This window comes from Atheta coriaria, unplaced genomic scaffold (genome assembly GCF_025399875.1).
Source record: "Atheta coriaria isolate IRGN ID8LTWV9N9 unplaced genomic scaffold, Caltech_Dcor_3.1 hic_scaffold_13_pilon, whole genome shotgun sequence".
NCBI lineage: Eukaryota > Metazoa > Arthropoda > Insecta > Coleoptera > Staphylinidae > Dalotia > Dalotia coriaria.
In genome coordinates, this window is record NW_027045455.1 from 124,282 (window position 1) to 246,177 (window position 121,896).

At 38.7% G+C, this 121,896-nt stretch overlaps 3 protein-coding genes, 3 long non-coding RNA genes and 2 other non-coding genes across 28 annotated transcripts; 4 read left to right on the plus strand and 4 right to left on the minus strand.

Moving 5' to 3' along the window:
* Positions 1–5,809: 5,809 nt before the first annotated feature.
* LOC135801823 (homeobox protein prospero-like) lies at positions 5,810–46,266 on the plus strand. Of its 9 annotated transcripts, XM_065315348.1 has the most exons (8): positions 7,660–7,768; positions 14,681–14,730; positions 35,627–37,531; positions 37,643–38,044; positions 38,115–38,357; positions 39,155–39,309; positions 43,740–43,899; positions 44,197–46,266. In XM_065315348.1, exons 3-8 carry the CDS (start codon positions 35,732–35,734, stop codon positions 44,374–44,376), a joined length of 2,940 nt encoding a protein of 979 aa, XP_065171420.1. In that variant the 5' UTR covers positions 7,660–7,768; positions 14,681–14,730; positions 35,627–35,731; the 3' UTR covers positions 44,377–46,266. The 9 variants fall into 9 exon arrangements, with proteins under 9 accessions (XP_065171413.1, XP_065171420.1, XP_065171411.1 ...); XM_065315341.1 differs by lacking the exon at positions 7,660–7,768 and adding an exon at positions 5,810–5,855 and having other exon boundaries at positions 35,627–38,044; XM_065315339.1 differs by having other exon boundaries at positions 35,627–38,044.
* A 9,096-nt stretch (positions 46,267–55,362) lies between these two features.
* LOC135801849 (uncharacterized) lies at positions 55,363–58,809 on the plus strand. 8 transcript variants are annotated; one of them, XR_010550460.1, is made up of 14 exons: positions 55,363–55,450; positions 55,540–55,773; positions 56,034–56,084; positions 56,198–56,249; positions 56,363–56,414; positions 56,515–56,566; positions 56,658–56,694; positions 56,809–56,860; positions 56,974–57,025; positions 57,137–57,188; positions 57,301–57,352; positions 57,464–57,519; positions 57,629–57,680; positions 57,794–58,809. It is a non-coding gene; the product is annotated as an uncharacterized lncRNA (long non-coding RNA). The 8 variants fall into 8 exon arrangements; XR_010550465.1 differs by lacking the exons at positions 55,363–55,450; positions 55,540–55,773 and having other exon boundaries at positions 55,780–56,084; positions 57,794–57,845; positions 58,201–58,238; positions 58,335–58,809; XR_010550461.1 differs by lacking the exons at positions 55,363–55,450; positions 55,540–55,773 and having other exon boundaries at positions 55,780–56,084; positions 57,794–58,238; positions 58,335–58,809.
* A 900-nt stretch (positions 58,810–59,709) lies between these two features.
* LOC135801859 (uncharacterized) lies at positions 59,710–63,874 on the minus strand. Its single transcript, XR_010550469.1, has 2 exons — positions 63,833–63,874; positions 59,710–61,633 (listed from the first exon to the last, which is right to left on the minus strand). It is a non-coding gene; the product is annotated as an uncharacterized lncRNA (long non-coding RNA).
* A 5,442-nt stretch (positions 63,875–69,316) lies between these two features.
* Positions 69,317–110,993, minus strand: LOC135801782 (protein doublesex-like). Of its 6 annotated transcripts, XM_065315293.1 has the most exons (5): positions 109,723–110,993; positions 91,303–91,440; positions 91,122–91,199; positions 86,632–86,846; positions 69,317–71,036 (listed from the first exon to the last, which is right to left on the minus strand). In XM_065315293.1, the coding sequence occupies exons 1-4, from the start codon at positions 110,225–110,227 to the stop codon at positions 86,632–86,634; spliced, it is 936 nt and encodes a 311-aa protein (XP_065171365.1). In that variant the 5' UTR covers positions 110,228–110,993; the 3' UTR covers positions 69,317–71,036. The 6 variants fall into 6 exon arrangements, with proteins under 6 accessions (XP_065171365.1, XP_065171366.1, XP_065171371.1 ...); XM_065315294.1 differs by lacking the exon at positions 91,122–91,199; XM_065315299.1 differs by lacking the exons at positions 69,317–71,036; positions 86,632–86,846 and adding an exon at positions 90,563–90,706.
* On the plus strand, positions 71,720–71,792 carry TRNAK-UUU (transfer RNA lysine (anticodon UUU)). The gene has a single exon. It is a non-coding gene; the product is annotated as a tRNA-Lys (tRNA).
* Positions 72,661–72,733, minus strand: TRNAK-UUU (transfer RNA lysine (anticodon UUU)). Its single transcript has one exon. It is a non-coding gene; the product is annotated as a tRNA-Lys (tRNA).
* A 136-nt stretch (positions 110,994–111,129) lies between the features above and the next one.
* Positions 111,130–112,147, plus strand: LOC135801807 (uncharacterized). Its single transcript, XR_010550446.1, has 3 exons — positions 111,130–111,280; positions 111,578–111,749; positions 111,850–112,147. It is a non-coding gene; the product is annotated as an uncharacterized lncRNA (long non-coding RNA).
* A 5,651-nt stretch (positions 112,148–117,798) lies between these two features.
* LOC135801802 (acidic amino acid decarboxylase GADL1-like) lies at positions 117,799–119,749 on the minus strand. The gene is made up of 6 exons (XM_065315321.1): positions 119,481–119,749; positions 119,190–119,418; positions 118,913–119,126; positions 118,483–118,859; positions 118,220–118,411; positions 117,799–118,020 (listed from the first exon to the last, which is right to left on the minus strand). The coding sequence occupies exons 1-6, from the start codon at positions 119,747–119,749 to the stop codon at positions 117,841–117,843; spliced, it is 1,461 nt and encodes a 486-aa protein (XP_065171393.1). The 3' UTR covers positions 117,799–117,840.
* Positions 119,750–121,896: the final 2,147 nt, after the last annotated feature.

The following is a 121,896-nucleotide window of genomic DNA, read 5'->3' on the forward strand; positions in this document are numbered from 1 at the left end:
ATTTTATTAAAAACAGTTTTTTTAGTTCCAATTACCATTTTTTATTTTAGTAAAAAATACTAGTATTAGTTTCAGTTAATTAAAACCCAAAAGACATCTTCCAACCGCCCTTCATGCCCTTTCTCCAAAGGTACATAAAACAACGAACATATGGTTGATGTGTTGCTCGCATCTCCACATCACGTTTCCGAAACGTAGCAATCAAACAAAAACGTAGTATCGGTTTGATGCGTTGATGGCTGCACTTGTCATAATCTTAAGTGGTTAGAGTTTATTACCTCTGACGTGTTCATTAATTTTTTTGCTAGCCTTAACCCCGGAACATCTTGAAACGTCTTCGCGTCTCACCGAAAACAGTTAAACGTTTCCTTTCGTTTCACTAGATGAGTCAAATTAGTAACCGTTTCGTTTTTCAGCTTTTTTTTTTCTTTGGTGTATAATTGATTAAAGTTTCAATTTCCGTTATACCATCAGGTTTGTCATTGTTGTGTGCGAAATAGGATCGAAATTTAAAAACGGCAAAAATGACAGTCGGTGGGTAGATACACTACACTCGACAAACTGTTACTAATCGTACCGTTAATATTAAATTAATTTTTTTTTCAAAAGTAAAATATATTTAAGTAAGTTTAATATTTTTTGCTATATAGGTTTAGCCGTAGCTGTGGTTCTCTCAATAAAAAATAAAACGAATTGATTATATTTACTATCAACCATGCGATTAAACTTTATTCGTAGAAATTGATACTCGGGGCGAAACAATTTATGCAGAAAATGTTTGTAAAGCACACGCTTATTTATTTAATCAAACAAATTGGAAGCGCGCCGCGAGCCGCCCCTGAATCCGCTCGGATAGCGATAAAGAGTGGAAATAAAGAGCTGGGCGCGTATTATTTGGTAATTAATTAACCTTAACCAGACGCACTATGCTTTAGCTTCAGTAATATATCATATATTACTTTATAAGTATTTTTATAGTTTTTTTATTTTTAACAAAAACATCAATAAGCTTCTATAATTGTTATTTTTTAATATCAAATTTTAGTTTCTTTAAATAACTAAAAAGTCACTGATATCTGTTAGCATTTGCGTCGATTAATTATGAATAAATATGAATAGAATGAATTCCGACGTCTTGGCACTTTGCACGCATAATGGACGTTAATTAATTACACGTGCATGCGAAGTAAAAGTGCTCATTCATCGTTTGTATTTTCTTCCTCTAAGAAGAATAGCATTTAATGAAAATACAGTATGTCTGAAAAAAATATCCCATACGATTCCCACCTGTGCACAAGAATTTTCAATAAATTCATCAAATATTCCCTGTTTGATGAAACCACCCAGTTTTCTGTTGTAACAAATTCAACGACAAACGCGACGAGATAATTTAACAGGTCCCCGAGTAGTAACTAAGCAACACGCCTTTATTGGAATGAGCGTGTAACTTTTACATTACAACGAAAAAAAAAAAAAACGCCGCTGTTGACAGCCGCCTTGTGCATGCGTTTCGCATACTTGGCGACGCACGAGCGCTCCGCCGCCCCCTCCCGAGGGTGCAAGACTGCCGTCTGACGGGCCGCTCCTAGGAGGTCATCTCGCGGGAACCGCACCTTCGCGCACCGACGCCGTCGGCTCCCAAGTAATTCACTTATACACGCATGCCACCCCCCACAACCGCACGACACACGCACACACGAACAATGTGTTTATCTTTGCTGGCGAAGCGTCCAGCGAGTGACTCCAGCTCAAATGAGTTGCCCGCGCCCTTTTCGGTCGTGAGATGCTTATCGCGTTTTATGTCGCTAAGATGTAAATTAGACGCCGTTCATCCTTTAACTAATATAAGGAATACTCGTAGGTATATGATCCACATACGTAAATTACTTTCGCTACTCTTTCTAATTGATTTTTTTAACAACAATAAAACAATGTAGAAATTATATTTTTATTATTCTTATCAGAACTAGAATATTCTTTTGCTTCTATTCGGTTGATATTAACCCTTGTCGTAGTTGAGCACGATCATACTACTCGTAAACGTCTATAAATAAAATATTTTTCATGTTTATATCTTTAGCATTTTATTGTTGTGTGCATGAATACAAACATTGTCCATTGTCATTTCGTTGCACGACATGCCCGTGTTCCAGGGTTTTATTTCACAATCCGCTGCTGAAGACGCACGTGAAAATGAGCGCCAGTGTGAGCAATCACGTACTTGATAACCAGCGAGGACAGCACGACTCATTCTGCGCCTTTGCAGCGTGCGTGAGGATGTCGTGCGAGATGTTGAGACAGATACGCGAGTAATGACACGGATATATCATGCTAGGACGTGGTATGTCCACCCAGCCGCCCCTTTTGCTAGGTTACTATTAGTGTGGCATGCTAGAACAATGAACGGAAGAAAAAATCCGAATGTCATACTTTTAAAAATCTATATAGGTATAGCTATAGCTATATTTATAAAAGAAAACAAGTTGTGTTAGTTACAACGTTTATAACTCAAGAACGGTTGGACAGATTTTGATTATCTATGATTTTTTGGATTTGTCTTTGTCTCGAATAGAAGAATAATTATTAAAATTATTAGAATTATGGTTTTAAGGGTGTTAAATAAGGGTTGAAAGTTGATATAGACATTTAGAAATAGTTGTAGCTAAATAATTGAATACCAAATGGCGCTAGAGCGCATGAAAAGATATTTTCATTTCTTTGAAATAAAATTCCGAATAATTTTTTGTTGCGCATGCGCATAATATGATAACATTAATTAATTACTTATTTTTTTTCTATATCTACTTAATATAAACTGAAGCATCTACTTTATGTGGAGTATTCTAATTCACCTAAAGCCATGAAAGAATGTTTTATACTCACAAAAGACTAAAGGACGAGAAAACCTTTTAACTAGCTCGTAGCGTGTGCATGTATGCCACTTACGGTTTTCCGTCGAGAGAATCATCCCGGCGAATCGCTTAGCCGCGCGCAAAGCAAGCCCGTTGCTTAAGATCTCAAGGATCATTGTGAGCTTTAATTAAGAGCGAATATAAGGATTATGCAAATGCGTTCTTGTCCGCCGATAGATTGGAATCTTTCGTCGACGGTGCTGAAAGCGTGGTGCTGCTCGGTAATAGCGGCTTAAAGATGTGACGCTGTTCGATTCTATTTACACTTGAGGTTTTCCACTTAAGTTTTCTTGATTAACTTGGGCAAAGGTTAGGATTATCATGTCTTCTGGAAAGCGTGTAATTGAATTTTGTCTTTTAACATAATTCTTTAAAGTTTTTTCTTTTTTGTTTTAGATTCGCTGGGTGAGGAGTATCGATGAACAACAAAGTAAATGTAAGTAAATTTTAGGTTGTATTAGGATAAGTTAGGTTAGGTCATTAAAATAACCTAAAAAATTTAAAAAATTGTTTTTCGATTTTAAATTTAGCGTTTTTAAAGGCCTGGGTATAATAATTACGTAAACATAAAAATTTTTAATAAATAATGTTTTTCTTTCGAACACGCAAAAAAACACAAACACACACAAAAGATTCTTAATGTCGTGCACCAATATACGAGGAACTGATAGGAATCGCACCTACATTAGAAGTTAGAAGCTTTTATCTGTTTATCAGTCGATCTACCTCTTTGCACTAATATCACACACGGCGACAATGGCAACTAAAAGACACACAACACATCACTTTATTGGGCGCTGTCTAATAGCGTCGCCGGCGCTCTGGGGGCGCCCCATCTAGCGTGTGTGCGTTACTGCTTATCAAGATCAATGAATAAGTAAGAAACGTGTGTGCACTCACACACACACAACCGCCACCTTAATACTTTCTTCCAACTCGCGTGGTTTGTACACCTACTCGTAGTACTTTAATATTCAAACATTTCGTGTGTAGTCCTAAAAAGTCGTGTCAACCTCGGGCGGGTAGATAATACATAATGTCACCCTCATATTTTTTCCTTCATTTGCATAGGTGCTTCTTAATGTGTTTGAGGTTTTTATTTCTAATAACGTGTAACTATCTAATAGCTCACCGAGTAAAAGTGGTAAATATGCGTTTGGGTTTCGTGCCGTGGCTTTTCGGTCGTTTGGGGAGATTTGCTTTATTAATAAATGATGCGTTCGGGACATTGCCTTCCTCTTTGTACGCCGAACGCGTAATCGACTTTTTCTTACTAATTATTCCGTTTACTATACAAACCGAGCGGACAATACCTGCGAAGCAGCGTCAACAAAATGTAGAACTTTGATAATAACTCGCTAGGTATCTAGGTAGTAAACCACAAAAAGTTGAAAAAGGGTTAGACATATAGACATCCACAAAAAATTATATAATTGCTTGTAATGTAGGTAAGTTATTGTCGTAGAAATTCAATATTTGATTGAGTGTTTTTTTATGACTCTTTTTTCTTATTGTTGATATGGATCATTGATTGACTTCTTTTTGCTTAAGAATATTGTATTATAGAATTGGCTAGGCGATTTGCTAGAATATTGAAATTTATTTGGAAGCAATATTTATTTCATCAATAATATATTAATTTTTAGCGTCTTGCGAGCAATTTTTAGTTTTTTAAAGTTTTTCATAAATTATATTACGATAATAACCTATAAATTTAATTTTTGATAAATAGTAATATATTTTACTTACTTTCATAGAAATTTTTTAGAAATACGTTTATTTGTGAGTAAAAAGGTTATTGCTGAAATTGATATATAATTATTACATATTTCTCATTTGGCTATTTTATTTTGAACACTTTTAATATTTACTTACGTAGACTTTTTTTCGTTTTGCTAAGATACATTTCCCTTTCTTTCATTTCCGGCCAGTCACGCGTCGACGCTCTCGTTTTCTTGCAATGTTGATATTGTGGTCTTCAAGGGTGAGTGTTTAGCCGACTTAGGAGACTAGTGTCTGACGAATTTGGTAGTAGCACCTCATGCTGCTTCTTGATTGTCCTAGGGCACGCGCTGGACATATGGCACTAGAACTATAATTTAATTTTTATTAACCAGTTCATTAGCGCTAAAGTTTATTGTTCTTACCATAACTTTAAAATAATCCAGAAAACTTTAAAAATTAGAAAAAAAATTGAAAAAATACAAAAATTTAAAACTGAAAAATTTATATCAATTTATCAATAAACTTACAGGTATTATTTTTATTTGGCCCTGCAATAACATTTTGCACTTTCTACAATTTATATTTCTGCTAAAAACGCAATTTTTCTTTAAAAACTATAAAAATATTATCATTCATTCACCATATGCAACACCACTTTATTTTCCTCAAAAAAGTCGTTATATTGCATACCATGCCATACATTACCCCTTGTCTTGAACATATAACTTAAGAAACGTCTTAAGACGTTTTTATACCCACCGGTATTGAACGCACCGATGCATACTGTCCGATGCTCACTGGAGGATGACAATGCATCGTAACGGTCGCGTGTCGTACTCGTGCACCTACCTAAAAACACATAGCACTTTAAGCGCCCAACGTGTGCCTGTGCCCTTTATCTTACGATAGCGAGGGAGACGCGTGCCCGCAATTAAATTCACTTCCTTACGTTGTTCGTTAGATTCAAAATTGTGCAGTCGGTAGAACGGCGCGGCGTGCAGTGGGGATGCAGGCGCAAAGTCAATGTGTTAAAGAATATCTTTCTGATAGTTTTAGTCGTGCGACGAACGTCTTGAGATTAAGACTGGTTTTGTGATAAACATTTACAACAATTTTATAAGTGCAACGTGGACATTTTACCTCGTGTGATATTATTTCGGGTGATTTAATAGTTAAATTAAGTAATTCTTTAAGAAACAGCATTGCAATAATTTCAAGGTTAGTAAAAAATTGTTTTTTATTAATTATTTTTGATATATTGAAGTTTAAATCAAAATTTTTTCTGGTATAGATGTAAATTTTTAAATTAAATGCTACAACTATTTGTTTATGCGTTTTTTTAATATATCGTAGTAAAAAAATGCAATTGAACAAAATATTTTAGTATTTAATGAATTATTCTTAATTAAGAAGTATTCCCAATAAATATTCCGCGTTATATGTTTCTGAATTTAATACTTATGATGATAAATTAAAAATATGCGCAAAATTAAAGATTCTCACATCATTACTGTCAAAGGGATCAATTATTGCACGCCTATTTGTATTCTGGACACATACAACAAGTTGCGATTGCAATGCAACGCCAAATCAATGAATGTACACTTGCAAAACACACGCACAGACAACACATAAACAAGCGGTGTGAAACAGTACGAAACAGTAAAATGTATTAATAGGTGTCATTCCTATGAACGCCCGAGTATTGCCCGTGCTTGTGAGCGTTAGCATTGAATGAAAATGAAAATAAAAAATAAAACAAAACGCGCGCGTGAGAATATAAAAAAAGCAGCAGTAGCAGCGGGCCTGCTTCGCCAGCCGGTGAGCGGCGTCGGCGGCGGCAGTGGTGGCCGGCGTGGATCGGAATCGAAAGCGCACGGCGCGACCCGGAAAAAATGCGCCGCGCGCGCTAAGTACTTTTTTATTCGAACGCGCGGCGGCCCTATTTTTCCCGGCGCGCATTTTTATTTTTATATTGGGCGCCCCGCGCCACCGCCGCCGCCCCCCGTCGACGGGCATCGTGTGTTTGGCGCTTACTCTGCCGTGCGTTTGTGAGCGTACGAGTGGAGGACACCTGTTGTGTTTCGCCGAGTGTGGGCCAAAACGATGGCTATTGATAGAAATCGATGCCGGCGCGTCTCTGCGATGATCATATGGAAATCGCAAGTTATATCAGGACCGTAACAAGTTAATTTACAAGGCACTTTATTTTTTCTTGTATTTAATTGCCTCTTTTACTAATGATCGTCCAATGGGAAGGAAATTCATTCATTAAACCCGAATAAATTGATGTCGATTCACGAACATTTGCCAAATAAGCAATTCCGGGAATTACGTACGAGTGAAATAGTGAGATGAGATGCAGATGACCAGACACTGACCGAAATCGTTGCGTCTTTGTTAAAATTGCCTTCGAAGACAAAGGAATTGCGAGTCAGTGGCGATGTCGACGGTGTCATTGCCGTCCGAAGGAGATTTATATCTGCGATTCTAGGGGCGCAACTTCTTGAGCGCACCAGAAACCAGATGCTCGAATTGACTTCCACGCTGCGGACCTGCAATTACATTAAATTACTATCCCCCGGACCTAAACATCGATTTAATAGAATTGAACGTCTAATTGCCGATGGGTCTAAATGCTCAATGCTCACTAAAACGGTTTTATTGCAAATGAATGCAATTTGATAGATTTTACGATCACAAAATACGAAAAAAATTTTTTTTTGTTAAAAACGTATTAAATTAAATATTTACGTATTTTAGATGATATTATTTTATAAAAAAAAATTATTTTATATTTAATACTTGATTATCTTGCTGGAGTTGAGAGAAATAGTGGAAAGAATGATCTGAGCGTAGAATGAAACGTAGCGCGAAAAGCGAGCGAGTCCTAGTTGTAGTTCAGCGTGTTGCCACTCGAGGATGCCGGGGCGCCACGTGTCGGACGCCTTGGCTGCGTCGCGACGGCTGCTCATGCGTCCTGCGCCCCCACTCCGCACACCGTCGGACGCCGCTAGTGTGCCACAAGACGGGCATTCATGACCATGTCCCCTAAGTGTGTTGATTCCTACCGCATTATGTGTGTGCGCCTTTCATAAAATATCTAAGAAAATTTAAACTCTTAACATAAGGTAAGCCAAACACTGCTTCATCCAAGACAAAATCCTTTTTATTTTTTGTTTTTTATATAACCACCCGAAAAATCTCTCTTTTTATTTACAACCAAAACACAATTAAATAAGATTTTATTTTTTGCTTCCCAACAAAAAATAAATAAATTATGTTCGCCGTTGTCAAATAAAACAAAAGTGATGCGAAAATAAAACTGGTTGAAGTGAAATTGAAGTTTCTCCGTGCGAGCGTAAAATTAAAGGACAAGTGTGGGACTTAGACGCCGGCTCGCAAGCGCCTGAAACACGTTTTCATAGTTCGGCTCTCTGAAGTTCAAGTGTGCGCATCTGACAACATTTTAAATAAAACATAAACATAATCTGGTGAAAATAGATTCTTTTTAAATTGTCAAGCCACTCTTCACGTTAAACCGGCGGTAAATGATTTACATCAGAAGATATAAGAGGATAAATCCAAAAAACAGTATGTATTTCAAATTTTCGAGAATTTAAGTTTTGAGAAATAAAAATAAAAGTCGAGATTTGAAAAAATTAAAATTTTGCTTTTAAATATTTTTTATTGAGGTTTGTGAGATTTTAAAGTCAAAAAATGAAAATTTGATAAATTTGCTTTTTGGAAATATAAGTTGTGCGGGCAAGTGCTCGAGCGTCTCGCGAGTGAGCGTGCGAAGGCGCCGGGCAAAGGAAGTGGTGGGAGCAAAGTGGTGGGGCACGGGCGGTCAGCTCCGCAGCGCAGCGCTGGTGGCAAATCTTAAAAAATCTTCGAGACGACTTAAAAATCAACTTAATTATCCTCCCCCACTTGCGGCGCGCCGGCAGGCGGCGGAGGCGTGGCGTGGGTGGTGGGGAGGCCGGCGGCCGTCGTGCACTTGCCGCGGAGCGACGCGACGCCGGCGCCGCGCCGACGTTAGGCGCGCGTACGACGAACGTCTTCCCAGTCAGTCGTCGGCGGCGGCACGCGTCCTCCGCTCACACACGCGCTCGCTCGCTCGCACTCGCTCCTTCTCTGCCGGCAGCGTGCGCGTGCACGGGTGGCGGGCGCGACGCGCGAGGCACGGCGCCGTCTTACCTCGAGACGCCTTCACACTCCTCCGGCATCCTTCGTGGCGGCCAGCGGTGCGCGCACACCCTCACACCCGCCAGCGCCAGCGCGAAAGCGAAGAGCGCGCACGCCGCGCGCACCACACAGTTCAGTGCCGAGACGTCGCGACGACGGTCCTAGGACGCCTTCACGACGCGCCGGCGACCACCCCCCTCGCAGGAGAGTGCTACGCACGAGCGTCGTCGTCAGTCGACTTGGGACTTCAACTCCGCCGGACTTGTTCATCCTTGCGAGCGCGCGCGAGAGTTGGACTTTGACTTTTCGCCGCGCGCTTCGACTTGGAACTTCGTCTGAACGCAGTGCTGCGATACAAAAAATAAAACTAAACCAACAAGAAAACATTCAGTGAACTTTTGTTTTTCAAATATAACCGCTATATTTAATAACCAACCATTTAACCAGTTAATAAATTAAACTTAAATGTACGAGAACACTTAGTGAAAATTAACTATAATCACAGTTTGAACTGAACACGAGTTTTAAACACAGTTTGCTACATGGACGAATAATACTGGAGTGGAAAAACTATCTTCTTCATCACCAACTATTATTATCCTCCTTTAAACAAAAAATCACTCTGCTGCTCATGGATATTTTTTATTTTTGTTTATGCGAGTGTCCGAAGGTAATTTATTGCTTATTAATCTTAGTTAATATTGTGCCAACGGTGATTGAAAATTTTACGCGACCGCACTTTGCCAACCACCAACTTCAACTGAAGCTCACGCATCGGAATTGCATGAAACTCACCGAACTAAACCCTGCAGATTATTTTAAAACTTGTTTTATTCTTTTGTAAAAACAAGTCGGACTTGTTCTCTTTCACAAAGCCTATACAAAGCAACGTAATTCATGTGTTTGTGTGAATAAAATGAAAGAAGGGTTTCGCGCGCTAACGGTTTCTTACATTCGAGTAAACAAAAATATACGATGTTGTAAAATTGGTATTTTATTCGTGTGTTATTACTACTACATAGTTGGGTTTTGCATCAGAATATTCGGCGCGTTAGTTTTACCAGTTTTGCTAGTTTCGACCAGCATCGTTTTCGGCTACGTATAATTTATGCTCTCAAAGGGAATTTATGGTATTGTGCACCGTGCAACGAACTCGCTGTGCGCGGCTGCCCGAAACGAAATTCGCCAATCTCTACATGCGGCGGCGGCGGCTGCAGCGGCAGACACACGCACATCGCGTGTCCCTCTCGTGCCGCTCTCGATTCTCTCGAGTTTCGGAACGTTCAAAATGTTTCAATAATGCACTCCGGCGCGGCGGCGTTGCTGCACGCGGCAAAACATGTCTGCCCCTGGTTTGTTCGTTGTTTTCGGCCGTCGCCGTCGCCAACAATTCGTACATTATTTCGTACGCATTGGTGCGCCCTCCGCGGCCGCGATGCGTGTTTTGCACTTTCATCATGCTGGTGCGTTTCGTTTTATTTCATTTTCGCAATTTGCAAATTCGCTTTTCGCTCGCCTCCAACGCACCGGCGTATTCTCATATTTCCTGCCTGTGTATAGTTAGTGCTCCCAGTACGTCGATGCGTAGTATTTTTTTAATACCAGCGCCGCGCTGTAATAACGACCGACGCACCGCGCGCGCTCAGAGTTTTTTTTTTTGCGCGCGTTTGCTGTTCGCCCGCGCTCTGCTGTCCCGAAAAAATGTAACAAAAATTTAATTTCGAAATTTCCCATCCAGCGCGCACACACAACACACAAACGGTTAGAAAATAAACGCCGCGCGTAATATTTACCGGTTTTATGTTTTTCTGTTTTCGCATCGTTTTGCCCTCCTTTCAGTTTGGGAGTTTATTTTGCGTTTTCGAAATGTTACCCAAAACCGGTTTGATCACGACGTATATTTTCATACAGTAAACAGACTAATGTGACTCATGTGTGGCTTAAAAAGGGGGAACGCATCTATCGGAGGGTACTAAAAGCTTACCGTACCTCGAAAGCTCCTGGTACCCTCGTTGTATAATAAGTTGCCTATGTTATACTCTTGCAAACAAGTTTAAAACTCGGTGTTTGTAATGTTTGAAGAGTAGCCTAGGATAAAAGTTCAATAAATTTTCGAAAAAATTATTTTTGGGGATTCTGGACGTTACTCATTCTCCACTCGTGGTGTGAGCGTCCCGCCCCATGGTTTTGATGTGTTGGCGGTGGCGGCGCACGCAATGCACACGCTCCAGTCAGCGCAGACTGTAGTCAAGGCAGCATTTGGCGGTGGCAGGCGGAACGTTTTTTTTACACTCGCGGACCCACGCGTTTGTTTTGTTGCGCGTCCTGGCTCGCGGCGGCATCAGTTTCCACGAGGGCAGTTGGCGGCGGACGCGCTGCGAGAAGAGAGAGATTTACTGTTTGTTTCGGCGAACTTTGCGATAACATAAACTAACTGTGCCGACGCGCGGCGCAAAGCGTAAAAATGTTTAAAAACATGCGCAGAGCTGCAGCCTCACCACTAAACCAACTAGAAAAAAAAATGTGCACAAATATTACGTAAAATGCATGTGCACCCCCATAAGCCACCAAACGACAGGCTCAAACAGAAATGAAGCACATCGAAAAGATGCGCAAGTTGCACATATGTAAAATACGATGGAAAAATGCAAAAAAATGAAATATTGGAAAACAATGCGTTTACGCACGCAAAAGAATTAAATCCTTTCGAATTATTTACGAGTGGATTTTACAATCGCGCGTTCAATCGTGCACAACATAATTTTGAAAGATTTTTTTTCCCAATACTGATACTATAAGTCATGCAAATTAATCAAAACATTCGTAAAAAGATTGAATGTAAATAACAAACATAATAAATACAGCGCAACGTAGCGCAATTAATAATTTAATTGCATAATTGTCGCCAGCGCGTAACAGTCCGCGATAATTTGCAGAAATGTAGAAAATATCGGGTGTATATTTATATTATTACGAAGTTAAACACGCTCACCATGAAGGCAACACGCCAATCACCCCCGCCGCCGCTACCCAATTGAGATATCAATGAAAACGAAAATGAAATTTGTAAATTAAATTGCGCGATGCGAATAAATAGCGCAAACATTCACATCTACGCACTTGGAGCGCGGTAATTGTGTGCCGTACGTGCGGCATGAATGAATGAATGGCGTGAGGGTAGGTCAGTGTCAAATATGTGTGAATATTAATGTAATTGAAACTGATATTGTGTTTAATAATTAACCTGGTTATTGGCGCGGTTGTTCGGTCGACGCCACTCGGCGATTAAATTTTTAGCGGTCGCGCTCGCACATATGCAGGGGGGCGGGCATGCCGATTGAGTCCGGCAATAAACAAACACTCGATTTATATATAATAATCATATAACCGACCGAACCACCGCCGCGGTATTTATTCATATAATCATATATTAACGCATTTTGTACGAATTCATTTTCGAAATGTATAAATTTATACAATTTATACAAAACACTGGGATGTTTGTATAATTTCATTATGATTTGTGTTGCGTTACAAAACCACCGCCACCGCCACCAGCCACCCGACGACACGCCAGCGTGCATCGCGCCGAAAATAATGATAAAATAATTTATTTTAAATCGGTTTCGAAATTGAATTAATTACTTGTCGATTTAATTCGGTTAGTATTTGAAACTAATTTATATGTATATTTTCAAAAAGCCACCTACTCAATCATATCAATTTTTGTTTTATTTAGTTGTTCTTTCTGGTCAGTCCAGAGGCGTGTTGTTGGTTGCCTACGTTGAAAGCGCATATCGCTGGACAATTACAACAATTCTTTGATAATTACACGGATATCGGGCGGTAATACTGTCAGTCAATTAGCGTATAATAGCCGAGTGGATGTGTGAGTGAATATTTGCATTGTGTGCGTGCCAACCGCTGCCCGCTAGCTGTAACTGCCGCCCCCTTCCTAGGCATATCGCGCTACATTCACTCCATGCACATATATACAGCGTGCAATGATTTCGAAAGCCAATATGGAGGCGGGGGACGGCATTGCACTGTATACATCGACAAACCCGTCACACTACGCACTGTTAATAGATTATGCACTAATGTATTTTGCTAAACCTAAACACATGCGATATCAATCGGCAGCGGTAGTGGCGGCGGCGGCGGCGTGCATCAATGACACACAATATTGTACACGAGCGCGCAAGCATGACGGAGAGAGATAGACGCGGTGAGAGTGAGAGTGTGGAGGCGGTGTGTGGGTGGTCGGGTGGCAGGGTGGCAACGTACATAATTTGGTCACTAGTTTACACATTATGGTTAATTGCGGTCGGCCGCAAACGACTGTTCATTAAACGTCACTGCACGCCGCTGTTGCCGCCCCCGCGTTTGCACGGTTAGCGAAAGTTGTTGCTTCCGTACACATGTGATGCATTGTCACGTGTTTCTCATATATTGGAAAGATTATGTAAATAACGTCATTTATTACCTATAATAAATTCATAATGTTGATGTGTGTGTGTGGCTAGGTACAGTGCGCGCACGTGGCGTTAGTTGCAATTACCGGTGACCATTTCCGCGTACCGGAAATCGCCAAACGTCATGCGTCCGAACGTTCAACTCACGCACACAATTTTTCGCTTCTTCCATGCGTCGAAATTTGTTACTTTCACGTCCGAATAAATCGATATGCAGCTGTCGCTAACAATTATTATAAATATTTCATTCCTCTTACACCGTATAAAATGTGAATAAAAAACGTGGAAAAATATTTGAATCAAAAACTTTAAACTCAAAGTCCGAAAGCATTTATAGCCCATTTTTCTGGCTGCAGCGAAATATAAAAATAAATCAAAAAGCAATTAAATGTCATACTCATTTGTCCATCAAGCAGAGTGAGTGACGAACGCGCATCAACTCGCTGGCATCAGCGCTCTCTGGCAGGGCACTTGAAAAATTAATTGTAACTGTAACTCAACGGGAGAGAGAGTGTGCAAACGGTTTTCGCGTTATTTTTTTATTTTGCGCTAGGCTCTGGATGGGCGGCGCTGGCGGCACATCATCGTCAAAAGTCAACAAGTCACTCGCGCACTGATTCAACCATGAACCACGCAATCAAATAATCCAATAAAATAGCATTAAATGACGACCTTAATTTCACTACAAAATATCGCGCGTTTTCCAACTTGAATTTTTTTTTTCCTATGCGTAGAAAACTATTTATTATTATTGCTTGTGGCACTTACTAAACGATAATTATTTGTTATTATTTAACGTAAAATGCGGGTTATTGGAGAAATCTTTAAAGGAAGGTTGAAAAATCGCATGCAAATGTTTCGTAACAAAACTCGAAGCAGTTTTGAAATATTAAAGCCCAAAGGAGACGTCAACTGGAGTTTCTTCTCTTAAAAATCAAATTATCACATTTTATTTTGATTTTTTCCGTATTTAAAATATTTTATAATACGATCCTGTAACTTAAAAGCATACCAAACACTTATTTAATATTCTTGGTGCGTTTCTGTCAACCTATTAGTCTGTTTCTGGTGCAACTTTATATCTCCACGCCGCACATGCCCCCATATTCTATTTCTGGATGTGTTTTATGTCATTACAGCAATGTTTCGATTTCGATAAAGCAAACGACATGGTTCTTAAGTAATTTTATACATTATCACATCATATCACTTCTGTTTCTATTTTTATTTCCGACGCAAACACGTGACACTTCGTGTGAAACGGAAAAAAGCGATTGGAACGCCAGTAGGCGTCTTGACAGCGCAAGATTAGGTTACAAATATTGTAATTCACTTGTGTGATGATATTTTATTAACGATTATGTTTTGTTTTGCTTGCAGACTACGTAAATGGACTATAACTTGCTCCCAACTTCCCTCCCTTCCAAACGGTAAGTGATTTCATTTCTGTACTCAATAAATTAAGAGTAGCTGTGACTGATTTTGGTGAGTGTTTGTTAAGGTTAGTACTAGTGTGACTATTTTCATACAGATGGCGCTCACGCGTATCTGGAGCAATGTTTGGGTAGGCGGGTGCGTGTTTATATACACACGATCGCGATATTGCCGATATCCTCATTCGACGCGCTTCGAAAACGGCAACACGCTAATTGATTTAAAGCACTTAACGAACCCTAACCGCTTTCGATCTGTGCGCGCTCGCAAACGTTTCCGCGTGTGCCCCCCGCGCCGGTCGAAACGGAAAGTGCAAACATCGAATGCCGAACGGCGCGAGATGGGTCGATGACAATATCGAATCGTCTGGCAAATTAGCGAATTAATGCGCTCGTTATAAGATTACCTGCATTGCGTGCGTATTTGGTTTATCGCCTATATACACTTCTACGCATGCACAAACAATTGACAATTTTGAGGGTGATTATGGTTCAATTAAATTGCTTTAACTTAAACTTTTACTGGAGGCATTTTTAAAGAGAACTGGGCATGTCTTATTGGTGTAATACACCTGTATGCATCAAAGGGAACGCGTTTCTTATTGGAGGCGCACCTGTTCCGTGACGAGGCGGAGTTTTCGTGCGACTAAAATAAAACCGTGCGCGAGTTAAGACGCCGAACGTAACAAGTGGCTACGCGCTGAGAACTTGGCCACTCCTTGAGGAAATTACAGTTTTCTTTTTACTTCCATCTTCCACCAATCAAAAAGCATAGAATTATATTATGATAAAATTGCTTTGACGTGTCAAAAAGATCGTTATGAAAATTACGTTTGTTGAATAAAATAACAATAGACTTGTAAAGTACGAGAACGAGTCGCGTCGGTCATAGGCCGCCTGTCGGTCGCCGGAATGCTACTTACAGGACATTATGTCCTGATAATAATGTCTCCAGCGTAGCGTGTCTCCTCTTTTTTTGCTTACGCCAACTGCGCGCGAGCACTGCTTGCAAGTACAAACGAACGATGAACACACAGCGCATAGAAAGTAGAAAACATAATAATGTCGGTTTGTAATACTTTGGCAAATCTAATGAGTAATGACTACATTTGTGTGCGCTGTGTACCGGTACTTACAATAAAAAAAGCACTAAAAATAACAGGAAGCCGAATGTAAGCCAAAGCCACATCTCACACAATCGATCTGGATCTCATCTCGTGAGAGTAATTTATTTATTGTTAGAATAATACGCCACACAAAACACACAAAAAAAGAAACTAATTAGGTAATTAAAACATCTGATAGAATACGAAATTAAAATTGCTAATAATAAAAAAAAGAAACTCATCAAATATTTAGTCAGGACGGGATTCGACGGGACGCTTCAAACGGAAAGAATAAAAGAGGATATTATTCAAACAGTGAGCGTGGAAAACTCAAATTAATTAGCGCCATTGATGACGACCAGACGCGTTTGTTTAAATTCTCTCTTGAAGCCAGTCGGCGAGAGCGATTCGCGGATCTTATTTCGCGTCGCGAGCCGGCCAATAAGAACGCCGCGCGCCGGAAGTGCGGAGGAGTGTTTCGGACGCGGCTCACCTTCTTTTGTTTACACTTTGTGCACTTTGGCTCGTTGCCTCGCTGTGCGCTGTTATTTTTTTTTTATTCTGGCACAATAAAAGCGAATAAAAGCCGACGATCACGACATCCGGATGGAGTTGATTATAATTTCAGCTTGTTGCTAGAGATGGATTTCGAAATTGTACATTCAATATGTGCCCACTTACGAAATGTTTTCATATCTGACCATTAACAATCCAATTACATGCTTATTTCCTAACTAATACTATATATGCAAATGTTTTTGTATGTTTGTAACGCTTTCAAGCAAATACCACTCAGCCAATTTTGATAAAATTTACTGGAGAGATAGTTTAGACTTTGCAAAAGACAATAGGATAATTTTTGTCGTGAAAATATTGCTGGAAGGGTGTACAATAAGGGATGAAAGTCAATATGTATTTTATTCACAGTAATAGTTGTATAATTTGAATCTAGATGGCGCAAAAGTACATCATGAGCATATTTTTGTTTCTCTAAATTAAAATTGAGTATTTTTTGAGGAAAATGGCGTATAATTCGTCCAGGATACAAGAAAGTAATTAATTTTTTGAATAATAAATCCTGATCTGTTTAAATTGTAGTATAAAGAGCACGATCGACATTATTTTGCAATCGATGATTTAACAGGTGATCATTAAGTGGAATTATAATACTCAAGTCCACATTCGTGACACATGCTGCTCCTAGCCTTGACAGCATCCTGTTTTCGAGCGAGCTCCTCTCGCGCAATTATATTTCGATAGCGTCGTTGCTGTGTGTGAATTACTTGTTGCTCTCGGTGACAAGTAAGAAATTATCATTAGCGTGCGCCGTTATAATAATCAACTGGATCGGAAGTTTTCAACATGTAGACAATGTTTTTTTTTGTATTATTTGTTGTTGCTCACCAATGCGACATTAGTGGAATTTCATATTTCATTCAATTCTGTTTGCATATTTTTTGTGTGTCATTTAATAAGCTGTAGGAAATTAGGTGAACAACAATAAGATGGCAAATGTTGGCAAAATCGGGCGATATGAGACTGCCTAGAATAATGCTGCTCGAGTATTGTTCGTTTATCGCGTCGTGAGCACGCCAGCACAAAGTAAAGGGGGTAAAACACATCTGCCGACTTTGCGGCACGGCGCGCACCCCTTGAAAGAAAGAAATTACCACCTGGCGGTTCTCTGATGTGCGCGCCACGGTGCGCAAACAAGAAGGGCAGGACGATGACGACGTCGCTTGACGAAAAGAAGGGAGTCTAATCTACCACTGCACATATGTGTGTGTTAGTTACCCTCTACCTCTACGTTAATTTGGCTCACCTCTAGTGTAACGCTTAGAACCATACGGAACAATTTATGACAGCAATTTTTATTTATTACCTACATTTACATATACCTTACATCTGGAGTCACCTTGTTTCGGAATGCACTCACGCAACAAATGATATTACAACATATGTTCGGTATTTTCTGCGGAAATTTCTACATCAAAAACTGATCGATCTTTATCGATCACTGAACATCTTGTGTTGTGTGTGTCGCCTACTTTCAGTAGCGCCTATTGATGTCATTTTAAAGGCACTTAAGAAGTCGTTGTGGTTTGTTATTATCTGTGGGTGGCGTGAACCCTGATGCAATATCTTCAGGTAAAAGCAAACAAAACATAAAAAAGAGCATTCAAGGCAAACCTTTTATCAAAACTACGCATTGCCCACAAATTAAACTTCTTTACAATACGAGAACAAACAAACAAACCGAGAATTAAGATTGATCTGCTCATAGGCAAGAAAATGTGCAATCGACAACTTGACATATGATACTTTTTGCATCTGCAAAAACATAATATTCGATTTCGTTTTACGGTCAAATAGTTTTCTTTTTGGTCGAGCGTACTTTAATCCAATTTACTTCAGAGCGGTCAAACAATACCTTCATTCGATCTGGGGATATGCGGTCGAGAGCGGATGTTTATCTCGCATGCGTTCTGACGACAAGTATTGTTGCATAATTTAAGCGATAATTAACTTAGGTTTGACCGGTGCGCACTGGCGTCCAGCGAGGAAAAACGAGGACACATACACACACGCAGGTTTTCTATTCAATGGCGGTGATGGAGAGCTGGTTTCAAGTCCGATGACTTTATACCGTGCATCCTGCGGAATGCCGCGAATTCTTTGGACCGCATCACCTCGGCTCACTTGATGATACGTTTCGTACGCCAAAGCGTAGCGGATATCCTTTCTGGTTTATATCCGCGACGATTTACTTCCACTATGATTTCATGGTAAAAATATCATCAAGTTTAGGCGCGTGACTATGACTAAATATCAACTCAAGTTAATCTCTATGACTATAATGATGTGATTAAATTAAAAACTTTTTTATTGGTTTCTGACACCTTGTATGACTTGCATGCGACTGGTTGGAGGATGGTAAAATGCTGAAGCGCGACGAGAATGGCATGTAAATATTTTGTCAACTCGAAAATTGCCTTTTTGCATTTAAATTAATCGTTTAATCGAAACCTCGGCGCCGCCACCACCGAGGTTTGTCGTTTGGAGAGCACCCCGGTGGTGCGCGAGAATTTTCAATAATTCAGAATTGCGTCGGGCTCCGGCCGCATTCGACACGTTCAGTTCTTGCTAAATAATTAGCGCATTCGCGTAAAAACTGCCCTGTGTCTCGTATGCCAGTCGGTCATCAATTTCGGAGGCACATGAAAATCGCATTCGGTGTGCGCTATTGGCATGAGGCGAAATTTATTGCCCTAGGTCTGGAAATTAAAGCAAGCCTCGAAAAGCCAAAATCAAACATTACCGCTTTGTATGACCCAGAAGTCATGAAAAGTCCCCCTTTCTGTAATACAGAAGCATGTGCGCAGTTAAGATCGAGGGACGCATATGTGACGTCGCTTAGTAGTAAACGTAGTAAGTTATACGTCTCGAAGATGACGTAACAGACTTGATATCGTTAGTACCTTTTGCTTGAGCCTTCGTAGTGCCAGGTGTTGAGTTCCCAACCGGAGGGAATGCACCTTGAGACATTTAAAAAGGTTTTTAAAGGTCGATTTCATTCAAAAGACGTCTAAACTTAACAACAGGACTTGCTCAACACCAGAAAGGTGCTACTATTAAAAATAAGGTCCTACACAATTTAATAACAATTTTTCTCACAAAATTATTTAAAAAAATCGTTTTTTGCGTTTGTTTACAAATCGACATGTGTCTCGGTACCATCTCTCGAATTTAGGGAGAGCGTCACACCGCTGGTTACAAGTTTAGTGGGTATGATTTGCGAAATGCGAGTAATATGTATTTTACGTATCAATGGACGAGTGGCAGCAGTGCACAAACACAATCTAGACGCGTGGCGTCGGCACGCTCGTGCCACTGGTCCTCGGTCCCGTTTTTTCCAAACTCCCTGTTTTGGTATTCAATCTCCTCTTTACACTGCATATACGAAGTGCATAGAGGTACAAAACAAAGAAAGCGGCTTCCCCTCTTGCAACTTGCAAGTAGACACCGGGCCTTTCGCTGCTTCGACATAATCTTAATACTTCATTGTGATGGTAATACAATCGAACAACTTGTGGCCATCTGCCATCTGCGCACGGTGATGACGTAGTGTATATACGTCGTATATCAACTTAAAGGTTCACTTAAAGTCGTAGCTACCTGTAATGTGTATTCGTGACGTCATATAACGTAACACGGCGTCTCAAGGTTGTAGGACGTCCGGTAATACCACCTTGCATTCATTCTTACCGTTGTGTAAGTCGGGGGAATTCCCCGATTAACCTAGATTACCAGCAACGCGGAAAAAAACATTTCCATGTTTTTTTCGCTAAAGGCTATTATTATCTATGTTCGTAATTAGGTAGAAAACTCACGACAGCACACGAGATCGCACACACGTACCGTTTGAAGGATTATTAGTTTATCCATTATAATAATATTAATATTTTCCCGAACGCCACGCCATTCGCTTGTTTCGTCGTCGGCGACACGCGGCTAAGGAAAACATTTATTTTAAAGCCGTTGGCGCGTGAGCGCTTCCTAAAATATTAATGCTATTCACTTGTAGCGCACTTATTGCGACAGATATTAATATTTCAGGCTGACGTAGTTGCTCCTATCTTTGCCCGACTATCGACGGATTAAACCAAGTCACGCTTGTCACGCGCCTTCACACAATCACCTCTACCGGGAAAATATCGCTCTTAAACTCGTTTATCTATATTGACTTTTCTACCTGCGTCATTTCCACCAATTAAGTTTTTGAGTAATTTTTTTTTATTCGTTTGGGAATGGAAAAATGTTTCGATATCAAGTTTTGGTAATATTTTAGTTTCTTTGATATGATCAAAACTTGGAATCGTGCATGGGAAACATTCTAACGACGGTAATAGTTTTGCTTGCGATGTTTATTAGTTCACATTCGCCGTGGCGTGCGCTATGGATACTATGTGCAGACACGCCACCGGAACCGCTCATTGTGTTCGCGCTACTTAGTCGCTTCCGCTAGGCGTCGCGCTTCCGCCGCGCGGGTCCTCACTCGGCAACGCTACACTTCCTTCGCTTCCTCTTTCAAGGGTCCCGGCCCACAGCAACACTAAGGGAGCTTACTTGGCTGGCGCGCGCGCAATTACAATTATGTGCACCCTTTTCGCGCGCGCGTGGCACAACATTAAGTTGTCTACAGGTGTGACTTGCTTCTTGTTATTAATATATCTTGACTACTTTGACGATTTAAGCCTTTGCAAACTAAGTTGCCTAAGTTTAGGCGTCGGTAAGTTTGAAGTGTTCATCTGTAAAGTCTTAGATATGATTAATTCGATTTTATCGGTTTGATATTTATCGGGATGTGCCGATTGTGCCGCCTCCGCATGTGTGTGTGCGTTGTGCAGCGTGCGCGAAAAGAGAATACGGTCGCGGACCGTTGGTCAAATGCAATGCGAGCGCTTTTATAATTCAGTTATTGATTTTGTCGGGTGGGGAGGCTTTTCCACCGCCCCCATCGGGCCGCATCCTGCCGGCAGCAGCCACCCGTCCCGCACGCTCATACTCTCTCACGGCTACTTCGTGTACGCATAACCCATATGGTTGTATGGGTGTATGTGTGTGTGTGCATTAAAAATTGAAATAGATTTTTGCATTCGTCCTGCCTGCATGGCATGCCTCAGTCCTGTCGGGCCTGGTCTTTTTTTTTGTGTTCTGTTTTTTGGATTTGCACGGCCGTTCGTCGTCATCATCCTATACCTAGCCGCCCCACGCGCGCATACGCACTATCTGCATCGGTGTGTGCGTGTGTAGATTGGTGCACCGGCACACAAAAACCGAGCGTGTGAGGTGGGGGCAGCGCGGGGGGCGGTTTGGAGCCGGCCGTGTGAGCCATATATAATTTATGAACGCGTCGGACGCGTCCCGGCGTTCGTCGGCGGCGGCGGCGGCGTTTTCCATGTTTTTCCGCGCTGGCATCTGTCACCAAATTACCGGACCCTTTCAGTCACCTGGTGAATTATTCAGAATATTTTTACAGCCAACACCGCACCAGCGCCGGCGTTTGCTCTCACACCTCCGGTGAGCTGCCGCTCTCAACTTGCGTATGCCTACGTATATTACGTATATTTACTAATTTACATATTTACCCGGTTTGCTGCTGGCCGACGAGCGAGGAGCAAATCATCATAATTATTCTCCGTGCCGGCGTTGTGCACTTTGCCGCCCCCCATCATCACAAATGCGCAAACATTTTTTCAATTCACTGCTTTTTACTTTATGAGTGGCCAAAGTGCACATTAAAATTAATCACTTCAAATCGGAATTTACATCCACAACGAAAAAGCGGGGGGAAATTTTCTTGCGGTTGGAAAATCACGTTCTTTAGATTAAAATCAGACTACTTGTTGCTAGTATATCCTTGTAAGAAAGGGTCGACTGCGGTGGGTCACGCCTTGCGATTTACTTAAAGAGTTCCTTCCGTGCGCGCTCCTTACAAACGACTTCCTTATAAGATTTCCTCGTCTCGGAGCTCGGCGCCTCTAGACGCTCAACAGGTTGCCACTTATTTCGCTCCCCTAAGGACTACGCTCACATCTTAGACCACTTTCAAGACGCTCGACGTTTGCCGAGTTTAGTCCCGGGACGATTTTCCGACTTCCCCTTATTTACTTCTTCGTCTTTTCGTTTACGAGCTCTCAATGTGTTTGCGCCATTTAAAGACGCTTATCTGGAATCACGAGAAGTTTAAATTAATTCGGAAATTAGTTGAAGTAATTACGAATTACATTCGCTCATTGGCTATGAAAGGCATAGGGTTTGATTAATTTTCTTCGTTCGGCATCTCAAGACCGACGGTGAGAGGTGGGAATACTTCATGTCGAAGAGCAAAAAGGTAATTTATCTCTTTGGAAGTTTGCGTTCTTGGACTATAATTAATTGCAGAGCAGACTGGGAATGGTCACGATCAAATGGACACGAAACTTTCGACATTGTTGCCAATCGCAAAACTTTAATTGCTTTCGGAGTTTCCACAATAAAATCCACCAGTGTTACATTTTTCATTGCATTCGTATTTATTTGACTTTTAGAAATAAATATTTTATTTAAAAAAATAGTTTAGAATTAGTTCACTTTGTAGGTACGGACGCGTGTGCCAATACGCCAGACACGCTACGTGTAGATAAATCCATTTATCGATTTTATCAAATTATTTGTGTTCACTTTGTGCGTTTGGCGTGTGTGTGCAAACGCGCAGTGTATGAAAGAGGCACGTTCCCGATATTTACTTGGCGCGCCTGACTTGAAAGTCGTACGCTGTAAAAAAAAAAACACACCAAATAATGGTTATAATGGTAAATCACCGGGCGACGGACGACGGGCGAGGAGAGACAGCTGCAACTCGCTTGCATCCTCGTGCTCGTGCGCTAAAGTTGCAACTTGCAACCAGCTGACTTCGTCTCCGAAAACCTCGGGCTGAAAACAAAGAAATATACCCTAGAAACTAGGCACCCTCAGATATAGCACAAAGAAGGGTGCCTTGGTTTTACGATTATACCGGAGGGTACATTTTACACTTCTCCCTACAACCAGCCATCAAGGTATGATCACCAAACTTTTTTGAACACTCTCTTCTCATTTTTAAACCTCTATAATTTCGGAACTTTACCGGCACACGCCAAGGGGTGTTTCATCATCACTCCGCCTAGAAATGCACCCTGTGCGTAATATTTTCGGGTGTTCCACTGCAACTAAACAGTAGGTCATTAGGAAAATTATATAAAAAAACGAAAGTTTTTTGTGTGTGGCATATGTGTGGTCAATTTAAAATTGAAAAATTTTAATTATGCAGCCGCGGATCACATCGAATGGAGCGTGCAGTCAATGAGGTCGGTTGGCGTGGAGGTGCGGGGGTTTATTAACAACCTGTTGATTGGAAAATTAATAAATTGATGTGGTGCATCATGTGTAGCACACGCGCGCCACATACAATGACACAATCGGCATATTATAATACCAAAGCGTAAAACCGCAACCACTCAAATGTACCAAAAATAATTCATTCGTTCATTCATAATTTTACACGTACTAGTATGCATGTATATCATTTTCATAACATGTATTTAAACATGCATATTAAACGCGGCAGTTTGTAAATTCAACTATTTAACTAAATAATCAAAACAAGAATTTAATTTCGCGAATTTTCATTCGACGCTTTGCATTGTAATTGATAATCTTCAAATGTGTACTGTTTTATTCGCGTGTAAATTTGTTAATCGTTTGTTAATCATATTTATCTATTGGTTTTCATAAATTCATTACTTATCAGATTCAAAACATCTGCGTTTTCAAAAAATATTTTTCGAAATATTGAAGAGGCCACTTATTTCTTGTACTTGTAAACTTCTTGAGCATTGATCATGTTATTGATCGATGCGATTTTCATATCTTTCTTTACCTCCTACGACCCGGTCCAAGTTTGAAAACAACATGTGCATACATGTAAGATAAGATGAATGCCTTCAAGGTGTGCTTTAAGATATGCTTCTGAAAACGACCTGTTCGGTAAGATAACAATAGAAAAACGCAGGTAGCTCACCGGTAAACCTGGAAAAGGATTAGGGCCATCGACGACCCCAATGATTTTGCAAATACTAGATGCATATATTTTGAAATGTAGAAACCTATGGAAGGGTTCGCGGATTTTAAGCGTAAAGGGTGAAAGAAATATCCTTTTGGCATAAATATGTAACATCTGCGGAAACACCTTGGCGGTGCTTCAGCGTCAGCTTCCTTTGAGTGTGAAGAAACATCTGCATGATACACAATTGAAGCAACAATAATATATTAAATTGGAAGCAAAATAATTTCATGCAAAGTAAAAGTTCGTTTGTCGTAAACGTATAAGAATAATAATCGGGGGCATGTGCTGTTTGTATTTGGATTTATGGCACGTACCACAAACTTAACCTTAAAAAATTTACCTCAAGGGAAGGAGTTATAAAATTTTACAATTAAATAGGAGAATAATGAATTTAACGAGAAATTAAATTTTTAATTTTTATTTTCGGTAGTAAAATATAAAAAAAAATATTTTTTGATAAATATCATGATGCTAAGGAGGCGCACGTTCTTGTAATTTGCTCGCTAGTTTATATCCGATTGAACACAAATTGAAATCGCTTGCGGGAAGATGTTACACGTTTGCCACCTGGTGTTTGAAGCACTTTATAACTCATAATGTTCCTACAATTCAGCGCCTACGCATCACCTGTCCTAAAAATTTAGTTTGTCTTGGTTTCTGCACAACTTCTGATCCATTTCCGTTGCTTTCTAAAGTGGCTAAGAAACAGCACGTACTTCTAGAAAATCGCTTACAAATTCTTATGCAATACAAACCAGAAGAAAATTAACAAAAGATCAAAATAACTTCCGGTGTGCCACAAGCCCCTGTTACTGATTTAATTGATACTTTCGAAGCAAAGTAACGAACTCGACGACTTTTTGACCACAATGCCCACCAGACAATATGCTTGACCATGCCGAACACCTAAAAAAAGCACCACGGGTGATTTACGAATACAACGTATTACACGAGTCACAAAGTAGAGTAAACGTAAGAAGTTGTTGTTGAATTGTTGGACAACTAACTTAACTCGCTTATCGTCGAATATCACATTGAGGCGTGTTAAAAGCCGTTTAGGCGTTGTGCACAATCACGACAAAGTGTAAACGGTGTTAACTGTCCTTGACGAGGCGTGCAGATGGACTTGTTTTGTGTAAGAAGCGATAAATTGTACAAATTGATGCACAGTGTACATTGACAACACTAACAATTTACGTTTACGCCTTGCTGTAAACTGCACACCCACTGTTCATACCTATACTCTTGAAAATAATTTCTACTCGTACCTACAATATAGATTTGATGTGTTGTGTTTGTAACGTTTTGACGGGCGTAGAATGTTTGTTAATAATTACTCACTCTCAATTAACGGATCGATGCAGGCACTCGGCGACTATGGCGTAAAAAATCGTGGTCGCAAAGATCAAACCCCAGCTTCGTTAAACGAATCGAAATTAAAAACAAACAAAAGGATTTCCGCAAAACTACGAGGGGGCATAAAATAGAAAGAAAAAAATTTCATTCAGTATCAGTCAGTATCAATCATGATCCAAAATGAACGTGAAAATTGTTTAGTGTTTAGTGTTGAAAATTTTGTGTGATTTTATCAAGCATTATGCTCTTGTACGATATCGTCGACGGCGGCGGCGGCGGCGGCGACCCGCGAGGAAGCGCATGCGTTGCGTACGGGCTCGCGAGAGCGAGATTTTAAAGCAAGCGGCAATGAGGGAATCAAACGGCGCACTTTTGAAGCGATGACCGCTCGTTCGATCGATGTTTTATATAAAGGCTCGCTGCCGTGGGGCGGCATGGCCACACCCTAGGCTAATTGAATGAGAGAGGAGAGTACTCGACTCGTGCCTATGCACTCTTTTATCGTTGCAGCATCTATGCGCTTCATCTTAATTACTTTTTTCGTCACAATCTAATCCTAAACAGGAGGTAAACAGTTGGCGTCTTAAGATGTGCAGAAAAAAACTTATAAATGATATGTCATCGAAGTGATTAACCCGTGCGAAAATTCTGAATGATTTGCAAGTTTTATTTTTATTTTCGCTTCCCGAAGACACAGTTAATTAAAACTAGTTTAGAGTTCGTGCCACGTGGATAGTGAATACCAGACGTAGGTATCTACCATATGTCTATGACATGTCTGGTTATGGTTGAAAGTTTGACCAAAACGGAACTTTCTTCGATTGCGTTGCGTTTTCTTCGTAATGCATTTGCACGCTGAGCAAAACGAAAGTAATTAACAGGATAACAGTTGCACGATAAGGCAAGGTTCGGGGTGAGTTACGATCTAGGCGTAGCCTGAACATACATACTTTCAACTTTGCCTTATGTTAACAAACTTTTAAACTTCCGTGCCAATCGAAAAGTGAACGCGCCGAGTGCAAAGTTTTACCGCGGTGTTCATTAAAACGCGTCTCGCTAATTACTCTCTGGCAATCACAATCACAACTAGCGCGCCGTACCGACTAGCAAAACAATTGCTTCCACTCCTTTCCGTTTCCACCGCCTGCAGTAAGTTCTCCTTGCAAGAAAAACCAAACCAAGACCAAAATAGAATTTCAGATTGAATGTTGAATGTTTTCAATTTTAGCTATACTACGATTGAATTACTGGTAACAAAGGGGTGTTTTGTTTTGCGAAATAAAATGTTTGCGCCGTGTGGCGTTGTGCAAAAAGCGGAAAAAGCATTGCCGTCCGGCGAAGAGAACGAAGCGGAGAGACCCGGAGAGAAAACAGCGAGCGTGATTTTTCAATTTTCAATTCGCTTTACGCGCGCCCCGCGCTTAGCCGCGAACACGAGAGATGTGTGCATACACTCGCCCTATGCTAATTAGGAATAGGATGTATGGCCAGCAGGCAGGAGAGCTAAAAAGAGCATTCGTAGTTTTACTTTTTAAAATACAAAATACAGCACACACAGCGCCGCGCTAACATGCAGCCGAGCGCAAGCCAAGGGTCAGTTTCCTCGCAGTGGATATTTGCAAAAAGAGGAAAGCGCGCATAGAAAGCTGTGTGTAAAACGAACCAATCAGGGTGTTGCACATCAACATCACTTGATAAATTTTAACGATTGTACTTGCATTTTGAATATTTACAAACATCTCGATTTAATACACCCTGTATAAATTAAACATGCCTACTGCGTGCGGGAGAGTCCGCAAAAGGGTTGCCGGACAAAAAGTTGGCAAAACTAAAAAAACATCTCTTTCACGTTTGATGTAGCAATGAACAAGTTTCTACGCGCTGATCATATATAGGTACACCCCTTCTGGATTCAATATATTTCTTATTTTAGAATTATCCAATTTTTAGTTGCATCACAACACTACTAGAGTCTTGATTGGCAGCGAAAACAGCAAAGCGGTAAACGGTGCAGATTGTTAATAACCGACAATCGATACACCCTTGGAAAGAGCTGGGACTCTCGCAGGCGCATAATCTGCGGTCGTGTGAGCAAATATTGCTGTACTGTGAGGTGAACACAACGTCGCGCTCCGCGGAGGGCTTAGACGACACGCGCACAATGACGCTGAATGCACACTAATAGGCAGCCCATTTCGCATGCTTAAGCGGCGGATATGCAAGCGAACAAACAAACTTGCCACACATCCGAAATCAAACACAACTACGCACACATATGTGTTCATATATACTCAAAACTGGCCTAAATACTTAGAAATATATATTTTTACATGCATGAAAAACATAAATTGCTTACACTTGTCTAGTGATACTTTAATAAAACGACGCACGTATTATTAGGAAGTGACTAACGTCGTCGTGCTTCGTCTAATTGCTGAAATTCATTATACGACGCGCGCGTATGATTGTTGTGGGAAAATGTGATTCGCTTTCCACGCGGAGCGCGCGCGCATACACGTTATTAAATTTATCTCATGCTGACACACTCAAATATTAGACTCGGAGTAAACTCGAGTGTGTTCTGGACGTCTTTAATCTTTAATGATCTTCTCTCGCGCCTTGACGCTTTATAATTTAGTGGTTCGGGCGCATAAAGCGCGCTTGAAAGGCGTGACGGTGGAAATAAAACGCGGCGGTTACATTTCTTAATAATGTCTTAATGACGAACGCGCGCGCGATCGTAAGCTGGGGTTCTTTCTGATTCATTCCGAGTTTTATTCCATTCGAAGGAATTTCGCGCTAATGCGATATTCATTTGCATCCCCGGCGCGCATCGCGCCGCTTGTTCAAGGAGAGAGCATACCTACACGAAGAAAGGGAAGAGAAAGCGACCGCGGGTTTCTTTGCCGAAAGGGTTTCGAGTGTTGCCGAGCGAGATGGCGGATATTGTGCGCATAGCACAATTGTAATTATATGAATCTGGTGCATGAAGCGATGCAGTTGGCTTGCATCTCCCAAGACAAGACACGAGAGACGCGGTGAGAGAGCGAGAGGCGGGATGATTTCGAAGTGAAGTGATGTAAAAAGTTAGCGCGCTAGAGGAAAAAGAGTTGGCTGAGACCGAAGGAGGTAGAAGGAGGTGATGCAGGCGCTCCTAACCTGCCTCACACCACGCCGCCTCCGTGTGCGGCCTTTCGTTCGACTCTCCCGCTTCGTATTGATCTCACAGCTTCGCTCGGAATGCAGTTCGCGTTTTTCCCTATCGCCGCTGAGACAAGAGCGAAACCAACCTGCTAGATTGGATATGCATCGATGTGCGAGATCGTGGTCATGAGTCACTGCCCGCGCAAATATAAATCAACATGATTGAAATGAGAAACACGGGAAATATTCGCGTTTATCCTGATTACTACTTAGATGCACATGCAGCGCGGAAGAAACGTCTCTTCTATTCTCATAGTTTGCTCGTCAGTATTATTATTGTTTACAATGCGACGTCGAACACATTTCGCTCGACTGCATGCTTCACGAAGTTTCTTTTTGGCTTTATACACAACCCGCTCCTTTGCATATTTCTTCATTATTCCTTGACACTCGATACACCTTGTCGCATACCGTCGAGATTTCTTTCTTCCGGGCATCGATTAAAAACCCGACTACACACTTTTTACGAGGGAGTAATGCAGGCGATACGAGCACTCAGCCCGATAGGGGAAAACGTCCTATGCATATTGCGTGCATCTTTGCGCTCCCAACATTTTTTCAGACGACTTCAGAGACGTAGAAAGAAAGAAGCGCATAGGTGGCAATGGATGCCAGAAGTCTAACAGGACGCTTGCGAGCGCAAAAGGGTTGTGAGTGGATTCGTCAGCAACCTTTTAGGCGAAGAAGTAAAGCATAAAAAACGGAAACGGGGAAAGAATGAATAACAGCATGGGGGGAATTCGTATTCTTATATTCTTATATCTTGAGACTAAAAAAGAAAAAATCCGTTCCGTTAGAATGTTCATATAAGTAGATAAATAAAACGAATAAACAAAATGCTTTTAGTTAGTGATCACTTAATAGCACCACTTTGAACGGTCAGCGATAATAATTAACCCGGAAAAATACCACCCCTGACAAAAAAGTAGGCACATCTCACTTGAATTATTTATGCGTCCAAAGTTAACGAAAAGTTAAAGTGAAACTGTTACAAATTACAGTACTTAACCGCTGAACGCCATAACTACACTTATAATATATTTCGTGTGCAAGTATTTGAGCCTTCAATAGAATCGTGAGGGCGGCAGCGACGAAATCGAGCCCTAAAACGACGCCATGTAATTGAACCCCACACAAAACTACAAGCAGCTATCTATAAAAGTACAGCAAGTACCACCTCGCAAATCCAACTTGATTGTGTGGTAATAAAAACAGTGAAATGTTAACTTGAAATTCATTCCGTAGGTGCTAGCGGGGGAGGAGAAAGCTCGGCGCATGAAAATTAACTATAAAACACGGTTATGTCCTTGGGATGACATGACTTCATCATATTCGCATCCTCGCGGTTTGAAACGACGGCGAAGAGATAAAATGATGATGACGGTTGGAGGACAACAGCAAATAGCAATCGCTTTAAAGCGCTTTCTTTTTAAAAGTCATCCGCTCGACATATAATATATACTTATTTTACGTAGGTAAAAGAAAGTGGTATTACACACACGTGTGCGCGATGTCATAATAAAACACCTCTTGTACGACGGTGCTCAATAAAAAAAGAAATTTCGTTTGCGGGCGGGTGTTAAAGCACAACACTCGTGACATTTCTTTTTTGTCCTTTTCGTAGCTAAGACAATTTGCTGGCCCTTATAAACTTTTCAACGCATACCATCATAAACACACACACAGCCATCCAGCGTGCAATCAAACATAAGTAAATTCGTAAAAAAAAAACTTTTTAAAGCGCAGACATAAAAAGTTATTTATTCGGAAAAGTTGAGAGCGTTTTATATGCAATCACAACGCGTTTAGAATCCACGTTATGCACGTAGAGCAGTAAAATAAAATAAAAACAAGAGGAAGAAGTTGAGGTGGAAAAAAATCACATGAAGAACGGAACCGGAAGGTGACCACAATCAACGTGCCCCATTTCCGGGCAATCACACCTTATTCCGGTTTCGTTCGCTTCCTTGCTAAGCGGTGTTCCGTCGTTCACGCGCAGCTTACGTTACTTTTTCAGCGCGCACGCGTGTGTGGCTAAGCACCGTGCGACGACGCAGTGGCTTTTTTTTGGGTGCGATGCTTTGGCATGAAATTAATAACTAATTGATGGTCAATGCGTGCTTGGACGCGTGTCGCGACACGTGTAATTTTTTTAAACGCTACACAGCGTTACTAATTATTTAAAATTTGACAGGAAGACATGTTTTTCTTGTTGTCATTTCCTCAAGACTTACCTAAGTACTTACAAATTAATCTCAGGTGTATGTTGTTACAATTTTCAAGTCCATAGTCTCAACGTTTAATGAATTTTTTCCTTTGTGTTTGATAATGTGGCTCAGATGTTGTTCGGTTGGCTAATTGTGATTTTCCCTGTATTGTATTGTTACCGCGGTTTCGATTAGCACCATACACCTAGCTCGGAGCTCTGCTCTCGAAGATCAGAATTCAGGATGCATCAACTCTCGTGCCCCGTGCGTGAATGCGTTGCTATACTCAAGGTCCGATCTGCGTGAGATATGCGTCCATTGTGTCTTTACCCCTTGGCGCTTGAGAACCGTGGGTTTCCTTCCGCATCCGCCGTCTTCTCGTATACAATAAGTGTATCACCAGCGCGCCTGTAACAAACCAATCTGAAGTGGTCTCGGAGTGAATGCATGAAGGTGAGCGCTGCGTATTAAGAAGAACAAAACAGCGTGCGATTAATGAAGCGACCGGCATAAATCAACCGAGCACAAATTCTCATACGGGCCCTCGAATTAGCATGTGAACTGTTTTACTTGTACTTACTTGCAAAGCAAATTTAAGAAAAAATTTTTTGCTGTTTGCTTAATTTAAAAGTCATTATAGACACATCGATGCATGACAATAAGTAAATTTACTTTATATTATCCGATATAAAGACAAACACACAATGTACACGCTACAAATGCGTTATAAATTGTCGACAATTCGTTTTTAGCATCGCAATCGCTCGGATCGGATCGATTTAAATGGTGCAATAAAAAGTTCTTGGGTGCGGAGGCAACAAAACAAAACGCGAATGTAAGCCGCCTTATTTATTAAATCAATATCCGTATCGCGGGAGCATATCGGTGCAAGGCGTTAGCGTTTATCTACGAAATTTACCGCAACTTCATTTGCACCTTTATTGCACTTTGGGCGCACTTTAGATTTTAATTTTGTTTGATAAATCGCTAGTCGGCGAAACGTAATGCTGAAGTGTTATCACTTGTAAAATCGGCTGGGTTGGTTTATACGTTTGCTTGTCGTGATATTGGCAATAGCAATGTTTGAATAAATTATGTCTATTTGCGGTCGAATCATGAGCGTGTTTAGGTATTAATAACGTCGCGAGAAACCCTCGTTTGATTCCACGCAGTCGCTGCATCTCCTGCAGGCGGCAGAGTACCTCTCGAGCAGTCTGGTCTTTTGTCTTTTGCACCCTTCTAAGATAGGGGCGAGACGCCTACGTGCTTGCCACGCCGAGGAAGCCACTCCGTCATTAGGAAACCTGCGACTTGCGTGTATCGTGCGCGCCCTTGAAAAAGTATACGAAAAACCCCTGGAAAGGAAGAAATGCGAAATACGCAATGTACAAAATAGGCTTTTATGCAACCACACTCACACACATGCATACAAAGTTGAGTTTAGTTGCTCCCCAATGAGGAAAACGCACCGCACGTCTTGTTTGTAACTTCGTCTGCGCCTGAATCTGTGAATGTTATACGAGTCTCCTTGCGTTAGGAAGCACAAGGCATGAGAAAATCACGCACTAAAGGAAAGGAAGCGGGTCGTAATGAGGAAGCACGATTATAAAAAGAGCGCGCGCTTGCGACTTAGATAAGATACCGGACAAGTTAATCACGTTCGGCGGCGCGCGCGCCGCCGCGTATTGTGTCGCGGGTCGCCTAATTGCTTCGCACAACATTCGTCTCTTTAAAGAGGCCAAATCGTAGCGCGAACGCAAAGTGCACCATCGCGACATTTAGTCGTCCCCCTCACTGCTAAATGCACAAACTTCCTCCTCACATGCGGCGCACAGTCCGGTTAACAGATAGGTGATTAAATCGTATTTATCGTCGGGCTTTTGTGTCACGTCATCAATTCATCACATTGGATCAGTCGGCTTCATAATCACAAGAATCATAATTTTTTGTTTTCTAATTTTGGGCCCGCAACTAATGAGCAATTAGTAAAATTTGCCAAATTCACCAATTTGCCCACCGAAATTAAGCCATTCGAGCGACTAATTACAATCAGCCAAAAATGCGTGTAATTGTCGTCGAAAAAATATGCCTGTAATGAATCTACTACAAAACGTCAACACTGACGTCTTTAAATAACATATCGCTGGCTGGCGATACAACGCCGACCAGACAGGATGTGTTCAGTTAGGGACGATGTAAGCAATGTGACGCTAAGTCATCACTTAAACGACTAATTAGATCATAACGCGTACGCTATTTACGATGAGACTTTAACATGTCACATTTGTCAACACATCAAGTACCTACTTGAAGAGTAACACTACGTACAATATCATTATATTTATTAAATTGTAAGCAAAATATAAATTTTCTTACTTAAAAAATTTACCAAGTTAACAGTTGGGTTTAGAATTAAAGTAAAGTTAATTAGATATGCATTGTCTAACCGAAATGTGTGCTATTATAAAAACCATATGGTTACACGCGACATATGCTTATGTTTCCTTAGTTATTTCGCTTTTGTTTCCGATTCGTACCGATACGACACACGAAACATGAAAATGAAAAAAAAAACGCATTCCATATTGTTCAGGTGTGTTTGCTGCCTACTAAGATAGAGAGATGCGTTTCCGGCACTGGTCAGCGCCTCATCAAAAAGTAGATCGTGTGTGTTGTGTGTCGGCCGGTAGTTACTTCCGTTCCGGCGCGGTCATGCGAGCCGAACACCACCGCGAGCGGCGACGTCGTCGCCTGAAAAGGAACTTTATTGTTTCCCACACATGCATTCGCCGGTGCGATACTCTTAATGAATAAGATTAACATATTGTTCACGGCGTTTCAGGCGTCGTCTGTCATGCGCTTCGTGCTTTATGATAAATAAAATGTAAAGGAGTGCATCCGGTGTGAGAATTTTTTTTATTCGCAAAATTCTCATAAAATGATTTCGGAAATACTGAAAAATGCTGATATACCTAAAAGGGGAGATGTTGATGTTTTTACCTGAAAGACGTTATTTTCGGATGATTTGCAGAAGAAGTTGAGGATAATACCGGCAACCCTAAGATGTGTACGATTCCCACGATATGTTTCTTAAAGGAGGGACTCGCTCGAATGCAAATCTAATTTTTCAAGCTTCTATTGTTAAGGGTCTTCTCTGGAAACTCAGAAACACATTCTAAGTTTCTTATATGTTTACTATAGGAGTTAGTAAAGTAAAACACTCAACATATTTGTAGAATAATCAAATCCGACGTAATATAAAACTTGTAGGTGTATGAAGCTTGTTTTCGGAAAGCGTCGGCAATATTGATATGCGTGATAAGTGAGTTTGCGTGTGTATACGCAATGCGAATCGAACGAAGTGCACGCCCCGCGATAAGAGTCTAATTTCATTTCGTCGATAAGACAGTGCGCGGGCATTACCGACAGATGGTAATTTATTGGTGAGAATTACACTTCCTATGCGCGTACACATCGCTCAAGTGGTGCGGCCATATGGCTGCGTTCAATAAATGTTTTCGGAACAGATAAGAAGATACGCATATCTAATTGGAATATTAACGCCGCTTAATAAGACTTTTGTATTCTTTGTTGTTGTGTTTTTCTTTTGGTGCCTCGAGGTTAAGAAAAATGAGTGGAAATTCAACTAATGATGAGTTAATTAGTCGGCCAATTTCACTTTGTACATTTATCCCGAGGAATGATGAAAATGCGGCGTCCGTCTTCAAGTTTTTTTCGCGTTTGTGAATTTAAAAGTTAAAAGAAGCAGTTTCCTTTTTGAAGATGCAAACAAACGGGGGCGCTTCGTGGAGTTGCGAGCGCAATCTGAAAGAGATTGGATTTGCAAGCGCGCAAAAAAAAAGCGTCCGTTTTCTTCTCGCCCTTTGCGTATTTAATTAGAACTGTAGCTGGTTAGGCATCATTACAATAAGAATGCCTACGTCCGTATCTCTCTGGATAGCGACATATTACTCACCGCCACAGTGCGTTAATATGCGCCAAGTTTTATGCTAATATTTCTGCGTGCGGTTTGGTGTGTGTGTGGACGCAAAGTAGTTGCTTCCTTTTGGCTGTGTATGCGTGAGTGTGTGTTTTGAGTGCGCGTTTGTGTGGGCCGCATATGTAAGCGCACTCGTGCGACGCGAGTACTCCGACCGGCCGCCGCAGATCAACAGTTGTGCCCGTTTGCAATGTGGAGCCGCAGGTGTTCTTAGCTCTCTCGTGCTTCTTCCCCTCTTGCTTGCGCACGCTTTCCTTTAGGGCGCTGGGTTTCGGCCCGGTGCTGTTGCTGTTGTTGCATGTGTGTGCCGTGTGAGTAGGAGAGGAGACCGACCCGACCGGATGTAAAGAATACGTTTTTCCGTTTGCTTCAGGTATTGACATGGGCGACTATTCTTAAGTGGGGGCCACCGCAAAATTCATCTGCCTGGGGCTGCGTAGAGGGGGAACCGGTACGACCAATAACGCTTTAACTTATAATGTCATCGGAGGAGGAGACAGAGTTCGGTTTGTACACAGATAAACTCCTGAAGAAAAGCAAAAGAACCAGACAGCGCGTGGACGCCGGCGAGCCACGCAATAGCTACTCGTCGATACCGAACTTCAGTTCGCGGCCGACCTTCCTCGGCAACGGTAATAGTTTGTACGGCGCGATCTTCACGCAACATCAACAGTTCGGTCTTTTCGGACCGGGTTTCGCGCCGGCGAAAATGTTAAACGAACTGCTCGGCAGACAAAAGGCGCCGGCTTCGACAACGCCGGTGTCACAAGTGGGCCCAGTGGTGGATGGCAACAACACAGAGAGCGAGGATTCGGTGAAGTTCGACGCGGTGATACGGTGCGGTGGCGGTGGTGTTGGTGGCGGTCTAACGGACGGCGGCGGGAGTCCGCCTTCGGGCGAACAGCTCGCTCACCACATGCTGCGCGATATCCTTCAGGGGCGCAAGCACGAATTCCTCGCGCTGGAGCACGACCTGCGCAACGGCGCACAGGATCACAACATCATGAATAACAATAACAACGAACCGAACAAGGCAGACACCGACCGCAGCCAGGACGCCGCGGATGCTGCGGCTGTGGTTGCGATGAAGGAATGCCTAGTGGAGGCGGGTGTCGTGGGCGAGCGCCAGCAGGCGGAGCTGATGGAGGAGGCGCTCAACGGCATGGAGACGGAATCGTTGCCGTCGCCGAAAGTGGAGCCGTCCAGCCCCGCTAAGCCAGAGGATGCGAAGAAGGCGCGCGTGGAAAATATTGTCTCAGGTATGCGCTCCAGCCCAGCGCCGCAGCAGGTAAACGGTTGCAAAAAGCGCAAACTCTACCAGCCACAGCAACACGATAGCAATGCTGACCGATACATCGATGACGAAGAGGAGCTTATGATGGAAGAACCCATCCGGCAGAAGCGCGTTGAGAAGAACGCTCTTAAGTCGCAGCTGCGCACAATGCAGGAACAGCTCGCCGAGATGCAGCAGAAGTACGTGCAGCTGTGTACCCGCATGGACCAGGGATCAGAAGAGAGTCAGGAGATCGAGGAGTTACCTAGCGATAGTGAGCAGAGCAAAAGATCGGCGCCCGCGTCGCCAGTGCCGTCAGTAACGACGCCAACCACGACGCAGCCGCCAACGTTGGCGCAGCAGGTGAGCAAATTGAAGATTAGTCCTCCGGGTGGCCGGCCGTTTCACAACGGTCTGCTGCATGAAAACCCACACCTTAGCAATGCCGCCGCCATGTATTTGGGCGTTAGTCACAAACTGATGCTGGAGCAAGAGGCACGTATGGTCAAGGAGGCGGCAGCCGCCGCTTCAATGGCCGAGTCGCAGTCTCATGCCAGCCAACAAGTTCCTCATCCGACCAACAACCACCACCACAGCCACCATCATCAACAGCCGCATCATCCGCATCACCATTCGCAGAAACCCGAGAACTTTGCTGATCGGCTATCAATGATGCGCAACATGACGACACCCACTGGAACCGACCTCGAGGGCCTCGCTGATGCTCTCAAATCCGAGATTACCGCTTCCTTGTCGAATCTCATCGATTCGATTGTGACCCGCTTCCTGCATCAGAGACGGTGCAAGAACGACGCGGCCGCCTCGGCGGAGCAGCTCAACAAGGATCTGCTCATGGCGTCTCAGCTGCTCGACCGCAAATCTCCCCGGACCAAGGTAGCCGAACGGCCCAGCGCACCTCCACCATCATCCGCAAATCCTTCAATCGGTGTGGGCGGCGGAGGTAACCCCCATACCGGGAGCATCAGTGGCAGCAACACACAAATGGTAAATGGAAATGGCCCATGCCATCCGATGATGCCTGCGCATCATCATCACATGAATAACATGCACTCCAAACAAACGAGCGATTTGCATATAAGGCCTCCGATGTTTCAGCCGCCCAAGCCGCCGGGCATTAGCCAAGCAGCGCTGTACGCGATGAACCATCCTTTCTGCGTTGCCAAGCAGGAGAACAGCCCCGAGCAGAACGAGGCCCTCAGTCTGGTCGTGGCGCCCAAGAAGAAGCGGCATAAGGTAACCGATACGCGCATTACGCCGCGCACGGTCAGCCGCATTCTCGGCCAGGACGGCATGGGTATGTCTCCGGCGTCGATGGAGCCGAATTCGTGCCCGTCTCCGAGGCCGCCACCACCCTACCATCAACCGCCTCCCATGCTGCCCGTTTCGCTGCCCACCTCAGTGGCCATCCCCAATCCGGGTCTGCACGAATCTCAGGTTTTCTCACCATACAGCCCGTTCTTCCACGGACCGAGCCATGGACACCACATGGCCATGCAGGTACGTCGCGCTCTTTGTTTGTTTGATCTTAATTCTGTACAAATCGTTTTTGTGAACCTTGTGTGAACAGTTACATGGTTATTTGCAACAGGCGTCGTCCTCGCCGCCACGCATGCATAAGATAGAGCGTGATTCGCCGCCGCTGCATCATCCTCCGACGTTACTTCATCCGGCTCTCCTCGCCGCCGCCCAGCACGGCGGATCGCCCGACTACGGCCACATACGCGGCCCCAACGGTGGTATGAGCATGGACGCCGACCGAAACTCCGACTGCAACTCCGGGGACATCTCGTACGACGGAATGCAGCCTACAATATCCTTTTTATACAAAAATAACATTCACGCATCAACACCAATCTTAGCAAACCGTCAAGTCGTTCACTCTACTTTTATTTCATTAATCCGATATAAAAAGGGAACTTGCGGGTTTTCATCAGATCGCTTGAGGTCAAATTCTGTGTCTAACCTTTAAGTCATCGTCGAAACCTTAGATGCGCGCGCTTAAATCCGATTTAAATCAATTTCTACGCCGCGCTGTCCTAGATTACAGACGGAAAATATACCGCGATAAGACGTTTCGATTTCCACGCCAGCCAGTTCAATTTTCCCACCAACATCTACGTAAATAATTAATAACACGAAAGTGTACAGAAAGAAGTCGCGTGCATTATTAATGAATCTGCAGATATATCGTTTTTTATGCGCACTAGACGCGGGTAGATTGAGTCATGAAGGATAGGAAAATAAAGTAACAAAGTAACGAATACCTATCATTAGGTTCGTAACTTTCTGGACACGTTCGACCAACCCAGCATACATATTTAACTCGTTCTTCTTAGCCTTTCTGCGGAACACCTTGTGAGAATAGCGCACGTGACGTAGTGAAGATTACACGATAACTTTGCGAATTTTAAACTTTCATATTACAATCCAGATCAGTTGATTCGCATTGCTAATTTGATCAATTATAGGAAAAAGGAAATTGCCCTCCTTTGCTAACGTTTGCTAATAATCTTGGTGTTGCATTATTATTCATGTACAGCTGACGTTCTTTTTTTCTACGATTATAACTGACATATTTGTGCTGATATTTCCTTAATTCCTGTGAACTCGTCGACTCTGACGCCGATGCATCTGCGAAAAGCCAAGCTGATGTTCTTCTGGGTGCGCTACCCCAGCTCGGCGGTGCTCAAGATGTACTTCCCGGACATTAAGTTTAACAAAAACAACACTGCCCAGCTGGTCAAGTGGTTCTCCAATTTTAGGTGAGTGCTATTATGTTTTTTTATATATTTTTTAATTGCATACAACAGAAACGGAAAGAACAATTGCTATTTTACGATTATCTCATTTGCACATCGTCGGGAGAAAACACGCGGAAAATAATTTTGTTTCTCCGCCGCGTGCGCACACTGAAAAAGCTGTATGTACCATTTTCGCCGGAAGGCTTGTTGTGCATGCGAAGCATATGTGACCGCGCTGCTTGTTGGCAGCAAAATGCAAACTACCTCGGCACAACAAAGCAGTTTTCCACGGCGGGCATTTGAGTGCATGTGCGTGTGTGCACGGTTTCATTTGCGAATAGTTACCTCGTACGCTCGTTTTTTTTTTCAAATGAAAACTGCCGGAAAAGTCTTTTTTATTGCCTTCCTCGGCGCGCGCGCGCGCGCCTCCTGTGCACCTACGCAGCAATCCGCTTCTCATCCCGGCAAGTAAAAGTTGAAAAACGATGCCGGAATACAAACACTCACATACACACATCGTGATCGACTGCAACACTAGAGCTCAGCTCTAATCTGAAGCGCAAAAAAGTTGTGCAGGTTTTCGTCATTGACCACACTGTGTGTAATGCACACATCGGTGTTGCAGTGCTTCGATGAACTTGGGAAATGAGGGAATTTAAATTCGCATGTTTGTCGTGTGTTTTGTTGTGCGACAACGTTTTGTGCAAACAAACCGCGTTGCTTCTCCGCTCGACAATCCGCGAGGCGCGTCGTGTCCAGATGATTGAATTTGTTACGCCCGCAAAATGCACACATCGGGGTAATTCAACACAGACCAAATCAAACAAATTACTAACTATTCATTATACTTTTTTCCCGGGCTCAAATTGGTTGCGTTAAATTTAAATCTGTCAAATAAATATATTTCGAGTCTGGAAAAACTAACAAGATGATATGTAGATGTAAACAAACAAAAAAAATTCTTAATTAATTTTTTTAATTTAAAGAGGCATGCGCGTTTAAAGGTCGCTTTTGCCGTTCTTTTGCTTCGCGTATGAAAATTTACCGGAGAAGCAAATTGCATAATGACTAATTTCATAATTTCCCTATCCCACACACCAGATTTTCTGTATGTGTGGACGACGTGCGCGAATGTGCGACCATCAAAGTTAATTAGATAGACGGGGGCGGCGGCGTTATAGCGCGGGCGCACACACGAAGAAGAAAAACGCGAGCCCACGGGGCGAGCTCGACGTAAAAGAAAAAGGAGTGCACGAGCCGCTCGGCGTCGTTGGTCTCGCACGCTTTTCGCAGATGAAAAAGAAAAAAGAAAAAAACACACGCGGGAACGCCGGGCAGAAGGGAAGAAAAATAAAAACGCCAACTCTACTAATTAGTCTCAAGACCTTAATTAAGTTATTTTTAATTGAGCAGCGGCGTGTATGTGCGCCGCTGTGATGGCGGAACCGGCAGCATTGGCGGCGGCCACGACCTTAGACCTCAGAGATCTGCCGCTCCGGGCGCAGAAGTCTTTGAAAATTACCAACCAGACATTTCACTTTTCTACTCTTTTAATTCTTTCGCATCTTTCGCTGAGTGAAAAGCTTTGCAAGATCAGATGCAACTTAATTAATCTTATATTTGTAATTATAATTCACGTGCGCCTGCGTTGCTCGTCATTTTATCTAGGATTGTTCGCCGTGGTGATTACCGGACATTACTATGTAATTAATTAATGATATAATCTGTGTATAGCTGTGTGCGATATGCATAGAGGGAGCGAAATTCAGTGTGGTGAATGGAGGGAAACGAAACAAGCACTCAAAACGGCTTATTTCCGATTACAATTAGAATTACAATTTACAAATTTGGTTCGCGCACGTTATAAACGTTTTTACGCGTTTCCAACGTTTTAAAATTTTATTTTTTGCAAAAATTTTTATATTTCCCCATATATGGGAATGAAATAAATGATTCCACAAAATTATAGCACCAGGGGTGCCGTATGGCTCCCAGTGAGGGTCGTATCGAGCAATAAGTATTAGAAAACTAGTTGTAACGGTTTTTCGATGCAAGTCGATTGAACATCTGTCCCCTGTGCGCTTCGCGCGTTCCTTACCGTAATCGCCGCACGTCGTCATCCGTCAACGAGTACAGCAAGTACGCGAGGGTTCACGCATTGTTCAAACACAACCATCATATGTGTGTATGTGTGTGTGTGTGTTCTATACTTTACACACACCGCACGCTAGACAGACCCTCGCTCGTAATGAGAACTTATCTTGGTAAATCAAAATCTCTTATTTCAAACTTACTGCGCACACACATTCTAATCATCATATTATGTGCTTTGCTTGATTTATGTTGAATTTTCCGCGGCACATGCCAACACAAAATATGTAATCGCATCGCGGAAGTTGAAAGTGGCTAGCAAAGATGTGATAATTCTTGACTTGTTCGACTCGTGACAGTTACTTCCTTTCGTCGGCTTTATCGCTGCAAACCCGCACATAAATACGTATTATCGTCTCCGCCCGTGCTGCGTCAACTAGTCATTTAAGAAAGTTATTAAAATTTGTGTTAAAAGTTTAAACTCAAACTCAATAACTCAATATTGTAATACTTTTTTCGGGTCTTGGTCGTTTTTATTTTATTTTTCGTTTGTACAGCTTTCTTTTTATCGTCTTATAAGCAGTAAAAGGAAAAGCATTCAATTCATTTTAGAGGCACGTGTAAAACGATACAATGAAGCACGCGTTCCTTACGCGTACAATAAAACACAATGCATGGCAAACGTCTTGAAGACGTTCGGGGAACTACGAAGGGGACGTGATACATGAAAAACGCTCATAAAAACACGCTGCGAGAGACTTGTGGACTTTTGAGGAGGGCAAATCAAAAAGCAGATGTGAATCTTTTGTCATGCGCGCGTAACGTCTCCAAGAAGTTCGTTGCGATCGCATACGGCACCGGGAAGCCGCAAAGAAAGCGCCAAGACGCTCCCCTTCGTGTGACCCTTCGTATTTACATTATTTCGGCAGCAATGACGGTTTGCCCATTTGCAAACTCGCGCGCGCACTAGGACCTAATCTATTGCTGCGCGTACCTGGTTTCACCTTGGCGCTCAATTCAAGGGTTGACTTGCTGATGTGAATATGCTTGGGAACCGCCTTGTTGGTCGCTTCCGAAGGGAAAAGTTACAACTTGCCACACAGCAAGAGTAAGAAAGGGCATTTCTTTGCCGATTTTCACATTTGCTTGTGCTATACATACCAAATCGAGGGTGCAGTGAACTACATGCCGGCTAGAAACTTGTGAATTTTAATTTTAACGGCAGGTGGTACAAGATTATACGTGTACGGTGTGTGCGTTACCTTTGCGACTTACTCGGCGACTCTCTCTTTGTATTTTGTAAGTCGTCGCTGGCACGACGTGCATGCACAATGCGTATGCGGGCTTGAACTCAAACCAGGTTAAAAAGAAATTCGCTCGATTTACAAGTTGTTCCAATTTTTCGGTGGATACAAATCGCCATGAGCAACAGTTGATAAGTAAATAATTTACCAGTTCTAATACGGTATTAATTATGTACGGCCAATTGGCCTATAATTGGTATTTGGGCATACAGGCGTGTGCGAGCGGGCCGGGGTATGACGTGACACCGCAAACGGCGATGCTTCGTGTGTTGTGTGTTGCCGGCTCAATATTGATAGGCGATCGAAAACGCGCACGCAAATGCAGTGTTTAACTCTCTGATCAAGCGACCGGCCGCAAATTATGACAATTACAATTAAATTATATAATTGCGTAATAAAATATCAATTAATAATGCACGCGCTTAATGACTTCACTTTCGATTTCAGCGCGCGCTGCATTACCGATATCGAAATCGAAACTATCCGCAAAACAAATTAATCCAGAGCGACACATGTCGAGTCGTGGTTTGATTTCGTACCGAACAACATACACAACATACAGAAATGCATCTTGTTAGTTGGTGAATTAGTGATGTGCCACGTTGAGTGTCGAGTTTTCTCGCATCGACGACCCGTGACGATTAACAGCTGACGGCTGATTCAACGAGTTAAAGTTGACACGAATCCGCGTACGCTCTTACACCATTTTTTTTTCTCTCGCGCGCGTTGTGTTTCTTCGCAATTCGATTCGTTAATTGCCACTTGCGTACTCCACGTGCTCGACTAGTACGGTGTTGCTGCTGTACGGTGTTTATCGATGTAGACGCAATTACGATACGTTGTCGCGTACGCGTTCGTTGCACGTTGTTCACCTCGAGCGTCGTGATTCGTTCGCGAAGTTACTCCGGGCAGAAGTGCGCCACTCAAAATTAGCAGTTGTTCTTTCCGTTGCGCTACGTCTACGGTAATGCAATTACGCAACGCTGCCTTTTTGCGCGCGTTCGCTTCCATCTATGATTGTTGTTATTTATTCGGTTTTTGTTTTTTCTGCCGCAGGGAGTTCTACTACATCCAAATGGAGAAGTACGCCAGGCAAGCAGTGTCGGAGGGCGCGAAGAACGCCGACGACTTACACGTCGGTGGAGACTCTGAATTGTACCGCGTGCTCAATCTGCACTACAACAGAAATAATCACATCGAGGTATGGGGCCCACAGGTTCGTGGCTTCCTTTTCCATTGCGAAAGGACCATGGCAATTATTACAATCCCACTCTTATTCTCGCCTAACAAACCGTACATTCGTTTAATTAACACATCCAAACAACACCAGACACCACCGCATGTCAGTTTATATCTAACAAAATCAACGTACAATAAGATTGGGGATGTATAATCATGCCTTGAATGTTGTAACACGTTGCATCTTAATGTATTTCTTCTGTCCTGTCTTGTCTTGTCTTATAATATTATATTTATGGTTGGCAAATGAAACTAATAATTTGAATGTTTAAAGGTGCCGTCAAATTTCCGCTTTGTTGTGGAGCAAACGTTGCGCGAATTCTTTAAGGCGATCCAGGAAGGCAGGGATACGGAACAATCGTGGAAGAAGTCGATATACAAGATCATCTCACGAATGGACGATCCAGTGCCCGAGTACTTCAAATCGCCCAACTTCCTGGAGCAGCTCGAGTGACCGGCGCCGGCCGGCATGCATTGCACGGAGGCGCTGCCCAACGGTAACGATATCGCCATTTGGTAACGCGCGTTACCAATCCACACACACACACACGAACACACATCAACTGCAACAGGGAAAAAGAAGCCACCAACAACACGAAAAACATAAGGTATCGTCATCGTTGGCTAACAACGCATCGCGCAACTAATTATTAACATATTTAGAAATAACAAACAACAAAATGATAACTGAAGATCACACACATAACAAAGCGGCGGCGGCTTGTAACCAGAGCTACATGCCGCCATGACCGCCATCGCTTAACATAATATTATTGAGAATGAAAAAATCCAACGAATCGGTGACGCATGGTGCGTAAGTTTATTAAAAATTTAAATTAAAAATGAAAAAGAAGCAAAAAAATGAAGCTGTCAACGTTTTATTGTTTATATATAATAATATTAATATAATATATATTAGAAAGAGTGAAAATGAGTAAAAGAAAGAGAGTACTAAAATGATATTTGGAGAAAGCCGTTCTGAATCGCGATGGGCAACGCTGTGCGCGTTTGTTCCGGGCGATTTCAGCGGTGTTGTTGAAAATTGTGTTAGGTTGACAGTTTGATTGCGTACGAAAATTGCACAAAACTAAGCAGAAGTGAAGCATAACAATTGATGCAAGAAACAAGTAATAAATAACAAAAAGACTATTGTTAATTACTAAATATCTCCGCCTCAGGCTAAAGCGTTCGTCGCGACGAACAGTGAATTACAAAATTAAGGTGAAAACAAAACAAAAAAAAAAAACAAGAAAAGCGTGAACTAAACGAATAATTATAAATATAATCAATCATGTCGCGCGCACGCACGCGCGATCGATTATAAAATAGTTAATCATTGAATCATTTTACCTGATATCTTATTATAAATAATTACTAAATAACCGGATATTTAAAAATTTATATCGGACGAGAAAACGGGAAAAGCTAACCAAGTATTTATTATTCATAATTGCATTAATTGATAATTACGGAGCTAAAACGAGGTGAAGATGGGATAAAATAGATACAAACATTTGTTTTTGTACGTAAGCGAGCTATCAGATACGGTCAAAGTACAATCTGCACGATTACGTTGTGTCTATTTTCTCTTTAGTTGGATTCTTTGTTTCATTTTTAACGGAACTCTCCACATCAAATATTTGTGTTTCCGATTCGATACACTTTCGCGATGGGACAGCAAAGAGCACCGCCATGTCAATCAGGACATGCATGTACATACAAGTGTATATATTATTACTTAGTTAATAGCCTAATTTATATTGAAGTATTATTTGTACCACGATTAATTAACCAAAGTTGATTATTACACAGCTAGTCCATTTGCGCTCGAATGTCTCCATTTCATGAATCGATAATGATTGCGTTTTGGGGACATTCGATCTGTAAAGTCACCTTGCGTGGATAGCACCACGCATGTCTTACTCTTTTTGAGTGAGACATGCGTTGTCCTGCTGCGTATGCGTACTTGCCCACACGATTCGAATCAGATTCGATCGATGTTTTTATATTATACGTTGTATTACGTTGGCATGCCCTTTATGTTAAGTTATTTATGTTTATTTTGTACATTTCCACATTCTAATATTGTATTTTTATTGTAGTAAAAGAAAAAAAGGCTAGTTGCTAATTAGTTTAATCGGGATGCCTGCATAATATATGTTTTTAGTTAATTTTAAGTTAATCTTACGTTCACGAGCACTGTTTTATTTTATTTTCGGAAAGGAGCGGCCATTGTAGTCCACCTTTGTACACCGTGTGAGGCAACTAGTCAATTATTTAATTTAAATGGAAAAAAACATCATCACGTACAATCATGAATGAAAATATAATTGATTTTATTTTATTTTTTTATTATGTGCCGTTATGTCCTTGTCCTTGTTATGTTTTATGTTTATGTTTGGGTATGTTACTTTGTTGTACCAGTATGTTACTGCAAATCGGATGCAACCATCGCGAATCTTATTGTAAAGAAACACTTCAGAACGGTTTAATTTCGAATGCAATAGTGAAATGAACCTCAATGTTTCATGCGCGTGTGTGATTGGCAAAACTAGCGTTCTTGCAGTTTTTCACGACCGGTCCACAACCGGACCGGGCGCAAATTGTGATTTTCCTGTTCCTAAAACAAAAAAAACAACACTATTAAAATTACGAGACGAATGCCACAAACCTGTGCGCATTGCGAGTTGCATACTAACTGCCGAAATTATAAGACTGCCATTCATTTACGAATAAATTCGATTTTGAGTTACGTCGCTTCGTGAGCACTTCGGTTGCGTTATCAAAATTAATGTGTTTGGATTTCTGAAGATCTTTTCGTTGCGTTTCCGTTTTGCAATGCACGCCATGTTTGCCAATTTCACATGATGTTATCAGCGGTGAGCGTACACTTCAAATCACTTTTAAAAGAAATATACTTAATAAAAATACAGTTAATCAAAGTAAAATACATATTACGGTGGTGTAAATAATATGAATTAAGCTTTTCTCAAAATGCAATAGGTACTTGCGTGTGAAATACGTCAGCATGTAGTTGATATAGCATTTTGCACATATTGGATGTTAATTTTACGAAATAATACTGATAGTCTTTTTCACTGTGTGCGCACCGCCTGATTAACTTATTAAGTTGGAACACTGAGGTATATTAACGCTATAATCACATCAATATTATGATTACAAAAAATGGAAGTACTTAAAAAAAGTTAGCAGCAGATTAATACAGAAGCAGCATAACTCCTTGCAGATTAAACTTGGCTATAAAATAGGTTTTTTAGTAATAATAACTGAGAAGTCAGCAGCAACGCCCACGTGTCACAAATTACAGAATAATCTCAATAGTTTACGGATATAACTCTCGGCAATAGATAACGCATTCATGCAGGCACCGGTCACATTAAACCAGAACTACAATAACGGATAATCATCAACTTATGACTCAACTGAAACAATAGATAACAATAATCAATGACAGAACTAAACAGTATAAAAACAGTATCAAGTGATTGTTGCATTTGTTTCATGTATGAAAACTCCAAAAGGTTTTTTTAACATGAGATGTTGCAACAATTCCTAAACACTTCTTAATTATTATTATAATAATTAATCTGTGCAACAGACACACACAAGACCTCAAAAATATACGGTTGGTTTTGACAATTCACAATCGATAAACAATTTTTCCGAGTAAACGAAACAGTTTATCACAATTATCGCCGCGCTAATAACAATAGAACACAGAAAATACAAAAAACCGACTTATAATTATCGTAACATAGACAAACAAGAGAATAAATAAACCAAATATACCCCGAGAAACAGATAGGCGCGGGACAAGCCCGCACCGTCTCAGCAAACTAAACAGGATACAATTATTAATTGATTCACATCAGATTGATTGATCACAGATCGATTAGAGGACTACCACCGGCGTGTCGCGTTTAAGTTCTAATATGAGAAAACGAACCGAAAAGTCAAAATATTAATGGCGCACGCACGGTGCACAACCTGTCAAGCGCAGCGGCAAATTGTCGAAATGTATAGCATTTTATCACAATGCGACAATTTGCTAGAAGTATGCGACCACAGATGAATTCAGAAAATGTCCGCCTAGGCGTGTCGGAGATGGCCGCCTAGCGGATAGCGGAGGAATTACATTGCTTTCTGGATGAGACTGTAAGAAGTAATTTTTGAGGTCAATCCGAGCAGATTCCGACCCTGTTTTATTGAAAGCAGGGTTCAAGCAACAGTATAGGCGTAAATCAGTAGACCCCCCCAAAACTAACATACAAGCTCCCCCTACACACGCCGCCACTGCAGCAGGCACCACACATGGATAAGTACATGGTTTTTGGGTCCGTTTCTTGAATAATCGCCACCCACAATGTTTACACATTCACACCCATTAATATAATTAGTATTTACCCATTTTCGAGACTAATAATGCAATGTTTAATGTAAGTTTTTCATTTCTTTCTCTATTCCCGAGACCGACCGTAATCGGTGATATTTCTCGAACACATTGTATATCGTATCGTAAGAGACAAACAACATTTTGGCCGTTTTTTCATGACATAATGACAAGTATGTATTCTATTCAACGAAGTTATATCAGTTCTAACGTCACAATTTTCGGTTGTGCTTTTGCGTTTTGCAACAAGTTTGGTTTTAAATATGCACACACATTCGGTAAAATAACACGACGCACGCACACCGCGCTTGCGCATGCGCAGCTCACCAGTGCCGCACATGCGCCCCATTCTTGCCCGGCATTGAGCGTGCGGCGTGTTGTCGTTTTCTACAGGGCGACTTCGAACTACAAGTCGTCGCGATATTTTGCAGGTTTGAAAAAATAATAACAATTCAATCAACAACTCTCAACATGTCGACACGAAAAGCAAGTGAGGAACTTATTCAACTCAGAACACTAAAAATGGCAAATGCGTTTTGAAACACTGTTCGGATTAAAGCTAAAATAAACGTTTAGGTCACCGGTTCAAAAACGATTTGATGAAAAACGATGAAACAAAAATGAGCAAAAAAATATCACGAAAAAAGTACAAGCTTATTTTAAGCACCTCTGCGCCTTAAAATTTTAAATGATGAAGAAAAAAATGATGATGAAAATAAAAAAAATTCGAAGCAAAAAATGATATGAGTGTGTATAAACCAAAATCTGCCTTATTCTATTTTCTTATGACGAAAAAAATCTCCTACCGTTATAGCGCAATTATTTGCTAGTGTATATCGTTCTTGATCACCACATTTAAACACACAAGTAAAACAACAAAAGCAACATTTATGGAAATTCACAAACATTAAAGGAAAAAAGCAAACGTAAGAAAACCCTTTCAACAAGAATTGATAGAAACAAAAGTATCATTACTCTATTAAATCACAAAACAAGCAAAAGTAAAAAAACACCGACAATTTTTATCTACTTTCCAGTAAAAGAAATTAAGTATCAAACTAATCTCTAGTCCAAATATGTACTAACATAGCATTTTGTGTGAGTTGTAGTATACATGTACAATTGTTGGTAATCCAAAGCAAAAGCAAAAAAGAAAAAAATCATAATAATTGGTAAAATGCATAAAAATAAAACGAATCGGGTGCCTCCGTTTCAGTTTGATGTTTTTGGTTTCATCTTCAGTTTCAAAATCAAACAATAAATTAGTTCGCAATGCACGCGGTGTTAACCGTCACCATTAAGTTACAGGAATAATACGCAACCAAACGTACACCACGTACGATTTATACGAGTTCAGTTCGAAAGCAGTCTGATTTTCAACAACGTAACTCACAGTAATAATCATAATCTATAACATGTTAACGTAGGCAACCAAAACTACAAAACGCCAGATAAAAAATAAGAAAAGGCAGTCGATTGATGCAATCGCATCGATTACACACACACAAAATCACTTCAAATGCGCGGTGATGTTGATTGCATCGGTCGATCTGGCCGCACACACGAGACGCACCACACACACACAGCCGATGATATGACCGCCGATGACTTAGTGCATCCTACAAACTAAGATAAACCAAACAATTCCCTTATATCAATATGTATAACGTAATAATAAGCATGCAGTATGATGACGACGATGCAGCAACTCTAGCGCCGTCGCGCTATGCAACCCAAACGACTCTGTCTCCAAAATGAATAATTTCGTTGATTGCATATAATATATAAAGAAACTAAAGCAACCACAAAACGTTAGTTTGCGATGGGATTCACGCGCGGGGCCGTTCTCAATTTTGAAATAGTCATAACCATTCTCAGCCATACGAAAATCAGCAGCAATAGTTCAAATGAATATGAAGGCAAAAACCAAAAAAATATCTCCAGCAGTTTAAACTGAGCAAAACTTTTAAGTAAAACAAAACGGAAGGAAACGAACGAAACCAGCAAAATTTTCCTCAAAATCATGTGAAAAATTCAGGGCGCTGTGTGGTGTGTTGCATACGCCACGCAGGCCTGCGACGAGCTTTTGGGACGTTTTTTCTCTTTCGCATCCAGAAAATTTTCAAAAATAACCGGCAAAAAACATTCATTCAGAAAATTTCACACTGGGCCAATTCGTCCGTCAAAAAAGTGCCTTCAAAGTTGTTTTTACGAATAAATATGAATAAAATGTGAAAAAAAGATGATGAATAACGCGATGAAATTTTTTACAAATTTTAAAAACGTTTAAGAATCTCTAAATGAAAAATAAGAAAAAAAAAGGGCCCTAAATAGACACTGGCTAGCCCAACCAAAACGGCCCCGGGCGTTACGCTCGCCCAGCGAGATGAATCCAACCATCGATTGTACGTTAAGATTCAGTTAGACGAATAATGGGGCACTCGATATAATAATACTAATACTAATAATAATACTACATTTAATATTAATACGCATTAAGGTTATTTCGTAAATATTATATTGTTATAACGCTAAGGACAGGTCGGAACCGGTGCATCCACTTTTTTTCGCGGTCGGTCGCTCGCATCCAGAGGGCGCGCGCCGCTCAAGCGCTACCCGAATACACGCGACGAGGCACACCGCCATCTAGCGGGCGGCCGACCGGCCGGCGAAGGCCACTACTATTTGTGGTATATAGTAACTTTGAATTAGTCGTAGCATAATAAAGCATAAACAGATTGAATGGTTTCAGTTAAGAATTGAAGAATTGTAAAACAATACGAATATCACGTACGGCCGTACTGGCAGTGTACGCGACCCACTGTACGCGAAACGGACACATCGTGCAAATGCAGAAAAATGAAGCAGTAAAGTAAAATCTAAACATCTCTATGTTATTTAAGAAACACAGTTTACGTTTAACATTTACGCTGTTACATTTGTTATTTGTTATTATGACTCCCCTACCCCCCTACCCCCCGCGAAAAGCAGATTGATTCGAATGCAAGTCGTCCTTGTACTACTTACAACATTTGTCGGCCGGCGCAACCGGTCGACACATACGATAGCAGTAAGCAAACGCGATGCAAACGCGAAGCATGACAAGATGGCCCAGCGTGCCATTCGTGATACGTAAACTTCAACTTGTATAATTTACACATAAATGACATAAGAATAAGGTGAATCTAGGGACAATTGCAAAGCTAACTATAAGTTACCACTAAGTTTAAGTGTTATACCATAAATACCGCAATAGCAATACAGACTACAATAGTATAAACAAACCAATCGCGCGTGCGGTCTCGTGCGCCGCGCGACTCATCAGAGATAAACATAAATGGATATTTTGTAATGCAACCACAAATGCCGATTACCCGTTTTTTAAACTACAATGAACTAACAATTATTGATTATACGGTTTTACTACGAAGTATTTTATAATTAGTGTGGTGAGACGTTTATATATTTTAACAAACGTGAGCCGTGAACATAAACATAATTGCAATAGTAAGCGACCTTATACATACACAAACTTGTATTTATATTGTAAATACACATCAAACAATAGCCGGTTAAACACAGGATGAACGCACAACTCTTTCGGACGCGAGTCACATGACCGATTTTCAACCAGCCTACCATGAGCAAATTCGAAATTTACCGATATACAGTAAACCAAGACAAACAATCAATCAAAACAGCAGCCCGTCGATATAATATAATTAAGGACAGTTTTTTCTTCTCCTCTCCGGCAGCCCAGCGCGTTACGCATTGTTTCTATTATGATGAGGTTCCGTTTATAAGTGCAATATAATCGTTTGGTTCTTAATCGGAGGTAGCGACGCATCGAATCAGTCTGCCCAAAAAATATGTAATGCAAGACGACGAAACGCCCAGGTATTACGTTTTTTTTCTATCTTTCCTTCTTTCTTCCCGCATGGTTTCCCGCCCGCATTATTTATCTACTCACGCATACACAACAACTGACGACTCAACATATACGAATGGTCTTCCTCTTTCTATTTCTCGACAAACACATCAACAGGACAGCAAAGCAAAACCAGATTAATAAAATCAATAGTTTCAGCAGAAAAGTTTCACTTTTTGTAATTTTCAGTCAATCGAAAGCAACTCGCGAACAAAAAAACAATGGTATTCCAAGGACGCGCTTTTACTATTTTCAAATTCAGCATGAATAAAACAAGTCAAGGCAAAACTAAAGCTAAAAGTTTTTCAGTTGAAAAGTTGATCGCAAGAGCAATTTTTCCAACACTTTTTAGTGTAATACGTTTTTTAGGTGAAGGGATGAAGGCTTCGTCTTACGCCCGTGTGACGCAAGACAAAGCGTTAAAAAGTAAATTTAAAAGTTTTTAAATTAACCACTAAAAATATATGTATATCTATATTAATATAAATTTATTACGAAAACAAAAAAGGAAACTATATAAAAATGATTATAGAAAATAATCGAAGAAAAATTCTTTCAAAATGAAGAAGAAACGAAAAGATATTAAATGAACATACAAATGTTAATAATTCTTTGGCAAGTCTAAATTTCCGGAAATGCGGCTGCAATACTGCTCGCATGGATATTCGAAACTGTAAAATTTCCCACAATTTGGCACAAGTTACACACAAACGAATTTTGGTCTAAATTTCACCAACGACTCGACGCTTGACGAGCTTTCAAAAAGCTCCAAGTATGTAAATTTTATCGTTCGATAAACGAAGAAATGCACAAAACGGCGCATGGTCGGTGTCTTTTGGCCCTACATTACCGACCTACGCTCTGCAATATGGCGCTCCTCATACACATAATATTTTTGAATTTTTTTGTACAAACAAAAGTGAATAATTATAGGTGTTATCGATATATTTATTGAAAATGAGATGCGGACGAGGATGGAAACAAATTAAAGAAATTATATATTTATGAATTTGAAATTATGGCTTATAAAATTGTATCAATTTTGTACTGTATTCCTAAAACTAAAAAATTATAATTATACTATGTACACTAAAAAGTAATGCGATACTATGTAATTATACAAAATTTGAGTGATTGAGGCGTATTTAAAAGATGATGGCAAAAAACCTTGCAACTTGTGATAATGTTAAAAGCATGACATTGTTGCATCGAATAATAATAAAAAACAAATGACTACTATTTATATTATGTAATAATATTGTAAAAGATGGAAATTATTGTAAAAATGATATATTTAGGAAACTATATATTGCATATGTATCTTTAAAAATGGTTGACTTTTACGTTTGGGAGCGCCATCTCATTTTTGGTAGTTACGAAGAAGTTGTGTAAACAAGTCGCACAAAGCTCGAGTCGTTGTAAAACAAATGTATAACATTTAAAAACAAAAAAGAAAATTGGTCTTATGATGATCTTCAGAGAGACGATCCAGTGGTTAATTGTCGAGAATAGTCTCTGGTTGTCATTTTGCCGCCACAGCCTATCAAAAACTGATGATTAGGCTTTGTTTATATGAGTATATATAAACGCAAAAATGATAAGATGTAATAACACAACAAAACCAGTAATATTTAATTAAGGTTAGGCGTCGATAGGGAATCGAATAAGATTGTATATTTAGTACAAAACAAAAAACACGTACGCACGTGAATGAATAAAATTTAAGAGAAACAACACGTGGTGAAAATAATTTTAAATGAACAAAAATGATGAAATGAAATCACAACACTTTTGAGAGAGAATGAGAGATAGCTCAAAATTTAATTTTCGCTTTGCTTTGCGCACGCGAAGAAGCTACCGGCCGACAGGGGACGCTCGCTCCGCGCAGAGAAGACGTTTATATGTGTAAAAATTTAAGAGTATTTTTATATTTATATTGGTGTAAATCAAAATTTGGTAATGGAGAAAAACAAAATCGACGACGACGACGACGGTAAAATGAAAAAGCCCACCTATTGTAGAGATTTTTAGGTTTGATGAAAGTATAAATTTAAGGAAATTAAAATTTAGGAATTTTTAAATGAATTTGTATATATATGAAAATTTATATATAATATATAGATGGCGGGCGAGCGTGTCACGTCGGCGTTGCGGGCGCAAAGATTAAACTAAAACACATAACACACAAAAATGAAAGCAAAGAAAGCAAGGAAGGGGAGAGGAGAGCAGCAGAGTGAGAGATCGGAGAAATGATACTAAAAAATAAATATTGTTGGTACGCGTATGTATGATGGCGTGGCGACGTATACTATACTACAATATACGTACAAAGTACTCGTAAGTGTGCAAGAAACGAGCACCTCTTCTTTCGTTCCGCTTCGAATCGATCTGATACAATATTTTTACGTTTTTCGTTTAGCGTGTGCCGTATCCATGTTATATTAGACAATTTTACTATTTGGTGTACAGCAATTTTTTCGACCACTGTCCCCCGGGCTGTTCTATTCACGAAGCCATCACGATGGGCAGGTCGAGATGTTGTGACTGTGTTTTCATTGAGCAGTATAATAAATATATACATTTATTTGGAACTTACTCCATTTTGTGTACGTTTACTAACCCTTATACTAACATAATATGTACATTTAACTTTATTATTACAATTTTGTTTTCCGATTTTTCTGATTCCAGCGCTGTTTGTATCTTTTTTAAATAAGTTGAGGGCGCTGCCATCTCTCCCCACTAGGAGAATCACTGGTGGTAACTCGGTGCTGGTCGTAAATTATTGTGTCATTCGTTGTTTTGGTTTTGTGCAGCTGTTTCCGAATGCTTAAAGCGTTGTAAGTATGATATTAGTTCTTAAAAATTTAATACCTTGCTCACTAACTGTTCATTATCCAGAATATAATAAATTAAGTGTACTATATTTACATCGTCACATGTTTGTGTGGTGTATTATTGTGTAGGTTAGGTTAAAGCAAAATTTAAATAGTTTATGTCAATACAATCAGTCAAAAATTATTAAATCATTGTTGGCCTGTATGAATATTGTAAATTAAGATTTGTGTATGTTTTTTAGTTATTACTGGCATTATGGCATATTAATGGATCAGTATTACATGCCTTGTAGTTTCTTTTCTATTGATAATTCCATCAAGGCTGTTTCATCCCTCAAGATTTACAAGAAAGGTATGTTGTGATATTAACAATTATGCTGTTAAATCTAAATGAATTTTCAACTTATTTTAGTGATATTAACATATGATATTATTTTTTAGTACTAAGAATAACAATGTTGAAGAACGGTTTGGAAGCTGTTTTTAGCAAAATCTTGTATTGCTCAATAAATTTGGAGTTATCTTCAAAATATCAATAGAGGACCAGTGCAGACCAGTGTACACGACATTTCCTGGCGAGAAGTTCGTCCGCGGACAATTCGCCGCGACACTACTGGAAACTACTTGCAAGGTTCGAGCGTTTGGGTAGCTGTATTACAGTTTCCTGCCATGCTAGTATGTATTAGTTAGTTCTCCAGTAGCAAGATGGAGCTGGTGTATTTAATTGGTAACTGGTAGGTAATTTCGTCTCTAGATGGCGCCAGTGCCGACATCGTTGTGGTTTGATATGTAACATGTGTTTTATTCGATTATCGTATCTTTTTAAGTATTTCATTTCTTTATCATTTTTAAACATAACTTTTGTGATTAGCTCATGAATTAGTGGCAAAAATTTAATTTCTGTTTGGCAAAGGACTACTTTTCGCTTGTTTTAGGTTTTTGCACCCGAAGTCGACGTCGTAGCAAAACCGTTCTTGCTTCAGATTGTAAGTATTTAATTTCTATATCATTTTTAAGCATAACTTTTGTGATTAGTTCTTGAATTAGTGACAAAAATTACATTTCTGTGTTGCAAAGGACTACTTTTTGCTTGTTTTAGGTGTTCTGCACCCGAAGTCGACATCGCAAGAGAACCATTCTTGCATCAGATTGTAAGTATTTAATTTCTTTACTATTTTTAAACATAACTTTTGTGATTAGCTTATAAATTAGCGACGAAAATTGCATTTTTGTGTTACAAAGGACTACTTTTCGCTTGTTTTAGGTGTTCTGCACCCGAAGTCGACATCGTAGCAGAACCGTTCTTGCATCAGATTGTAAGTATTTAAATTCTTTATCATTTTCACACATAACTTTTGTAATTATCTCACAAATTAACTTTTTTATGTTCGAAGGACTAATTTTTGCTTGTTTTAGGGATATTGCACCTGAGTCTGATATCGTAGAAGGACCATTCTTGCATCAGATTGTATGTGTTTAATTTCTTTATCATTTTCATAAATATGTTTTGTGATTATGTCAAAAATTGTTCCTAAAAAAATGCATTTTTATGTTCGAAGGTCCGTCATGGTAGAATGACCATTCTTGCATCAGATTGTAAGTAATTAATTTCTTTATCATTTTCATAAATAAGGTTTGTGATTATCTCACAAATTGACCCTCCAAAATTGCATTTATATGTACGGAAGGACTAATTTATGTTTGTTTTAGGGATATTGCACCTGAGTTTGACATCGTCGGGTGACCATTTTTACATCAGATTGTAAGTATTTTATTTCTTTATCGTTTTCATAACTAATATTTGTGATTAGCTCATGAATTAGTGACAAAAATTACATTTCTGTGTTTCAAAGGACTACTTTTCGCTTGTTTTAGGTGTTCTGCACTCGAAGTCGACATCGTAGCAGAACCATTCTTGCATCAGATTGTAAGTATTTAATTTCTTTATCATTTTCCTAAATAAGTTTTGTGATTATCTCACAAATTGACCCTGAAAATTGAATTTTTTGTTCGAATGACTAATTTTTGCTTGTTTTAGGGATATTGCACCTGAGTCTGTCATGGTAGAAGGACCATTCTTGCATCAGATTGTAAGTATTTAATTTCTTTATTATTTTCTCAAATTACTTTTGTGATTATCTCACAAATTGACCCCCAAAATTGCATTTATATTTTCGAAGGACTAATTTATGCTTGTTTTAGGGATATTGCACCTGAGTCTGACATCGTAGGATGACCATTCTTGCGTCAGATTGTAAGTATTTCATAACTATCGTTTTCATAACTAATTTTTGTGATTAGCTCATGAATTAGTGTCGAAAGTTGAATTTTTGTGTTGCAGAGGACTACTTTTTGTTTGTTTTAGGTGTTCTGCATCCGAAGTCCACATCGTAGCGGAACCATTCTTGCATCAGATTCTAAGTATTTAATTTCTTTATCGTTTTCATAACCAATTTTTGTGATTAGCTCATGAATTAGTGACGAAAATTGCATTTTTGTGTTGCAAAGGACTACTTTTTGCTTGTTTTAGGTGTTCTACACCCGATGTCGACATCATAGCACAACCATTCTTGCATCAGATTGTAAGTATTTAATTTCTGTATCATTTTCAAACATAACTTTTGTGATTAGCTCATGAATTAGTATCAAAAATTATATTTCTGTGTTTCAAAGGACTACTTTTTGCTTGTTTTAGGTGTTCTGCACCCGATGTCGTCATCGTAGCAGAACCATTCTTGCATCAGATTGTAAGTAATTAATTTCTTTATCATTTTCATACATAACTTTTATGAATAACTTATGAATTAGCGAGAAAAAAATTACTTTTTGTGTTTCAAAGCACTGATTTTGCTTGTTTTTGGAGTTTAGCACATGAACGCGTCATCCGCGTAATATCAGCGAGGTCCCTAAAGATGTAAAATTTAATTCTTCAAGGCGTAATATTCTAATGTCGTCGGCGATGTACCTGTAGAACGTGTATTGTTAGATAAATTGTACGTTTCGTACGTTGTTATGTCGATAACTTGTAACTGTCATTTAGTCATTCTGAATAGTTTTTGGATTATATATAACGTGGATTGTGTTTTATTAATTTTCGTTCAGGTGAGTGAGATAGAAATACCAGGATAAGGTGATAGCAGGTGAGTTAGAATAAGAGAGCAATACTCAAGTTTCATGTTCAATCCATGTTCTTTATATGATCTGCCGAATTTTCTACACTTCGTTTATGCTGTCAGTTCGACCTTAGCTTGCGCAAAACGCTGTGCGCTGCCATTTGAAATTTGAACAGTACCGCACCGGTCGCCGTGTGTCGTCGGCTTCAAGTGACAATTCGCTATACTACTCAGTACATCTTGCGCCGGCCTATGCACCGGCATTTGTGGTGTGTGCACGTGTTCTCTTTCTTCTCCGCCACTGTTCGTCGCAACTGTTAGGATTAGTTTAGTCATCCATTGCTATCAACTACTGAACAAGTGATTTATTTCGAATCGACTCGAGACTTAAGACACCACGTGCGCGTGTGGGCGTACGGATTCCAATTGGATTTATAGGCCAAAATGGTATTGTTAATTGCAAAAATAATCCAAAGAGAGCGTTGTGGCTCGATGGTACGTAGGATATGCCTTGGATCGTACATACGTTCGTTTTATTAAAAAAGAAAGAAGAATGTATTGTTAAATACAATTAATAAAACTCAATTTAAAATTAAAATATTATTCATACTTCTATGTGATATCCTCTTTGTTGTTTTCAGGATATGCGTCTTAAAGCATATTTCATATGAAGCTTATGTGAGTGCAACATAGCTAAGGCATGTGTTGTTGTTTTTAAAAAGTTGACTAAAGTAGAAACATAAGTAGAAGAATCAAATATTAACGATAAAAACACTCGGTGGTCGAGTGGAGATGTGCACCTGCTGGCATGCTGGCAGACACGGATCGAATCTCAGGTATGAGGGCATTTTTCTCAAATATAAAAATATCAGGTGTAATTTGGGTTGCATATATGAATTGCAACGAAATACAAGAGAAATTGAAATACAAGTTGAAGGCAATACCGTAAGTAAGAAAGTAAGTGGAGAAACGAGAACAGAGAAAGAGAAGGAGTAGTAAAGAAAATAGGGGAAGACAGAAGGAAGAAAATAGAGAGTAGAGAAGAGGAGGAGATAGAAGAAAGAGAACAGGGGAGGAACAGATTTTTAAATTTTTTGGCACGTGTCGTTATAAGACAGTCTACTGTTACGATGCGTCCATTGCTCCCGGCCCATCCTACAGCTACGATGTCTCTGCGCTTCATCCCCGAAATTATCAGGCATATCAACAATTTTTATGGTGGGGGATCACCCCCAGAGAGAGGGAACTCCTTATAAGGACAATCCTTATGAGGCCTTGTTTAAATATTTCTAAGTTTTAAGTCGCCTCAGGAGAGGTGACACTTAAAAATATTCTTACAAGTTCTGACCTGTAGCTGAAATGAAAGACGGAGTACACAAATCATACAGGTTACCTTAACAATTTTTATAGAGGGGATCATCCCCTGAGAGAGGGAACTCTCTTAGAGACCTGTTCCTGAAATGATGGAAGGCGAACACACAAATCAAAGAAGTCAATATATCTTACTATTTCTTTATTAACAATAGAATACAAGTTTATAATTTATAAGTCAGCAGAATACGTGGCGCCATATTGAAGCAGTACAAGTACTACTTTGTAAAGTTCTACCGGAATAATGAAATTAGCGAATAACCTATTTACTATGTGATTGAAAATGAAAACTAATATACCGGGTGTTTCAGAAAGGAAATTCAAAGTGCAAACGGGAAAATACTAAAAACGACAGCTAAAGCAAAATTTTCACGAACGCAAAGGAAAACATATATACAGGGTGTTCTAGAATAGAAAATTGCATGTTCAAAGCAGAGAACACTCAAAACTCACAACTAAAGGTGATTTTCTACGTGCTGTTAGGAAAACTAATATACAGGGTGTACAAAAAGAAAATTTTAGAAACTCAAAGGGAGTCAATATTCACAATACGAAGATGGAAATTTACAAATTAACAACAATATTTTAATATAAAATCAGAGATTTTACCCGAAAAGCATCGAAAAATTGAGCAAAAGGGTGCTACAAAAATAAAACACTTACATTTTAATATATTGTGCATATATATTTATTAATAGATGGTAGCACCAACTGTATAAAGTAGCCGACGGGTGAAGCATCATTACAAATTGATAGAATATCCGGCGGAAAACATCTAAATCAACAGACGGCAAGCAACGGCGCGTAGCAACACAGTGGTTAAAGGCGATAAAAATAACTATTTTTTGTAAATATTAAGATATACTGAGACTGCGAAAACGAAAAACCGTTCAAGATTTTATTTCAACAAGAAATTATTAATTTAATGATGCAATTCGATTAAAAATGTATACGTGATCATTGAAAACATGACCGAACCGACGGCCGACGGCAAAGTAAGCGTGGTCGACCACAATTTAAGTCAATTTAAGTTAAACCGCCTTAACTTTCTGCGAAAAATTTTAATTATCCACCCACCTGTGCATTGATGAGGAGAATTTCTATCCTGTAATATATTCTATCAACTGAAAACTCGCGCAGGGATTAACGGACACTTATTTCTTACATAAGAAGACTCTAACCGCCATAAATCATTAAACAAAACAGGCACACATGCCCATTGCGAATATTTTGCCGATGGCCGAAAGAATACACGACGATTAATCCTCAATTAAAACCTCAAAACGCGTGACGATTAGAGAGACACGCTCGCGGACCACGCGGTAAAACAACTGCCGTGTGCCGCACGCGTAGCCGGGTACAAGGCAGGTATGCAGCAATATCACGAATCCGTCGAACAAAAAAGTTGTTTATACACAAACGTACTGATAAACACGTAGTTGAGAAGACGAAACTAAAAATTCACAATGTTGAAATACACATACACGAAATTTACTTTTACTTTCAATATTTTTCGACATACGAAAAGAATTTATTGGCTTTGGGATGTAATAAGATTGAGTCTTCGTAAAAGTTTACTGTATACCTTAGTTAATTAAATAATTGGTGTTCACAACACTGCGCTTAATTTAAATATTCACTGTAAGATAAAGTATTAAAATAAGTTATAACATTAATTTAATAAAAACATTATAAATATTTTATATATAATTGTGTCGATTGCGTCAACCTACTGAAGCTTAGTTAACACACATGTTGTTTGTAAAGCATACTTTACACTACAGTGTTTATAAATAAAACACGTTAATATTCAAGTAAACTTACCTATACTTATTTCCATTTCAGTGTTACAGTGTTATAATTGTAACACTTCACCTTGCAAAATAAGAATAAATAAATACCTCTTGGCCTGTCAAAATTTAATAGAAAATGAAATCGTTGAAGATGTTTTTCCTTTACTGGAAATACCATTTTCTATCGAATCCTTCTGGAAGAAGCATGCAGTTCACAACTGGTCCAAGATATTCGTAAGGTTTCGTTAAAACGTTAAACTTAAAAACAAACAATTTATAAGATAAGATAATAAAATTTGGAAAATAAGAAGGAAAATAATTAATAACAAAAAATATTGCTGCATCACGCTGGCAGCCATGGCATTAAACATTACGAAAATTTGGAAAATTCTTTATAAGATAATAAGATAAGAGATAATAAGATTTAAGGAAATTAAAATTCAGGGTGTAAAGGTTCAGAAATCTTAATCAAATTAATAATTTAATGAATACACAAAATAAAACCACTAGGGATTCTTAGCCGACGGAAGATATTCGCCAGCCGACGGGAAATACCTGCGTAATTTGCAATTCCGAGTTCTAAATATCTCAATAACTATACGCTGCACTTGTCTAGTAATTCTAAATCTGATCTTTGCTGATCGATTCTAATTCAACAACCGACTTACTCGTAAAATCACAAGAAATGCGGTAAGTCATTACGAAAACCGCCGCGCAAATAGACGCGTGCACACCACGCGCAGCACACGATCGACAGTAAGAAATAGAACAAAAGCTGCTGAGCGCCCCGGACGAGCAACAACACAATAATACAAAAACAAGTCGTTTGCACACAAACATCGATAAAAGTCAAGAGTGAGTGAACAATATTGTGGATGCAGTCCAATGTAATGAAATGATTTCATATTGTGGATGTTGTCTCTTATTCGTATAAACAACATACGAAGGTAACGATAGAAATGAAACCCATTTAGGGCACCGTACGAAGGTAGCAGTAGAAGTGATTTTTATTCAGGGCACCGTACGAGGGTAGCGGTAGAAGTGACTCACATTTAAAGCACCGTACGAGAGTAGCGGTTAAAGTGACTATTCAGAGCACCGTACGAGAGTAGCGGTAGAAGTGACTTCATTCAGGGCACCGTACGAGGGTAGCGGTAGAAGTGACTTTATTCTAGGCACCTGAATAACGATTTTAGAGGACTTCTAGCGGAATTTCATCGGACTGCAAGGTCGCATCTTAGAAAATGACTCCCGAACTATCTAAATTTGAAAGAATCATTGAAATCGCACAAACGGTTCGCGAGATACAGTCAAATTTCCATCGTGTGTTTAAAAAAATCACTAAAATCGTATAAGTTTCAGAGCGATTTTAAGGCACTTCTAGCGTTATTTCTGCGGACTGCAAGGTCGCATCTTAGAAAATGACTCTCGAACTCTCTAAATTTGAAAGATTCAATGAAACCGCACAAACGGTTCGCGAGATACTGCCGAATTTCCACCGTGTGTTTAAAAAATTCACTAAAATCCTATAAGTTTCAGAGCGATTTTAAGGCACTTCGAGCGTTATTTCTGCGGACTGCAAAGTCGCATCTTAGAAAATGACTCCCGAACTATCTAAATTTGAAAGAATCATGGAAATCGCACAAACGGTTCGCGAAATACAGCCGACTTTCCACCGTGTGTTTCGATAAATCACTAAAATTGTAAAAGTTTCAGAGCGATTTTAAGGCACTTCTAGCATGATTTCGGCGGACTGCAAGGTCGCATCTTAGAAAATGACTCCCGAACTATCTAAATTTGAAAGAATCATGGAAATCGCACGAATGGTTCGCGAGATACAGCCGACTTTCCACCGTGTGTTTCAATAAATCACAAAAATGGTATAAGTTTCAGAGCGATTTTACGGCACTTCTAGCGGGATTTTGGCGGGCTGCAAGCTCGCATCATAGAAAACGACTCTCGAACTCTCTAAATTTGAAACAGTCAATGAAATCACACAAACGGTTCACGCGATACAGCCGACTTTCCACCGTGTGTTTCGATAAATCACTAAAATGGTATAAGTTTCAGAGCGATTTTAAGGCACTTCTAGCATGATTTCGGCGGACTGCAATTGCGAATATCTCATAAACTAAAAGAAATAGAACAGAACGGATTTCTAAATCCTAATCTAATTAATCTAAATAAGTTTGGAAAATTCTCTATATGATAAGACAAGATAATAATTAAAATTCGGAGTGTAATGGTTGTGAAATCGTGTTGAAAAGTGCGCTATCAAAATTCGAAGAACAACTTTGAACATTTCACAAAGGTTATCCGCAATATGATCCGTTTTTCATATTACCATTAAGTGAAATGTATACCGCCCCCCTAAATCGCGGGCTATTGCAACACGCAGGTGAAATGTGAAAAAACATTTAACCGAATAATATACTCGTAACTTAATTATAAACTTACCAATGCAGCGCTCATCGGATTGCAAGGGAACGACAAGTACTGTAATTAAAATAAAACATATAGTTAAAACAAAAAGATTTCATACAATATAATAATGGGCGCTGGCACAACAGTCAGACTCGTAGTGTCTTTTTTTTTCAAGGTTATATACAGGATATAACGGTGGTGTTTTATGCTTGCAGGGTCGACTTTATTGTTATGTGCAAGTCTGCAGGGTAGTATTAAGTACGTGCCGTACACTTAACCGGCCCCTTCTACCACCCCCCCCCCACCGCCCCATAAATATTACCAAACAAGGTAGTCTACCTAACCATAAACCTGCTGCATAAACGCAGCACGTAAAAGCAATAGATGCGCAAAGCCGGCAGCGCGTCGATGGCACGCGACCTTGTGTACAAATTGCAATAGATGCGCAAACCGGCAGCGCGTCGATGACACACGACCTTGTGCGCGAATAGCAATAGATGCGCAAAGCCGGCAGCGCGTCGATGGCATGCTACCTTGTGCGCGAATTGCAATAAATGCGCAAAGCCGGCAGCGCATCAATGGCACGCGACCTTGTGCAAGAAATGCAATAGATGCGCAAAACCGGCGGCGCGTCGATGGCATGCGACCTTGTGCGCGAATTGCAATAGACACGGTACCTGTGATAAGAACTAAACTAAAATGTGCTGCATGCGACAGCGCGACGAGAATCTTAGGCGTATCATCTCGCACGGCGAATGCAATAAGTAAGTTGTTTCTACACAAACGCGGATAATAGAACTGTCTTCAAAATTAATACAATTCTATTTAATGATATTTAGTTCATGCTAGTGAACTAAAATTTAAAGCATGAAATTATGATTTATGATTCGAGTTATATTGAAGCATCCGCAATTAAAAAATTGAAATGCCATTTTCAAATTTCCTGCAAAATGCTTAAAAAATATTTTCACAAAAGATATAAATTTTCTAATTGCAAGAAATTGCAAGGTCGAAAATCGCAACTGAAGGAGCTAAAAATTAAAATTATTCAAATTTTGACGATTTTTTTCAATTGCGAACATCTCTAAAAGAGATAAAAAAGGAACGAATCGCAGTTTTAATCTACGGACAATTCTCTATAAAATAAGCTAGTTAAATTGAAAATCTAAGTAACCAAATTTTAATTCATAAGAAAAAATGGGCAAATAGTAGTCAGCTATACAATCATCCACGTACGGTGCCCTGTACACGAGTCACTTCTACCGCTGCCGTTGTGCGGTACCTTGAACACGAGTCACTTCTACCGCTACCCTCATACGGTGCCCAGAATACGAGTCACTTCTACCGCTACCCTCGTACGGTGCCCTGAACACGAGTCACTTCTACTGCTATCTCGTACGATGACCTGAACACGAGTCACTTCTACTGCTATCCTCATACGGTTCCCTAAACACGAGTCCCTTCTACCGCTATTCTGCATTAGATAAGAATTCAAAATAATTTAATTTCGTGGGACAAAAGGACCAAAAACGTAACAAAAAGCAATTTTTCTTTTTTTTTGCCTTTTTAAATTGTGAATATCTCCCAATTGTGTCCGATCGTGCCGGTCAACTAATTTGCTATTATTAGGACTTCACACGAGACGAGACTGAACGAGACTATCAAAGGTATCGTCTCGGTCCCGGTATCATCTCGGAAAAGCGATACGAGACCGAGACGATACGAGAAAAGTCTCGGTATCGTGTGAAGCCTTATGTAGAACTCAGTTTTAGATCTTTGCAGTTCAAAAGTTTAGTCATTTAATTGCTAATTGCTTTTATTGTAAAGTAAGTCCAAAATACATACATAGTTTAAAATATTAATTTTCGATTGCATCACTTTTAATTGAAAAGATATTTTTTAATGTTTCAAATTTTTAAACGTTAATGTATACTAGGGTACAATAATCGGGTTGATTTGTGTTGAAAGTAAGCGGCGCACGTCTACAATTCCTAACTTACCCAAATGTATACAATATCTTTGCTTCAAGAAGTACAGAAAAACACAAAAATATGTCTCCGGATGTGTAAACAAAGACAAAATTTTCATATAATTTTCAAAAAGTCATAAAGGTCATGTTATTCGGTTAGTGACTTGTTCTTTAGAATATACAAAAGAAATATTTCACAGATGGTCATATATTGGATTTCATATATTGGACCTTTTCTCATTTTTCTAATAACAACTTCATAAAAAAAATTTAACGAGACCAATAACGAGACCAAAAACGAGACTCGGACTGTGGTATCGTCTCGCTATTCCGAGACGAGAACGAGATGATACGAGAAAAGTCTCGGTATCGCGTGAAGCCCTAGCTATTATTTTTGTGTATGCGATTTAAGAGCGATCAGACTCTCCTCGGCCATGTATATCCCTAGTTGCACACAAACATCATTTGTGTTAAAAGTATATATTTCGGCTAAACCCAGAAAATATTCAATTCATATTACTTACAATAAATCTTCTTCGGCATAGTACGTAGGTATATGCAATCCATGCAAATCCGGTAGTTGACCGAGGGATTATTTACGTTTTTAAACATTCCTCACACAGTGGACATCAAAGTAAAATACAAACCACGTCTATTAATATTAAATGTCTTCGATTCTTGATCGAATGTAAAGTAATCGAATTAAAATTTCGCGACATATGGCGCTCTGTCACAACAACAAGCCACGAACAGAGATATCAAATGCACAAGCGAACGGCACCCGGCGACGGCGAACGACGAAGAAAAACTACCCGAATGCAAATGACTAAATTCTAAGGCTTCACGTTAGTTCTCACGGCACGGTTCACGGCTGTAAACAAACGAACAACTGATAACAAGACAATCGGCTGCGCCACACCGCGTACTACATAACTTGTTTCGATCAAGACGCTTCGAATTTAATGCAAATATGTTCTTACTAGCGACATCTTGGTTCACATTATAAAGTAATGGATATGTATGACGTGCGCATCGCGAGATCTCAGCCGGAACCACTCATACTGTGACATGTACCGACAAAACAACATTCATGCACAATACAAATATTAATTTTATATAAGTTAATAGGAAAATAACGAAATCTTTTTCTCTCAATATGTGTCGCAAAACCTGAATTTCCTAAATTTAAAAGAATTTTGAATGCAGGCAACGTAAGCAAAGCAAACTACAACAAATCAAAATATTAATTAATTCACCTCACTCGGATGGAACTCCTGGAGTGTATGTTCACCATCCCGGAATCGTATTTGCATCTTGAACAATTCCACAATATTTTTAAATGCCACATTTTATTTTAATGCAGAACGACCATGTTCCGTCGGCAAGCAAACTCACTGATACTAACGTTTAACGCAATGCTTAACACTTCCATTACTAACAACAAACGACACACTCATACCACCACATAATGTTTAAGAGAAGATGCAGTAAACTTAACGCAAAACTTAATAATTTGTGAATACTATATTCTCATTTTGAAATTCAAGCGGGGTCAATTTGGTTTTTAATGCGTTTACTAGAGCAACAAGCGATTCTTTTCACATTCATTTACTACAGCGCGTGAGTTCCGACGGCACGCAAAATTTATTAAGGTAAACCACTCACTGATACGAACGCGTATAAACTGTGCGAAACCGCAGATTCACACACACCTATAGGAGTGTAATTTATAAACTGTCCGAATGCAAAACACGTAAGTTTTAACACAGCGCCCGAATTCTCACAGCACGCAGGTTTAAGAATGTAAACAAACAACCTACTGATAACAACCCTATTGGCTGCACAAAATCGCGTGATCTCACACGGACACGCGTTTGCCGTTTAACTATCTACCACCAACAAGCAACCGGTTGAGATTTCGCTCTGAGGCTTTAATGCGAATATGTGCATGCTAGCGACATCTGGGGTAACATTATGGTATTATATGGTGCGTGCAACACCAATGCGCTCGCAGACCCGTTTGCGCAAGAGTGTATGAATGGTAAGAATCGCGAAATATTTGGTAAGAGTTGAAACTGTTAAACCGCGTCCAGATGTCGCTAGCGTTCACTTTTAAATAAAATTGTGTTTGCAATAAATTAATTTGTGCATGTTTAACTATTAAATATCGACTTCCTATCGGCAAGCTATCGACTTCCTTGATTGTCTTGTTATGGCATAAATGTAAATAATTGAATGCAATTGTAAAAATTGGCTATTAAATGTTCATAATGTGCAGAAATTTAAAAACAAGAAAGATTTTGGCTCCAAAGAGCAATTCCTATTGTGGGATCCAATCTAAGAACAAACACGATTGCACCGTAAGAACCAGCCACTGAACTGAAATTATCACTGACCGTTCTTGAAAAGATCTATAATTTACTGCTATATATTTATTTTTGTTTACAAACAAAACAATATCTCACCATTACTCTACCTTTTACCCACTAGCCTCACCCGACTAAAATATTCACCTCAGTAATACAGAAAAAGATGGTCTTCTTTAGGCCACTTGCAAAGATTTTTAAAGTGAAAACAAACAATTTTTTAGCAAAAGAATGTTTATCTTTACCATTTCCGTACCAAAAATTACGTGTCACCTATGTTGCCAGTCTACACTCCCAAACGGTACACAGCAAATAGTAAAAAAGAATTTACGATGAAAAATTTATCGTCTATAAACGAATTTTATTGGCAAAGTTTTATTATTTAAGTTCTTGTATTTTCATGTCAGCAATTGAAAGCGCCATTTTTCTTATTATGTAATAAAATATTTTCTTTTCCTCATTTCTAGCCAGCTAGCCAGTTAGAGCCATTTTATCATCAAATACCTAGTACCGTATTGTACTGGACAAATTTCCAAAGTGGTTTAAGCCATAATATCCGAAGCAGTAAACTATAAAATATCATCAAACAAATACTAATGTTGTATTATAGCTGAAAAGCGTAACATTTAAATCAAGTTAATTAAATGTCGAGCAAGCCAGACAAAAATATGAAAAATAAGTTTTTGCTGGAAAATATCGTCGATAAAATTTATTATTACGCCAAACTGATCAATAGTCGTAAATGATAATTTTTCACAATTATAAAATTTTTATTGACGCTTTTGCCTGGAGTGCCATTTCGCTAGGACGCATTACCATTAATTCGAGCACTGAGCACCCGAACGAGAAATGCTCTGTACTTTTGTTAGTTTTTCGGCTGTAAAAGTTAAAAGTTCGTATAAGCAAACGACGATTTCAGTCGTCGAAGCACCCCTCGTAAATCGGGAATTTGTTTGTCTCTTCGAACAATTTTGTGTACGATGTCGTTAAATGCAGCTGAGGAATTATGCTTTCATCGCCATAAATACCGAAGCAAGTAATAGAGCGGTAACTGATTTTTTTTGCTTCTATTTCGTTGAAGTAATTATGAACAATTATCTAATAACTTGCGTACAATTGACAATTAAACACGATTATCTACAAAAAATATACAGGATTAAATGATAAAACATACAGGATATATTCAATTAATAAAACACTCAGCATTTATTTTCTAATCTCTACATTCCTTGCTTCTTGCAACCACATCACTTATTCCGTTTATCGATAACTAGATATTATGTATATATTTATATGTGTTTATAAATCCTTACAGTTCTTTATATTTCAGTTTGCTTGAGTTGCTTACAATCTAATAAATTCGTTTCGGATGAGAGAAATGACTTTCTTTTCACTTTTCATAGCTTAACACTATGTGATCACCAAGCAGCACCGTTCGTATTGCAAGGAATACTCCCGAATTTACATGCTTTAAACCTTCACAATGGGTTTAATATGCCAGTTCGCCAAAGAAGAATCACCATCATATCACAAGTTCCTAAAAAGACTAACGATCATCATCGCGACAATAAATCGTGTAAAGGTTTGTTTGTAAGCTATTAATATCAATATTATTATTACTAAAGTAGTTTTAAGGTAATGTAATAGTTACAAGAAGTTTGATACAATTACAATCGCTTCGCAAACAATTTTCGAACAATAAAGTACAAAGTAAGTTGTGTTTGTCTTGTGTGTGCATTGTTTTAGTTTTATCATTGGTTTGTACCACAAATATTCAAACTTTAACATTTGCATTTTTAGGTTTCATTTTCATTTCATTTCAATCCATGTCACACGCAGTTGTGCCTAGCAATATAATTAGTATAAGTAGAACATTTATTTGGCATAATATTTCATTACTCTATAACTAAATTAAAACTGTAACTGTACGAGCAGTACTTTAGTACATAGAAATTTTGAATTGTATTGCTGAATTGTGGCCAACTTCGCTCAACAAAGCGTGAACAATTTGAGTGACAAACGAGACGGCACTCTGGTGCATATATATTTGTGTTGCCAACGTGAAGTTCCAAACAGAGTTAAAAATAAGAATCTGTTGCGCAAAACGTCTTTTCATCTACGATTTTATAAAAAGAGTAAATCATCATATTAAATTTTGCAGAGCAGTATACATGTAGATTACGTTATTAATTAACATTCTAGATACAAGCCAGATTTGGACGAATGTTGAAGTTCCTTTAGATTATAATTTGTTAAAGACGGACACAGTATTTACATATTATCTTATCTTATGGTGGCTACTCTTTTAAAACGTTTGTAACATCTACAGTGTATTCTTAAGTCAACAGTGACAAAGTTTTAACGGTTCATGAAAAACACTATCTTAATCAATTCATAAATAAAAATTACATAATAATAAATAACATTTTATAGTTTTCTTGTATATTTAAGATATAATTAAGAAAATGTTACATGTTTATCATACATGCACATATTTTAATATTATGATGCTTGTAATGTAGATAGGACTTTCATTTATCATTAGTATTGTTTGGATAAATCAGAACTGAAGGTTTTATGTCTTCACGAATTTGCAAAATATCTTGATTACATTTAATGTAAAAAACTAGATCAATTTTGAACGACACTTGATTTTTAGAAGACGTTTTGAAATCACACTAGAGAACACGATACTGCGATTGAAGAAATTTCAAGTCGACGCAACCAATTTGTAACCTTATTAATAAACGGAACATAACTAGTGATAAATCGCTAAAATTATTAACAATTAGTACAACTTCCGATGGCATCGGATTTTGCTTAAGCGCTTCCTGGTCGACGCGCCGAGCTGACGAGTAAGTTGTGCGTCGGAAGTTGATTGATATCCAGTCGGCCATCAAATCTGCAAACAAATTACAAACCATTTAGTAATTAGTCGCTTTGAAAATGATGATTTACACAATTTTATCCACTCGTTAATTAATCATTATTAATTAACTGAATTGCAAACAAAAAGTGTGAAATTAAGCATCATAAACCAATCTTAATTAATATTTTTTTCTGCAACGATGAGATGAAGTCGTTAGACCAATTAAGTTGTTAAATTTCATTAATTAATAATTATGTAATTACACTTTTCAGACAACATGCTTTAGTAACGTTCATGTAAGAAATGAAGAAATGATAATTCGGCGTTTGGTAAATACTTTACACATTATAATTTTATTGCTGGTGCTTAAACTTAATTGCAAATATGCAAAATGCTGAATTTTCGTTATATGGTAATTGAATAGAAATCATATGTCGCTAAGCCATCACAATCCAGACAGGGCGCCACTTTCTTTTATCATTTAAAGTATTAGAATAGCTATACTCAATTAGTTAACGTTTTCTTTTGTATATTTTTTAAAGGTACCATCAGGTAACAGTTTTACCATGGTGCATAACCTGCGATAACCACAGATAAGCAATATCGGGGTGGATAACAGTCTTTAGAAGGAGAAGTGTTAAACTCAGTTTGAAACTATAGGTACTCGGATCTTAGCTATTGTTGGAACTTCCTCACACCACTTTTTGCAATTGTCAGCCCGGGTAGCTCAGTCGGTAGAGCATTGGACTTTTAATCCAAGGGTCCAGGGTTCAAGTCCCTGCTCGGGCGATGTTTTTGCTATACCTTCTGAACCATTATACTAATCCAATGAAGTTACGCTTTTGGATGGCATACATTATAATTAATTTTTCTTTAAGGTTAAAAGAAATGTGAGTTTTGGGAGATTTTGAACGTACTACTGCACAAAGTGTTGCGGTAGTTGCAAGAAGTCCACTGCTTTCCTCCTATCTAAGTATTACCCGCCCTGATGTTGCTAAGTTTTGGTTCTCGCAGGAATGCAGTTATGATGCTATGACAATTGCCTTTAGATAGTCTATTAAAAAATACATATATACCGAATATAGTAAAGCTATGCAACAAATGCCCAAGTACAATCGGTACAATATACTCAAACGGTCTGCATGTACATCTTGATTCAATTATGCAGCAGTACAAAGGCATTTACTTATTACATACATGTATTATGTGCCGACAAGTTGTTTTAATGGAGTCGCAAAAACATCATGTCGGCCATCATAAACTCAATCCGCGGGTCGATAAAGAAGTTAACCGCTCGCAGATTCTCCACGACAACCATATATGCACAATCTTGAAACTCCATTAAAATCTCCGCGCTTCGTGCTCTGTGCAATTAATTAACGTGGCCGACTGATTAAGTTATTAAGCGCGTGGTTCTTCAGAGCGGCGCGTTAAGTAGTGTTCCATTGGGTTTTACGATTTTCTTGGGCATTAACAACAAATGTGTTCAGTTTGGGCATTACTCTCGCCAGTAATATAAATGCTTGCTTAAAATATTAGCTATACTGCAATGTAACTTTTTTAGTTTAGTGAAGGAAAATAATTAGTCTCATCCAAAAACGTTGCTTTATTAGATGACTATATTTTATTAAAATAAAAATAAAACAGCCAAAAGAATCGCCCGAGCAGGGACTTGAACCCTGGACCCTTGGATTAAAAGTCCAATGCTCTACCGACTGAGCTACCCGGGCTTGTTAACAATTGTTGTTAGAATAGAATAAAACGTGATATTTATTATTACAAAAGTTTAAACGAGAATATTCACATTTGTATTCCATGTAAGCAAAATGGCTAACCGGAAGTGCCATGTCCTTGTCATTCCGAATAGCGCAATACGTATAACATATAATCGTTACTGCTTGAAAGTATATCAAACATTACAACAACTCTGAAAGAATTAACGACGTTAGCATGGTGCATGTAAAAGTGCTGCAAGCGGGCGGCGCGATAAGAACTTAGGACGTTAACGAATCAAAATGGCTATCGCGAGCGTTCTTTGGCGGCAACGCCACAATGCCAACGGTTGCATGGCAACGTAATAAACATATAGCATAGCAACAGAAGAGGCGCGCAAGGAAGGTCGGCAAGCGGGGCGCGGCGTTTGGCGTGTATGCGCGCCACGATGCAATTACGGCACATGCACATCGTGCAACTCGACGGGCCCGACCTGCAGAGGCAGCAACTTTATCGCGCGACTCGATAGAATCCATAGTTGCGCGACATGCTAGGCACAACCGCGCCGACGACGGCAGTGCGCCTGCTTTGTGCAATAACGAACGAACGCTTCCTTGCCGTTCTTGCGTCGTCGCTCGTTCGCCGACGTGCGGCGGCACTCCTCGCACACCAGTAGAACAAAATGGCCGCCGCGATCAACAATTTCGAGCAGGCGTCCTGCGGACCTATTACCACACCACCTCCGAACACATTATACTCATCCGATTGGTGAATTTATAATAAAACAGACTAATTTTACCTTCGAAGCAAATTGCGTCCTTGTACCAACTGAAGCAGACATTACGTTTGATTTTTGAAACGTTGTCAGATCACTCAGACCGGAGGTAGTTAAAGCAAACATTAAAACCTCTCTTCACAGAGCACAAACGATATAGAAGAGTCATAAAAACATCTGTAATGTTATACACGAAGCGGCTTGTAGTGCATGCAGTTGTAAATCATATAATGGCTAGGAAACACTCGTCGATACATTTCATCCGCAGTGAACAGCCCACGTCACACCACAGCATTGCACAAAATGTTAATCTCTATACAAGGCTACAACCGCGGTGCCGCAGGGCTTTCTGCTGATATAGACTTTGCAGCAATTGCAACTTACCCACAAGATGGAAGCTCCCTATATGTCGAGCATATAAACGAGCCGCGAAGGAAGCGAACAAAAATAAAACTACCAGTACACAATGCGCAAAAACGCGAGCTGGTTGCAATTTGTAGTATCGCATAAACTATGTTAACATGGCGTTCATATATCATTTTATATTGCGTCCCCAGGCCGGCAGGCATAAACACACGTGGCGTTGCCTCGCCCTGGACATAATGTTCGTTTAATGGTCGCCTCCCTCGTGTGGAGATTACTTTTATTCGTGTATTTTGTGTTTTATTTACAGGGATCTATTTCTACCAACAATACTCGATTGATAGATAGGTACTTCGATAAAATGACGCACTTGCTGTTTTAAGTTACGTTTTACTAGTTTTATACTAGATAAATTCAAATTAAACAACAAAAAAATTCAAAAAATGATTTTTAGTAAATAATATCTCTATGACAATGGATTTGTAATTACTGTGGCCTTTGTAAATTATTTTCTAACAGCACATTTTACACGAATGCTTCAATGTGCTGTCAACAAGAAAAAATATAAACCAATCAGAGCGGCGTATTGTTGAATAAATAGCAAGTTTCCACTCCCAGCGATGTTACATGCCACAACGTGGTTGCATTTTATGTCGGTTTCCACGATTGGTCAATTAGCAATTCATTATTCATGTGACTGCCATTATTGCGTGCATGTTCCAGGCTCTAAAACGCCAACAAACATGTCCGTTGCGACAAGTGAACATGTGAGCCAATTTATGCATTGAAGAATTTATGAAGTTTATACGAAAACCACCAAACGAAATTAAGTCATCAACGTCAGACACAGCTTAACAAGAGAGTTAATATTTTCGTTAGGCGTTTAGCGTCGACAGAGGTGATAATCACATAATTGAAGCAATTTCCGATTTAAACATATAATTATTTTACTTTTGGACATATTTAGACTCATTTAGCGATAGATTCATTGTTTTCTAAATTTTGTTCAATTTTATTCTATTTTATAGTAGAAAATGGCACACCGAACGACGTCTACGTGACGGCGAAAATATAAAATAGCCACAATAAAACAGCAAAATTTTTCTCGTAACGAAACGAAGAAAAATTACAAATATAAAGCACTGGGACTAGAGTACACTCGCTTAAAATTAAGTACTAGTATAAAGAATCGTTAAAAACAGTTATAAATGTGATACGTGCACAAAATACAACATGATGATTAAAATAATAGCAGTTGGCATCATGATAAAACGTAAAACTACGTAGAAATACTAATAAAGTGTTCAAATTAACCTAATTTTACAATAATTTAGACAATTATTTCTAGTTAATAGAACCAAACATATATTCAGCAAATATTCACATCGTATGTTTATTTCTTTAGTTTAAATGAATAAACAATAAAATCTTCGAATAGAAAAAAAAGTAATAATTCTCGCTAATAAAATTACTTCGCCTCTTTTTGCACCGTCGTACGATTGTTATTATTTAGCACATGTTACAAACGTATGTAACACAAAAAAACCACAACGTTCCGAGCTTCGATTTTCCGTATTTAAATCTCTTTAAGAGCTCATATACATGACGAGAGCGGGTGTATAATAGGCAATGGCCAAGCGTGGAGTGGTTCGCGCCGGGGCCGAAACTAGTAATTAATAAAAGATAGTAAAAATTTTTATGATGTCGGTAATGACGGTGCACCGCAAAACTGCCAACAGCCACGGCTGGCCGCGGCCATACAATAAGCACCGCACGGGGCGAACAACAACACTGCATTGCATTCGGCCATATTGCCACGGCAGCGGCGCGTAGTTAATTTGTATAATTACGCTCGACTAAAAATGTTTACGAGCTATAAACTATGACGGAATAAATAATATGTTTCGCGATGGCTAGGTGCGCAAACAACGGATATGCCCTATACAAGCATACACATTGAAACAGCTCTTTCAATTCTTTTGTGTTGTTGAATTGTATGTTTTGTAATTTTGAACATTTTTTTAGTTTTTGTGGTATTTTGGTGGCCTATGCTAAAAAGAAGAAAATGGCGGCAGCGGCGTTGTTTATGAATATATAGCTGGCTCTTCATTCGCGCCTCGTTAATGTTTAATAAGCGCAATGTGTCGCTTAAAATATGCTCAATGTTGTTCATTCGTCGGCGTTCACGGTTTGCTGGCGCTTGCGGTCGGCCCTGTTTGCATGTTCACATGCTGTGGCGTGTTCAGTGTTTGGTCGTGTAAGTTAGTTAATGATATCGCTCGCCATCATGGCCGAACAGCGTCGTCGCGTGAATGGGCGGCTTTTATCGTCGCGCTGGCCTTTTTGATTTATGCGCGAATGAAAATTACACATAATAATAGATCTACACGAAAACAGCGCATGCTCACAGGCGTAGAAATGCTTTTCCAACTTGGCTCACACGTAGGTGGTAGTAGAGTTTATATACACCTATGTATTTTATTTTTACATCGCTCACTTCTCGTGCCAAAATGGCCGCCGTGTATGCGCCGTTGGCTAATTTTGTAATTATTTCATTAATGGAGTTGGTCTACGTGGAGTAGGCATTCGCGCCGGTGTCAATTTTCGTCTTAATTAGCAGATACGAGTACTTCCATGGTCATTTGTCATTCGTCCTGCGTTTAAATTAAAAGAGATGCCGAGTGCTACAAAAAGAAGTGTAATTTGCTGCTGAACACTCGTTACATGAAGCAATCATAGCTCAACGACAACACCGCACAGCGAAGATTGCGATTCTACAACTATGGTGCTCAATTATAAACATTATGGTTAATTGCGTGGTAATTATAAAATAGTTAATGTGTCGCTTTTTGTGTAAAATTTATTTATTCACAACACATTAGTTTTCTTTCAAGATATTTCCATACTTTTACGACCCAGCGTTTTTTTTCTTGCTTCCTCCTTTCGTACAATAGGATTAAACATTATATTTTATAATGTGATGGAAACACTTAATGGTCTATTTATAGTCCACATTCAACATTCTCTGCTATATAAAATAATAACAATAATGACCAACCGCGAAATCTTCTTTCTCGTTTACTCTCCTATGCTTTTCTGTGCTAGCCACGTTGTAAATGTAAGATTATGATAATTTACGATCGAATCGAAACGACCGACGCGTTCGTTCTTGCCATCCTTTCTATCATCAACAATAATGCACTTTACACAACAACGCATTGTTGTTGCACTTGCAAATTTACGCCCAAACACTTAAAATAGCTATATTATACAAAATTTCATTTAATTCGAAAATGATTCAATAATATTTCAACTGTGTCTCTTAATTATTAATAAAATTATCATTAAACAGCATGCGTTTTGGTTTTGTTTTGACATCACAGTCGTAAAACTCTTTTAATAACCTATTAAATTAATTGAGTTTATGCACTTCTGAGAATCAATACAATCAGCGTTTCGGAGCTGGAAACAAATTTCCAAAAACGCGCGGAAACTTCCCACCAACCGCGCATTCAAAAATTAAAATCTCAACCTCGAAATGGACCGAAAACAATTCCGGCTGCAGACGAATGCACGGAGTGAGCAGTCGATCAGGGCGCTGCCGTAATAAAAGTCACGAAACACATATATTACAAAGTTTTATATGGTCCGAAAAGTCTCGGCCGGAGAGTTCGGCATGCACCAGAAAAGCAACACACGGCTTCCAAAGCTTGCTGTTTGCGCGCAAAGCATAAAAAGGCCGACAATAAAAAGTAAGTTTACGCGCACGTTTGAAGTCCTCTTTTACTCCAGACCGCGCCATAGTGCGCGAAGAAATAGAAGGGTTGCTGGGAGACACAAAAAGAAGGTGAAAATTTTAACAGCCCGAAACGTTGGAAACTTTTTTAAGGTGGTGGCAATACGGCAGTTAGCAAACACGAATTACGATTCTTAACAGTTTACTACTGCAAAATCTAAAACTAAAAATTTTAGTCTTTTAACATTTTAGAATATGTATTGGTTTCTATTATTAAGTGATAAGTTAATGTAGGCAACCAACGTTACACAATAAATACAATAAGTTTTTTTAATGAAAAATTTGAGGATTTATAAGTTTAAACTAAAAAAACACAAAAGAAATGACAATTGTTTTTATTTTTCGTGTAATGTAGGTTGCAGCAAACTCATAGGATATATTTAAATGGGGGTTGTTTTTACCTTTGCTTTGTGCTAACCACTATAATTACGATTCGTTAAAATTTCTTTATGCTTGGCGTGCATGAAGCCACGTTACGTTTTTACGATCTAGTCTTGTTTTACGGCACATGTTACCTTCCCTCATAACAAACTTTATATTCAAAATTCATATGCGTATAGAAACCTAACTGCTCTAACAGCTCGCAGCAAAAAAAACTAAAGTCACGAATAAAACACACAGAGACGCAAAGAAAACGCAGAAAAAATAATATTTTTACGATGTTTTTCTATTGCAACTTTTGTCCCATTTGTTCAGCGAGGTCTTTTTTTCCGTGTGACGTTCTGAATGGTTTTTGATGTGGTACTTACTGCTCATTATGAAAGGCGCCGACCGATTTGAAGTGGGCTCTTTCAATAGAATATGCACAGGCATGCCGACGACCAGAGGCGCGAATTAAAACTCGGTTATATAGCTGTTAGAGCTGTCACATTAGCGCTATGAGAGATGTGCTGAATTGAAATTTATGCGTAGAATGCGCACAAAGCACCAATAAAACAAACACGTGTTTTCTTTAATCTACGTGCACCAATCCTGACAGCAGGATTTATATTTTTTATATTTTTTACATACTCAAAGTTGATGGATGGAAAAAATATTAATACATATGATGACCTTCAACAAGCGCATATTTTCATTGTTATTAATAATTTTATGATGACAAAAAGTCAAAATAATTCCCCCCTTCACTTTACATCTGCTGCTTTTCTGTTTATGATTTCATCTTTTTAAGATGTTTACAGCTTTTTACCTTTCGTTTCTCCTCAATTTTATACGAAACGTGGACTCCTATACAAGATCATAAAACATCATAATAACCGTTATAAAATTGGATTCCACTGCGCCATCCGCCATCAAATCCACCATCGGCGCTACTGCTTGTTGAAATTGATGAAATTTTCATTCGATAACTGCTTGCCGAAGACTATAACTACCGGAGTTTCGCGAGTGCGAATTAAGCTGCTACCGTATTGAAGATATAAACTTGTATCGGCGCCCCGATGACGGCGACTTAAATAAATATAAACGAAAACTGCAAGATTAATAATAAAAAATATACACGAAACGCATAAGAGGAAATAAATACGTCCAACGTGAGGATAAGAAGAGTTTTGGAAGAGGAAGTGCGAAAAGTTACACACGAAGAAACCTGGTTTTATCGTCGCGTCGCGATCCTTATACGTTATTCATGCGTTCGGCGTGCGAAAGCGACATAACGCTCCACTTGACGAAATTGTAAAATTTATTTATGACGCCCCGACGAAGGCAACGCCGGAGACGATGACGAAGAAGCAGCATTTTTATGCATTATGTAATGTGACGACGCGCGTTGTTATGATTATCGCATCGCGAACGCTCCGGGAAGCGGAATTTATTTTTCATCTTTTAATATCATCAGACGACATTAAATTTTCTTGTTTATAACGCCGAAACTTATGCGAGTTAACGCAACAACTCACAGGGATGATATTTCCAACATGCGACAAAAATTTTTGTTTAAATTTCAAATTTGAAGTTTCTATTCAAAATTTCACGAGTTAATAACGAATGCTTTTTGGGCTTGTTCATCGCATTTATGAAACGAAAACGATGCCTCCCTGAATAGTATAATGCCCTATCGTACATCCCATAAAGATATATGCCAACAGCATCAGTCAGAAGATGAATTTAACTCGTGCGCGATATACAGCGCACGGAACAATGGCGCTGAGCGCATCCGCGATGTGCATCTAATTCCGACATTATTGTAATACGAGTAATACGTTATTACATAAAGGTTTTACGACGCATTGAAACAGAGCCGTTTGCGATGTGTTATGTGTACTGTCTGCTGCCGGCGATGGCGCGGCTAGCGTTCGACTGGTGCATGTGTGGTTGCGTCGTAACCGGCGCATGCAGGTGGATTCCTATAATATCTAACATTATGCGGCCGCGGGAATGGCGATGGGCGATGTTGAATACGGACGCGAATAGGGCGATAGATGGATGTTGTGTGTGAACGGCGACGACACACATTTTACATCGGTCGTAAAACACAACCCTGCTGCTCGCTCGCGAGGTCTGGCGTCTGGGTGCGCGCACCGTAATTGACAGTTTGAATGTACGAAACTTGCCAACCGAAACATAGCCACCACAGGGACAACACTGCGATACCTCATGCCTCAACCAGAGAGAGAGTGTAATTGTGGTTATGGTGACAGTTAGCAAAAGCAAAGATGGCAGTTTTGTGGTTTCACAGATTCAAGGTTATAAATATAATATTATTAAACAATTTGCTTATTTAACTTAATGATTGATTGATATTTTAACCTAACCTAGGAATTTATTCGATTAGCAAATAAAACTCACGTTTGGAAGCCGTAACAAAAGCAATAAAACACGCTGGAAACAAGCGATACGACGGGTGAAGTATCTTAACCTCTCCTAAGAGCTAACACGTTACCCGCCGCCGAAATGCACCCTTTGAGAGTATTAAAAGTGAAGTAAAGCGGATGAGCCTCGTCATCATCCAACAACTGTCGGTTTGTTTCCTCACGAGACGCATAAACTTATTGTTTCAACCCAAGATGAACAAATAATACTTATACTTAAAAAATGGTAAAATATTGTTAATAAAACTAAAAACTTTTCCACTACTTTCCGTCGTCCGGAACACCTACCATAAAATACACTATTATAATCATAACATAACCATCGTTAATTATACACTAGCCATAGCAACATAAAAAATAACATAATATGTTTATGTAAAGTGTTCCAAACTTTTTATCATCTCTTGCGCCTGCACGTTTCCATTCTATTCTTGCTGGAAATTATAATGTTTAGACATGATGTTTTAATATTTTGCTGCTACTCAGTTTCCTTAGTGTTAAATTGAACCGAAGTTGTAGTAAAAGCCAGCGCAGTTTAAAATATACAAGATTTGAATATGTATTTATTTACTACGAGAGCATTGTGGCGAAGCAAAGTTCACGATCACGTTCCGTAATGTAATATTTGCAGTGCAGTGTACAGTCAGTGGTATTTAAACACGTTCCTAGTCAGAATTACCTAACGCCTGCTAATTGCGGACGTCGTAATGGCCGCTCGTTCGAGCGCCTGCGCTCCGTTAATTAATATTTACGTTTGTTATGTCTTATTCAATGTTGACGAGTTTGTTTCGGGCACGCAAAATGTACTTTCTCCGGTTAAAAATGTCCTGAAAACGCGCTTCCGACCAGTCACGTTGGAAATAATTGTGTTTTAAGTTTTTATTCTATTCTGAGAATATTTTACTATTAAGGTGTTATTGTAGGCATATAGACAGTAGCCAGAGGAGTAATTTTTATATTTACTAATACAACTTCTGTTTCTATTACATCCATAAATATAGCAGTTTTAGTTGTAATCTCTTCGGCCGTTAATTTCACAGAAAAAGTAGCAACAAGAACAAGGAACAGTTTTTAGTGTCGGATTGACGCAGAGCGTTGTTAAGAGGAAAATGTGAAACAGGCCGCCACGCTGCTTTAAAGCCAAGACTCACCGAGCCGCGCGTTGTCGGCGCGTAGTCGTTAAAACAAGAAATTGCATTTCTCCTCCTCGAAGAGTGGAGGAGACTGGGCGGCGAATTCCCGGCGAAATCCTTGCACTCGGCGCCCATAAAAACTATTCTATACTCCTTTTTGAATAGGTGTTAAGCTACCACTTCTGATCTTTTGAATGTGCGCGCACACCCGCCTGCCCAACAGGCGGACGATATAAAAATCGAGATAAAAGAGCGCAGAGTGGATTAAAACGAGCTGTACCAGCAGGAGGGAAGTTAAAGACAAGACGCTCCGCGAACCAGACAATACCGAAAATAATGGACGAGAGCTCGTTTTGCCATAAAGAAGTTATAAAAGTTATAAAAACCCCTTTTAACAAATTATTTCCACTCTTGACTTTTATCTCGACGACGACAAAAGGCGCGAAATAACGTGATTACAGACTTCAGAACTGTATTAACTCAAGATTTTATTATGTTTTCAAATAATCGCTGAGCAAACAAAAATCACAATTTCGTAATTTATGTGTATTCATAGTAGGAATAATTTAGCAACGATAAATATCAACGACTTTTTAGGCAAACGTTTACGCTGTAAATACAATAGTTTAGCTGCTATGAGTAGAATTAAAATTCTTAAAGTTTGAGACGTAAACCATGCCGATATTCGGTTTTATTCGGCATGGTAATGGCAGTGAACGTCGACGGTGGTCGTAACATTAAGAGTTATACCGTATAAACTGAAAGACCGATGCGAAAAAATCGTAAAATCGCAGTCATAATCGAAGCAAGTTACGTGAACGCGCCACAATCTCAAATTTTCAATAATTCCATTCAATAATAATAATATAACGGGCGGTAAAATTTTGCCAAATCAGCAAAGATGTCACAAATGTTCTTTTAAAATAATCTATAATAAAATTAAGTAATTACAAACAGTTGTTAACTAATTTATTTCTTTATAAGGACTAATCAATCAATTTTCTTTGTTCCTTAATTCCTGTAATAAAACGCGTCTGCACTGGTGCTGAGGCGATGCAAAACACTAAAAAGCAAGCTTCTTTATTTTAATTACTTAATCCAGACTTCGAACAGCAACACAACACGCTCGTATATATCTTTCTAAGCTTTTCACCGTCGGCACGGATCGCATTTTGCCCTTCTCATAATGTTTACAACTTTACACCTACTTACAGGATAAATTCCTTCTTGTTTTCATCAAGCATCGCCCCTTTTTCTTGCCGGTTGAGTATCAGGGTGCGCGTTTTACGTTTTCTGCCGTCGATAGTTTTATTACCATTATTTATCGGCTGCGAGTGGAAGTTGACAGTGAAAATCGAGAAAAACCTTTTGTGTTGGTACCTACCGGACTTTTTCGAGTGGTCATAAAATCAGTGAAAGGTAATCAAGAAATTGTACTAGCTTAAAATAAAAATACAAATAATTCGCATCTACTATAATTTTTTTTCGGTAGATTTTGAAATAATAAGGAAATAACCGCTCAATCAATTGATATCAACCGAATAAATTTTTCCAGGCCATGGCATCACGTGATACCGCGACAGCAGCGCACCAAAGTGAAATAAATAAAAGTTTTATAGTGTATTTTACAACTTTACACGTTTTACGTGCTATATTATATACCTGTGCAAAGCTGCGTCGATCGACGCACGTAAATATAAACTCGCCACGCCACAGTGTAGACAACGTGCGCATATGCATGTTTTCCGCTTGTTTTAGGGACTTGTTAACGGATCGTTTCGGAACTGTATGATATAAAATGATATATCTATAAATTGATCACATCGCGCTGCATGCGACGATAAAAATGTTTACCTTGTTATGAAAATTCGTCCAGGCGGATGTTTTCAATAGTTTTATATCCGATATTCATTGATTTAAATGTTAACAGCAATAAAAACGTTTAAAATATGATCAGATTGTTAATTCGTAATTAAGTATACTATAATATAATTTATGGCGACCTGAATGTGTCCAATAACATGTTGTTGGTAGCGAAAACATGTTAAACATGCACTTTGACGCTTTGTCGAACACGATCTGTCCGAAAAATAAATAATTAAGCACGCGTTTTTTGTGTGCGTTTTAATTTGTATTTTATAGTCGCCTACTTTGGTTTCTGCTTCTTTACGATCGCATCGAAAAGGAAGCACTACAATGGAGTTTTAAAATGCATGGTATTGACGCGAGAGTGAGGCTTGTTACGACTACACATTGACTAAACTAAAGCGTGCTCAAATTTGGTTTTAATTAGTTCGCGGGCGAAGCCGCCCCACAAGCGGATGCGAAAATAATAAATTTTAACTGACCGAAGTGGAGCTTACCCGCGCCTCGCACGTGTACGCATGTGCGGAGCATGGGATAGGTTAAGTCCGCGTACCGGGTAGAACAACTCAGTCGCTCGACGAGAGAGGGAGTGAGAAACGCAAGTCGGAGAGAGCGCTTCGACGTACCGCAACATTAACCGTGATCGTAAAGCGCAGTTTATATCCGTTTTATGGCATTTGTAAAATATTGCATTTCGAGTATAATATATGCACTTGACTATATAACCTTATAGCTTCACGAAGCGAGCAGCGCATCCTGGCGTATGCAATGTGTGTGCGGAGGCTCTGCGCTGTGCTATCGATGCGATGCGGTTTGCAGACCGAGTAAAAGTTGCCCTCAGACAGCGCAAATTAAATTCGGTAACGCCGTCTTCCAAGGAGGGTGTGATCTTGCAAATTGTTGTTTGAGATTGAGAACGGTCGACATCAGCAGAGAATTTGATGACTTAACGATGAATTTGCCACGGAATTAACCATCAAAGTTTTGATTTTAGTACAGACTGAGAAGAGAAACTGATACATTTCGTGAGTATTGGAATCATACAGTGTTTTTTGTTTTGTATGTCGTTTTACATTTTACTATTTTACATTTTACACTGACCATTCCGGGCGAAGTTGGGTAGCGCAGCAGTAAAAGCACTAAAAGCCTCTCCTAACCCTTTTTACGATCATTAAAATCGCCCGCGATTCGATAGCGCCGCGCGCATACACGACGAGCTCGGTTACCGCCACACGGGGGTGGTCGACGAATCAAATTCACTCAAAATAGCAATATTTCATGATATTCTTATCATTTAAATTGATATAAACAAAAATAAATATATACAAATCTAGAGTAGATTTTGCGTATTTCGTTGCTATTTAAATTTAGAATATAAAGAATCGTAAACATAAAATGCGCTCATATAAATTTCACTGTCATTGAAGCTAAGCCCCAATTGAAATGGTTATCCTATCATTCTATCTATCAAGGGAATGGTTTCTTCACAAATTTCCAAGGCGGAGTATATTGCTGCATCACTGGTTGTCTACAGTTAAGTTGGTGACTGTAGGGGTTATGGTAGAATAGTTTACAGCTTTGGTTGCAGCATTCAGAAGATATAAAACGAAATGGGCGATTAGGTAAAGTACATTTTAATCAAATTTTGAAAAAATTAAAAAATATTACGAAATCTGCATGAGAAAATATCTTTTTTATAAAAATTTACAACAAATAAATCAATATTCTGTGTTTTCTCATAAAATTTTTTAAATTTTCAAGTCGTAACCTAGGATTTCATTTAATATTCCTTAAAAATGAAGCAATATATGCAACATTGCATCCGTTTACAAGCAATGTTGGTTGCAATGTATTCCAGAATATTGTACTTACTTACATTGCAATTTGATACCTATATACAAGACAATAAAGGGAATACGGCCGCGAAATAAACTCCTTTACGAAGGCGCAATTGCAAATGAAAACCGCGTGCGCAGGTAGTCCACCCAACGTACGCTTAAGACGTTTAAAAGCTGTTTATGAATAAACATTTTACTCCTGTGCCGCTATAAACCGCGCGCCACGTAATTGAATGCTGTGCGAGCCCATAGCGAATGCAACGCAACGAGAAAAGCAATCGTTGTTGCAGCCACGAAAGGCAATGGCGGATTGATCCAAGAAGGTAATGCATAGGAGTACGTGACGAAGAGACGCGTATAAAAGTCTGCGCTACTCGCAGTGGTTGGGTTATGGGATGGAAATATCGTAAAAGATAACCGCGAGCCCTCGCCCGCATGTATGTGCACGTTGAGCTGCCTAACATTGTCTAACCGAAAATTTATCTGCTTCCACATTTACCTGTTGGTCGGAATGGCGCGCATATGTGCTGTCAGACGGGAAAATTTAATAACATTTGCGCACATTGTAACTTTATAGGTTTCTATAGCATCACTTGCATATCAATCGGAAATCTCAACATCTAAAAATCAAATATTCACGTAAAATTTTTAAGGAAAAGTTTAATTTGAGAAAAACGTTAAGGTTATTAGGTTAGGGGTGCGGAAATCTACTTTTTTGCCTAACCTAGGTTTATAATCAAATACTGGGGTAGGTGTAGGTTTATAGCGCTCTGTTCGACCGACTCAGACTGTTAGGATCGTAAAATTTCCCACCCTCATGGCGATAGCTGAGGGAGTTGACACCTTGATACAAAAATATCACCCTTGGACATAATAATACTAAAACTCCCAGAAATTAACCGCTCGTGGTCATGGTCATGCGGTTATCCTTCCGCAAGAAAACCGAGTAGTTCCCAACTAGTTTAAGGACGTTGCCGCATTTACAATTCCATTTAGTGTGGAGCGCGCACATAAAAATATTCTAAAATATCAATTCGGCGGATTGGTTACGACGTTGGCCGCCCTCCGGTGGCGGCTCAACGGCGGCTACAGACCCGCATATGAATCCATAAATCTATAAAAGTTTTATGTGCGTCTTGTCAGCCGGCTTCGGGGTACGATTCCTTCTCGCTTACGCAAGTGTTGACACAGGCATGCAATCAACCCAAATGCCAAATATGTGTAAGTGTATTATATACAATTTTACTCAATCGATATGTTTATAAGCAGACGACACCAATAACCGAATGAATTTAGTTTATTAATATTAAAAATTAAAAAAAAAATTTACTCACTCAGCATCGGCTCCGTGGTCGCAAGGATGTGGTAGTGAGAAGTGGTGCAAATTGAAGGTTGGTGATTGGCTCGTTGAACGGCTCGATGAACCCAGGTGCCATGTAACCGGTGTGCTGGTACATCTTCATGCGAGCTTTCATCTGATTGAAGGTGTCCATGTCTAGACGCGGATAGTAGCGCACCAATGCCGCCATATACGGCAATTCTATGTTTGCTGTTGAAAAAACAAAACAAAAAATTATTTTTGATAAAACACCGAATATTATACAATCAGTAGATAAATATAATAAATTTATACACAAGGTAATATTAGGTATAACATTTCGATGAATATGATGCTGTTTGATTGCGTCGCGACGCCGTAAACAAAAACAAATGAATATTAAATGATTTCGTCGACAGCAGCAGCGCATAATGCGTTTCAGTTTAATGCTTAATCTGGCCGCTGTTGCAATGTGCAACAACGTGGCAAATAAAACAACAATGCGTTTGCACACACAATGTGGGATCGTATTCGACCCAAAACCCGACTTGAATTGTCGAGTTGTATGCGCCGTATATCCCGCGATTTACGTCCGTGGTGCCATTGCCGAGAGAGATCTAAAAATGATTATTAAAATGTCGCATTCAGAATCAATGCAGGCAACCCTCACGGCATTGCACTCTCGCCGTGCGCCGTTAAAGTTGCATTTTCGTAGCGCGCGGATTCGGCAAAGCGTAATAACGCGTCAGGCAGCGCGGGCCACCGATTTAATTATGGTATAAAACCATTCCAGCATTAAAAGTGTCGTTATGATGCGTTTTATGGGCGGGAATGCTGAAATGCTGAACGCTCCCGTTGACTGCGACGGCGGTTTGAAAGGTACTACCTCACTCCCAGCTTGCGGATTGTGCAGACGTTACGTCTCCGCGCGCCGATTTCGTAGATCATTCCGAATTGTGGTCAAACAAAAAGTTTTTTTACGACACTAAATCACCGCGCATACCAGTCGTTTCCCGCGTCAAACACTTGCAATTGTTTTCCGAACCAGTATGCAAACACGTTGTATAAAATTCAACATTCTTTTATGTGACTGAATCTAATTTCGAATGCAACTATGATCACATATTGCTGACGTGAACGAAAACGCAAAAAATAAATCAAATCGATAATAATTCATTTTTAGGATGTCAAAACAATTTAATAAGAAAGCAGAAGAAAATAAAGTAAAAGTCTGACGATAGCGCACGTTTCGACTTATATTTGATGCAATTCAATCCGGTGTGCAATGTGTTTGCTACACACTTCCATTGATGTTTGTAAATTGTGAGCAAAATAAATGCTTGCGATTTCTGTGAAGACTAGGCAAACCTCAGAAACACGACAATATTGTTACCATCGTGTTGCCACGTTCGGGCGTAGAGTTATGACTAGTTATACACAAAACAAAAGCGAATGCGCACCTGGTTTCCGTCTTCGGTTCGCACATCGTTTACCATCGCGCCTTGCCACTTCATTTATGTTATTACTAGTACTTCGACGCCGCGTTCGCGACTAATATACAGAAGCAATCAAACTCCAAGTACTGCTTACTGCTTTGCACTCGCAGGAAACCAGCATGCACACACAACATCCGAATGAATGATGTTTGATTTGCTTCGGTGGCATTGTTTCATGCAGCGCATGAAATAAAAAAAAATCCAGCAAGTTCTCGACCTTACTCGTATGTGACATTTTGCATATATGCACCTTGCGGAATTTGAACGGTATTATATTTAGCGAAAATGTTGTCGCTGTATTTAGAAATGGAAGAGTAATGAAAAGTGCAAAATGGTAACAACTTTCGTAACCACGCCCGAGCACACAATGCGTTGTGTTCGCCAGCTCTCGTACTCGCTGCCAATTGCAATAATATGTAGTTGTTAAAATGCGAAGAGTAGAAAATAGTCAATCGTAAATCTCGACGCAAAATAAACATGCGCGAAGCTCTTAACTTCTGTATTTTGCGTGCACAAAATATTATTATTTGGTCGCACTGAGACGAGTCGCGGTTGTGAGTGGACGCTCGTAACTCTTTGGAATTTATTAGGAAAATTAACATTTCATACATCTTTAAACGCCGTTGCCAGCTTCGGTTGGGCGGACGCCGTCGTTGGATTTTTTTTTCGCGATAAATTCATTGTATACCTTTCCTTGCATTCGAGCACGAAGCGTAAATCTGAAGCGAAACGAAAGTGCTTTATTGTTTGCGCTGCGAATTAGAATTATTTAAATTGCGTTTCCATGGAATTTCGAAAGTAATTCGCGCTGGATCATCAGGTTACCGGAAAGACTTCTTGCATTCACATAATAATAAATAAACCGGAATAAATCGATATTCACATATCAAGTGAGTATAAATTAATAATAAGACATACTTCTAATACGATTTGTATTTATTGATTCATAGCCACTTGGTGAGTGTAAATGGGTGCTAAAATCGTATTAACGAAGCAAAATCGTTCCGGCTTGCCATGCGTCGTTGCATTTTTATCAAACGTTCGCACACGTTTATCCAGCGCCGCGCGTGGAAATGTTTTCCGAACACTACTACGGCACGAAACCGAAAATCGTTAAAGCCGGTAATTTACGGCTGACCATAAATGCAAAAGGTTATAATATTTTTAGTGCGGCCCGCGGAGGGATACAAAGATGAAACGCGTTCGGTTCGACGACAACGCGTACATGTTACACATATATTTAGTGTAACTTTTAATCGCCCATAACTCATATAATCGCCAGCGAAAAAATACCAGAGCAAGATTTCTCGACGAATTTTTAACTATTGTATTATTATATATTACCACAACAATCCTGTTGAGATAAATCGCTTAAATCGCTAAGAAAACTATAAAATTTTAAAATTCAAAATTTTACATTCGCGAAATGTGAAAATGAACACAAATTAATGTAAAACTACATTTTGAACATGTAGTTATCTCAAGTGGCCTCTCAACCTTAGTTGTAATGAGTCTGGCTGCGCTAATATTGAGCACACATTGATTTTTTCCTTGTCGCGTTATCATAGCGAAATGCGCAATATCTACACGACGCGCGTTATCACCGACCTAGACCAAAAAGCGCGTCAAAACCGCGGCACGTGTACGACATTGTAATGTAAAGCACTGTAATCTACTTATCTACTCAATTAACACACTCACACAACGGCTGATAAATATGTAACCAAATGTATGTATGCACAGTTCAAGTTCACCATGCACATGGTTTATGATTAGATTATGAAAGAGAAAGTAATTCCTACTTATACACTATGTGTTCTATGTGCAAAAACCTCACTTTCATTAAACATACGGAAAAAAATTATCATTGCGATATAATCTAGTTTGTAGACGGGCGTATTTTTATCACAATTCTACTTACCTAGCGAGTTCGTTTGCCTCACAATGAGCAAACATTGTTATCGCCGGCGCAACATGCATGTAAGTTGCGGTGTAATTCAAATTGTATTATGCTTTCATTACTGAAGTGAAACTTTGAGCATGCATGATTTTTAATAAAATACTGATTGATTGATTTATAGAATTTGGGTGATGTGATTTCTTCAGATGATTTGTGGGTCTTCTTATCTTCGTTTTTCTTCGGGGGTCCTTCACTTATCAATACAACGATGCACTTAATTACGTTGTGCCAGTCTTCATGTTTTCTTGGTTAATACTTGTACTTTTAACTTGTGCGGCGAAGAAAAGGGGGGCTCAGTTACACTGAGAGAGTAATGATGCCAATTTTAGCAAGAATTAGTTATAAATTTGTACAACATAAAAGTTAGTGACGAATACTTTCACAAATACTTGATAGAAAATAATACCTAAGTGTTTATCAACTCTCCTAAAAATTTATATATAATTAAAGCTCATTTTATCTCTTTTGATTTAAAAAAAATTTTCATTTTTGTAAAAATTAGTACGATGTTGAAAAAAATAATACCTAATTAATTAAAAGAATACTTTGTGTTAATTTGACGGCATCATTACATCTCGTTAACAGTGGAACTAATCATCGATCCATTCAAACTCCTTCTTCGTTCTTTGTTCTTGCTGTCTATACCACGTGCGCGCCACGTTTCGAGAGGGTGATAGACACCAAGTTATAAAACATAAAAACAGAAAAGAAAACACCGTGCATAAATTAAATGTGTCCTACAATTCGACGGATTTTTTGATCGCAACGAGAATAAAACAGAGGATAACAAAGCAGAAAGCTTTTGGAAATAAAAAAAAAAACAAAAATATTCTAAGAAACAGATAAAGACTGAAGCTAACATAGATAGATACGAAGACAAGACAATACAAGAATTTAGTTAATAATGTTAATAAATTTTGAAAAAAAGACAGCAAGAAGAATAAATTGGCAACGAAAATCACAGAATAGTAGTTTTTAGATAATACAGAAGAATACAGAAAGCGGGAGCGGCAAAAGATAATAATTATGTTTTTAATCATCCATACTGACGCGAGGAGTTTCGTAGTTCGACGCCGTCGTACATGTTGAGGTTGTAAATTCTTGAGTATTCGATCACCACGCGTTTGCCTAAATGTAGAACATTATTAAACGTGGTAAAAATCCCCAGAAAAAAATTAATTAATTTAAATAATCACACGTTAAAGAAAAAAAAACATTTATTAACACTAACCGTCGTCGATTCGCTTTGTCGCCTCCTCCAGGTCTCCATTGGAATCCTTCAATATCGCATACATCAAAGGCATCATCTCCCATGGATACCGAAACTTTTCCAAGAGTCGCTGACAGTCTTCCAAAAGGTCAGTACAAACTGTAACAATAAAACACAATATAAATAAAATGACGCCATATTTAATTTAAACATGTTTTTATTGTTATTTCCCGTAATTTCATGCGTCACGCGATGCTTGTTGATTGCTCGCTTCCTCGCTGCCTATCCAATTGCAAAGAAGAGGTAGGCCCATCGACATAGAGGCATCATTAATTATCGTGGTAGTCGGCTCCTACTGCTCTTTGGAAAGGTGAGCAGCGCAGGAGGAGCGATCGCAGCGAACCGCCACGTCGATTTCTATTCCTACGCTCATTGGTTGAAGGAAACCGCTCATCAGTTACAACTGTCTTCATCGTCGAAGACCACCACATAAGGAAAGACTAAGAAGTCGAATTGTAAGGTAGAAGAGATGCAAATACGAATACAAAACATAAAACTGCGTATCTTGAACTTGGTAAAAATAAATAATTTAGCTTCTTGTAGTTGATAAGTTATTACCTCCAAAGTATTCAAGTGATTTGCGTCGACAAACGCGCAGAATGTAGTATTATGTAAGTACGAAACGAATCTAAGAAACAGGTTCGAGTTGCAGATACAAAACGAGTCATAAAATTGTTATTTTGCGCTGGAATGATTTACTGCTTGGTATTCTCGACAAAAACAAGAATCGCGTTAATGAACACGAATTCTACATACTGCAGTTAACATATTGTAATAGTTTTTAATCACGTGAGGTAAAGAAATGTTTTTTCGAGTGTAGAAAATGCATTTTAGATTTCACTATTGACGTAGGACACAATTTACATTGTGCATAATGAAGCTTTGATACATTCGGGTGGAATACCCGAGCTAATTACAAACTAGGGTGGTACTCATGTCCGCAAATCACATTTCGGTTACAGAGTTACACTGTTATGTGGCCAGAATGTGTCGATAAGTGGAATTGGTTTCAAACAATGAATTTATGCATCAATTTAGCAAAAACACACAATCTAATGTAATATATAATAAATTAATAATATTACACTATTTTTAAACAAATTATGACTTTAAATAAACGATTTATACCTCGTAAATTGTTTGAATAAACAATTTTTGTATTTATTACGTAGTCAAATGCACATGATACAGATGAGTATTTAGAAGCGCATGAACAGGCTAATTTTGCAACTATCGTCCGGCACGCGGATATGAATTATTAATAAGTTAATACTCATGTCTGCACATACAATATGCAGGGATTTTCGGGTCGTGGCAATTTGCATCGCAATCAAACAGTCGACCATGGCGCCCCCTAACGCCAAGCACGAACGCGTTTTATTCAATTACACACACACACACGCTGAGGCCACACATGTAAAATCCAATGCAATCGCAGATGTTAACGCGGTGTAAATGCATAAAAGTGGAGGATAATTTAATTTTTGTTACAATATAACACTAATTTTCATCTCTGCATGGATACACGACGCAAAACCATGCATTTTAGGCACTGAAGAGGAAAACATATCACTATTAAGCGCAGAAGCGTGTGATATAAAAATAAAACTCGGACGCGTTGATGAAAAGAAACGTAGTCGATAAATGTCGAACATCAACTACTGCGCTGGTTTGTTTTTTCTTCATGTTGGGCGAGGGAGAAGGAAATTGTCAGTCATGTCATGATAATACGTGCGGATTGCGAAACGGCAGACAGACGGCGAAGTTTACGTGACATTAGAAAACGCGTCCGCCGAGTGCAATAACAACTAAGTAATCACTGTTTTAGTTTGTGCCCGGGCATTGGTTTGCTTCGGGGGCGAGAAGAACATGCAGCTTAACGACGTCTCGCGCCGCATTAAAATTTCTGAATTGCGCCAACGTATATAAAACGACGTGAAAGCCCAGAAACGGAAAACTCGCCACGTCAGACAACCTCACGTTATCTATTTCTATAAATCTTAATCATATACGTAAAATAAAGTTAAAGCATTTTTGGGAAAATTTTGTATTAAACTAAACATTTTACCGATAATAAATCAATTGTATGGTTAAATATTATATTATAAATTATAATTTAAAATAATCATGACTGTTACATTGGTACTTAATTTGAAACCATGAAAACAATGGCGCACAAAGCAATAAACAAGCGAAAAACTAATTGCACAATACATATTATATTATATATTATATTCCGTAAGTTATGATTAACATGAGATGTTGGAACCGGTTTTAATTTAATAAACTTTTATGCTTCTCAATTTATTAATTCATTATTTATTATTAAACGTTTTACGAGCGATATAGCCACTTTTTAATTTTAAAGTAATAAAAAGATTAAGCGCGGAGTTTAAGTGTAAGTGCTGATTAAATAGCAACAATAGCACCACAATTTATGCATATTATGAATGCTTTGGTTTTGCTTTCAATAACATAGTAATTGTGCTATTGTAATGGTTTAATCACTAATTTAATTTAAAACACGAAGTGGCATGAAGCATGCATTAAATAAATTAGGTTACGTAAGTAGAAAACCAACGTTACACGCTGAATAACCTCCAAATTTAGTCACGACTTGTTCATTTTCTTGATGTGATTTTTATACTTAAATTAAATTACCTTCATTTAATGTTATACAGGAAACAAATATCAAACGTTGATACAACTCTCAACTCTCTCAAAGTGTTTCGATAGTTTCTCGTGTGGACAACTGAAATCGTTGCCTTTGACAATTTGATGCAAATCGAAACCTACGAAACTGATGCATTGGGATTTGGTGTTAATGTCATCCCTGCATCCTTCAAGAGTACTTGTTAGGGGGCAAGATGAGAAGTGATAATAGGTGAAACTCTAGTCTACGTCAACAACCAGCAAACGCGAGTAGACCGGGTTTGATACCCTCACAAACGATACTTCAACATGATGCGGCAGTATCTTTCGCCTGATAACATATTAGCTTTCGTAAATTCACGTGGAGGGGTTTTCACTTTGTGAGAAACATTTACGCATACTCGTAATTCAGGCTGTTACAAAATTGGGTCTTTAGATTACACCTAGCGCCATCTCACGATATAAAATAGAAACTTTTTTGCCAACCACACTCAAAACACCTTTAAATTGACCTGGAATTTCAGTCCTAGTGACTTAATTTATTTTTTACAAAGATAAAATGATAGAAAATGTGAATAAACCTTGAAAAAATGAAAAAAAACATCTCAATAAATCTCTTAGAAGCAATAATAATGCAGTAGTAGGTTTCTAACACTCTCGAAATTAGCATAAAAGAACATATTGTTGTTGCATTGTAGTTATAGTGCGTGCACAAGATGGAGGCCTCCAGTAGGTATTATCTTTCAACTTGCATCGTTCCAATGTGGCTCATATCTATTATATTAGTATGTACTGGCATTACTTGCATTATTCGCGGCATTGTATGCCCGCACACTCACGCGTGGCCACGCTATATCGAAATACGACGTGTAGGAATAATAAAACGCGTCGTTTTATGCCTCCGCTCGTAAATCAAACGGGCCCGTAAGAAATTTATATCTATAAAGAATATTTTATTATTTAAGGGGTTAAACGCTTTGCATTCCGATATGTTGCGCGCGTTGCATGTTGCGATAATAATCATTGCAGTTCATAGCATTTACGTAAACGACGAGAAACAAACGCAAACAATTACTAATTAAATAAATTTTGTAAATTTATATCACGTAATTGTATTGCTGTTGCAATATATGAAAACTTTTCGTTTGGATTTTGTTACATGTTTGCTGGTTTGCAGTTATGCGTTGCATAGGAATCGCAAAGATGTTTATAGTCCTTCGCATTGAATAGCAACACAATATTTTAACGACGCCATGACTCAAGCCTGAAAGAAGTGACATTAAAAGAGATGAACGGCAAATAAATGTAAGAAACACTTTTGTCTAAATTTATATGTGCCCATGTTGTGTTAATCCTTTCCATCGCCTTTGCTTCTTGTTATTGAGAGTTCCGACGGCATGCGCGAAGATGAATAACAGAAATAATAACTAGATATTAATATTTAACTCGCGAAATCGTAAAAACTGCAATAAAACTCCAAGGGACTATCGGGTCGTAAATTAAGTGTCTGGGCAAGCAAGCAAGCAAGACTTAAAGTTAAATATATTAAGCATGTCTGATGGATGAAAATTTAAAAAAATTTAAAATTCGATAATTAATCAATGCTTCTGTAAATTTTAATTAAAAATACAGATTAAAACTATTTGCATCTCATAGACATTAAATCACAAGTTGCAAAGTAGTAAAATTTTGAAATTCCGAAAACTCCAGGATTGGATTCGCTCCGCCTGGTCGTAAACCTCTTCGTCACGTTGAAAGCTAGACATCCTTTCGCCCTTATAAATATTCCATTCTCTTCTCGCCGCCCCCGACGCGACGTAATCTTTATATAACATGTGTAATACGCTACAAACGTCAAGCGTCGGACGACACAAGAAAAGTCATCAACGCTCAACGTTATTATCACGAGATAATGTTCACACGACGCGAGATGCCGATGAATGAAGACATCAATGCAGGTAACTGCCTCGCGCCACGACTTTGTGAACATTTTATGCTCATTCCGCTCAACGTGCATGTAAGATTTACAGTGTTAATTAAAAGCACAAGAAATGCTAATTATCATCTTGTGTTTATTGCATTACATATGCAATGCAACTGGTATCACAGATATTAGTTGCGTGTAACAAACAGCATAAGTTGGTTTGGTTAAATTCATACGAATATAAACACACAATGAATTCAAATTAAAACTTTATTACCGCGACGTCGCCGATTGTCGGATTGTTCTTGCGCACGGGTGTTGCATATTCGTATAGTGATGGCATCCGGAAAGTGCGCGCGTTCGTGTTCCAAAACATTTCGAAGGTTTACGACAAGCGCGGCGTTTTAGGATACGCTTCAGGAAGTCGCGAAGAGCACAACCACGCACACACGCGCGGCACTTACAACATGCGAATGTCAATGATGTATCGTTGCACCGTTGACGATTTTATAACGTGGACGTAACCTCCTGTTCGCGAACGCACGAAGAAGCGAGGATTATTTTTAGGTTTGCAACGCGTTCGCAGTTTACGATTGCGACATTTATTTACACATCAAAAATTCGTACATATTTTAATTTTAGAAAAGAAAGCAGTGTTACACACATTTATAGACTTGTAATTAAACTATAGTTACGTAAGTACTTAATTCATAAGAGAAAAAATTACCTTTTACATTTAAAATCTTTAACTTTTGCAAATTAATTACAAACTTATTCATTTTATTACCGGTTGTTTACGGACAATAAAATAAATCATAAAAGCATATTATTAATTAAAATTCGCCTTATTCAGCTGAATATTTGCGATTTTATTGTTATTCATTTGTTTTACGCTTTTAGCACACGTGCAACGCTGTAGAGTATTTAGCGATAATGTAAATGTCAAACGAAAGACTTATTGCGACATATTGCCTTTCCTTTAACAATCAAATTGTTTTAATCTCTTAGTGTGTTTATATAGTTATCATTACACGAAACGCTGAGACAGATCGACTTAGTGTTCAACAGTTTATATGCCGCCTTGTACTCCGTGTATCAATATGGCTTTTGTGCAGATTTAAAAAATACGAACGCACAGTTCAAGCTTCGATTAATTGTTAAATTAATTATTAATTAATTCATTAATGGCGGCGACATTAATTGAGCGACGCGCCGGAGTAAATTATCAATAATTACAGCTTCCGTGTATGATTGTAAAATTTTAGAATTAATTTAACATTAACATATTAATATTCTATTATATAATTTAACTGCAAAAGTATCTTATAAGTTAATTAAAAAAAAAATTTGAAATTTTTTGAAATTTTACTGCTTTACATGCGCAAAATTATAATTTTATGACGATAACAATGATGACACTACCTTCCGCCACTGAATAAAAAAATAAGCACGTCTCAGAATTAATGAAGTCGAACTTTATTGCAAAATAAGTGACGCGCCGCTGTGTGTGATGTCGTTCCGCCGTTTGTCGCACTGCCATTCGTGCGAATCAAATCGACACGACCGCAGAACGCATCCGCCAATATAAAAGTAACCAAAACCTCACAGACAAACATTGTGATTGTGATTGCAGAGCTCGCTCTGCTGGAATAAACATAGACGACAGTTGTGTTCACAGATTCTATGAAACTGTAGAAATCACTTGCGTGTAGGAATTAATGATGTGAATTTCTTTATCTTGCATTGAAACGGAAAAAAATGTCCTAACACACAAAAACTAATTGTAAATTCATGCTGCTCTTAATACTGCGAGCAAGATAAGTAAAGCCTCCACAAATCCAACGCAACTTAAGTTATAAAATCGATTAAAATTTTAAGCGCTTTTAATGATTGCCCATATTTAATCGATTATCGAAGCCATTTAATTTTTATCGTCGCACCATTCCGACGCAGAGTAAACGCATGCTTTACACTGCGCATGTGTGTCCGCATCATCAACTTACTCTCATCGGAGATTGTCGTCTGCGTACGGCGAATCGCAATGTTTAAAAGTTTGGCGAGCCGCAGACTTTTGACTGGTTGTAACTCTTCAAAAGCAGTGCGCGCGTCGCACTAAACGTCCAACATTGAGTTATTTATAGTGGAAACTATCATGGACAATAATATCGCTAATGAGCGAATAATAAAACGTGGAATGCACACGCACGAGTGATGTGTTCAGGGAGCATGCGAAGACGACTGGCGGCGGGCTAAAGTGCGCGCGCTGTGTCAAAGACGCGCCACGGGAAGAAGAGTTTAATAAATATGCGAAAATAATCCCGAGTTATTGATTCGAGATTGTGGACCCCCACACGCAACAGTGCTAGATTAAGTTAGATAAATCGACGGAAATCTTATTTCTGGACCAATAAAAACTATCATCAATTTTCATTGGGCAAATTCAAAACTCATAAAATCGTTGCGATTTATATTTTTCACGACATAGTGCATGTTTAAAGTAATATTTTATACACTACTGTAAAAATGTGTGTATATTTGGTTGCCTATTAATTTTTTCTTGATAAAATTAATGTTTACCATAAAAATATTTAAAAATCATTTTAGTTTACTTAAGTCATGCATGGCTCATCAATCGTTAATTAAATATTTATATAATATTCATCTATATACTTCACATCACTTAAGATAAGCGCATCCTTTATTAACTGCACATCGTCCGTTACTTCATCCACCACAGTGCTGCTGATTAATTTTATGAGGTTTTATCAAATTCCTTTTTAAGCGAGCCGTGTGGTAACTAAGCGCGCACTCTGTGCGCGTCGTTTTGATAAAAGCCGTCGACTTTAGCTCTCGCCATAAGCCGCGAGGTTCGGTTGTTAATTCGGTGGCGTTTTTTTGCATTTTATTCAATAAAAATCAATTGATATCGCGCGCTGCCGCGTTCATCAGTTACACTCGGAATTAATTTGTATGTTATCAAGGCGCATGTTGTAAAAATGTATAAAATGTTGCTCCATATTTACGTCAGTGATAATCATATGTATGAACATTCATTCATACATTTATGTATTAGTGTTCATTATAATCGGTTTTTATTCCTTACTGACCACTTGACTGTTGACTATTGTTTCGGTTTTTATCAGCCTGTGAACAATTGTAATTATGGACTATCGTAATATAATACTATATGAGTATTAAGATGTGTGGTCTGTTAATGTATATATTACTCACAATACGAGATTGGTAGTAATTAAACAATGAGATTACTTCTACAACAATAGAAAGTCAAAAAAGTTTTTTGTATGTTCGATTATAAGTTTCCAACATTGGGCATTATTAGTGTAATGTTGGTTGCCTATATTACACACTCGACGCGTAACAAGTCACGACCCTCCAAAAACTGCAAGTCACTCACCGAAGAGTAAATTTCAATCTCCTTGCTTCCTGTCCTCCCTAAACACGCAGTAAGCACACAATGTGATCGTGACTCTCCCCCCACTCAGACAGTAATTTTATTTTCGCCGCATGCCCCCTTGTTTTAGTTCCAGTTTCCTTCTGTCATCGATCTGGGTCATCAACAAAAAAGCCAGGTCAGTTTAAATTGCACCGTTTTGCACGTTTCTTATTGCTACGTTGGCAAGCTCGTAATTGTGATCGTTCATTGGTTATTTTATTCATCCTGGTTCGTTCACACGTGTGTGCGCAATCTATTAATACACGCGGTGAACTTGAACGCATGATCTGCGGCATTTTCGGCGGCGATGTGAAGGCACTTTATTCGCATAATGCAATTTCGATGTAACTCGACTTTAATCCAAATTTTATGGTTTTCGTGTTTCTCATTTCGAACGCACTGCGCTGATAACTTGTTTATAAAATTAATTTTTCACCGGTTTTGTAGTTATGTCAGTCATAATTGGACAAACGTGCGTAACCTCAAAATAGGTTAGGTTTTAGAAGGGTAAAACCAAAGCATATTCATGCTATAGTTGTTTTCTGCGGAACATATTGTCGAAGTCATTGAAAGCCAAACGGTAGCAAATCGCCTCCAGCATACTCGCGACCACGGCCAATTTTGTTTCTTCTCAGCGTCTGCATACCTCCGTACTTGGAATTGCAAATAATTTAACATCATAGTGCGTGTGAGTGTGTGCCCCAACAAACGTTTTGCAACATAGCCAACAATACACATTCGATATTTTTCCGGTTGCTCTTTTGTTTGTTGCGGCTTTGTTACACTTCTTGAAACCAGCGCGCGAAATAGCTTTGAAATGTATAACAAATGCTTAATATCACATTGACAGAGATGTAATCTTGATTTGTTTGCGCTGAAAATTACTTCGATTTGTGTGGAAATGTTTATAAGTCATGCTTTTGCATGCAGGGGCATAAACATAAATGTGCGTGGAAAAGAGACCGAAGAAACAGCAGTTCGCACAAACGTCGCTGCTGTCAAACGCCGACACGAAGGCCATTCGGGCCGTAAAATTCGTCCACTCTAAAGTCCGTCTCGACCCGGTGACGCCTCACCAAACGCAGGGCAAAACACAGCTGTAATTTATCCTTTAACATACTGGGCAACGCAAAGAAAGTTGCACACGCAATTTAATAACCTCACACGACTACCAACAAATCAATTGAATTTTATTAAAAAAAAATCAAAACTTTTGTAAATAATTTTTAAATATTTTAAAATTTTAAGAGAAATTTTTTTTTTGTGTATCTTTGCACTCAGTGGATATATTATATAAAAAATTTAATAGTTCTGTCAATCTGCAATGAATATGTACTGTACAGTACGCGAAAAAAGGTAAAGTTCTGAGAGGCACGAAGTCAGCGGAGCACATAAAATGTAGCCAATGTTGCACACACCTCGACGAAGCGGTGGGCAACAAGAGTCAAGTAGTCGTAGTCGCGTAAAACGTACGTGTTCGGTAAGCGATGGTCAAGGCTTGAAAATCACGGCTCACATCGACCGGAGAGCCAGCGCGCGCTGTTGCACGCAAGCGTTAATAAAGTTAACGCTGGAGTAAAGAGCTTGCAAAAGAAAATGTTTTGCAAGTTTATATATACCCACACGTAGCTCTTGTTATGCATACCAATTTAAATCCGCGCGTATTTATTTTATGATTTTGTATTTGAATCAATTAGTCGATCGCTAAATTTTCATCATATCATAAAATAAGATTTACGAATGTTTCACTTGGCACACACGCGCTGCGCCAATAAGGCAGTCAGTGACTTTGTGCGGTGGCAAATGAATTCGGTCCAATTATACCTTGCATCATATAAATTTACACACAGACAGACTATTATCTTTTCCTGCATTCCTGCACACATTCGCTCTGCTGGCAAAAATCATCCGCTGCCGGCACGAAGAGAGTATTTATACATGCGGTAAGTATTAAGACAACACATGTGTGGTTGAGCATAGTGTGTGTGAGAGCACTCGCGAATGATTCAAAGATATACCCCAGAAAGTGCCTAAACGAATTACGCACGCCGCCGACGTGAAAGCGAATTAAAGTTACATCGTCGCGATTTGGTGAAATTCGTCCGGCGATTTAATTCGCTGCCAGCAAATATATATGACGTAATAATTCCGTTAACACGTGCCGTGTTTAAAACCGCTGGCATTATAAAGGAAGCATAAAATGCATAAAAATATTCAAAAAGTAAATATCTCGTGTGACATTATTTCAAATGATTACATAAATATACAGTGGAAATATCTCTATTATATTGTTCAAATATGTCAGATAACGTGAACTAAAATGTCATTATTATAGGTTATTTGCTTTTAGTTTAGAATAATTCCGTTAGATGGCGTTCAGCAATAAAAATAATTTTATTGAAAAAAAAATAAGAAAATTTTACTGTAAGTAAAATTTAATATTATATTGCATTGAGTCAAGATTATAATTCATATTAATTTATAGTTTGACGTATTTAAAGTCCCTAGTAACAATGGCAAGCATGTGCATTTCATTAGCCGGCGTAATTATTTAATAACTTAATAACAAATATTTTGGTCAAATTCTGTGCACACTTTCCTAACATTTACGGTACAACATGAATACCTGCATGAATGTATGATTAACTAGGTCGTTAAAGTCCGACTCATTTGAGCGACTTGAACTTGAACAATGACAGGCGGTATGCAAAAAGTAAAATATAAAACACCCACGTGTCGCTTATTAACATTACGACCACTTAGTTGCAATTGTCGCATCAGCCAACCGACTATGCATTGCGTAACCTCTGATTGATCATGAGTAGTGTAATAAAGTGTAATTTGTTGCGCGGTGATAATTTGTTGCCGAGGGCCACTAGTAAGTACGATGTGCACTTGAACCGGTGAATCTCGAAAAACTAATAAACTCTAGTCGATTTTTTCCGGGGGCCGAGGCGACATACACCGGTGTGAATCGCGCATCGAAAACGAACTTGAACTTGAACGCGCACGAACTGGAAACGGCCTTGAAACCGTGCCATGTGAATGCACGAAACATGAATGACGCGCGCTGCCGTTTGAGAACGGTCGGCGCCACGCGCTCGCTACAATGTAATGCAAATCAGCGTCGCGCACACAGATGTATCAAGTGAAATTAATTTGCGGTGTGACTGGGCCAGAAAAAACTAGTTAGTCTTATTTGAATCCGCGATGGATTGCATGCACATGCAGACAGGCAGGTTCATTGCAATGCGATATCACGACGCGGTGTCTGCATCGACGTTAATATTCGTTTCGGTTGACACGCTAGTTTATTGAAAGACCAATTATTACAATGTTCGATTCCTGTATCCATGCGAGACGACCAACACGTGCCACGGTTTGTCTGTGTCCGCATTTATCTATACAATATGTTCCGTATTGCATAAATGTTTCATGGAATTATTTTCATGTTCAAAGACTAAATGTAGCATAAAACGTGGGAATTTAATTTAGAATAAAATAAAATTAAACTGAGTAGTGAAGGCGATGGGAAACAGTCGTAGATTTTTTTAGTTTAAGAAACACGATCACTTTGTAGATGGTAAGTGCAGGCGCAACGACTTCTACAGGCAGCTATTACGATCAACCACGACCGACATCAACAGCATTGGTAGCGAACATCCCAACTAATTGATCGGCATAGTATCAAAATTCCCTTTTATCGATTACTAACGCTACACGCCACACATGCAATGCTTACTCGAAGCAAATAGATGCAAAGTTTTTGAGGTTTTGATTAACTTTCGCAAGGTTTTTTTAGATTAAAAGTTTAAAAAATCAATCATTTGAACTAAAATTGCAAAAATTTCGTTATATTTCGTCAGTGGTCGAGTATCTAGTGAATGCATATTTTTCATTGCATAGTTTCACGCTCAACAAGCAAGGTCATGATCAAAAGTTGGCACTGCAGGACTAATGACCTGCTCACCCAATTATTCCTCTATCGCCCACGACAAAATTATTGTAGAAATTGTCATGCAAAACTTTAAAAATGCAATTTTTTTTTTAAATGGCAATAAAATATATTTGTGCTTAAAATATAGAAAATGAAGGCGTTATAAAGAAAAGTTTCGCGTTGACGTATCGTGCCAACACGTTACAGCCGTCCAACTTGCTTTAATTATTATAAATGGCCTGATAATAGCATCTGACACATTTCAAAGTAAGTTTATATATAAATATATAATAAAACTCAAAATTTAATAAAACGACTGTTCGATTCTTGTACCGCAACGCAAACATATTTTTTTTATCTGAAATAATGTTAAATATTTAACTTTCACCTAAAAAAGTTGGTTAATAGTATATATGTTACGTGTTCGTCAATAAATAACTATTATTACCTGATTAATGTCGCACACAGTTTATATTTCCTTGTATGTATACTTTAATAGCTTAATATTCCAATATGTGCATAAAATACGGTTGCTATGTTGCACATTTGTACCTACACGTGTCGTTTATTCATTTGATTCAAATCGTAAATCTTTATATTTATTTTTTATGATGATGTATAACACGACCTTGATCAACTCTATATAAATTTCCTCTCCGCTCACGATTCTCTCTTGTAAAATTGAATCGAATTTAAATAATCGTGGGTCTCGAAAAACTCTGACGTCTTTATTTATTATTTACACAGTGGTTGGTTGTCTCAAGCAACGGGTACGTCCTAATTATTTCAAAATACCATTTTAATCATCGACTTCCTTCTGTTGTCTAATTGTATATGTCAAAATTGTGACATGTTAATTTGCAAAGCGCGCACGCTACGTCGATGCATATTTAGCACAGCAAGACTTGTGGCGGCTTTAAAAATAATATAATACGGTATGCGGTTTTGCAGAGCGCAGATAATTATATCGCGTAAAATTATATCTTCCAATATATGATGGAAAAAGTGTTTTATATCGCGCTGCTGCTGTCGTCCCACGACCGGATTCTGAACGCGTGATTCCTGCCCGCTGACAGATTCGACTCGTTTTGGTGCAGTGTGTGAGGAGTCACGCAGAAAAATCGCAAGGCGCCTCCATCGAAAGTTACATGCTTATTGTTTGTATTGGAAGTTTGACGTGCAAGGTGCTGAGTTGAAGAGGTTGATTTTGGGCAATTATTTCGTAAACATCACTTTTGCTATCGAATATAATCCCAATTTTCTTCGTACAGCCGGAGGCTTTGTTTGAATTTAAATTACTGGGGTAAAAATACTTTTGACTGATCGATACTGTGCTTTACTCTTACTTTCACACATCATTAGTACAAAGGCGCTGGCTACAAAGTTGCCAAAAATAAATTCGTAGCAAAGCAAAATGATGCAAAATTAACTTTTGACGTTTCAGCAAGATTCTGATGCTGCTTGCAACTTTTCCCATGCATAAAATATTATTTATTGATAAGTATGCCAAATATTTATAATTTATTCGGCCGACGACCCGCATAACTCGTCATCACTAAAGTTATTCGAACATTTAGGGAAACCTGCGCAACTTGCAACATGCCAGATATCAAACGAATAAAACGCGGACGACACGATTACATTTTATTCGAAGCATTTACGGAAGCTTAAGCGGACATAAACTTAAACGGAGTTGGCATGATTTTATAGCGACGGTCTTAAAATACTAATTTGATTGCAATATTTCGCGATTTTGCGATCGCCGATGTGGTTCATCTCAAGTAATTGATAAACTAGTCAAAAAGCACACACAATCTCAACGATGAATAAACTTAAAGCAGGCATAAATTATGGATTTACTATCTATAAACCCATCCATGAAATATTGATGACCACCAGTGATATCTAGGAATATATAATATATAGAATATATCCAGGTATGTTTGATATATAAAAGAAGCAGTTTGTAACAGATAGGGGCAATCAGGACTTCTGCTGGATCTAAATGATTACAAAATATGAAAATTGCAAAATTGCATTTCGATGGTTTTTGAGGCTGAAGCAATTTGCGCGTTTATTGTACGCGCAAAATCCTAAGTGGCATCTGTCAAAACGTCTAAGTAACTAGGCATTATTAACTCGTAACTCTAACCGACATAAATTATTCGACTTCGCACGAACTTTCGCTAGAACAATCACCAAGACGTGTCATGCGATTAAATCGAAGCGGCATATGTGGTGCACGACAACGCGACGTTTCATCGCCGCGAGGAAGAAACGTTCGTGCACGTTGGGTTGTCGACATGCCATCCATTGGTAGCTGAGAAACCAGCTGGCGGCGCACCGTACCTCTTTACCTATACCATAATGGAAAATAACATGTTCGAAATCAATTTTTAGATGAAAAATTGAAATTTAATATTTAAAATTAATTTCTTAATTTATCCGAAACGTTAACTATGTGTGCCTGTGCCGCCTGAGCACATTTCACACGTTGAGCATGCCATTTAAATTAATTGCCGATCATTAAGCGCGGTTTTAATAGCAGTTTCGCGTAATCCACAACGAACACAGCCGTCGTCAAATAAAATTCATCATTTGCATAAGTTTATTATTCGTCGATTTGTCGCCCGCCGCATTCAAACTGTTCAAATGGGTATAAAAACATAAAACAACAATTAATTCAAGTTGATATAATAAAAATAATCAAAAATACTTATTAGGTAAGTGTATGCATTTACATCTTATCGTCATACTCTCACAGTTCTCCGATTTTTCAACTGCACCTAACTAAACCCTCCTGTAGACTTAATGTTTATTTAATAAACACAATCTTTAATTACATTTCATGAACTAGACACATACACAATGACTATCGCTTTCATATCAGGTCCGAAATAATTTCAAAGTTAGCACCAGTCAATCGTACTCGGTTTGTTTATTAAACGCATTGTATATAACTGTGTGCTTATTATTGGCTCGCACATTATGGGCCTTTATGGAAGCACTGTGTAATGCGGACGTAGAGCCGATATTGCATACGTTTACGCGTTACTCTATAAATAAATAAAAAGCGCGCGAAGCGGTCGCAGTAATAAACAATACGTGACTTTGTTGTAACAACAAGATTCAATTAATGCCTCCTCGGCATGCAACTCCAACTCAGCGCGCGCGATATGTAAATAAACGAGTGTGCGAGAGTCTAAGCGCGCGGTGGATGCGAGGATATTGAATGAAACGCAGAAAGCGATCGGAGGAGATCGAGACGGCGCGAACGTGACCGTATCTTATCCGAAACGTCAGTCGAGACCCGAGAGTGATACAGCCGTAGAGCTCTGTATGCTTATTCACAAATACTGTCAACTTATAATAATGCATAATGGAATGCAAAAAAAGAAAATATGCGTGGAATATTAAGACTTGACTAGCCCAATAATAAGATACATAACATTTCACAACATAACCTTACTATTGATATTGATATTGTGCTGTCAAAAGTAACATAACCTAAAATACTAAAATTTTGCATTGAACCTCAAACGACTAATTATTTAATTTTTAAGTTTTAAAATGTATATAATGAATGCAAAATAAGAAAAAAATGTAACATTCCGTAGAAATACGCAATGTTGATTAGCAGTTAGTTATTTGACTACTCAGTAAATATTTTTAATGAAGCGTTTGCATAATTTGAGCAATAAATATTTTGCGAACTAAGTTATACTAAATTAAGAATCTGTTCTGTGTCCAGAAATAGATAATGCTGTTTAATAAGGTCACGCAGTGGGTCATGGTTAATATTTGTCAAATCAGCAAGTTTTTCGGTTATTTTCCGCACAATTTTTCAAACAAAATCAAAATATTCGCAAATTTCAACCATAAAATTACCTTCAATAAACTAAACTACCTTATCTCATACTATAGGTATGTATTACTATATAGTAAATCTTTGACACGCTTATCTCGAACTGATGCCTTTTTCTTGGCCTGTTTATTCAAGTATTTACATTTGTTGCCTACGCTTGACTGAGTTGCACGGTATTGTCATCTCTTTTGTTTTATTTTCACATCTCTACGAATATTAATTTTTTACCGGCCTACTAGTGTTAGTAAGTTGGAAGTTAATGAATATGCGAAACGTGCAACAGAAGAAAACAGCTCGAAGAAGTGTACGACGCAAAAACGCAAGAAGGAATTAAAATTTCATCATGGAAACACGGAAAAAACGAAGCGTTTAGCTCGTGTCTCCATCAGCAGAGTCACGGCGAGCGTAATACTTTGTGAATTTTACGAGTACAAATAAAAATATTAATTAAAATGTCTTCACTTATCTTTAATTTCTTGGTAAATTCAAATATTTACGAAGTGCGAATTTTCAAGATGATCTACAACTAATGATAATGAAAATTTGACCTGTTTAATTTAACTACATCTATAAATACTTCTTAGTATTTTTAATTTATTAACTACGTGGTTAAAGTAAAAGAAAATGTCGATTCTAAACAAAACGATTCACATTCATATTCAATCTGCTATTTTCCACATGAATGCGTAATTTTACAACACAAATTAATAAAGAGAAACATTTAAATACAATACAGGTACAGATGGTGCATCTATTGTAACTGATGGCATATGCAAAGCTGCGAAAATTTTAAATATTTAATAGTCCTCTAAATATGTTGATAAAACATGAGATTTTACGACTACGACAGTTTCAACAAGATCTTTACTTATATAGTCGACGAATTAATTATACAAGAAAATTATTGTATTCCATGTGTAAGTTCTTTGTTTAATTTCGACTTATTCAACGCCATGAGATGTTAATAGTATGAAATATACCATTTTATTTCTTTATAATTGCTGGTGAACTACCATAACTTTGTTATTATGAATTTATCAGATATTTTGCACCTATATAAACCCGAATAGGGAGATTTTCAGAGGTCGACACAAACATAAATTATGCAATATGTGCATTGCATTTAATAAAATTTAATAAAATCATTTCTCTGTTACACAATATATAAATTTGGCATAAGTGGATAAAATATGAGCATCTAAACTCATTTCGACTTCTACATACCTACTAACGAATAAATTTGAATACGTTCACAACGTAACTTGAAGTAAACAAATTTTCTATATTTCTAGATAAGAATTTTTCTAACTATTCTCAACATTTTTGTCATTTGTTTATATTCGCTTGGAAAGTTCGCTGACACAAACACGATGCTTGACGAGTGGGAAACATATTATGATCCCACTCGGAATGGAATGATTTCTTAGTCGATTCCGCAAACACGTAAACCGGCAGAGCGCTGATTCCAATAAGAAAAAGATGCAAATCGTGGATGCTTGCGCACGGCACAGGCGAAACGTGGAGAGTATTTAATAACCCCGACCGCCCAACAGCACCGTTGGTAACGCAGACCAAACCTGTTCGGCGAAACACTGTACGAAAAACGCGAGAGCAAACTATGACATGTGAGATGTGCGTATTAGTGAAGTCCGCGCGCATGAGAAGTCTGCAGCGCATATTTTTTCTTCGGTTTTGTTTAAACCTACGCAGAAACAAAACAAAAACTCTGAAAATGCTTGCAAAAGCGAAGAGCGTGACAACAAAAGCTCACACCCAATGATTACAAACATCATACCCATTTATTAATGGATTCCTGAGCTTGTAAATGAGTTGTGCGTGTTTAGGAAGTAGTAATATGCTTAGATTACCTAATTTTACGTTTTTGGGCAAAATTTATATAATTTGCCAGTGAAATATGATAATTATATCACTGCTATGGAAGTATGTTTAAAGCAAACTAGTAATCAAGTATACAATTCTTATCAATTTGTTAGTATATAGCTAAATAGTTTTTATTCAGTTCCTGAACTGATTAAAATACAAAATTTCGCTATATATGCAAGCAGTTAGTGAAATTAACACATGTATCGGCACAGTAGCGCCAACGAATGTTTGGAATCTATTTGGCGAGCAAGATATTATTACATTTCTGTTACTATGTAGTGGCGAGTTGACTTAAAGCTTAACTCGCGGCGACTGCGTCGGCTTAGGTTGGTTATTTTGGTGAGTTAAGTATGTACGCAAAACGTCAAGCGCCGCTGATCTTGCTAGGCGGACTGCGCGTTGAGTGTTAGACGATGTGTGATTTTTCCACGTGCTATCGAACTAGACTTTTATCGGACGTCTCTAAACCGCGCGCAAAAAAGCGCACTATCTTATCAATTATGTATACATCCAGGAAAAGAAACAAGTAACATTGAGAAGGATAGACATACTCATTAAAGTATCAGTTATTATGACATTTGAGGGCAATGTAACTGTTTGCATGATTAAACACAGTTACAAATTGTTTTGCGAGCTTCCTTGATTTTAAATTAAAGACGACTTACCCACTGATTTGATGCTGGTGGATGAAATGGCAACGACTTCGCCGTTGACTTTATCAGAGACGGCTTGCGTAGTGGAGCACTGCGAGGAGGCGGGTGAGTCACAGTCGATGCTTCGTTCTATGGGAGCTCCTGCACTGCCGCCGCCGCCGCCACCAGCGCTCGGACTGCTACCGTTGTTGCCGAGGAGCGGGTGTTGCGAATGATGAATCGGCGACGGACTTTTCGGCATGAAATTGCTACTGGTTTTCATCATCTGTTCGTCTTGTTGTTGTGCGCGTCGTAATGCTGTCTGCATTGCCATCACGCGCTGACGTTCAGAGGTGAGTTTACATTTCTCGCACTTGCAGGAGCGGAACTTGCAGAAACGCTTGTGACTCTTCAGTGGGATCTTCAATCGATGGTTTCGACAACGTGCGCAGTTTGGTGGTGTGCGTCGAGATGCAGAGGTGGATGAAGCATTTACCACGGCCATCTTTGAGTCGTATTCTGATTGCGAATCGGACATTTTTAGTTTATTGTTTTCTAACACTTGATATGATCAATGTCACAATGTATATTTTAGTAGAGTTGTGTTAAGTCACTTCCCGAATGCACACACGTGGCGATGAATTATGATCACTGAAGCGACGGCTACTGGCACCAACTTATACACACGCAACACGCGGTGTGAGATGCAACTGCACACATTCACACCAGACCAAAAGTGTAACACAATGTAACTGGTGTGTGGGTAGCTTGCCGCCGCCGCCGCCGCCAACGACCCGAGAAGCACGATCCACTACCGATGTCGGGGATTCAGTACGCGCGCAACAGGTTAGACGAAAGTTTTCCGCGGAGCGCTTCGCTTTTGCCCTAAAAGCACAAAAGCACTATAGCACTATAGGCCCTAGACAACAATTTACCACAACACCACGCGCGCGAATCTCAGAATTGATGGTGTAACAACTGGTTGCGTTCCTTCCAGGGGTTTGCGGTGTGCTGCTCCTGCGAGAGCGTGCGTCCGATTTGTGTTCAATTGATTGACGGATTGCATGCAATCGCCGCTCGCATGATACAAGCACAAAAACTGCTCGCAATTTGCACGGTGCGAAACCGTCGGACGAAAGTACCTAAAGGCAAACCACCGCGCGACGAGTGTGTGAAGTGCTGCGGAGCGCTCTGCTCGGCCTGGTCGGTTCCACGCTTCTGTCAGGACGAAATTCAACTGCCAGTCTTGCGAGGCCGCAGCGAAGTGAATTGGCGTGTGTGCAGTGTGCGCCCGTCGTTGCACCGCGCTGCACCGTACTGCAAATTGCACGCCGCGCAGCAGCGCCGCCCGCGGCTGGGGGCAAAGGGTACGCGCCGTTTACGACTCTAGTCGCTCCCATTCCACCACGGTGTGTCGTGCCGACAGCGGCGGTGGGGGCAGACCGTCGCATGCGATCGGTTGCATCGGCGGTTGCATGATGCAGGAAAACGCGCAAACTTCAATTTTGATATCTGCATGCATATTACTATTGCACATACAATTATAGATGAAATCTATTTAAACCACTGATTTGCACGTTTACAAAAGCAAGTAAGTTTTGTTTTTATTTTAACATCAACTACTTTTAAACTGTGATGAAGCAATTGTTTCTATTTGTGAGGTTAGAATTGCAACACCGCGCTGAATTTCAAGGTTAGTATTTTACCCGTGCTTAACAATAGATTCTAAATCACAGAATATTCACATTCTTTCACGTTTCAGCAATGGGGAGGCATTTTCACCACTTCCAAGCAGAAACAGGTTAACATGTCTGGATTTGATTCATTACAATAAATCCATAAATCATCAGCAATTATAATTAAATATAATTTAATTTATTTGTTCAAGGCTACAGTGTGAAACAAAAAGGCCCGTATTAGCATATTGCGTGCATCTAGAATGCACACCGATAACTACATCTGCCACAACAACTTATATTTGCAGTATACTATCTGAGTCCGTGCGTATAAATATATATACATCCACATCCGACAAATTTCCGTAAGCAATTGCCATGAAGGTATAACTCAACTTTGCACAGTTAGACGCGCTCGCCGTGTGCTTTAAAATGCGTGCTCACACCTCTCGCTTGCAGGTTGATATTGCTTTTTTTGTTCTAGGTGTGTGCGTTTTTCAGCGCTTTTTGCCCGGGTAGCACAGCAGCGCTCACAATGCAAGTGTCGGGCAACCTGTGCGTGTACGTTGTTGGGTGCACGCACATCGTCCATCCATCTCCGGCGTCGTTGACTGTCAATCGGCAGAAAGCTCGTCCAGGCAATATGACGGCATGCGACGGCAGGATGTGGGCTAAATGACCTCTGTTGTTTTTGTTTGAGAGACGTATATAATTAATTTGCGTTTGCGTTACGACTCTATTTGGAGTAATATATTTTATACATGGCTGTGGTGTAAAGTCAATATATGATCTAACTACTAACCAGCGACAGCAATAAATCGTTAGGAGTTAGTTATTAGGTGTTTCTGGATGTCATATTATTAATTGGCATGTTGAGTTGTCAACATGATGAAGTAGGATCTTAATATATGATCTTTTCTTGTTTTGCATATGGTGACGATATCAAAACCATTGCAACTTTTTTAACTTTAATTCAACTCAGAACAAAAACATATTCATGCATTTTAAAAACTAGTACTTGTGAAATTCCAGCGTAGAACTTACTTTGTAGTTTGTATAAAACTCCAGGAATCAGCAATGCGCGCTGTTCTCGTGGGCAGTCGCTGGTATTAAGACCGTTTAACGTCTCCCCTCATGGGAATGCGCGCGGAGCAATGACGAACGTGCAAGCGAGATAATGATTTCACCAACCAAGATGAAATAATTTAACGATGTCGCGTTAATGTAATTAAGAACGGTGCTCGTAAAGTACGCGACACGAACGCATCGCACATCTCATTGTCTTTCGTTTTGCATTAGTTCCTCATGTGCTGCGATGATGACAGACATCACTACGTTCCCTATCAAACAGGACATTGCGGCGGCTCAATGGCTGCGGTAAATGGGCAAAGAAGAAGTAATTACATTCTTTTTTGAAACAGTACGAGGGTTTAGTGCTTTAGTCTTTAATTCTTATGTAATGGGAAATAATTACAAATATTTCCGCAAATCCGTTCAATGTTTTAATGAAAATCACATATTTTCACCACTAACATGAATATAGTTAGTAGATTATTTTAGTTTTTGCCGGCTTAGAGTCGATAGAGATGATTTTCTTGATTTTTGCTCAGTAATGAGGAGTAGAAGATATTTAATATGAAATATGGCACTTACTGAAGACATCAACGTAACGTTTAGAATGACAGTTCGGTAGTTTGTCTCTTGCATTTCGGTGAGCGACGAAACCTCATCGAATGTGCACTGTGCACATGCTGGTGATAATTCGCACGTCGGCTACGCCGATAAAATCCGTATCTAATGACGCGGTCGAGAATGGGCGGCTACACCGTCGACACACAACGATGAGAGCTAAAAACGTAATCCAAACGAACGCCAACGACACAGCGATAGTTTCTTTAAGTATGCACTCTCACAGTCTCCACTTCCGTATTGTAATATATATGAATCTAAATTCCAGGACATTCTGTGACTCAACATTTGTGAATATTTCCGTTTTACGCGCTCATAATGTGCAATCAATTGAAAAACACTTACTCTACACTCTCGAATAGAATTTACATGAATGTCAACCTCAAAGAAGAATAGTTCACGAAAGGAAAAAATAATTCGTTGCGCTTTATTTGGTTTTATGTATTTTTTAGTACAGTAAGCAGTCCATGGGAATGAAAATGTTATTCTGGCTATATTCATATTCAAAGTTTTATTAGTTTTAAAATATTGAGATTCTTGTGTGGTTCACGCTCATTAAAAGCGGCATTGACTTTGTGAGCGATCTTTTAGTGTGTTTTTACAACTTGTCAAAAACTTGCCGAACGGGTCCCGGATTAGGTGTCGGCAGCCCTAAATAGGGAGCACCCTTAAGACGTCACCCTAAAAAGTGGCACGCTCCATTTAGTAAGCAATTACTTTCCTAAACCCTTAAGGTTTCAATATACACATGTTAACCATCTCGCTATACTTCCGACATTCACTGTTGTTATGTTTTTACTTGTAGTGGCCGCTTGTCGATTGGTCCACGAATACTAAAACATCAATGCTGTAAAAGGGACATTAAAACGATTATTATTGCGATTTGCGTAAGGGGAAAGTTGCTTCCCCGTGTGTCTGTGCTCAATGCGTCATATCTTTAAAAGTCACTTTTTTATGCGCACAACATTAATAAACAGTAATGAACGCACAGATGTAAAAAAATAACACACAGCCAAATTGCTTTTGTTGGGCGTCCTTTGTCCTTTTGTTACTCGCATGCAAGACGTGCGGCTATAAAACGCGCGAAACTTCAGTGACACGCTAAAGAAATCAATGTGCCATAGTGAAATTTTACTAGTTGCTTTGTTCCACTTTGTCTGGCGTGGTCGCGGCGCAGCAGAAGTTCGAGAAGTGGATGTTGGAAATGCGGAGCATCAAAAAGTCATAAACCGCGTGAGGTTGTAAATCACGCGTTTGTCGAAATTGTACATTGTCGTCAGAGAATTGTAGGCACTTGAAGAGCAATGATATAAAGGGTGTCACGCTGTGAAGCGCTGAATCATATTCGAGCGTTTTATAATTTATTATTGTATTAATTTAGATTTTGTAATGTAATATTTTATTTCTTTCGCAGAAGAAGAGAGGAAAAGAAAATAAGTGAAACAAGGCTGTTTGTGTCTGTTTTTCTAAAGAAAAGAAGAAGATTGCTCAAGAGTGCAAATTGTGTTTGTTTCAAATGTGAAATGCAGCAAAACATAAGCCAACTTGAAATACAATGGTAGGTAGTAGCCAACTTATAGACATAATCTAACCTATTATATGAAATTCAATTTTTTATGGTTAAAACGAATTAGTTAATTATCTAATGTTGTGTGTAGATTTGTTGGGAATTTACTACTTAATTTAATTTTAATTTAATACGATTAATGTACTCAGTACTTTCGAATCTTTCCATTTTTGGATTTAATTTGTTTCGGAAAATTGAAGATAAAATTTAAATCAAATGATGAAAAGTTAAAATGTGGACTTAAAGGACTCTAATTGTAAATTATGATGGGATTTAAATTCAATCTATATTTAATCGCTTACATTTTTAACGCTCATATACCAATATACAACATACCAATGATCCTGGTAAAAAATCACAAACTAACAGAAAGTACATGAACAACCATCACAGACTTCATTAGCAATTACTTCGCATCAATATGAATCGAAAACATAATTACCGATTATAATGAATATGCATACTATTACTACGGCACTTGCAACGACAATTAGTTATTATTGACAAACGCGCCAATTGAAGCTGACTGCAACCATCTATAATTGTTTGAGTACTTTTTTATTTACGGCCACGCTGGCTTCCTAATTAAGCAATTATGCACGATAATCGGCGCATTCTCATAAGAACTAATAGAGTAAGTTATTACTAAGATACTGATTGCGATTTGTTTCTTTCAAAATGTCAAAGGTTTATGTTTACCTGCACTAGAGTTTTGTGGTGTTAAAACAGCTTTTAAACATGGTTTAGTTTTTTGGTTTTTACCCTATTAATATTGGAAGCAATACGTTTAATTTAATTTTTGACTGCAAAATTTTAAAATATCATTTTGAACAATTAACTAATAATTTACCGGCGAATATAACGTTTGATGTGTGGTAACTTGCCGTTATAGCATTACTAAGAATGAAAACGTACAGTATATTTTTGATTAGCGTTTAACAGCTTAATTAAATTAAGTAAAATTATTAGAAATCCCAGTGGCCGTAACCGCAGGCGTGTCAACACAGAGGAATAACGCGAATGCATGTATCAACCCCTCGAATACTGTAGCAATTACCAAATTTATGTCTATTTTTAAAACTAAATGTTACGGCAATTCTTAGTACTATTTACATAAGGAATCGTAAAAGGCAAAAAATCTACACCCATTACAACATCGTTAAAATAAGTTATTTTTGCTTATTTTTAAGAAAACGTAAAGAAATTAAAATCACAACGTAATTAAAACCATATTACAATTATGATTGGTTTATAAAACATTTAAAAAATCTGTTTTTTACTACTCATCCGTATTGTATGAGACTATTCTTAACTACCGACTTAGATCTGCATTATTTATTTGTTGATAGCTACATTAAATTTATCTAAATTAACACTTTAAATTAGCAATTATAATAAAATAATGACTATTTCTAATTGATGATGGTAGCCATATGCAAAGTAAGGGTAATTAATTTATTGCGCTTCTGATCTGCGCAGGTGATGAATAATCTTCAGTTTTTTTGTTAACCTAATATGCCCACAAGTTTTTCCATTCAGTAATTTATATATTATTGAATGTAATCTGTTGCAATGCGTATAATTCTCAGTTAATGCACAGTAACAAGTGATCAACTGCATAAAAGGAAACTGCGAGTGAGAGAGTAGCACGTGCAGGTGTTCACGTCAGATTAATTATGTTTTCATCTTCGTTTATGCATAAAAAGTAGCTAAAGTGGTTTGCGCGGCGTAAATTAACTTTCATACGTGGCAATTCTACAAGCCGCACTCATCACGACGTATAATATGAAAGTTGAAGTCGAAAACCATTTTTTCTTTGCATTGTTTTGCCTTAATATACATCGGTGCGCGTGCGGTCTATAACATTAACTATTGTTTTGTAATTTGCAAGCCTTCCGTCTGAGATTAATTGATATTCAATGAATCCTGCGTGCTGTGTGCACAAATGAATGAATCGTGCCGAGTACTAAAACCTCCTCACTAAAGGTTACGTTTAATAAACGCGAGCCGGAATATAATTTCGCTGCCACGTCGCTGCAACGACTAATTGTTCTTAGAGCTCGAGTCGCACCAATAACAATAAATCGCCGACGAATGCTGAATTTAACGACAATTGACATTTGGCGTTCAACACAAATTAGCCGCTACTGCGAGCGTATGTATTAATACAAATGCCCGTAAATATAACTGCTTCTAAATCACATGTTTCCGAAACGTTATTGTGTTCAATTTGCTCATTATGTATTCGCGTAGTTAGCCGGCAAGCAATCGTATTAAATTAAGACGTTATGTATATTTTTCAAAGTTTATAGATGTCTCAATATGGCAGTCCTATCCATTATTGCTATGTCAGGTTCAGCGCCCAATGCCAATTTAATGCGAAGTTACGGTGCGGTGTAAATGATAATTGAAGCAAATAAAGACAAAGTAATAATTATGCGTGGGTTGCCTTCGAAGTAAAGTTACAGTTATTTTATTATTAATGAACAGAAGCAAGTAGTTCTTAGATATTTATAAGTGTCACATAATTTTACACATAATTTCACATAAGTTTATTGACTTAAACGCCAAACTAATAATTAATACAGTAAACATTTTTGCTTCTGTAAAAAATGCAGCTAGTTTAATCTACGAATATGCCTAGCAACATGATAAAGAAATATTGATAGGAAATCATAAATTAAGAATTGAATTGTTTCAGGAGTGTTTGCACATAACAAAAAGTAATTTTTTAGAATTTTAATTTTATTATAATTACTAACACACATAACATAAAACATAAATTAAACTTATTTATTAGGGTTCATAATATTATTTATTTTTTTCTATAATTAGCAATGGTATTACGTGCACAAATGTCGTTGCAGGATTGCACTTTACCTTTCATAGATAGCGGATGAAATACCGGTAATATATTTATTTACGACTTTGTTAACATTCATTACCATACCATTACGTAACTTTTAGTTTTAAAAGTATATAATACATTTATTTGCTTGTTGAAGTGCACCACTCCTTTACTTAATATACGCTATTTAAATTATTAACATAAAATATTGTGTAAAACGGGTGTAGAAGCGACATCTAGTTTGTAAAATCAGAAGTATTTCCAAACTTTTATATCCTATTTAAAGATTTGAACTTTCTAACGCTTTTAATTAAAATATAATCTTTATTTGTTGTTATAATAACTAAAAAGTGAAATGATGCGTTTGTAAACTAAGGAAATAAAGCGCGTCCAATTTCTGAAATGTGATCCAAGATAAAGTCGACATCTGTGTGCCGTAGCGCGGAGTTTTGTGAAACGAAACGAAAGAAGTTTGGTAGCTGCTTCAGTGGTTGATAGCTGAGCATTACAGATCCGTGTTTTACCATTTCGGCTTTGATCAGCGGAGCTACCTGTAATTAATATATACAGATGGCAATATCAGTACTATACATTTTCATATTTAACGCATAATTAAAACACTATGCAAAAATAATATTTAACAAAAATTTGCTAGCTAAAATCTCGTTTTCTCTGTAAAATATCTATTATGTTTACGAAGTTTAATTTATAGCAAACATAAATTACAATGTGAGGTAGTAAATACTATACCTTTTGAAGTTGACTGGAATATTCGAGAAAGTTTGCCCTTCCCTGCAAATACTTGGGCAAATACCAGAAGCAGACGTTCATGTAATGCCGTTGCGAGACCAGGTGAAAGTCAGGCCTCTTATGAACCTGCTGTTCAAAGTATTCAGCAAGGTCCATCAGAGTTTCCACGTGGCTCGCAAACCCCATCGAGCCCTAAAATGTGTTTTTATTCCGTTATAGTAACTTATAGTACCACTAAGGGTCGAATAGCGAGTATGACATACTTTAGCTTTCCACATGAGCCAGAATTTGAACACGTCACACTTGCGGCCACACTGCAAATATTTGTCACCGGGATCATAGCTGCCGTCATAATACTTATCCTTCTGAAATAGATATTGTGCGCCCTTCGAATGGCAGCGATGAAGTAGACCTGCATGTCGAACGAACAGAATAGAACATTGTTGTGGTACGGCGAGTAGTTTGTGAGGATTGATGACTATCGAATTCGCACGTTCGATTCCATTTAGTTTTGTTCGATGCTTCTGCGAGAAGAGGAGGCCGCCACCCCAGGCAGCATCAACATGAAGCCACATGGAATATTGTTTGCAAATATCGGCTAATTCATTGACAGGGTCAAAAGCGCCACGAACCGTACTTCCTAGAATAGAATTTGCAATCAAATTTTAGTTTAATAATATTGATTTTGCATACCTAATGTTGCAATAACAAGAAATGGAATTTTTCCTTTGCTGCTTTGTGATTGAACTTCGGATTGAAGAGCATGTGCATCCATTTTTCCAGAATTATCTGTTTGAATATCAATTATGTTGTTTTCACCAAGACCAATAAAAGCAGCAAATTTATGCATGGAATAATGACATTCTTCAGATGTAAACATTACATATTTAGGATTATTTCCACTTAGCTTCATAAAACAATAAATAATTAATTATTACGTATTTTTAGGTAAAAAGTAGAAAACACTTACTTTTGTCTTTGGATCAAGATAATATCTTGCAAGATTCATTGCAATACCGTTAGCTGTTGATCCACCGGGACAAAACATTCCATCGCACCAATCGGGTCCTATCATTTTACACATCTCTTCAATAACATGTGTTTCCATTAATGTGAAAACCGGAGCTACTTCGTATGTATAAACACTGGCGTTTAATGCATCTGTTAGCCATTGTCCTGCCAATCCATAAGGATCCAAGCTAAAGTATGAATAAATTATTACCTACATCAAAATTAATTTATAATTAATATTAAATTTTACCCAGAGAATAATTGATTAATGAAGTATGGATGACCTGTTTTAACACTGTACTTAATCACGTTTTTCAACAAAGTTAAAAGTTTCTCATGGGACGCACCGCCTTGCTCCAACTTAAAGTCAAATAAAACTTGTAGTTCTTGAGGGGGCTTCCAGAGAACTACTTTATCTGTCGCACTTGTAAAGATTACGTTTTTAAATAACACGTCGATGACATCACGTAAAAATTCCGAATGCTTTTCAGCCTCTGGAATTGGTTTAAAGTCATTCATGTTGATTCAAACTGATTTCGCAACGCTGTGAACAAAATATATACTTCTCCCACTTCCTGATGCAGTACCCTTTTTCCTAATTACCTATTTAATTAAGTCAACTTTGTCAATTACCATAATTGCTCGGAAAACATCAATTTAATAGTCAATGATGCAAAATTAAATTTTTTAATTAATCTATTGTTGCTTTTATCAAATTTATTCTTACATAAAAATCTAAGAATTAAAAAAAAACAAAAGAAATGGATTACAGATTTGATTCACAAAGATCCTCGAAGCAGTTTGTCGCCCACTCTCGCATTCACAATCCAGATGGAGGAAATAATTGAATAAACAATTGAAGAATCGAATGGGAAGTTTTCGATTCGTAACGGTTTGCTATCAGAGGACCACAAAACAAAACAAAAAATACGTACACACACACAAAAAAAAGAGAACAAAAATAGAATAAAGGATAATATAGAGGCGCTAGCATGCTTCCGGCCGGATGGATGTGTACATGGATGTGCATGAGAGAAACAGCTGGGAGGATCTTGGATTTTCTGTTTTGCGCTTCAGATGGATTGGTTTAGATAAAACTTCAAGCATCAGAGACTCACCGCGCTAAAAAAAAAGAACGGCTAGGGGTTGGAGGCCGAAGTGGGTGGTGATCCGGAACTCAGGGTACATTGCGAGCGGATATTAAAACGCCACCGTGGAGATTAACTCGAACACATTCGGAATCCTTACGATAAAGATATTCGAGATTCTATTTGAGTTTTGGTATTAAAAAAATATAAACATTGCTTTGATGAGGTTATTACTTGATGGAACTCTCTAAAAAAACGTGATTTGAAATCATTAAATGTTAAATTCATAATGGAATCATTTATCGATGTCTGCAATCAAATTTTAAATTTTAAATTTTAATACAAAACATAAATAAATATAGGTATGTTTAATTTGTTATTACAAACGTCAGATAATCAGTTAAATTTAAAATAAATATCTTTAATTATCTGTTAATTAATTTACGTTGTGATTTATTAAATTAAAACTATCGAAAACAAAATAAAAATAAAACGTGTGATAAGAGTGTTTACAAACAAGTGTAACTTTAGTTGACTTTACAACTTGTAGATGGCGCATAGAGTCCGTCAGCAAGAATTTTTATAACAAAAATATGATAAAAACTAGTTAAAAGTTTTATGAATCCAATTATTTCCTATTTACTTTCGGTTGTTTTAAAATGTATAATGTAAAATCGATTTGTTAGAACATCCAGGGGATTTTCGCATGCGGGCATTGGGGACCTGTAAATTGGATTCATTGAGCGTGATACGAATGCGAAGCCCGTTTAAATCGAACGCTTAATTTTTAATCGCGTAATCGCCGTAAAAACCATATTGGTTTGCGTTGTCGTCGCACTTCTGTCCACGCTCGCTCTTCGCTCTTCTATTCAACGTGGTTCACATGCGGTTGGCATTTTATTCGATTCGAGATCCAACCGTTTCCAATTTTCGACACTTTAATATTAAGACTTTGTTAGTAAACCTTACTATGCACAACATTGAAACATGCCGATGGTATATTATTGTACTACAGTGTGGAGTGTATACATATATTTAGTTTGTGACCGTGAAATTGTAGTAGGAAAATGCCAGCGCCATTGACAGCGGCGTAAATTAAAGAAGGCCTTTTCATTACGCATGAAGTTGGAAATTGTCGTGAAGCGTACTTGAGAACTCGCCGCTTGCGAAATAAAAGGCGGGCAATTAAAAGTGACGCGAATGTCTTTTCGGGCATCCTTTGTCGACGTTGTAAAATATACATAAAGTCGGCTGCGCGCCAAGTCAAATGAAGAAGCAGCAACGCGTAAAAATAAGCGGCGCAGAGAGTGCCAGCGTGTCATTGGGTTATGAATAAGCCAGAGACAAAAAGTCAAAGTGTGAAACATTAAGTCACTGCGCTCAGTGCACCGCAAAATGCCAAAAACTTTATTTATTTATTTAATAAATAACTACTACTAATCCTAAAACAAGTTCCGACCAAACTTGCAATAACAAAACACTAAATGCAATATAAATAAAATAAATCTAAAACAACATAAAATAACAAAAACTTTTTTGATTTTACGTCGTAACTTGCTGAATTATCTATAAATAAAG

What these genes read in the sequence shown, in the direction of transcription:
- LOC135801802 (XM_065315321.1), bottom strand. Translation starts at nt 119,749, where the DNA reads ATGAATGACTTTAAACCAATTCCAGAGGCTGAAAAGCATTCGGAATTT. An exon ending in ATTAATCAATTATTCTCTGG is followed by an intron (nt 119,419 to 119,480) that starts GTAAAATTTAAT and finishes TTCATACTTTAG; the next exon opens with CTTGGATCCTTATGGATTGG. An exon ending in GGCTCATGTGGAAAGCTAAA is followed by an intron (nt 118,412 to 118,482) that starts GTATGTCATACT and finishes AACACATTTTAG; the next exon opens with GGCTCGATGGGGTTTGCGAG.
- LOC135801823 (XM_065315341.1), top strand. Translation starts at nt 35,732, where the DNA reads ATGTCATCGGAGGAGGAGACAGAGTTCGGTTTGTACACAGATAAACTC. An exon ending in GACACCACATGGCCATGCAG is followed by an intron (nt 38,045 to 38,114) that starts GTACGTCGCGCT and finishes TTGTGTGAACAG; the next exon opens with TTACATGGTTATTTGCAACA. An exon ending in AAGTGGTTCTCCAATTTTAG is followed by an intron (nt 39,310 to 43,739) that starts GTGAGTGCTATT and finishes TTTCTGCCGCAG; the next exon opens with GGAGTTCTACTACATCCAAA.
- LOC135801782 (XM_065315293.1), bottom strand. Translation starts at nt 110,227, where the DNA reads ATGTCCGATTCGCAATCAGAATACGACTCAAAGATGGCCGTGGTAAAT. An exon ending in CACCAGCATCAAATCAGTGG is followed by an intron (nt 91,441 to 109,722) that starts GTAAGTCGTCTT and finishes TTATTGTTACAG; the next exon opens with TTTGTACTGACCTTTTGGAA. An exon ending in CGAACTACGAAACTCCTCGC is followed by an intron (nt 86,847 to 91,121) that starts GTCAGTATGGAT and finishes TTTTTTCAACAG; the next exon opens with CAAACATAGAATTGCCGTAT.